Source organism: Oncorhynchus mykiss, chromosome 11 (genome assembly GCF_013265735.2).
Source record: "Oncorhynchus mykiss isolate Arlee chromosome 11, USDA_OmykA_1.1, whole genome shotgun sequence".
In the NCBI taxonomy this organism is placed as follows: domain Eukaryota; kingdom Metazoa; phylum Chordata; class Actinopteri; order Salmoniformes; family Salmonidae; genus Oncorhynchus; species Oncorhynchus mykiss.
The window spans coordinates 10,296,110-10,424,844 of NC_048575.1; the positions used below are offsets into that span (position 1 = coordinate 10,296,110).

At 42.8% G+C, this 128,735-nt stretch overlaps 3 protein-coding genes across 9 annotated transcripts in view; 2 read left to right on the plus strand and 1 right to left on the minus strand.

The window, feature by feature from the left end:
- The first annotated feature begins 9,775 nt into the window (after positions 1-9,775).
- LOC110535248 (guanine nucleotide-binding protein G(olf) subunit alpha) lies at positions 9,776-71,570 on the plus strand. 5 transcript variants are annotated; one of them, XM_036934813.1, is made up of 13 exons: positions 9,776-10,535; positions 20,305-20,377; positions 21,535-21,589; positions 21,774-21,893; positions 32,165-32,262; positions 61,557-61,611; positions 64,596-64,669; positions 65,287-65,345; positions 67,281-67,401; positions 68,553-68,683; positions 68,835-68,918; positions 69,237-69,304; positions 69,461-71,570. In XM_036934813.1, exons 1-13 carry the CDS (start codon positions 10,106-10,108, stop codon positions 69,605-69,607), a joined length of 1,515 nt encoding a protein of 504 aa, XP_036790708.1. In that variant the 5' UTR covers positions 9,776-10,105; the 3' UTR covers positions 69,608-71,570. The 5 variants fall into 5 exon arrangements, with proteins under 5 accessions (XP_036790708.1, XP_036790709.1, XP_036790710.1 ...); XM_036934814.1 differs by having other exon boundaries at positions 9,777-10,535; positions 68,850-68,918; XM_036934816.1 differs by lacking the exon at positions 9,776-10,535 and adding an exon at positions 19,284-20,067.
- Positions 71,571-71,684: 114 nt separating this feature from the next.
- LOC110535250 (metallophosphoesterase 1) lies at positions 71,685-83,990 on the minus strand. The gene is made up of 9 exons (XM_021620139.2): positions 83,332-83,990; positions 82,455-82,563; positions 81,934-82,037; positions 81,642-81,722; positions 81,371-81,479; positions 80,904-80,984; positions 75,098-75,220; positions 73,202-73,342; positions 71,685-72,241 (listed from the first exon to the last, which is right to left on the minus strand). Exons 1-9 carry the CDS (start codon positions 83,565-83,567, stop codon positions 72,059-72,061), a joined length of 1,167 nt encoding a protein of 388 aa, XP_021475814.1. The 5' UTR covers positions 83,568-83,990; the 3' UTR covers positions 71,685-72,058.
- Positions 83,991-99,328: 15,338 nt separating this feature from the next.
- Positions 99,329-128,735, plus strand: part of LOC110536547 (piezo-type mechanosensitive ion channel component 2) — a 228,583-nt gene continuing 199,176 nt past the window's right edge. For 2 of the 3 annotated variants that reach the window (XM_036934818.1, XM_036934819.1), the window contains exon 1: positions 99,329-100,203. In XM_036934818.1, the coding sequence (XP_036790713.1) occupies positions 100,140-100,203 (64 nt within the window). In that variant the 5' untranslated portion in view covers positions 99,329-100,139. The remainder of the gene's footprint in view (positions 100,204-128,735) is intronic. The other variant, XM_036934820.1, reaches the window with a different exon arrangement.

The following is a 128,735-nucleotide window of genomic DNA, read 5'->3' on the forward strand; positions in this document are numbered from 1 at the left end:
TCTCCCTTGTGTATTCTTTGGGTTGTGCTATATATTTATTTACAGTGGCAACAACGTCGGCAACTACAATCAGGTGATCCAACCAAGTGGCCAAGATTCTGGTTAGGAAGCACACCATCCCATGTACCTAGAGGAGACTGACAGTACTGCACTTTAACAGACGCTGAGCCCAGAAAGACAATTTCCATGTGACCACTTGGTAATGACGACACGTTTCTGCCAAGGACACCCAAACCAGAGGGAGCCTGACCCTCTGTGGAAGTTGCTGTAGCCCTGCTTGGGATAGTTTGTCTACATTGGCTATTGGTTGCGATGCAGGGCCCGTTCTAGCTTGGCATGTCAGGGTGGGAAATTGGAAATGTGAATTGGGAGGTCATAATGCCTTTAGGTTCTAGTTTACTGAGGTACATGAATACACCACACCAAAAGGTTGATTTGACGGCTGTTTCAAAACAAATTTCCTACAATTCTACATTGATTTCTGTTCACTACTTTGTCAATTGATTTGATAGCATGTTTAATCGATGCAAATACATTCTATGAATTGATAGTTCACCTCTCTGTTTTTTATGAGCTTGTAGTATTGTAACCATGTGTTCCAGCTAATCAAATCAACGTTTATTTATGCTCCATTGTGAAAGCTACACAATACAAAGACATATCAGCAAATCTACTTTAAAAAAATAAGACACCTGTACCATGTCAGATAGAGTTGAAATTGATCAAATGTTGAGTTTGCATCCCAATATTACACTTTATATACATCACAGAAGACAGAAATATAACAAAACTATTTGACATAGAAACACCAGATTTGCATCAGTTTTATTTTTTATAATCATTATTAATGATGAAATTCAGGAAAAATATGAATAACATTCCACCCATGAGGCTAAAGAGGGCGCTTTTGGTCAATGACTGCTGGAAAGGGATCTATATTGCGCAATCCTGACATTGTCCTTTCAGAACCCCCGAAGGGTGCTCCAACGGTTTAAAATAACACTCATCAAGACCTGCTGCCTACACCTAACAGTCCTACTCATCACCTATTATTATTACTACAAATAGAAGATGATCACTTCTCACAATGCTGCTCGTTTAGTAAAGTTAGATCAAAGCTGAATCAATGTCTCACAAGGTCACACAACGACAAAATGAGTATTTTACATAACTTAATATAATAGCATAGTTAGTAGGCCTATAGCGTATTGTTAAACCAAAAAAAACACCTCATTTTGAATTAGATTTTAGGATCTTTAGCGGGAGCTGAATAGTAGAAAAATAAAAAGATAATGCGCCAAAACAGATTGTTGCCACTACGATGATGTCTGCTTTGATTTAAAACAAAAATACAAGAAAGGCTAAAAGTTTGTTAACATCATCTGCTCTAATTGGCTCACGAAACAGTAAATCATGAAGATGGAAATTCATAGGCTGTTCCCATGAAACTAATCGAGATCAATCAAATGATTGGCATGCAGATGCAGTTCCCCCGGTAAAACGATTTACAGAGTGATTAAGGTCTATTTTGAAATGAGGTACGTAATTAGGTGTTTGAGGGTATTACAAATAGACCATTTTCTTGTTAAGACAATATGTGTGGGCACAGGCAGACGTTGCAATTGGAGAATGCATTTAATGCAAATTCTAAAGCAGGGCTGTCCAACGCTGTTTCTGTAGAGCCCTTTCTTTACAGCAGGGGTTTTCAACTCAAAGCCAATGTATGCTTCATCTGGAAATGTGGTCGGAGGCTTCATATGGAGGGTGTGACGCAATTTCGGAGCCTTTGGAGGCACGCAGAGGCCAAATCAAGCTATGTACTGCATGGCCGTGTGCCTCTCAAATGTTGTAACAATGTGGAGGGCTCCATATAGCTCCGTATTGACATGACTGGTTGACTGTAGGTGAGGGCAGGAGGTCCTGAATTAACACAAACTCACTTCCTTGACAACTTCCTTCACAACAGCTCTGCTCCGCGAAGCACAAGAAGTATGAATGCCCCGAGTTCTGCAGAGGCCATATCACTATAAATGCTGCACAGCCAATGCAGATGTCAGATTGATCATCCAGCACCTTTAAAAGGCTCTGCATGGTCAATCTGAAGTTTGCAGTGGTGTTACGTAGCTCAATTTGGCGTCGCGTCACACCATCCAGACGATGCCTCTGACCACATTTTCGGATCAAGCATAAATTGGCTTCAAAGCTACCATCCTGTAGGTTTTCATTCCAAGTCCAACCCTAATCTAGTGCAACTGATTCTAATAATTAGCTGGTTTATTAGATGAATCAGGTTAGTTACAACTGGGGTTACAACAGGAGGTTCTCACCTAGCAAAATGTAATTAAAAAGATGTTGAAAAGATGACTATGCCCGACATCCTATCGATGTTTGATTTTGGTAGAAAGTCGAAAATGCATATTTTTTATGTAATTGAAATAGGTACATGTCATGTCCTTGAAAATACATGTTTCTTGTATGTCGTTGAAAAGACAACTATACAAAGATTTCCGCCTACGTTCGTTAAAAAAAAAAACTTGAAAACGTAATTTCAAGGAATTTCCATACACATGGACACAGTATAAAAAAATGGGTATATGAACTACTTTATTAAGAATCATATGTTCCAGTATTTACAAACAGTATTTATTTACAACATACGAGTGCTAATTGTTTTTATTCCACTACTGAAGAAGCATGACTCAAATCACCTACTCATATTTCAAACAACCAGTGTGAAAAAAATATAAAAATGTATTATTCCATGCCTCACCATTAAGTGAATTATTGCTAATAGATAGTAACAGAGGGGATTCCATTCGGTGTTGTATTTGATGTTGTAAAGGCGTGGCCAAAAGTTGAGAATGGCACATTAATTTTCACAAAGTCTGCTGCCTCAGTTTGTATGATGTCAATTTGCATATACTCCAGAATGTTATGAAGAGTGATCAGATGAATTGCAATTAATAGCAAACTTTGAATCCCACTGCATTTCAGCCCTGCCACAAAAGGACCAGCTGACGTCATGTCAGTGATTCTCTCGTTAACACAGGTGTGAGTGTTGACTAGGACAAGGCTGGAGATCACTCTGTCATGCTGATTGAGATCGAATAACTGACTGGAAGCTTAAAAAGGAGGGTGGTGCTTGGAATCATTGTTCTTCCTCTGTTAACCATGGTTACCTGCAAGGACACATGCGCCGTCATCATTGTTTTGATCAAAAAAGGGCTTCCCAGGCAAGGATATTGCTGCCAGTAAGACTGCACCTAAATCAACCATTTATCGGATCATCAAGAACTTCAAGGAGAGCGGTTCAATTGTTGTGGAGAAGGCTTCAGGGTGCCCAAGAAAGTCCAGCAAGCACCAGGAGCGTCTCCCAAAGTTGATTCAGCTGCGGGATCGGGGCACCACCAGTACAGAGCTTGCTCAGGAATGGCAGCAGGCAGGTGTGAGTGCATCTGTACGCACAGTGAGGCAAAAACTTTTGGAGGATGGCCTGGTGTCAAGAAGGGCAGCAAAGAAGCAACTTCTCTCCAGGAAAAACATCAGGGACAAACTGATATTCTGCAAAAGGTACAGGGATTGGACTGCTGAGGACTGGGGTAAAGACATTTTCTCTGATGAATCCCCTTTCCGATTGTTTGGGGCATCCGGAAAAAAGCTTGTCCGGAGAAGACAAGGTGAGCGCTACCATCAGTCCGGTGTCATGTCAACAGTAAAGCATCCTGAGACCATTCATGTGTGGAGTTGCTTCTAAGCCAAGGGAGTGGGCTCACTCACAATTTTACCTAAGAACACATGAATCTGATGTTTCTATGTCAAACAGCCATGAATAAAGAATGGTACCAACACATCCTCAGAGAGCAGCCTCTCCCAACCATCCAGGAACAGTTTGGTGATGAACAATGCCTTTTCCAGCATGATGGAGCACCTTGCCATAAGGCAAAAGTGATAACTAAGTGGCTCGGGGAACAAAACATCGATATTTTGGGTCCATGGCCAGGAAACTCCCCAGACCTTAAATCCATTGAGAACTTGTGGTCAATCCGCAAGAGGTGGGTGGACAAACACAAACCCACAAATTCTGACAAACTTCAAGCATTGATTATGCAAGAATGGGCTTCCATCAGTCAGGATGTGGCCCAGAAGTTAATTGACAGCATGCCAGGGCGGATTGCAGAGGTCTTGAAAAAGAAGGGTCAACACTGCAAATATTAACTCGTTGCATCAACTTAATGTAATTGTCAATAAAATCCTTTGACACTTATGAAATGCTTGTAATTATACTTCAGTATTCTATAGTGACATCTGACAAAAATATCTAAAGACACAGCGACCATACCCGGCCAAAATCAACGACATACAAAAACATAGAAAAAAGAACAGAATGCCCATCCTAGTCACACCCTGGCCTAACCAAAATAGAGAATAAAAAGCCTTCTATGTTCTTTTTTCTATGTTTTTGTATGTCGTTGTTTTTGGCCGGGTATGGTTGTCAATCAGGGACAGCTGTCTGTCGTTGTCTCTGATTGGGAACCATACTTAGGTAGCTCTTGCCCACATGGGTTTTGTGGGTAGTTGTTTCTTGTTTTGTCACCTTTCAGGACTGTTTCGATTTTCGTTGTTTCATTTTGTTATTTTGTATTTCGTGTTCAGTTATATTAAATTAACATGGACACTTACCACGCTGCGTTTTGGTCCGATCTTTCCTGTTCCTCAGCTGAAGATCGTTACACCAAGCCATCTCAATTTGGTTGAGGTCGGGGGATTGTGGAGGCCAGGGCATCTGATGCAGCACTCCATCGCTCTCCTTCTTGGTAGAATAGCCCTTAACCAGCCTGGAGGTGTGTTGGGTCATTGTCCTGTTGAAAAACAAATGATAGTTCTAAGCGCAAATCAGATGGGAAGACGTATCGCTGCAGAATGCTGTGGTAGCCATGCTGGTTGAATTATAAATAAATCACTGACAGTGTCTCCAGCAAAGCACCCCCACACCATAACAGCTTCTCCTCCATGCTTTACGGTGGGAAAAACACATGCAGAGATCCTCCGTTCACCCACACTGCGTCTCACAAAGACACGGCGGTTGGATCCAGAAATCTCCAATTTGAACTCCAGACCAAAGGACAAATTTCCACCGGTCGAATGTCCATTGCTCGTGTTTCTTGGCCCAAGCAAGTCTCTTCTTCTTATTGGTGTCCTTTAGTAGTGGTTTCTTTGCAGCAATTTGACCATGAAGGCCTGATTCACACAGTCTCCTCTGAACAGATTATGTTGAGATGTGTGTTACTTGAACTCTGTGGAGCATTTATTTGGGCTGTAATTTCTGAGGCTGGTAACTCTAATGAACTTATCCTCTGCAGCAGAGTGTCATGATCATCATGGGAAGAAGTGGACCAAAGCGCAGCGTTCATTCTATTTATTTATTTAAAGAACCCCGACAACAAAATACGAACGTGACGTTCTGCAGGGAAAAACAACAACCAATGCAAAAAAAAATAAGAACCCACAAATGAAAGAGGGAAAAAGGACTGCCTAAGTATGATTCCCAATCAGAGACAATGATAGACAGCTGCCTCTGATTGGGAACCACACTCGGCCAAAAACAAAGAAATAGAAAACAGAGAAATAAAGAAACTAGAATGCAAACCCTAGTCACACCCTGGCCTAACCAAAATAGAGAATAAAAACCTCTCTATGGCCAGGGTGTGACACAGAGGTAACTCTGGGTCTTCAATTCCTGTGGCGGTCCTCACGAGAGCCAGTTTCATTATAGTGCTTGATGGTTTTTGTGACTGCACTTGAAGAAACCTTCAAAGTTCTTGAAATTCTTTGTATTTACTGACCTTCATGTCTTACAGTAATGATGGACTGTCGTTTATCTTTGCTTATTTGATCTGTTCTTGCCATAATATGGACTTGGTCTTTTACCAAATAGGGCTATCTTCTGTATACCACCCCTACCTTGTCACAACACAACTGATTGGCTCAAATGCATTAAGTAAAGAAATTCCACAAAATAAACTTTTAAGAAGGCACACCTGCTTATTGAAATGCATTCCAGGTGACTACCTCATGTCAAGAGTGTGCAAAGCTGTCATTAAGGCAAAGGGTGGATATTTGAAGAATCTCAAATAAATCATATGTTTTGATTTGTTTAACACTTTTTTGGTTGCTACATGATTCCATATGGGTTATTTCATAGTGTTGATGTCTTCAATATTATTCTACAATGTAGAAAATAGTAAAAAAATAAAGAAAAACCCTTGAATGGGTATGTGTTCTAAAATTTTTGTCCGGTAGTGTATATTTAAAACAAAATACTTTTACTCGAGTAGGATTTTACTGGGTGACTTTCACTTTTCTGTCATTTTCTGTTAATGTATCTTTACTTTTACTCAAGTATGACAATTGAGTACTTTTCCCAACACTGAGTGTACTGACAGTGAATGTGATTATACAACGGGTGGGTCTAATCCTGAATACTGATTGGTTAAAACCGCATTCCAGCTGGTGTCTATTCCATAAATTACCAACAGCTAATCTGTTACATTAAGATGCCTATTTACTCTGTTCAATCTGACTGCGCAATCCACTGTATCATTAGCCCAGCCAGGCAATTTATAAACTTGATCTCCACTATAAAAAGCATCAAGACATTATCTCACATTTCTATGTTCGATGTATACAGATAAAATCAAAACAGAAAATGAATATGCCCTTAAATCAGAATGTACTATTCTGCATTAAATAATGACTGTCTTCTGCATGGACATACAAACCTCTGAGCCTGACAGGTTCTCTCCAACGCAGTCTAAGGATGAAGGATATATAACCAAATAGAATTATTTTTTCCTCGTATAAACATGTATCATATATGTATCTGATCTTCCTGAAAGATACCCCCCCAGTGGATACATAAGTGTTTTGGAATGAAAATGGTTTACCTATTAGGAGTTAAGGTTACCCAGAGTAGCTAACTCTAACATTAGCTTCTAGAGAAAAAAATGTTTGCTAATGAAAGCTAGCTACATAACTAACGTTAGTTAGCTACACGCGCACACACCAATGATTAGCTAATCCCCAGCAGTAGCTACAGTTGAAGTCGTAAGTTTAAATACACTTAGGTTGGAGTCATTAAAACTCGTTTTTCAACCACTCCACAAATTTCTTGTTAACAAACTGTAGTTTTGGCAAGTCGGTTAGGACATCTACTTTGTGAATGACACACGTAATTTTACCAATAATTGTTTACAGACAGATTATTTCACTTATAATTCAGTGTCACAAATCCAGTGGGTCAGAAATGTACATACACTAATTTGACTGTGCCTTTAAACAGCTTGGAAAATTCAAAAAAATGATGTCATGGCTTTAGAAACTTCTGATAGGCTAATTGACATCATGTGTCAATTGGAGGTGTACCTGTGGATGTATTTCAAGGCCTACCTACAAACTCAGTACCTCTTTGCTTGACATTATGGGAAAATCAAAAGAAATCAGCCAAGACCTCAGAACATTTTTTTGTAGACCTCCACAAGTCTGGTTCATCCTTGGGAGCAAATTCCAAATGCCTGAAGGTACCACGTTCATCTGTACAAACAATAGTATGCAAGTATAAACACCATGGGACCACGCAGCCGTCATACCGCTCAGGAAGGAGACGCATTCTGTCTCCTAGAGATGAACGCACTTTGGTGCGAAAAGTGTTAATAAATCCCAGAACAGCAGCAACAGACCTTGTGAAGATGCTGGAGGAAACAGGTACAAAAGTATCTATATCCACAGTAAAACAAATCCTATATCAACCTAACCTGAAAGGCCGCTCAGCAAAGGAAGAAGCCACTGCTCCAAAACCGCCATAAAAAAAGCCAGACTACGGTTTGCAACTGTACTTCAAAAAATGTTTTGGAGAAATGTCCTCTGGTCTGATGAAACAAAAATGGAACTGTTTGGCCATTATGACCATCGTTTTGTTTGGAGGAAAAAGGGGGAGGCTTGCAAGCCGAAGAACACTATCCCAACCGTGAAGCACGGGGGTGGCAGCATCATGTTGTGGGGGTGCCTTGCTGCAGCAGGGACTGGTGCACTTCACAAAATAGATGGCTTCATGAGGAAGGAAAATTATGTGGATATATTGAAGCAACATCTCAAGACATCAGTCAGGAAGTTAAAGCTTGGTTGCAAATGGGTCTTCCAAATGGACAATGACCCCATGCATACATCCAAAGTTGTGGCAAAATGGCTTAAGGACAACAAAGTCAAGTTATTGGAGTGGCCATCAAAGCCCTGACCTCAACCCTATAGAAGATTTGTGGGCAGAACTGAAAAAGCATGTGCGAGCAAGGAGGCCTACAAACCTGACTCAGTTACACCAGCTCTGTCAGGATGATGGGCCAAAATGCATCCAAATTATTGTGTTAAGCTTGTGGAAGGCTTCCTGAAACGTTTGACCCAAGTTAAACAATTTAAAGGCAATGCTACCAAATACTAATTGAATGTGTGTGAACTTCTGACCCACTGGGAATGTGATGAAATAAATAAAAGCCTATAAATAAATCACTCTACTATTATTCTGACATTTTACATTCTTAAAATAAAGTGGTGATCCAAACTGACCTAAAACAGGGATTTTTTTTACTTGGATTAAATGTCAGGAATTGTGAAAAACTGAGTTTAAATGTATTTCGCTAAAGTGTATGTAAACTTCCGCTTTCAACTGTGGCTATCTAGGTAAATACATTTGGCCAACTCATTGTCCTCATCTCCCTTCTTAGTGGCTTATTAATGCCCCTCACAAACTATGATATCTAGCTATTTAGAAAGCTAGTTAACCCATACAGCACGTTAGATAGTTAGCAAATCAGCTAGCTCTGTTTTCACGCCTTGTATCTAGTCTAGATATTTAGCTATCCACTTCTGTCTGTGTTGTAACATTAGCTAGCCAGAAAGCTAGCTAGCATCTGCATTCCAGAGAGAAGACCTGAACAGATTACAAAATGTTTAGAAAAATATTCGGACAAAAATGTGTACTTATAGTCCCCACACTCGCTTGTCCTCAAATGTTTTAAAGTTGTCGCTGTGCTGCATGGCTGTGTGATCGTAAGAGGAGTAAATGGTGCTAACGGCTCAACGTCGCGTGTCCCTCTAGAACTTGTGCAGTAACGTTGTCAAAGAAGAAATGGCGTTTAAAATATCCAATTCAAATTGTTATAAATTCAGTTCTTAAATTGTGCACTCACAAGATTACAGGTTGTTTTCAGTCATATTCTGCCTGTCAGAACATCTGACAATTTAACAAGATAAATACTATTTTAAGATTATTTTACTGTGGATATTTCCATTAAGCCACCATAATGTAATCAATATAGGCAATGCAATAAATGGTTATTTCATGGATCTCGTGTTTTCAATGAGCACAGCAAGTTAGCGGATGAACTAAACATAAGCCAATTTGGGAAATAGCGGCCACGACGGACGGATCTGATAACGCCCATAATTCGATGTCCATGGACGTCACGTACTGAGTGGGGTAGCTCTCCAGGAACAAGGTTGGAGAGCCCTGTTCTATAACGACATGTTGTTCAATAGGCTACATCTGTAGGTACAAACTTTGATTGAGGGAATGATGGCATCATTTACATTTTTAAAAAATGTAGCACTACATCACTGGATCCACTACCCCGCAGTAATGCAGTCCCTGTTCATGCAGGCGTTAAATTCTAGCTGGGCTTGGCTCTAGTGCTAGTGCGCATGTACTAATTGGCTCCTGAAACCGGAACTAGCAAGATGTCAGCCCCCACGAATCGCCGTATGCGAACATGAGTAGAGTACTTGAAAACAATGGTCGGCCATCTTGGAGGATGTCTCTAGTTCTTATTATAGCTCAGCGGATCCAATTACGGGCGGACTGTCATTAACAGACGGGACAAAATGCTAAATTGTCCAGAACCGTGATTAGACAACATCTCCAGTTGGAATTCCACACACATCACAGGACAGGGGAAATACCGCAATGAGTACAGGAGGACAGGTATCATCTCTTGAGGAATTGTATTATTTTCATCTGAATTATTCGTTTCCATTTTACTAAGGAACAAACACGACAATGGGACTGTGCTATAGCCTGCGTCCTAGTCTTGACGAACCCGGTGATACCGAGCAGCCGGCGGACACCTCCATACCGTTACGCTCCAAGGACCTTGATCACGAGGATACAGAGGCATATAATGACATGTCACCTTGCCGTCGTTGTTTGTGCCACCGCAGGGGCCCTGGCAAAGGCAAACCATTTGCGGGAGATGCCCGTCGAGGGGACATGACTGACGGCGTGCCCATACAGAATGGGGGCGGTGGGGGAGCAGACCGCAGCCAGCGACAGCAATTGCTGCAGAAAACGCTCAGCAAACAGAAAAACAGGGACAAAAAGTTATCGGAGGAGGTCAAAAAACAGGCGAAGAAAGTCAGTAAACATATCGATCTAACTCTGAAGGAGCAACATCGGGAATACGAGCAGATTCATCGTCTGCTTTTACTTGGTAGGTGGGAGATGGTAAGGTTGGGGCCAATAAATTGACCAGCCAAGTGCTCTTGTGTATCACATTTCAGCCCTGAAATAACTTTTCCCGCATTTAACATTTCATTTCGGGTGTCATGACTTAAGTCAGGTGCGAACGGAAGGCTGTATGCAGGGTACGCTAATGAGGTATGCTATCTTATCCTTCTGCAATCAACGTGCCACAAAGTCAAACCAATGAGATATGATTTGACAATATTAGCTCTATCAAATGGAACAGAATAGACGTGTGAGCAGCTTCTGCCTATCGTATCCGCATATCGATAACCTCTCAACCCTGTGCACAATTCGCGCGCAATCAAGATATGGTAAACGTCCAATTAATGCACGGGCCCTTTCTAACACGTGGTCACCAGGCTTATGGTTACTAGTTCTCCTCTACCAATGAATGAGTCTGTTATATTCAAAGTATGTAGCCTACCAGTGATGTACTTGGAGTTAAATGTAACAAGCCTACATTATGCAAATGGGGTAATCGTTATCAGTGCACCAATGCTGTACAAGAGGCAACAGAAAATAAACACTTCACCCAGCAACTTCAAATAATATTTTTAGTTCCTAAAGATCATAATTATACCCTGAAGAGGTAGCAGAGACTTATATTGACCATGCATATGGTTTAGCCTAGTGGTTAGAGCATTGGGCCAGTAACTGAAAAGTTGCTGGATCAAATTCCCAAGCTGACAAGGTAAAAATCTTTCTTAAAAAAAAATATATATATATATTTAACTATGCAAGTCAGTTAAGAACAAATTCTTATTTACTATGACAGCCTAGGAACAGTGGGTTAACTGCCTTGTTCAGGGGCAGAATGACAGATTTTTACCTTATCAGCTCTGGGATTCAATCTAGCAACCTCTTGGTTACTGGCCCAATGCTTGAACCACTAGGCTACCTGCCGCCCCTGAACAAGGCAGTTAACCCACTGTTCCTAGGCTGTCATTGTAAATAAGAATTTGTTCTTAAGCCTAGTAAAATTATTATTATTTTTAAATATAAGGCTCAGGGTTTCCCCTATATTCATTTAGCAGCGACGGGCCGCCACTCCCAAAAATATAATTGTTTGTAGAATTGCAAAAATAATAACTTAGATTCTTGCGATACAGGCATTTGGAACATTGCGCTAAAACATATACATTCAAATTAATTAAATATATCGCCCAGCCCTAGATTACAACGTGCCACTTTTAAAGTATTTCAAACTTAATTTAAAACCAAAGTTGAACACAAGACACAAGTGTTTATTTTCTGCCTACCACATGCATCCACACAGATACTTTCATCCAGTCGCATGTATTCCAAATCAAGCATGGAATCAGTGCCTTTTTTTTTTTTTTTTTCTCCCCAATTTCGTGGTATCCAATTGTTGTAGTAGCTACTATCTTGTCTCATTGCTACAACTCCCGTACGGGCTCGGGAGAGACGAAGGCTGAATGTCATGCGTCCTCCGATACACAACCCAACCAGCCGTACTGCTTCTTAACACAGCGCTAGAAGCCAGCCGCACCAATGTGTCGGAGGCTACACCGTGCACCCGGCAACCTTGGTTAGCGCGCACTGCGCCCGGCCCGCCACAGGAGTCGCTGGTGCGCGATGAGACAAGGACATCCCTACCGACCAATCCCTCCCTAACCCGGACGACGCTAGGCCAATTGTGCGTCGCCCCACGGACCTCCCGGTCGCGGCCGGTAACGACAGAGCCTGGGAGCGAACCCAGGGACTCTGATGGCACAGCTGGCGCTGCAGTACAGCGCCCTTAACCACTGCGCCACCTGGAATCAGTGCTTTCTAACAATGTCACTATGACAGCCCCTTGTGTAACCTAGCCGGGTCCCAGATCTGTTTGTGAAGTCTTGCCTCAACGTGACAATGATCATATAGGAGTTGGCAAGAATGCACTAACAGATCTGGGACCAGATTATGTGTAACTGTCACAGTGGTAGTATCTCAGCATTCCAAAATCTAGTTTATTAAAGACCAAGAGGCACACATCAAATACTGCCTAACTAGCAATGGTAACTAGCAGTATAGTAGGCCCAGTGAATGTAACCAGCAAGTGTCCTGCAACATCAGTCAGTCAGTTACCCTTATAACCTCAGATGGAGTCTAGATTTCAAATGAGGGTAGTAGCAATCTGTATTTGCTGTTTTTGAGTCAAAAAGTAATTTGTTTGTCCAATGACAGAATTATATTTTTATTGACAGCAGGCAGTAAAGATCAGAACATACTTGCTGACCATAACACTCACAACTATCACATGATAGTTCATGTTATTTATTATACAGTGTAAGCTGTAGCAGTTTACTGCCGAAATGACAAGTACACTAGAGTTGACACCATTCCTCTGCTTTTTATTTGGAAGGGAAGTCGAAGGAAGGTGACAACTTCACTTAGGGTTATATGACTGGCGCCTAGCAACCAGAGGTATCAGGGTGTGTGTTAGTCTAAGGAATTTAACGTTTAGGTAGGTCGGAGGTGATCGGAGCTAACAGTCAGGTAATGTTTTGACCATGTCAGATTCAGAACAGCATCAGCACTGATTCTAATCAAAAGTGAGTGCGTTATTCACAGTCACACGGAGGCATCCTATTTAGAATGTCAGTCAGTTTGCCACGGTAGTTTAGTTTTATTAAAAGGCAATCTAAGTTTTAGACCTACCAATGGCAGTTTCTTTGAATGATTACATAAAAGACAATCAGCATCTTCTTGCGTAACGTTCAATCATCCTGAAGTATTTCAGCATTCTTGATGGAAGCTAAACATCATTGGGAGCACAGGCAGGCATCATATGCCCAACACTCATCTGCTACATAACCCTTTCCACACTACTGAGCCAAGCTGAGCCAAACCAAGCTGGACTGTGCAGGCCTGGTTATGTATTCGCCATAGTTGCTGGAACTGGACAATGTGAAAAGAAAACATCACAGTATGGTTTGTGTCGGCATAAAAGTGTGAAAATGGTACGTGACCTGTTGGTAGTTAGTTTGCTGCTATCCAATCTCTGGGCTACCCTATGTGCATCTGAACCAATGTTCAACCCCCACATGTCATTTCAGGTGGGGGACCAAGGCCTCCAAAGCAGCCTCTGGGGAAAACGGACAGAATTTTGGACACACACACACACACACACACACACACACCACAGAGAGAGAGAGAGAGAGAGGCGTGTCCAGATCACAGCATACACTTGCCCTGGCAGGTAGTATCACAATTCTGCAAATATGAATACTATATTTTGCTACTGTTGTCTATAACCAAATAAGGGCTGAGATGATTAGGATTAGTTCTATTCTCTCCTTGACCAACAACTCCTAATTCTTCTACTGTACGCATGTCTCATCCCATCTTATGATATCCTGTTTTATTGAGAGTGAGGTCCATCCTTGTGTCAAGTTGCCATATATAGAAGCAAGTGGGAATAGTCCAAAGTCTGTGCTATTTTTGCAGCCGGTCCGTCCCATAAACCCTTCCCCATCTCATGGCCTGATTACGGCAGCCACGTTTTCAGGTATTGGGATGTTTAATTTCTGGGATGGCCAATGATAAGAGATAGAGGGGAAGGCTTTACCGTAGAGCACCATATGTTCATTGATTATTCATACAGCACATATCCCTTAGTTATAAAGATGGAAGTTTGAGTTCAAGTGGTGTGTGTGTACATACTCGTGTGTGTAAACCTGTGAGTGTGGTGGAGCAAGTTTGTGAGGCAGTAAAGGGAAGTGTGCACATATGTGTACAGTGTTACATGTCTCTGTGTGCATGTTAGTTTGTGTGGTTTCTGCATGCTAAGTGGCAGGTTTTGCTCTGTTATCATTCCATATCAGAGCAGCAGTGAGGGGCATAGAGCGAGGGAGACACTCCAGGAGGCTATTTTTAGCCCATATTCAGATAGAATCTGGGTTACGGAATTTCAAGAAATGGAACAGAGATGCTCTCAAGCAGGTTCAGGTTCTATCCAAATATGCAAATGTTCTGAGGTCAGTGGGAAAATATCCTACGCCCTCAAGTAGCTGTGATTCACCTGAATGGATATAGCGGCCATCTTTTGAAAATGTAACACTAAAGTCATATACGTTGCATTTAACCTTCTAAGAGAGTAAGACATCTACAATAGAGAGCTCTTAAAAACATGATATCTTCAGGGTTAGGGTAGCCAATCAGTTCTGTTCCTCCCATTTTCACCTAAGTGTCATATTCATTAAGGATCATTCTGAGGTAAGAACAGGCCGTGTGAAAACACCAAACATGTCCCCAAAAGATTTTATCTAAAGTACCAGTCAAAAGTTTGGACACACCTACTCATTCAAGGTTTTTTTTTAATTTGTACTATTTTCTACATTGTAGAATAATAGTGAATACATCAAAACTATAAAGTAACACATATGGAATCATGTATTAACCAAAAAAGTGTTATATATATTTGACATTCTTAAAAGTAGCCACCCCTTGATGATGATAGCTTTGCACACTCTTGGCATTCTCTCAACCAGCTTCGTGAGGTAGTCACCTGGAATGCATTTCAATTAACAGGTGTGCCTTGTTAAAAGTTAATTTGTGGAATTTCCTTCTTAATGTGTTTGAGCCAATAAGTTGTGTTGTGATAAGGTATGGTTGTTATACAGAAGATTGCCCTATTTGGTAAAAGACCAAATCCATATTATGGCAAGAACAGCTCAAGTAAGTAAAGGGAAACAGAACAGTCCATCATTATTTTAAGACATGAAAGTCAGTCAATCTGGGAAAATTTAGTTCAATTTTTTTGTACATCGTTCAAGCCTTGGTGGCATTTCTCTGTTTGGTAATAGGAAAAATAGGACTATCATTCTATTTACATTTTGGTCAGCAGACACTGGTCAAGTTATTGGGACAAAAACCTGACTACTGATCTCTTCTAACATCCTTTAATGTTCCTTGACGGCAACGTCCCTAATCCGTTTTCTCCCTCAGTCACTAGACCAGTAGATCTGACCTGGGACTTTCCTCAACCGGAGAATATGATTCACTATATAGAGTGCCAAAGTCAGTAGCCAAACGTCTGCTGGTTACACTTAACTGGAGACATAAGTTATTGCTTTTATAATAGTGATGTAACAGATTTCATTTTGGGGGGGAGGGGGGGCATTTTTGTGTTTGTCAACTGACTCATCAGATAAAATGTCACGAGGTCAGCAAATTGGTTATCGTTAAACCTTGGCTTATTTCCAACTGTTTAAAAGCTGATACCAGTCCAGCATCCAGATATATTTATGACATCCGATACATAATTACCACGACATGTAGCTCTTTCTACAAAGGGTTCAAGTCAAGGTGACTTAATTATGGTGTGCCGTTTGTAAAGATATGTCATTCCTGGGAATGGTTTCACTTGCTCAGTCCTGTGTCCAACTCTGGCCAGACAGTGGTGGTGATGACCTCATCAGACCTCTCTTACACCTACCATTATCTGGGGAGAAAATGTGCGTCCTGTTTTCTGGCCATATTTTTACTCTCGCTTTCTAAATTGGGCCCCACCGTCCTGCGGATACTAGCCCGGGGCTGTCCAGTGGGATTTGAAAGTTCATCTCGAACAAAAAAACAAAACGAAAGATCACACACCAGGAATGTGTGACAAAGGACAGTAATATCCCAAACTCACTCATTTTGGCCACTAGCCTACTGACAGACCGCACTGTTTTTAGCCTACTGACAGACTGCACTGTTTTTAGCCTACTGACAGACTGCACTGTTTTTAGCCTACTGACAGACTGCACTGTTTTTAGCCTACTGACAGACCACACTGTTTTTAGCCTACTGACAGACTGCACTGTTTTTAGCCTACTGACAGACCGCACTGTTTTTAGCCTACTGACAGACCGCACTGTTTTTAGCCTACTGACAGACCGCACTGTTTTTAGCCTACTGACAGACCGCACTGTTTTTAGCCTACTGACAGACCGCACTGTTTTTAGCCTACTGACAGACCGCACTGTTTTTAGCCTACTGACAGACCGCACTGTTTTTAGCCTACTGACAGACCGCACTGTTTTTAGCCTACTGACAGACCGCACTGTTTTTAGCCTACTGACAGACCGCACTGTTTTTAGCCTACTGACAGGCCGCACTGTTTTTAGCCTACTGACAGGCCGCACTGTTTTTAGCCTACTGACACTGCACTGTTTTTAGCCTACTGACAGACTGCCCTGTTTTTAGTCTGTTGACAGACCGCCCTGTTCTTAGCCTACTGACAGACCGCCCTGTTCTTAGCCTGCTGACAGACTGCCCTGTTCTTAGCCTGCTGACAGACCGCCCTGTTCTTAGCCTGCTGATAGACCGCCCTGTTCTTAGCCTGCTGACAGACCGCCCTGTTCTTAGCCTGCTGACAGACTGCTCTTCTCGTAGATGCACTCTCAACTCGCTTTTGCAATTTGCAAGTTTACCTGATAAATAGTAACCTGCAGATCTCCTTGGTCGAGTTCAGTAGGGCACACCGTAGCGAAGTGTTTTGGGAAAAGAAGTCCAATAAGTAACGCAAATTTTGGTTAAGTCCAAGTTTCAAGACGTTTTCTTCCATTTGGTGCCCAAAGAATATGACCCTGTACTGGGCCTGTTGGGAATCTCATATGGATGACTTTTAGAACTGGTTAGCATTCCAGACATCTTCTTAATCTCTAACCATCTCTGTGTACTCACTGGAAACGGAATGAGTGCACCTGACTAAAGATAGACTGGAAACCTGTTTTCTAGTCTAAGGTAGGCTATGACCTGAACATATATCAACCTCATACCCAGTACATTTTTATCCAGTGAACAAGGAGGAGGGGGGGGGGGGAAGTCATACAGTCATGGCTCTCTAGTAAAGGACCCCTGTTTTTCTTGACCATTCCCTTGTAAATGCATATTGTCATCATGCATGCACACACATTGAAGTGTAGTATTCAAGAAAACCACAAGAGGGAGACAAAGACCAATGTAAGACAACATGCAATTTGCTAATTTGCATTGACACTAGCATTAAATAGATGTGTTTTGTTACTTACCTTGTATCAAACAGGAAAAGAACTTGGGCACACAGAACTTGTAGCTCACATAGTTGTATCGAAAAAGGTGACAAAAAAACAAAATGAGAGACAGCTAAGATTGTCTTTACTCCCCATGGCCACTGTAGGGAGACAGGTAGTTCATGACTAACTTCTGAATACATCTCAACAGTGCACTCAACCAACACACATTAACAGTTAGGAAGCTCAGCAGACTACATTTGCATCCAGAGGAGCCATACACTGGTCAACTCACCCTATAAGATCACATTTGCATCTTGTTTTCATATTATAATTTTTTTTGGTACTGGAAAATCTTTCAATTGTTCTGGAGGCTATAATGTTCTCGCTAGTGACACGTCACTACAGATAACCATCTGGTCTCACGGTTGACCGTTTTCCTCACACTACTTTTGGTATAATCCATGTTTTGATGTGAGGTCTGAATTCTGTTTTTGACGTTTTGGAAATCAATCAATCGTTTTCAATTAGTTCACTACATTTTATTGGGGTTTGAAAGGACTTCATTAGTGATTCATTTCCCCAACAATTGCTTTCCTTTGAGGATGGCTTTTATTGGTTGTCAGAACATTTGTCTGTTCATCCAGCCTACCTTTAAAATGACCCAGAAAGCTCCTCCATCCTATCATATTGGGAGGTTGTCTTGGGCTCTCACTCACTACATGGATATCTGCTAGGACATAGACACTGATATGCAAACTCCAACTTGTTTGGATATATTTGCATTATGTATTTTTTTTCCCTCAAAGGTTGAGGTGCTTTTCTGTTATAGTCAACCTTTACATTCTTTACTATTTATTATAGTTTGACATTTTGTTTTGCTACAGATTGAAGAGCATATACAGTAGTAGGATATAGGAGGCCTATGCCAAGTTCAGAGAACTTTGAGTAGCAGCCAACTATACTTGTTTTGTTCTTATTTGTTCAGATTTTGCAACTATGTTATCATTTGGTCTCGTAATTTCAATATGGTTTGTGTGGTGTGCGGCTTAGTAATAACAAGGATCCTTGGGACGTCCCTACCCTAATCGCTAACCTTATCCCCTACCTATACCCTTTCCATAACCCTTCCCGCTGGGCATAAATGTCAAGGTATAGTTGTGATTGACATTTGGTTGAGTTGTCAACTAACTTGAATTTAAAGTGAAATCAACAACAGAAAAATGCGCCATGCCATTGGATTTAGGTTAAAAGTTGGGTAAAAAAAAGAGACGAAAAAACGTGAGTTAATTTAACCATTTGAAATTACGACTGCAATAGGGTAGGGCTTCTGTATAGTGTGCAGACCTGTCTGGTCGCGCGCTCTAGTTTAGCTCCATTTACCGGTGTTTGCGGGCACCAGTGAAATGATTTACGCGCGTCAAGTGTATAAGGGAAACTATTTGTGGAAAACGCCATCAAGTGTCTGTCTGGTGCATCTTCTATTCTAGGTAGCCTATTCAATAATAAGACCAATATAAACACGTTTTTGGAAACTATATAGGCTATCAGATGGGCCATTAGAGAGCTTTCAATACATTCAACAAGGCTTTGAATTATTCTCGTGTTATTGTAGCCAATGTTTTTATTAGTGTAAATATGTAGGCTATATGTAAATACATTATAACATTAACATAATATATAGACCCGCCCATTAAAGAACTAAAGTGAAGCCAATGCCCCTCTATAACAGAGAGAGGAAGGCACATCTAGAAATCATATCAACGGGTAGTCTTAACTTTCTCTGGGGCCCCCATCCTTTTGAAGAGAAAGCTTTTGCCGCACATTTACTAGATTAACGTAGCCTGTTCTTTTTGTTTGTTCTACCGGTAAAAATCAAGATAAGATCGTCGATGATTTTTTTGTTTGTTGTTAAACTGGATATTCAAACACTGGTATGGTGGCGCGCGCTTTGAGGTGTTTCTTTTTCGGTTCTGTGTGACTTCCTGGTGCTACAGAGAGAGGCAGTGCTGAGTTAAAAAGACAGAAACACAAACAGCATTTTAGAAAGGAAAAATATAGAGTGGGAAGCAGGAGCGAGAGAGAGGAGCAGTTGGCTGGCTTCCAGATTCAGCCCCGCTCCACTCTTTGCATATTTATGAAATTAATGTATATTTTTATTCTATTTATGATGCACATATTTATTAGAATCGACTGAATCTACTGGATTGGGTTTGACAAGGGGTTAAAACGAAATTGTAACGGGAAGGTTTTTCTCTGAGCGACGGAGAAGTGGCGCACGGATTTATCGCCCCATTTGTTCTCATTTTATATTGAAAGAAGGATTTATATTAGCTGTTATTTTATACTTTCTGTTTACGAGAAGAGGTCAGCGGAAGATGGGTTGTTTGGGCAACAGCAAGACTGAAGATCAACGCATCGATGAAAAGGCACAAAGAGAAGCGAATAAAAAAATAGAGAAACAATTACAAAAGGAAAGACAAGCATATAAAGCCACACATCGACTGCTTTTATTGGGTAAGGTCCAGAAGGTGGATTTGATAAATGATATATGTATCATGTATGTTTTCAGGGATTCGCACCCCAGCCCACATACGTTGACAGGTCTCGCACGCGAGCGCTGACTGAATCTTCAAATGGACTGTAGCCTAATTCTCATGGATTTTAAACACCAGCATATGCGGCACCCAAGTATATTTTATATTTTAGTGATAGCTCCAGGTCCTTATGCTAGATCTGTGTTTTATGTCGAAGGGGCTGGAGAGTCTGGGAAAAGCACGATTGTCAAGCAGATGCGGATTCTGCACGTCAATGGCTTTAACGCAGAGTAAGTACACGTTATTTCATATATTTGACCGCATTTACGTTCCAAATGTTGACGTATTCCTATTCTATGTGGATACTGTTGTGTATTAGAGTATGTTTTATTGTGGTCATTTCAATTTGTTCCATGCGAGAGAAGAAAATGACCGAGTGTTGGCTAGACGTTTCTTTGCGCTGTAGCACTGCAGTGTCCATCGGGAGTCATCGGGCCCAAAGGTTATAACAACAGCATGGCGACCAGCCTGCTATGTCCAACTGATTTCTAATAGCTGTCACAGAGATAAAGACGTCATATTCTGTGTGCCAAAACACTGCCAGATAAATGTTAGTTGCTATTACATTATAATGCGCAAGCCAACAAAAAAAACATCTAAAAACTGAATTCATTGGCTGAAAAAACCGTTATACAAAAGTAACGTGTGCAGTGGTATTTTACAACGATGTTAAACGTTATACAAAAGTAACGTGTGCAGTGGTATTTTACAACGATGTTAAACGTTATACAAAAGTAACGTGTGCAGTGGTATTTTACAACGATGCTGAAACAATGTATCTGTAAGCCGTTCAATGGCGTATAATATCCGATCAAGACTTGGTTACATTATCGTTTGATTTGGTTGCATTGTAGTATAGTATTCTGTAGAGGTCTAATTAATAAGTTTTTTGAAAATCTCTCCCCTATTTATATATGTAATAAAATCTTTGATATTATTTCAGCAAATGGACCAAGATACATACAGTCTGCTTAATGTCCATCCACTTTTGTTGCTGAATGGGACAAATCTCTCTGAATATTGGTCTAGTGCTAACAGCCCACTGAATCAACTTGTTTCAAAATGAAGTTGAACCAACGTTGAACAGACGTTTAAATATTGTCTGTGCCCAGTGGGAGGCTATTGTAATAGTATCAAAAAGTAAACTTTCAAATAATATTTTAGCACATTACACAATTACTGTTAGTTTACACATGGTAAGTATGACCAAACAACCTATTATGGCCTCTGATGGTTTGCATTAGTGGTCTTGTGAGACATCCTCTTCTTTCTACAGGACAGCATAAAGATTCCTTTCATGAATCCAGTGATCACTTTTCCACTATTCATTAATGCCTAACAGTCCTAATTCTATATTATATGTTGTATATGTTGTTTCTCCACCCAGAGAAAAAAAACAGAAGGTTCTGGACATCCGGAAAAATGTGAAGGATGCCATTGTGGTAAGTTGTAGGCTGTATGTAGCCTACTCAAATAAAAAATATGATGTGCTGAGATTTGTATGATATAATGTACATGGTCACACCCTCTGAGATTTGTTTCCTGCAATCCCATTTGACTGATAGACTGGCTTTTCCCCATGTGTCCGGCTTGATGTCTGTGTTTTTGTTTTTATCTGCTTTGTAGACGGTAGTTTCGGCGATGAGCACGTTAATACCCCCAGTTCCAATAGGTAACCCAGCGAACGAGTCCAGAATTGACTACATCAAAAGTATAGCACCTCTCTCGGACTTCGACTACACAGAGGTAAGGGGCGACCGTCTGTCAAACTGACTGATCTGTACATACATGCATACATAGAGCGAGAGAGATCTTTACAGCTTGTTAGTTATGCCCTGAGAAGCAACCTCAATGCATTGATCAGGTCTTTGCTATTCATAGATTCGTAGTGTATCCAACTCTGATTGAATTTATACATTCAGAGTACAATCAAATACAAATAATGTCTAAGTCTATTTGTAGTCAGGTTGTTCAAAGTGGAGTCTGTTTAAATGCTGATGCCAAACATACGGTGACTATGAAAAAAAGTTATGCAAGCTTATACTGAAATAGCAGTTATCAAAAAAAAAAAAAATGCCACATTCACTAGTGTCCACTAGCTCCATTTGCAATTTCTTCTTGGAGGAAACAACGAGAAGCGAGGGATTTTACATTTGTTCTGAGAAATGTTCAGATCCTACATACAAAGGATAAGAGTCCATTCAAAACCATCACCTACTGGGACATAAGCTATATGATTAGGCAATTTAGAAATGAATGAACCATGGCAGGGTATATTTTAAAAAAGTTGTAAATGCTTTATTAAATTGTGAAATATGTATGATTACCTGAGCTCTGCAACACGTTCTGCAAACACCCAGTAGTAAGCCACAGTGGAATTACCTTAGATGATTTCTTTACTTTGGATTTGATTGAAAGGGCCTGACGTGGGCAAATAGATGTCATTACTTCTGGTGTTTGCTTCCAGTGATATCTCCCAGCTATGAATAGAATTTTATGAGTACACAATAAAACATATGCTTTGCTATATTTGACTGCCTGGAAATATACACTACATGACCAAAAACGATGTAGACGCCTGCTCGTCAAAGATCTGATTCCAAAATCATGGGCATTAATATGGAGTTGGTCCCCCCTTTGCTGTTATAACAGCCTCCACTCTTCTGGGAAGGCTTTCCACTAGATGTTGAAACATTGCTGAGGGGACTTGCGTCCATTCAGCCACAAGAGCATTAGTGAGGTCCGCACTGGTGTTGGGCGATTAGGCCTGGCTCACAGTCGGCGTTCCAATCCTTCCCCAAAGTTCTTCCACAGCGATCTTGACAAACCATTTCTGTATGGACCTTGCTTTGTGCATGGAGGCATTGTCATGCTGAAACGGGAAAGGGCCTTCCCCAAACTGTTGCCACAAAGTTAGAAGCACAGAATTGCCGTATGCTATAGTGTTAAGATTTTCCTGCACTGGAACTAACGGGCGTAGCCCAAACCATGAAAAACAGACTGAGACTATTATTCCTCCTCCCACCAAACTTTACAGTTGGCACTATGGCTTCAGGCAGGTAGCATTCTCCTGACCTCTGCCAAACCCAGATTAGTCCATTGGACAGCCAGTTGGTGACGCGTGATTCATCACTCCAGAGAACGTGTTTTCACTGCTGCAAGCGTCCTATGGCGGCAAGGTTTACGCCACTCCAGCCCACATTTGGCATCTGCCATGGAAATCCATTTCATGTAGTTCGCGACGAAGTCTTGCACTGACGTTGCTTCCTGAGGCAGTTTGGAACTCGGTAGTGAGTGTTACAACCGAGGACAGACGATATTTACACTCCACAGTTCGGCAATCAGTGGTCTCGTTCTTTGAGCTTGTGTGGTCTACCACTTCGCGTCTGAGCCGTTGTTGCTCCTAGATGTTTCCACTTCACAGTAACAGCACTTACAGTTGACCGGGACAGCTCTAGTTTGGCAGAAGTTTGACAAAATGTTGTTGGAAAAATGGCATCCTATGACGGTGACACATTGAAAGTCACTGAGCTCTTCAGTAAGGCCATTCAATTGCCAATGTTTGTCTACGGAGATTGCATGGCTGTGTGCTCGATGTTATACACCTGTCAGCAACGGGTGTGGCTGAAATAGCCGAAACCACTAATTTTGAAGGGGTGTCCACATACTTTTGTGTATATATAGTGTATCTACAAAGTATGTACCCTGTAAGAGTTCCTATTGGCTGTTGGGCTTTGTTCTTTTTTTTCTCCCATTGGAATGTCCACAAAATCAGACATAGGCCCAAAACTTTGCTCCAATCAGGAACCTTGTTTTTTCAGACAGTGAATAAGGGTAAGCTGGCCCAGTGCACAATCTGGACACATCTGTTGGACTAGATAAATACTAATCAACTGTTACATGATTAGTCGGCTTGCTAAAAAAAGCTTTTAGTAACCTCATTTTCTTTTTTGGGGGGAGGGCGGAGTTTGGGGGAGCGCATCGTTAGAAATTTAAATCAAAGCCGTCCCTTCTCCCTCATAAGGAATTGTTTGATGCCTTTTCTGAGTGCAGTGGGTCAAGGCAAGGCAGACAAAGCGTTGGTCTGTTTGTGCCGAGGTGTTACGAAAGATTCCAAACAGTCGATTCTTTTAGTGTCTCAGATTCCCTGTGTTGGGTCAGCGACGCTGCAGACGACATGAAACGATGATGAGAATAAGGGTTTGTTGATACTCTGTTATCTAATGCTTTTAGCTGTGTACTCTGCAAGCGCTGATGGAGGTTGTTGTGATGTTGACAGTGGAATGCTAATAGTAAACACTGATTTGTGAGTGGACCACAAACATGGAATATGGGACTTTCAAAACTTTATTTGACCCCGAGATGAGAATATCTGTGACGTATGAGCCTCCGTTTCCACTGTGCAGAATGTTTTTAAAATGAGCTTTTGATAAGGGATCACTCTAAGAAGTAGTGGTACATGAAGTTTATTGCGTTGTGTGCGAAAATATCCTCCCTTAATGTTGTTTTGAGTTAGATCTGGTGCTTTTGCTTTAATGTTCAAACTAATTAGATGTAAATTAATGAATTACTTATTTTTTTGTCTTTCTTTAATTAGTTGAATTAGTCCTATTGTCTCTGGTTTTGCCCAGTTGTTGGCGGTATCTGTCCTGTATCCGTTCGTCTGTGTATTCATACTAGTGGCGGTCCATACTGTATACCAGTCGGTCAAAGATGGACAGTAGAAGCAGTAGATGTTTTGGCTGCAACATAGGTTTCATTTAATTAGGCCTATTATGTAAAGGCACATCGATTTCTGTTAGTAAACCAGCTGGCTAGTGGCTCAGACATGTGGACAAAGAGAGGCCCTCACAGCATTCAAACAAATTCACATTTTCCTCTAAAGCAGGTCCGTGTTTCATGTATGGCCTCCTATGTCACATGTAAGGCCCTGTTTCTGCCGGGACTCAAAACACCCTTTGTCTACCACAGCGGAGATTTCAAAAGGCAACTTCCCCACAAACCGTATAGAAAACATGACAAAGAATAACTTTTAGCCTTGGCCTCCGCTGACGATTTAACATTTGATGTGATACCTTTGCTGCCATGCTATGCTACCTGGAGGCAAATGTAGATTTGTATCATCCAATTGCCGCCTGCATGTGTAACTTGTTAACGTTGCAAAAAAAAAAAAGGGAATTTCTAAGAGCACTTGTACAGTGTTTAAGTTGTTTAGCAAATGGGTTTGTTTAACCTCACGTTTTGTTGAATTTCACTTGAATTAATGAAATTATGCCCTCAACTTCATGCACCATGCCCACGAGAGAGAACGAGTGAGAGAGAGACACACACACACACACACACAAAATGGTTCCCTTCGGATTATTAAAACAATAACAAGCAGAGTTTCAAACCATATGCTTTAATCACTACCCACCTGCACTCGCTGGTAATTGATAATCACAACCAGTTTATCATGCAGCATGACAAACAGAGTGAAAGTGTCTTTATGTCTATCTCGTTTTTCAGAGATTGCTTGGCCATTTTTTAGGCTAAAATAAATATGGCAAAATATATGGCTCGTGTTGCTGCTGCCTTGGCTCAATGCTTATATTGGCAGTAGATGACATACCCTTGGTCTTAAAACACTGGGCTTTAAAACAATGCATCGGCAGTTGATTGTGGTTACATAATTGAAGAGCATACATATATTTTTTTTCATCCATTCCAGGATTTCTTGACATGGTGCCAGTAGCGGCTAGACTATAATAATCTTAGATTGTTTTGGGGCCTGCCACTTGGCTCCAGTACATTCTCATGTGTTCCGTTTTACTAGGCCTTTTTTTTCATCTGCCCAAAGCTGACGTTTCACACTTCAATATGCAACATCACAACTATTCCTTCAAACATTTAATCTACTTGTGTCTATCTATTATATGTAAACTATTGATGCCAGATGCCGGTATTAAGCTGTAACAATCAATTATATAAAACACACACTCCTGTTAATATCTCATGTAAATGACGGCAGTTACCAATGCAGACATTTATCTGAGACAACTACAGAAATGTCAGTACATTGGATTAATAAGGTTTGGCCAATATGGTGAGAGCGCGGTGTAAGGCCGTAGGTATGAAACGGTTAAGGAACCGTAAGTTATGTGCACAACGTCCCGGTTGCTCTCTTTCATGGGCCCCTCCGTTAGAGGCAGTAAACTGCCTTTATTCACACTGTGTCATGAGCCTCCCTGAAACTGAGCCCTGAGGAGTGTCTCCTGCTTTTTTATATATACACACACACACACACACACACACACACACACAGTTTGATCATAGTAGGCCTCCTTTGTTAAGCCATTGGCGCTTAAGTCTTTTTCACCTTGACGGCTGGACGAACCCGCCAGAATGTAGGGGACAGGGTTGAAGGGTGGACGAACCCGCCAGAGTGTAGAGGACAGGGTTGGATAATGGACGAACCCGCCAGAGTGTAGGGGACAGGGTTGGATAATGGACGAACCCGCCAGAGTGTAGGGGACAGGGTTGGATAATGGACGAACCCACCAGAGTGTAGGGGACAGGGTTGAAGGGTGGACGAACCCGCCAGAGTGTAGGTGACAGGGTTGAAGGGTGGACGAACCCGCCAGAGTGTAGGGGACAGGGTTGAAGGGTGGACGAACCCGCCAGAGTGTAGGGGACAGGGTTGAAGGGTGGACGAACCCGCCAGAGTGTAGGGGACAGGGTTGAAGGGTGGACGAACCCACCAGAGTGTAGGGGACAGGGTTGGATAATGGACGAACCCACGAGTGTAGGGGACAGGGTTGAAGGGTGGACGAACCCGCCAGAGTGTAGGGGACAGGGTTGAAGGGTGGACGAACCCGCCAGAGTGTAGGGGACAGGGTTGAAGGGTGGACGAACCCACCAGAGTGTAGGGGACAGGGTTGGATAATGGACGAACCCACCAGAATGTAGGGGACAGGGTTGAAGGGTGGACGAACCCACCAGAGTGTAGGGGACAGGGTTGGATAATGGACGAACCCACCAGAATGTAGGGGACAGGGTTGAAGGGTGGACGAACCCACCAGAGTGTAGGGGACAGGGTTGGATAATGGACGAACCCACCAGAATGTAGGGGACAGGGTTGAAGGGTGGACGAACCCACCAGAGTGTAGGGGACAGGGTTGGATAATGGACGAACCCACCAGAATGTAGGGGACAGGGTTGAAGGGTGGACGAACCCACCAGAATGTAGGGGAAGGGGTTGAAGGGTGGACGAACCCACCAGAATGTAGGGGACAGGGTTGGATAATGGACGAACCCACCAGAGTGTAGGGGACAGGGTTGGATAATGGATGAACCCACCAGAGTGTAGGGGACAGGGTTGGTAGGGGACAGGGTTGGATAATGGACGAACCCACCAGAGTGTAGGGGACAGGGTTGGATAGTGGACGGGATTAACACCATACACTGCAGTATGGAGTAGTCTGCCTCTCTGTGACTTCATTTGGCCGGCATAGCATACATAGCATTTGTAAACAAAGTGAGATCAGTCATATGTTTTAGTTAGTAGGCTATTGATAGCAAGATGAAGACCGATTTAATCCAAATTAAATGGGGAAACAGGGAGCCTAGTGGTTAGAGCGTTGGGCCAGTAACCGAAAGGATCGAATCCCCGAGCTGACAAGGTAAAAATCTGTCGTTCTCACTGTTCCTAGGCCGTCATTGTAAGTAAGAATTAGTTCTTAACTGACTTGCCTAGTTAAATAAAATAAAACATTTAAAAATTATAATTTGAGTCGCAGACCTCCAGTCTTGTCTGGATAAGCCCGCCCTTCAGACAGACCTCCGCAATGATGTTTTGTAATGCTTGTTGAATACACTGAATACTACTGTGTAACTGTCTCCCCCACCCAAACATCCTTAAACCAAAATAGACCATTGATAATTGCAGATGAATCCGATATTTATCTGTTTTAGTTCTAAGAAGGTTCCCTGAAATGCCGTGTGACATGTTTGTGAACTTTTTTGGGCTATGGGGTGTTTATTGTCAGGCTGAGATTTCAATACATTCAGGTCCATTCTTCTCTTTGTCAGCCAGTGACAAAGTAATACAGCAGAATTGGTAACACGACCAGATTTTCTTTCTTTCTTTTTCTTTCTTACTCTCTTGTCTCACTTGTTCTTTCACTATATCTCTCTCGCTTTCTCGATCTCTTTCTGTGAATCCTTTGTCTGGGGCTCATTTGCTCTGGGCTGCATCACCATTTCCTAACAGCAGAGATTTAGACCAGATTAGTCGACTCTACGGCATGGCATGGCACAGACAGTCAGGCAGTCAGTCAGACAGACCGACACAGACAAACAGACTTGCAGGCAGTCAGTCAGTCAGACAGACAGACAAACAGACTTGCAGGGAGTCATGCAGACAGGCAGGCAGTCAGACAGATTTGCTTATGTTTTTCGACCAGAAAGTGTGTGTCTGTGTCTGTGGTTGTGTGTGTGTGTGTGTGTGTGTGTGGTTGTGGTGGTGTGTGTGGTTTTGTGTGTGGTTGTGTGTGTTTGACAGGAAGGGAGGTTTTGAAGTGTAACAGGATGTAGCTGAGAGACGCAGGATCACGCCTCACTGGCGTTGTGACCAGCGCTGTGTCTCCCCTGACGATCTTGTCTGATGGTGTGTGTGTGTGTGTGTGTGTGTGTGTTCGAGAACTATTAGTTTTGTTGATGACTCATCCTAGCCTTATGTATGACAGTAAAGCTATACCTGGGCCAGAAACGCCGGCTCTGTAAAATGACTTAGAAAATATATCTAAGAATCCTTTGTCTCATTGTATTCGCCAACTTGGTTTCTAAGCCGAAATACATTCAAGGGGATCGTTCATGGGACTTCATGTTTGATGTTGTTCTCATAAACTTGATGAACCATTGTATTCAAAAAGGGATGACCATGAATAACAATGTGGATATCGCTGCATTCACGGTTTATGGAATATGTATCCACATGCACAAACTGAAACCCTGGAGCATTTAGTGACAGAAAAACCATAGCTGACAGGCAGGCTACCCAAAGGGCTTCATTGAGTGAGTTGATTACTCTTTACACGTGACTGAGAATGTCGTCTCACCAGAACTTTGTCTTTTCATTTGTCTGTGGTTACCATAACACAACCGTGTTGCAGAAGACACAGGAAGAATTCCCTCCCTCCCTACACACACACACACACACACACACACCACACACACATATATACACACACACACACACCACACACACACACACACACACACACACACATACATACACACACACACACAGTTGTTTTGAGCTGAACGTCCACAACCTCCTTGTGTTCTAGGTCCGGTATCAGACCATCCTGAACATGGCCTTTACATGACTGTGATGTCACCCATCACCTGGACATTACTGTGGCCCTAACGACTAACAGTCACATCCGCCATAGATTGACCCTGTGTTGTGGCACTAAAGACAGCGGTATCCTAGCACAATCTCCCTCTCTGGTCCAATGGTGGGTATACAAGGGATAGCGTTGATACCCAGGGGTGGGTGAGTGTGCCCAGGGAGTCTGAGGTGATCGCACTGGTAGCGGTGTGGAGGGACTGGAGGATGCCCGAAAAGCAGCCAGGGACGTCATTAGCCACAGGCCCATGGGCTAGTTGTTTCTAACCCATCTTCTCTTCGCCGCATCACTAATGAAGGCTTAGGTTCAGTAAAGGACGTGCTGGTTTAATGGAAGGGCTCCTAATGGGCTTCAGTGTTTTGTTTATGTGTTTTTGTGTCACCAGGTGCTCCCCAGGGCTCAATGTTGGGCCCTGTGAGTTTTGACTGTGGGGTCTCACAGGGCTGCTTTAGTATTCCCCATCCCGGTGATAGGCTGCCTGTCAAATAGGGTACATAGGTTCTCTACAGTTTTTTTTTTTTTTTTTTTTCAGGAATTGAAACTGGTTCATAGTTGTGAATTTCACTTTATTATTGTGGATTTCAGTAGACTGGGTACCTCCTTTTTGCACTCCACAATTAATTAACTTTCTTAGCCAATTTTTTGGGGGACAAAATTGTAGAAAATTATAGGCTGTGTGCTTGTCAGTCGTTATAGAACGTTCTAGAGCACCCTCATTGCAATCCCTGTGATACTGACAGTATTAGGTTGAGTCGACAACAGTGCAAGTAATGACTCATATGGGGGAAAAACATCCGATTTTCCTCAGTCATGAGACCGACAGGACCTGGCTCAGTGTTATTGTAACGTAGTAACATGGCACACGTTAAAGCAACATCCCCATATCTTCTCCATTCTCCCTGTAAACACATAGTACAGCAGCGTCTGGGCTGATACGGGCAGATGAACTGTCTCTGTGTCCTCCTCTCCGCTTAGCGACTTCCTGTTCTCGCGGTGAGATCATCAGCCTTGGCCAGGAAACTGCCCTGGCATGCAGACGCACTCTGCTTTGCATGTGGAGAGAGAGAGATCCTGACTCGGTGCATCAAAATGTCACCTGTAACTAATGGGAGCAAAGAGGAAGTCTGAGAGGTGCGGTTGTGCTCATAGACACAGCTGGATTTCAGTGTGTGAAGGGAGACATTCACAGTAAACCTGTTAAATGAAGCTTATTAAGATGTAGTTTTGAGGTGTAGGTTATTACCATGAACTATCTTGCATATTTTGCCCATTAGTGTGTGGAGGAATTGTTTTTCTGATGGTAGTAATTGAGGTGTGAAAGTAAAAAAGTAACCTGTCAAAATGAGTAAATGGCCTCCTACTGTGTTTTTGTTTCTAGAAAATGGTTGACACGTTTTTTGACAATAGATACACGGTCGATACTACACAATAGTTCAGCGCAGACTGTTTAGCTGAATCGTGAAACAAGCTGCCATTTACAAGGTTGTTCAAACTTCACTCAAGGCCTTGTTGCATCGGCGTTAGCGACTTTAGCATCTGAGTTTGTTTTGCATCTCTGTTGCCATTTGTTTGCCTGTATTGTGGTTATTATGCGATGACCCCACCGGGGGACTAATTATTGTAAACCCAGCTCTCGGCTCTCTCTAAGGAACAAGCGGGTAGGAAAACAAGTCTTCTCTTTCTCAGAACCTCACTCCCTCTCTTCTCTCTTCGCCTTCCTGCCTCCACTCGTCCCTCCCTCCCTCTCTCTTTCCCATTGGTATACTTCTGAGGCAGAAGACGGCAAACGGTGTGTTTTTTGTGTTGCATCAAAAAAAAGTATTTTGTATTTTAGTGCTGGTTGGTCCCTAAACGTTCAGCTTTATATTGTCACGTCTTTCTCAGTTGGGCTTTTTAAAGTGAACCTTTTTCTATTGGTGTGTCTGTGACTGTCTAGAAGACACCGCTGCCATGTTAGATTAGCCCGGACCTCATATGAAACAAGTCCCCTTCCCACCCTCCTCCACTACACAGGCAAGTGAGTGGAAGAGCAGTCTATCATTGAACAGGTATTTATGGGGATGTTCATTCTCAGGGAAGGGTATAATTTCCCCTTACTCTTGTTTTTTTGTGTTGACGTCGTGAATGAATCAGACGTTTTCCACCGTAGTTGTACTTCTCATCCTATAGGACCAGTCAGTTCACCTGCTGCACCACCTGAGTAATGTACACTGATTGTCTACCATGCTGCTACAGAGGACACTCGCATCAAATGTACTTTCATCTATCATGCAAATGTACAGCAAAGCCAACGTGATGACAAGTTGTCTCTCTTGTCTGAAACCAAAGCTCCTGTTGAAGACGCCGTGCTCCCTGAGCTGTCACGTGTCTCTCCTTCTCCTAACCCTGTCTCTCTCTCTCTCTCTCTCTCTCTCTCTCTCTCTCTCTCTCTCTCTCTCTCTCTCTCTCTCTCTCTCTCTCTCTCTCTCTCTCTCTCTCTCTCTCTCTCTCTCTCTCTCTCTCTCTCTCTCTGTGTGTCTCTCTCTCTCTCTCTCTCTCTCTCTCTCTCTCTCTCTCTCTCTCTCTCTCTCTGTGTGTCTCTGTCTCTCTCTCTCTCTCTCTCTCATTCTCTTTCATGAACAACAGGAGTTCTTTGAGCATGCCAAGCAGCTGTGGGACGATGAAGGCGTGAAGGCTTGCTTCGAGCGCTCCAACGAGTACCAGCTCATCGACTGCGCACAGTAGTGAGTACCCCCTGGGCCCCAACCCTCGTGCCCTCCCTTCCTCCACATCTCTCTCTTCCACTCTCGCCATTCTTTTCCCATTCCCCTTTCTCCTCTCTGCCCTTCTCTCCCCAACGCCCCTCTCCACCCTTCTCTCTTCCTCCCTGTCCATTTTCTCCCTCTGTCCTATCCCTTTATCGCTCTCCATTCCCCTTTCTCTTTCCATTCCTATACCTCCCTCCCATCCCTCTTTCTCTTTCCATTCCTATACCTCCCTCCCCATCCCTCTTTCTCTTTCCATTCCTCCCTCTTTCTCAAACTCCATCCTTTCCTCCTATATCCCTCTCCCCCATCCCTCTTTCCTCCTATATCCCTCTCCCTCTCCCCCATCCCTCTTTCCTCCTATAATCCCTCTCTCCCATCCCTCTTTCCTCCTATATCCCTCTCTCCCCATCCCTCTTTCCTCCTATATCCCTCTCTCCCCCATCCCTCTTTCCTCCTATATCCCTCTTTCCTCCTATATCCCTCTTTCCTCCTATATCCCTCTTTCCTCCCATATCCCTCACTCCCCCATCCCTCTTTCCTCCTATATCTCTCCCCCATCCCTCTTTCCTCCTATATCTCTCTCCCCCATCCCTCTTTCCTCCTATATCCCTCTCTCCCCCATCCCTCTTTCCTCCTATATCCCTCTTTCCTCCTATATCCCTCTCTCCCCCATCCCTGTGGACTCTCCATCTCTCCATGGACGTTGCGTGTCTCGCAGTCCGCTAACCCGAACCCCCAGAAGCCCACGTGCCAGGTGCCCTGTTGTGACGACCAAAAGACACGCACAGTTGCGTTCAGATAGTACCCTTAAGACCGTATGTTGAGACGCACGCTCCCGGTGAAGAGAGGAGAGGGCTTTTAGCGTTGTTCACAACACGTGTCTTTTACCCTCCACTGAGGTAACTGTGCTTTCAGGCTATTTCACCCAGTCACATTGATGTCCCCCAGTAAGGTAGCGCTACCTGGGGTTTAACATGTGGATCCCTTGGAGGCTTGGTCCAAATAACAATGTTTGTGTTCCATCTCAGGGTGCTGGCAATTACCGACTGAAATTCATACCACCCCAATATAATTTTTCTGGTTAGCGGTGCGTGAAGAAAACACACGCAGGCACACATGTATTGTTCTGCATAACTACTCATCCCCAAGTAACAGGTGACAACCCCTGTTGGAAGAATCTAGTGGAGAGGTTGTTGAAAGTACCTTAATTAAGCCAGTCCGGTTGTTTTACGTGTAAGGATATTCATTGTGTGTTACTCAAGCTTCCTCGTTAATGAAAGGTGGATTCCCTCTGAGAGGCAATTTCCATCCCATCACAGCCCTGGTTGCTCTCTCAACCAATGGTGCGTCTCCGTTGACTCTCCTCATGTGTCCTGGGCATTCTGATTGGCCTTTTAGACCTCATATATATAATCACCCATGGAGCTCTGACAAAGTCTTCCAAGTCCTCAGAGGTGCTCTTCAGGGAGTTTAATGGCACATAATGTTTTGGCTATTTGTGTATGTATGAATGTACACAGTACCAGTCAAAAGTTTGGACACACCTACTCATTCAAGGGTTTTAATTTATTTGTACTATTTTCTATGTTGTAGAATAATAGTGAAGACATCAAAATTATGATATAACACATACAGTTGAAGTCAGAAGTTTACATACACCTTAGCCAAATACATTTAAACTCAGTTTTTCACAATTCCTGACATTTAGTCCTAGTAAGTATTCCCTGTCTTAGGTCAGTTAGGATCACCACTTTATTTTAAGAATGTGAAATGCCAGAATAATAGTAAAGAGTGATTTATTTCAGCTTTTATTTTTTTCATCACATTCCCAGTTGGTCAGAAGTTTACATACACTCAATTAGTATTTGGTAGCATTGCCTTTAAATTGTTTAACTTGGATGAAAACATTTTGTTTTGCTTTGTTAATATAGCCTTCCACAAGCTTCCCACAATACGTTGGGTGAATTTTGGGCCATTCCTCCTGACAGAGCTGGTGTAACTGAGTCAGGTTTGTAGGCCTCCTCCCTGGCACCTTTTTTTTCAGTTCTGGCCTCACATTTTCTGTAGGATTGAGGTCAAGGCTTCGTGATGGCCACTCCAATATCTTGACTTTGTTGTCCTTATGCCATTTTGCCACAACTTTGGAAGTATGCTTGGAGTCATTGTCCATTTGGAAGACCCATTTGCGACCAAGCCTTAACTTCCTGACTGATTTCTTGAGATGTTGCTTCAATATATCCAACATAATTTTCCTTCTTCATGATTACATCTATTTTATGAAGTGCACCAGTCCCTCCTGCAGCAAAGCACCCCACAACATGATGCTGCCACCCACAACATGATGCTGAACCAGACTTGTGGAGGTCTATAATTTTTTTTCTGAGGTGTTGGCTGATATCTTTTGATTTCCCCATGATGTCAAGCAAAGAGGCACTGGGTTTGAAGTTAGGCCTTGAAATACATCCACAGGTACACCTCCAATTGACTCAAATTATGTCAATTAGCCTATCAGAAGCTTCTAAAGCCATGACATCATTTTCTGTAATTTTCCCAGCTGTTTAAAGGCACAGTCAACTTAGTGTATGTAAACTTCTGCCCCACTGTAATTGGGATACAGTGAATTATAAGCGAAATAATCTGTCTGTAAACAATTGTTGGAAAAGTTACCAACAATTGTTGGAAAAGTCATGCACAAAGTAGATGTCCTAACCGACATGCCAAAACTAAAGTTTGTTAACAAGAAATTTGTCAAGTGGTTGAAAAATGTGTTTTAATGACTCCAACCTATGTAAACTTCTGACAATCCCAGAACAACAGCAAAGGATCTTGCGAAGATGCTGGAGGAAATGGGTATATCCACAGTAAAACTAATCCTATATCGACATAACCTGCAAGGCCGCTCAGCAACGAAGAAGCCACTGCTCCAAAACCGCCACTAAAAAAAGACAGACTACAGTTTGCAACTGCACGTGGGGACAAAGATCATAGTTTTTGGAGAAATGTCCTCTGGTCTGATGAAACAAAAATAGTGAGGACCATCGTAATGACCATAATGACCATAGATTTGTTTGGAGGAAAAAGGGGTACGCTTGCAAGCCGAAGAACACCATCCCAACCGTGAAACACGGGGGTGGCAGCATCATGTTGTGGGTATGCTTTTCTGCAGGAGTGACTGGTGCACTTCACAAAATAGATGGCATCATGAGGAAAGAAAATTATGTGGCGATGTTGAAGCAACATCTCAAGATATGAGTCAGTCAGGAAGTTTAAGTTTGGTTGCAAATGGGTCTTCCAAATGGACATTGACCCCAAGCATATTTCCAAAGTTGTGGCAAAATGGCTTAAGGACAACAAAGTCAAGATATTGGAGTGGCCATCTCGAAGCCCTGACGTCAATCCTATAGAAAATTTGAGGGCAGAACTGAAAAAGTGTGCGCGAACAAGGAGGCCTACAAACCTGACTCGAGTACATCAGCTCTGTCAGGAGGAATGGGCCAAAATTCATCAAATATATTGTGGGAAGCTTGTGGAAGGCTACCCAATACATATGACCCAGGTTAAACAATTTAAAAGCAATGCTACCAAATACTAATTGAGTGTATGTAAACTTCTGACCCAGTGGGAATGTGATGAAATCAATCAAATATGAAATGAATCATTCTCTCTGATATTATTCTGACATTTCACATTGTTAAAATAAAGTGGTAATCCTAACTGACCTAAAACAGGGAATTTTTACTTGGATTAAATGTCAGGAATTGTGATCAACTGAGTTTAAATGTATTTGGCTAAGGTCTATGTAAACTCCCGACTTCAACTGTATACTATAGTATTTACTGTAGTGTCTTTGCGGACTGTAGTATACTGTAGTATTTACTGTATAGCACTGTAGTGTTTACTGTAGTGTTTCTGTGGACTGTAGTATACTGTATTTACTGTATTATTCTAAAGTACTGTATCATTTTTTTTGTTTTTTTGTGCATCTGCAGAACCCGACCCCTTATTAGATGATTATTTGACCCTCATTAATAACTATCCATTTCCATAGGCGACGGTAACGCCTATTATGTAACATACAGTCCAACATGTTGTTGTCGACGATGCGCTTGAATGAGAGTAGACAATATGTGACTCAAGGTTATGATTTCCATAGCTTTTGTTTAAGAGGAGCACTCCAGACACCACTTGGCTTGCTGCCCGAGTTCTAGTCTCTGATTGTGCTCCCCTCTTCGGTGTGAAGCAGTGTTTTATACCACCGGCAAGTTCTGTGACCATGAAATACACACAAGTTGTCCCTTTTCTAATCTCCAGTCAGTCAGAACGTGGCTGTGAGGTGTTTGGATTGGAGTGACATGAAATATGTGACGTCAGACCCCCTTGTTGTTCCTCTCCTAGGAAGACACACATTATGCTGAGGCTTACAGAAGGCAGATACACACCCGTCTAGTGTTTGTTCTGGCTAACTGTGTGTGTGCGTGCGTGTGCGCGCATTCACATATCGCTCAATGCCATGACGCACAGTAGCTCCACTGTATCCATGTTTAACAGCTCTATCTCGTTTCCATTGACAATATCTCTGCCTTCTGTATACTGAAACAAAGGGACACCCGTTGGGGCTAGGAGGAGGAAACCGTTATCTGTTAGGGTCCATAACTGACGCTTAGCTCTAAGTTAGCATGACAGCGCATTTCAACCTCTGTTCCTGTCCATTTAGCCGTAGCTAGCAGGATAACGTGTTGTTTCTAGTCTGCTCACTTTGTTTGGCCTTAAAGGTAGATTCCGCGATTATGATGTCATTGTACACAGCTGGTAGACAAACGTCAACACTGCCAAGGCTGCCACTATTGGCTGTTTGAAATCTGTTGATGTCGGTAAGCAGGAAGACGCCCCTCTGTTTTGATGATGTCATATTGCTGGGTCTTTAAGTCGTGATTGTCCATTGGTGGCTGGTTCACAGAATCAGAACCAGCATCTACGTGGTGCTATTCTTAGGTCCTCCAATGAACGTGTAAAGCAATGGAAACTGCTGAGCAATCAGTGCTCACTAGCACCCCCTTGTTCTGTTAGCTGCTGCCATCTCTCCAGCCCCAATTGAAACGCAAAATGATTATAGGCCGATCCAAGTGCTTGTGTCAAAGAGGAGGCCCATATTGACGTTCCACAATCCTATAAGCCAGTCAATACCGACTGTATATTGTACATGTAGGGCTGTTTTGGGAGGAGGGGTAGATCAATTTTCAGCATTTGAATTGATTTCAATGTTCTGTTCCATTGCCTAGTCCGTTGGAGCCTTTGGGCCATGCAATGAAGCATCGTTGTTTGGAAAAGCCCATGAATGTCATGGAATGGCTCGTTTGTTTCATTCCACTTTGTTTACTCATTAGTGTTTGTTGTCCAGAGTTTGACTCAACTTGTTCTAAAGTAAAGTGTCTTGACGTTTCAACTTTACTTTGTACTTGTAGCACCCTGTATCAATACAACACAGTCAGTTGTGGGTATATTACACAATTAAAACAGCAGTGAACAAATTGCTATTTACAAAACTATATATATATATATATATATATATATATATATATATATATATATATATATATATATATATATATATATATATATATATATATATATATATATAACAACCTGATATAGGGATGCAGTCCAACATTTTAACTTGCCAACAACAACCATACCAAAGATCCTGACATTCGTTTAGTTTTCTATACAATACTGTGCTGTAGCTCGAGAGCTAGCATCTAGAGGCACTTCCCTTTGTGTACCATGGAGTTGATCCCATAGATTGCTGTACGTTTCAGTAACTGATATCATACCAGTACTCAAGAATTCCTCCCTCGACAGGTAATCTCGGCTTCAGGCCACTTCATCCTGATATACAAAACTCCAATGATTTAAGCCCGTCAAAATGGATGCCTTCAACCTGTGACTTAACGTTTGAATTTTGCTTAAAAACAACATGGTCATGCAAACATATACACACAGGGGCGCAACTTTGACAGGGGACGGGGGACATGTCCCCCCAGTTTTATCATTGCTATGCAATACAAAACGAGGCAACGGTGTGCTTTAGGAACTTGCTAATGCCTCTGAACGGTCGGGTAGGCTGTTTGGACTGTTTATCCGACTTGGGGGGGGGGGGGGGGGGGAATAAGAATAATGCCGCCCTCCCACTTCTAAAACCAAAGTTGCGCCCCTGTATACACACAACAACTGTATGTTGTACTCTCAAAGCTACACGGTAACTCCTGTCGGCTGTGTCACTGATACTGGTAGCCTAGTGGTTAAAGCGTTGGGCCAGTAACCGAAAGGTTGCTGGATCGAATCCCCGAACTGACAAGGTAAAAATCTGTTGTTCTGCTCCTGAGCAAGGCAGTTAACCCACTGTTCCCTGGGTCCCGAAGACGTGGATGTCGATTAAGGCAGCTCCCCGAACCTCTCTGATTCAGAGGGTTTGGGTTAAATGCGGAAGACACATTTCAGTTGAAGGCATTCAGTTGTACAACTGATTAGGGTCCCACTTTCCGTGGTCATGTATTTGATAGCTACCACCTCCAAAACATTAGTGCTAGCATGGTAAGTGTTAGCACGATAGATGTCATCATTAGCTTAGCACAGTGGTGTGTGTGTGCTCATTAGCATTAGCATGCTAAAGCTGTAGATCCTGGTGTGTGTGCTCATTAGCATGCTAAAGCAGTGTGCGCTAGCTGCAGATCCTGGTTGTTTGCTCAGTAGGCAGTAGGAAGCAGAGGACACTGTTGATGTTGCAGGCTGATAAGGCCTTAATATAGTCCTGTGGGAGCACAATAGGTGCCCTGTTCTGGCTGGCCTGTTCTGTTTCTAGCTCGGCGAGAGCATTGTGTGTACACAAACCCTGCACTCCCTCTCCAGGCCAGCCCTAGTTGATCTAGATGGTCCTATGTGGAGACTCCCAAGTGCACAGTTTTTTTTTTTCCCTGCCCAAACCAGATTGTAAGCAGCCTTTAGTTGAGTTTACGTTTCTGTCTCCGCTGTATTTCAAACTGCGCCACTGTCTGCCCAATGAACGTTATTGTTTTTGTTTTGTTGACGAAGCGGAGGTGAGGAGCGTCGCACAATTACAGTACATATTCTGTTGTTCTATCAGTGATGTCATGGGGGAAAAGCACTTGTTTGCAATAACGTCTTTGTTGTAATATTGCAAACGGATTTGACCATTTAAGGCTTCCAGCTTTAAAGATATTATCCGGTACTCTTGTATACCTTTTAGCCAGTAGTTCTGAAAGTAGTGCTCACGAGCCAAAAGTGGTCCCCTAAAATTGTGTACTACATCACATACAGTGGGGCAAAAAAGTATTTAGGCAGTTATTTTCCACCATAATTTGCAAATAAATTCATTAAAAATCCTATAATGTGATTTTCTGGATTTTTTTTCCCTAATTTTGTCTGTCATAGTTGAAGTGTACCCATGATGAAAATTACAGGCCTCATCTTTTTAAGTGGGAGAACTTGCACAATTGGTGGCTGACTAAATACTTTTTTGCCCCACTGTATGTGCACCACGTCATTGCTCTCTTACTCTGCTGTGTGGGTCTTGCTAGCTCTGACTCAAATGGCGAGGGGCTGAAACTCGAATTGCTGGCCAACTCGAATTGCTGGCCAACTCGAGGGCTGGCCCACTCGAGGGCTGGCCCACTCGAGGGCTGGCCAACATGGGGAAAATGTAAGGGAAATGGCACCGCACACCTTCCAGAAAACAGATGCTTTCAAACTAGGAATTTCTTGGCTAATTGAGGCACAGATGTAGGATCTTAATTTGATCACCCTGTTGCAGGAGAACTTTATCATTTCCACTTTGGCATTTCAGACTTGAAAAATGTATCAACCCTACAAAAATGTCCATTATTATAATCTACATAATAATTTCTATTGTTGCAGGAATATTTTCCAAAACGGGAGGTTTGAAAAAAGACGTACTAGTCCCCAACTCTGGTGATCTAGTGCTTTTGGAATTGGCTTTGGCTGAACGCGTATACCCTGAAAAACTAGTATTGAGATTTCAATCTGAGATCAATTAATGTTCTGATTGTGGCGTTCACCAGTTATGCCAATAAATTCAGGAATATCAGACTTCCTATGTACATTTGCCATACAAGGGCTTCCTCGAAGATTGTGCAATGCAGCCAAATGACTCAGTACAGTTGAATTCAACCACACACTGTGCCATTGTTCTATGATACAGATGCCTTATCTTAATTTGATCATCCTGTTGTTGCAGAAAGCGCGCTCAAATTAAGATCTTAAATATGTAGTGTTCATGTTGTTCTTCCGTTGTGCTGGATTTCTTCCAGATTATACAACGAGGAGCACCCGGGGTCAAGTGTGTAGCCTGGCCACCGGAGGTCCTCTGTAGATCAGTTTGTAGAGCGTGACGCTTCCAATGCCGGGATAGTTGGTTCGTTTCCCAGGACCACCCATACATAGAAACTGTGTGCACGCGTGACTGTAAATAGCTTTGGATAAAAGCATCTTGCTAAACGGCAAATACTGCATAATGTCTTATTGCCCTTATATGGCCTGTCTCGTTTTGATGATCATTGCAGTTGTTAGTTCTATTTAATTCTGTGGTTGGACCCTGGTGGTTTGCAACACTAGGGTGGTTCTGACTCCTGCATGAGCCACATATACTGGGCATACAGTTAAATACATAAAAATTACAATATCATGATAATGACGTATTCTATGACCCAGTATAAATGGTACAATCTGTAGGGTGTCCAATCAAAAACACACATTTTGACCAATGGGTAAAATGTAGGTAATTATGTAGATACTACTCTATGAAAAACGAATGTTCTAAACCTAATCTCTCTATCATTATCCGTTCAAAAGTTATTGGAGTTTTTCCCTTGTAGGATGGCTAGAATTAGGATGGCTAGAATTAGGGTGACTAAATCAATGGAGGCCAGAGGAGAAAAAAAGTGGTAACAAATCTGGAAAATAGCATTGAGTCTGCTAGGCTGGATGCTGTGCGAGAGTTGATGCTAACTGACAGGCTCACCGTTGAACTCATCTTTCTTCTCGAATCCAGAGGACATAAAACAATATAGAGGTAAGATACATATAAAGTCGATTTTAGATTTGGCATATCTGTGTGTTTTAAGTTAGAGATATAATTTTTTTTTGCATGGGCTGCATCTCAATCTGCCGATGTCGGCCTTCCGCATCTGCAGTGGAAGGTGGCAGAGCTACAGCTCTGTTTGTCAGACTAGGAGACATCCCGGAAATCGGTCTTCTCACAAAAACATATTTCGCGTCCATTTGGGCTACAAAATAATCGGACCCCTCTATGACAAGATGAAACTCTCACAAACAGGATTAGAGGTCGACCGATTAATCGGAATGGCCGATTTCAAGTTTTCATAACAATCGGTATTTTGGACACCGATTTGGATTATTATTATTTTTTTTTATGGATTTTTTTTAAATTTTTACACCTTTTTATTTAATCTTTATTTAACTAGGCAAGTCAGTTAAGAACACATTCTTATTTTCAATGACGGCCTAGGAACGGTGGGTTAACTGCCTTGTTCAGGGGCAGAACGACAGATTTTCACCTTGTCAGCTCGGGGGATTCAATCTTGCAACCTTACAGTTAACTAGTCCAACGCTCTAACCACCTGATTACGGAAGCTTTACTGTTACACTGGCAATACTAAAGTGCCTGTAAGAACATCCAAAAGTCAAAGGTTAATGAAATACAAACTGTATAGAGAGAAATAGTCCTATAATTCCTATAATAACTACAACCTAAAACTTCTTACCTGGGAATATTGAAGACTCATGTTAAAAGGAACCAGCAGCTTTCATATGTTCTCATGTTCTGAACAAGGAACTGAAACGTTAGCTTTCTTACATGGCACATATTGCACTTTTACTTTCTTCTCCAACACTTTGTTTTTGCATTATTTAAACCAAATTGAACATGTTTCATTATTTATTTGAGGCTAAATTGATTTTATTGCTGTATTATATTAAGTTAAAATAAGTGTTCATTCAGTATTGTTGTAATTGTCATTATTACAAATACATTAAAAAAATCGGACAATTTAATTTTTTATTTTTTGGTCCTCCAATAATCAACATCGGCATTGAAAAATCAAAGTCAGGCGACCTCTCTAAACACGATGGTGTTCTCCGTTTTGCTCTATGACCTCTAAGTGTCACGGGAAGGTAACCTGGTGAATGGGGCATTTCCACATCAAAGGTGTAGGGATAATTCCACAAATATATTTTTTTCTGATCTTTCGTATATCTCTCAGATTTAGGACAGACGCTTCAAAACAAACTTCCTTTCGATTTATTTTTGGACGAACTGTTTTTCCATGTATGAGTCTGTTAATCAATGTGTTTCTATTGAATTATATATATTAAGCTACAGGGGTCTTAAAATTAAAAATCAAATGGCTAAAAGATCCATGGTATGACCATCTTAAAACAATTCCATATGTCAGTTTAGTATAAACCCAACCCCGGGCCTTATTACTGAATGATATGTTAGCTTATGATAAACCCAACCCCGGGCCTTAATAATGAATGATATGTTAGCTTAGTATGAACCCAACCCCGGGCCTTATTACTGAATGATATGTTAGCGTATGATAAACCCAACCCCGGGCCTTATTACTGAATGATATGTTAGAGAAAGACCCCACTGAACTGTTCAGAACATGAAGAATCATATTTGTCTTGGTGACATTTAATTTCTAAAATGTTTATTTTGATTTAACCCTTATTTTACTAGGTAAGTTGACAGAACACATTCTCATTTACAGCAACGACCTGGGGAATAGTTACAGGGGAGAGGAAGGGGGATGAATGAGCCAATGGTGAAATTTATTTTATAACGTAAGGAAGGGAAATTTCATCACCAAAGTGCATTTTCACCCACTCTGGGCGGGGAATTGCCAGGGACCACATAATACAATATTATTACAATACTTTGGTGCCGATACAATATGTATTGAGATTCGATGTTCCAAACATATTGCTCACCATATGTCTGCAAGAGACAGCCATGAGAAAACATGTTTGTTTTTTTTATCAGTCATGGAAATAAAAGTTAAAAGAATAAATAATAATTGGCTCGCTTTAAAAAGAAGATGGAGCACTGACTATGAAGGGAAAAATACTGGAGTTTTGGTGCAGTTACAGCCAACTAGTGCAACAATAACGATACGATACCCTACATTATCCAGAATAATATCCCGATTTTGTAACTTTATCGTTTTTCTTTTTTGATCACTTCTTTGGGCAGAGTGAGGTGCACACCCTACAATATGGCCTGGAATCAGAAACAAGTACATTTACACATACTGTACTCAGACTTTTACTTGGTGACATGGTGCTGTTAGTGATAGACAACATTTAGAGACAGAATATTCTCACAGAGGAGTTTACATGAAGTTTACATACATTATATACAAAATAATCTGAACAAAAATATAAACGCAACATGGAACAATTTCAACCATTTCACTGAGTTACAGTTCATTTAAGGAAATCAGTCAATTGAAATAAATGTGTTATACCCTATGAATATCTGGGAAGGGGCACAGCCATGGATGGGCCCGGGAGGTCATAGGCCCACACACTGGGGAGCCAGGCCCAGCCAATCAGAATATGTTTTTCCCCACAAAAGGGCTTTATTACAGACAGAAATGCTCCTCAGTTTCATCAGCTGTCCAGGTGGCTGGTCTCAGACGATCTCACAGGTGAAGAAGCCGGATGTGGAGGTCCTGGGCTGGCGTGGTTACACGTGGTCTGCGGTTGTGAGGCCGGTTGGACTTACTGCCAAATTCTCCAAAACAACTTTGGAGGTGGCTTATGGTGGAGAAATTAACAATACATTATCTGGCAACCGCTCTGGTGGACATTCCTGCAGTCAGCATGCCAGTTGCACAATCCCTAAAAACTTGAAACATCTGAGGGACTGTGTTGTGTGACACAACTGCACATTTTAGAGTGGCCTTTTATTGCCCCCAGCACAAGGTGCACCTGTGTAATGATCATGGTGTTTAATCTGCTTCTTGATATGCCACACCGGTACATGTGGATGGATTATCTTGACAAAGGAGAAATGCTCACTAACAAAGATGTAAACAAATTTGTGTGCAAAATTTGAATGGGAAAAAAATAAGAGATTAGGACCGTAGCATAGGACCGTAACATAGGACCGCAGCATAGGACCATAGCATTTCACCATTGGGTAAAAATCACAAAATTTCAGCTAAAAGTGTGTTTTAATTTAGAAAATCTGTTCCCACGAATAAAACAAGACATGATCGTGTCTCAATATAATCAAGATATAAAATTATTGTTATTTTGAAATAGTCTATTTTGGGGTTTAGTTGTGGTCAACCATAAAGACAGATTAGGAGCATAGCACCACAAAGACAGATTAGGAGCACAGCACCATAAAGACAGATTAGGAGCATAGCACCATAAAGACAGATTAGGAGCATAGCACCATAAAGACACATTAGGAGCATAGCATATGACCATAAAGACACATTAGGAGCATAGCACCACAAAGACAGATTAGGAGCATAGCACCACAAAGACAGATTAGGAGCACAGCACCATAAAGACACATTAGGAGCATAGCATATGACCATAAAGACACATTAGGAGCATAGCACCACAAAGACAGATTAGGAGCATAGCACCACAAAGACAGATTAGGAGCACAGCACCATAAAGACACATTAGGAGCATAGCACCATAAAGACATTAGGAGCATAGCATATGACCATAAAGACAGATTAGGAGCATAGCACCATAAAGACAGATTAGGAGCATAGCACCATAAAGACACATTAGGAGCATAGCATAGCACCATAAAGACAGATTAGGAGCATAGCACCACAAAGACAGATTAGGAGCATAGCACCATAAAGACACATTAGGAGCATAGCATAGCACCATAAAGACAGATTAGGAGCATAGCACCACAAAGACAGATTAGGAGCATAGCACCACAAAGACAGATTAGGAGCACAGCACCATAAAGACACATTAGGAGCATAGCACCATAAAGACACATTAGGAGCATAGCACCATAAAGACATTAGGAGCATATGACCATAAAGACACATTAGGAGCATAGCATAGCACCATAAAGACAGGTTAGGAGCATAGCACCATAAAGACACATTAGGAGCATAGCACCATAAAGACACATTAGGAGCATAGCACCATAAAGACAGATTAGGAGCATAGCACCATAAAGACACATTAGGAGCATAGCATAGCACCATAAAGACAGATTAGGAGCATAGCACCACAAAGACAGATTAGGAGCATAGCACCACAAAGACAGATTAGGAGCACAGCACCATAAAGACACATTAGGACCATATCATAACACTATAAAGACACATTAGGACTGTATCATAGGACAGATTAGGACCGTATCATAGGACAGATTAGGACCGTATCATAGGACAGATTAGGACCGTATCATAGGACAGATTAGGACCGTAGCATAGGACAGATTGGGACCGTATCATAGGACAGATTGGGACCGCATCATAGGACAGATTGGGACCGTATCATAGGACAGATTGGGACTGTATCATAGGACAGATTAGGACCGTATCATAGGACAGATTGGGACTGTATCATAGGACAGATTGGGACCGTATCATAGGACAGATTGGGACCGTATCATAGGACAGATTGGGACCGTATCATAGGACAGATTGGGACCGTATCATAGGACAGATTGGGACCGTAGCATAGGACAGATTGGGACCGTAGCATAGGACAGATTAGGACCGTAGCATAGGACAGATTAGGACCGTATCATAGGACAGATTAGGACCGTAGCATAGGACAGATTAGGACCGTATCATAGGACAGATTGGGACCGTATCATAGGACAGATTAGGACCGTATCATAGGACAGATTAGGACCGTATCATAGGACAGATTAGGACCGTAGCCTGGGACAGATTAGGACCGTAGCATGGGACAGATTAGGACCGTAGCATGGGACAGATTAGGACCGTAGCATGGGACAGATTAGGACCGTAGCATGGGGCAGATTAGGACCGTAGCATAGGACAGATTGGGACCATAACACCATGAAGACATACTTGGAGATGACTACTCTGTGACTCATTCAGTATCTATGTGTGTACATGCGTATCTGTGCCTGTCTGCTTCTCTGAGTGTGTTTGTGTACGTGTTTCTGTTTCCGTCTGTGCGCATGCGTGCATCAGGAGAGAGAGAGAGAGAGAATATGCAGGAACAGCTGGAGAGCAGAACAGCTGGCAGCAGCCCTGTATTTTAGGCCCCAGCCAGCGCCTGTGGACTTCTGTCCACTACTCCTCCTCTTTCTCATCCCCCCTCCTCTCCTCGGGGTCTCCCCCCCCCCCAGCTCCTCAGAGCTTATGTAAACGAGCTGGGGCGAGCTGGAGCTATTTTTAGCAGTGCGGAGTTGCAGAGCACAGGCTGGCTGCAGGGTCACGTGGCTGTGTGGCCAAATCAAAGGGAGGAACCCACCAATAGGCTGTAGACAAAGGAAGGTCAGGCACACACACACACACAGAGAGAGGTGGTCTGCACACATACACATTTAACAGACACACACACACACAACACACATACTAGGTACTGTAGTAGTACATGGGTCTTTGAGCACACACACACATACATGCGTACATACATGCATACTGTACACACACACTCATAGACTGTACTACTTACATACACATATATATATAAAATGTTCTCTGGTCTTTAGTGCACACACTAGCATAAACACATACCCACACCCACCCTTACTGAGAAGGTGAGACAGTGCACATATAGATTGCTTTGCTTGTGCACTCACACAGTCCTGCCAAACATTCAACTCAATCAAGCCACACGGGCTGAAGGCCTTAGGAGAGGATATCATTGTGACACCAGCTCTGATTATAGCAAAACAAACACACCACACACACACACGTTTGTGGTGCTACTGGATAGGGATAGGTGGCCCCTAGAGGAATGTGTGTGTGTGCTTGCAGACAGCTCATCCTTGTGTGAAGCCCCCAGTGCCTTCCACCCCCTCCTCTATCACTCAGGCGTGTGTGTGTGTGTGTGTGTGTGGTAGCCGTCTTAGGAAAGTGGAGGGGATGGCACCACACAGACTAGACATACAGAACAGAGCATTTGTCATATGCATGTAACTCACGCACTAATACTCAGTCACACACCAATGCTCTGAAGATATTCTGCTTCTTAGAATGATATAGTCGTGGCCTAAAATATTGGCACCCTTGCAATTTTTTCAAATATTGGCACCATTTCTTCCAGAAAACGGTTGAAATTAAAATATCTATTGATATCCAAGTATGTATGTCTTTGGTTTGCAGTGCAACCAAACCCAAATATCTGAATAATTTACTAAATGTTAGCTTATTCCACAAAGAAATCCTAAAATGGGCCCGGACAATATTATTTGCACCTTCAAGAAGTTAGAAATATCGCTAATTCAACCAGTTTGAATATAGAAATGGACTCATTCTTCTGTTTTGTGTCACTGTGTGTACCGTAAATGAGCATGATGGAGAAAACAAACACAACCAGAGAATGATCTGAGGAGGTCAGACACAAGATTGTAGCCAAGCATGGACAATCTCAAGGCTACAAGTCCATCTCCAAAGACCTTGATGTTCCTGTTTCCACCGTACGTAATGTTATCAAGAGGTTTAAGGCCCCTGCCACTGTAACCAACCTCACTGGACGTGGCCTAAAGAGAGACCTTGATGTTCCTGTTTCCACCGTACGTAATGTTATCAAGAGGTTTAAGGCCCCTGCCACTGTAGCCAACCACACTGGACGTGGACTAAAGAGAGACCTTGGTGTTCCTGTTTCCACCGTACGTAATGGTATCAAGAGGTTTAAGGCCCCTGCCACTGTAGCCAACCTCACTGGACGTGGCCTAAAGAGAGACCTTGATGTTCCTGTTTCCACCGTACGTAATGTTATCAAGAGGTTTAAGGCCCCTGCCACTGTAGCCAACCACACTGGACGTGGACTAAAGAGAGACCTTGGTGTTCCTGTTTCCACTGTACGTAATGGTATCAAGAGGTTTAAGGCCCCTGCCACTGTAGCCAACCACACTGGACGTGGACTAAAGAGAGACCTTGGTGTTCCTGTTTCCACCGTACGTAATGGTATCAAGAGGTTTAAGGCCCCTGCCACTGTAGCCAACCACACTGGACGTGGACTAAAGAGAGACCTTGGTGTTCCTGTTTCCACCGTACGTAATGGTATCAAGAGGTTTAAGGCCCCTGCCACTGTAGCCAACCACACTGGACGTGGACTAAAGAGAGACCTTGGTGTTCCTGTTTCCACCGTACGTAATGGTATCAAGAGGTTTAAGGCCCCTGCCACTGTAGCCAACCACACTGGACGTGGACTAAAGAGAGACCTTGGTGTTCCTGTTTCCACCGTACGTAATGGTATCAAGAGGTTTAAGGCCCCTGCCACTGTAGCCAACCACACTGGACGTGGACGCAAGATAACTTGATGGAAGATCGCAGCAAAGCATTGTTCCAATGGTGGAGAAAGCATCTCAATCAACTGCCACACAGATTCAAGCTGAACTTCAGACACAAAGTACGACAGTTTCAACTCACACCGTCCGTCACCAACTCAATGAAAGGGGGTTTATATGGTAGGAGACCCAGGAGGACCCCACTGCTGAGAGAGAGAGACATAAAAAATCCTGACTGCAATTTGGCAAAACACATTGGAACATGCCAAAGTCCTTCTGGGAGAATGTCCTGTGGACAGATGAGACCAAAATAGAGCTTTTTGGTAAAGTACACCATCTCTGTGTTTACAGAAAGCAAAATAAAGTTTTCAAAGAAAATAAAACCTTCCCTATAGTCAAACATGGATGAGGTTCAGTGATATTTTGGGGTTGCTTTCTGCCTCTGGCACTGAGTGGCTTGAACGTGTGTATGGCATCATGAAATCAGAAGAATACCAAGGCACTTTGGAATGCAATGTCAGAAAGCTGGGTCTCCGTCAAAGGTCATGGGTCTTCCAGCAGGACAATGACCCCAAATACACTTTAAAAGGTACCCAGGAATGGTTCAAGACAACACGCTGGACTTGATCGCAGTTATTTTGACCAAAGTTTGTGCTACCAGATATTATGTCTAGGATGTCAATTTTTAAATGGATATATTAAGTTTTGAATAAAAAACAAAGGTTCTGTTTTATTAACAGGGAAATAATGACCTGTGGAGACCAAATACTTTGGTCAATTTCAACTTATTTTTAATAAAATTGTGTGTTACTTGAAAGAAGTGCAAGGGTACCAATATTTTTGTCCATGACTGCATACATGATATATCATGTCTGATCCACCTCTACGCAGACGACACCATTCTGTATACTTCTGGCCCTTCTTTGGACACTGTGTTAACTAACCTCCAGACGAGCTTCAATGCCATACAACTCTCCTTCCGTGGCCTCCAACTGCTCTTTAAATGCAAATAAAACTAAATGCATGCTCTTCACCCGATCGCTGCCCACACTTGCCCGCCCATCCAGCATCACTACTCTGGACAGTTCTGACTTAGAATATGTGGACAACTACAAATACCTAGGTGTCTGGTTAGACTGTAAACTCTCCTTCCAGTCTCACATTAAACATCTCCAACCCAAAATTCAAAATTAAATCTAGAATCAGCTTCCTATTTCGCAACAACAGCATCCTTCACTCATGCTGCTAAACATACCCTTGTAAAACTGACCATCCTACCGATCCTCGACTTTGACGATGTCATTTAATAAATAGCATCCAATACTCTGCTCAGCAAATTGGATGCAATCTATCACAGTGCCATCCGTTTTGTCACCAAAGCCCCATATACTACCCACCACTGCAACCTGTATGCTCTCGTTGGCTGGCCCTCGCTTGATATTCCTCGCCAAACCCACTGGCTCCAGGTCATCTATAAGTCTTTGCTAGGTAAAGCCCCACCTTATCTCAGCTCACTGGTCACCATAGCAGCACCCACCCTTAGCACGCACTCCAGCAGGTATATTTCACTGGTCATCCCCAAAGCCAATTCCTCCTTTGGCCGCCTTTCCTATGCGTGCTCTGCTGCCAATGACTGGAAAGAACTGCAAAAATCACTGAAGCTAGAGACCCATATCTCTCTCACTAACTTTAATCATCAACTGTCAGAGCAGCTCACAGATCACTGCACCTGTACATAGCCCATCTGTAAATAGCCCATCCAACTACCTCATCCCCATACTGTTATTTATTTTGCTCCTTTGCACCCCAGTATCTCTACTTGCACACTCATCTTCTGCACATCTACCATTCCAGTGTTTAATTGCTATATTGTAATTACTTCGCCACCATGGCCTATGTATTGCCTTACCTCCCTTAACTTACCTCATTTGCACACACTGTCACGCCCGGACCGTAGAGCTTTTTACGTCTCTATTTTGGTTTGGTCAGGGTGTGATTTGGGTGGACATTTTTTGTATTTCTTTGTTTTGGCCGGGTATGGTTCTCAATCAGGGACAGCTATCTATCGTTGTCTCTGATTGGGAACCATACTTAGGTAGCTTTTCCCCACATGGGTTTTGTGGGTAGTTCTTTTCTGTTTTGTGTTTCTGCACCTGACAGGACTGTTTCGGTTTTCGTTCATTCTCTGTGTGAGTTTTGTTATTTAGTGTTCAGTTGAAATATAAGTATGAACACCTACCACGCTGCACATTGGTCCTCACCTTCTTCAACAGACGATTGTTACACACATTGTATATAGACTCTTTCTATTGTATTATTGACTGTATGTTTGTTTATGTGTGACTCTGTGTTGTCTTTGTCGCACAGCTTTGCTTTATCTTGGCCAGGTCACAGTTATAAATGAGAACTTGTTCTCAACTAGCCTACCTGGTAAATAAAGGTGAAATAAATCAATAAACAATGTATATGGCAACTTCTGTATATATGCCTGTATGGCAACTATACTAAATAGCTCCAATACTGGTAGTAATGCATCTAAAATGGAGGAGAGTTGAAGGCCCATCCTTCTCCTCTGACTGCCTTCACCACTTGGTCCTCGTCAGACATTTTGATTCCTTCTCTAGTTTGTCACCTTCATTACTCACCACACATCCTTTGGTCATTGTTTGTCCATGTGCAGAGGTTTCTAGACAGATAAAATTTGATGTGTGTGATGTACTCTCGTTCTTTAGGTCGTTTGACTTCTCTCGTCAGTCAGTTAGATCCAGCTGTAGTGACTTCTCTCGTCAGTCAGTTAGATCCAGCTGTAGTGACTTCCCTCGTCAGTCAGTTAGATCCAGCTGTAGTGACTTCCCTCGTCAGTCAGTTAGATCCAGCTGTAGTGACTTCCCTCGTCAGTCAGTTAGATCCAGCTGTAGTGACTTCCCTCGTCAGTCAGTTAGATCCAGCTGTAGTGACTTCCCTCGTCAGTCAGTTAGATCCAGCTGTAGTGACTTCCCTCGTCAGTCAGTTAGATCCAGCTGTAGTGACTTCCCTCGTCAGTCAGTTAGATCCAGCTGTAGTGACTTCTCTCGTCAGTCAGTTAGATCCAGCTGTAGTGACTTCCCTCGTCAGTCAGTTAGATCCAGCTGTAGTGACTTCCCTCGTCAGTCAGTTAGATCCAGCTGTAGTGACTTCCCTCGTCAGTCAGTTAGATCCAGCTGTAGTGACTTCTCTCGTCAGTCAGTTAGATCCAGCTGTAGTGACTTCTCTCGTCAGTCAGTTAGATCCAGCTGTAGTGACTTCCCTCGTCAGTCAGTTAGATCCAGCTGTAGTGACTTCTCTCGTCAGTCAGTTAGATCCAGCTGTAGTGACTTCCCTCGTCAGTCAGTTAGATCCAGCTGTAGTGACTTCTCTCGTCAGTCAGTTAGATCCAGCTGTAGTGACTTCTCTCGTCAGTCAGTTAGATCCAGCTGTAGTGACTTCTCTCCCCAGTCAGTTAGTTCCAGCTGTAGTGACTTCTCTCCCCAGTCAGTTAGATCCAGCTGTAGTGACTTCTCTCGTCAGTCAGTTAGATCCAGCTGTAGTGACTTCTCTCGTCAGTCAGTTAGATCCAGCTGTAGTGACTTCTCTCGTCAGTCAGTTAGATCCAGCTGTAATGACTTCTCTCCCCAGTCAGTTAGATCCAGCTGTAGTGATTTCTCTCTCCAGTCAGTTAGGTCCAGCTGTAGTGACTTCTCTCCCCAGTCAGTTAGATCCAGCTGTAGTGACTTCTCTCCCCAGTCAGTTAGATCCAGCTGTAGTGACTTCTCTCCCCAGTCAGTTAGATCCAGCTGTAGTGACTTCTCTCGTCAGTAAGTTAGATCCAGCTGTAGTGACTTCCCTCGTCAGTCAGTTAGATCCAGCTGTAGTGACTTCCCTCGTCAGTCAGTTAGATCCAGCTGTAGTGACTTCTCTCCCCAGTCAGTTAGATCCAGCTGTAGTGACTTCTCTCCCCAGTCAGTTAGATCCAGCTGTAGTGACTTCTCTCCCCAGTCAGTTAGATCCAGCTGTAGTGACTTCTCTCGTCAGTCAGTTAGATCCAGCTGTAGTGACTTCTCTCGTCAGTCAGTTAGATCCAGCTGTTATGGAAAGAGGCCTATAGACGCATACACACATCTCTGTAAATTGTGTGTGTGTGTGTGTGTGTGTGTGCGAGCGAGCGAGCGAGCATAAGCCAGCTAAGGAAGAGGAGGAGCGCTCTCTATCGACCCCGCTGACAGGGGTTGCCGTGGCAACCCAGCTGCAGCCCAATGCAGGCACAGTCGGTCACCACTTCGCCCATCTCAGAGGGGGCGCCACCCAGAGGCCACTAGAGGAATAACACAAATGGAGCCTCACCCTGTCTGCTCGGGTTCAGTCAGTATAGAGTTGAGAAGCTGCATGGGCTTGGCCCCGTTCCTTTTGGAGGAATCAAACATCCTATCAGAGCTCTGCTATTTTATATTTGTCCCCGTTTTATTTAGGGAAGTTAACGATTGGACAGACCTCTCTCGTTGTGAGCAGTTCCTCAAAAGTTTACACATAAATCTACTCCCCTGTGTGTGTGTGTGTCACAATGCTAGGTCCTGCTGAGTGTATGTGCTTAGCTACCCCCCCCCCCCCCCCCCCCCCCTCCACTCTGTGCACAATCTTAGTGGGGCAGGTACAGTGTGTGTGTTTATCTGCCCGCTCGAGGCTTGTATAATCTGAAGATCCATTCCCAGGGTTATTTTTAGCACCAGCTCCCCTGCAGCTGGGTGTGTCTCTGTGTGTGTCTCTGTGTATTTCTGGGTGTGTCTCTGTGTATTTCTGGGTGTGTCTCTGTGTATTTCTGGGTGTGTCTCTGTGTGTTTCTGGGTGTGTCTCTGTGTGTGTGGGGGGGGGGGGGGGTGGGTGTATTTGCACATGTTTCCTGTGGAAAAATGTGTAGCAGTGTGGGGGGGGGGGGTTGTTCTGGGAGTCTGGGGTTCCCCCCCTGGATTTTTTTTATTATGTGGAAGTACTGAGTAGCTCAGTTCTGGTAACTTTTTAAAAGGACATTCTACTCCAAAATAAATTAAAACAAAATTATGCCGACATCATATAAAATATCATTTCCGCCTCCAGAAATGAGCCCAATAATATATTGGTAAATGTAAACTCAGCAAGAAAAGAAATGTCCCTTTTTCAGGACCCTGTCTTTCAAAGATAATTTGTAAAAATCCAAATATCTTCACAGATCTTCATTGTAAAGGGTTTAAACACTGTTTCCCATGCTTGTTCAATGAACCATAAACTATTAATGAACCTGTGGAACGGTCGTTAAGACACTAACAGCTTACAGACAGTAGGCAATTAAGGTCACAGTTATGAAAACTTAGGACACTAAAGATGCCTTTCTACTGACTCTGGAAAAACACCAAAAGAAAGATGCCCAGGGTGCCTGCTCATCTGCGTGAACGTGCCTTAGGCATGCTGCAAGGAGGCATGAGGACTGCAGATGTAGCCAGGGCAATAAATTGCAATGTTCGTACTGTGAGACGACTAAGACAGCGCTACAGGGAGACAGGACGGACAGCTGATCGTCCTCGCAGTGGCAGACCACGTGTAACAACAACTGCACAGGATCGGTACATCCGAACATCACACCTGCGGGACAGGTACAGGATGGCACCAACAACTGCCCGAGTTACACCAGAAACGAACAATCCCTCCATCAGTGCTCAGACTGTCCGCAATAGGCTGAGAGGCTGGACTGAGGGCTTGTAGGCCTGTTGTAAGGCAGGTCCTCACCAGACATCACCGACAACAACGTCACCTATGGGCACAAACCCACCGTTGCTGGACCAGACAGGACTGGCAAAAAGTGCTTTTCACTGACGAGTCACGGTTTTGTCTCGCCAGGGTTGATGGTCGCGTTTATTGTTGAAGGAATGAGCGTTACACCGAGGCCTGTACTCTGGAGCGGGATCGATTTGGAGGTGGAGGGACCGTCATGGTCTGGGGCGGTGTGTCACAGCATCATCGGACTGAGCTTGTTGTCATTGCAGGCAATCTCAACGCTGTGCGTTACAGAGAAGACATCCTCCTCCCTCATGTGGTACCCTTCCTGCAGGCTCATCCTGACATGACCCTCCAGCATGACAATGCCACCAGCCATACTGCTCGGTCTGTGCGTGATTTCCTGCAGGACAGGAATGTCAGTGTTCTGCCATGGCCAGCGAAGATCTCAAATACAAATATTTAGACAGGTTAAGTTTCCTGAAAATAAATGCGGTAGACAGTGAGAGGGCGTTTCTTTTTTTGCTGAGTTTCTTTGTAACATTTAGCTTATGCATGGTCCGCATAGTGCTAGCAATAATCATTATCACCAGAAGCCCAACTGATGCAGCATAGTGGCTGAAAATATATAGGCTGAAGCAAGGAGTTTTTTTATCTGCATTTACCCTATTGGGCTAATTATTAGCCAGATCCCAAATGTGATCTTTAACCTAGTTAGCATCCTATTGATACATTTTATCACCCAACATTTTGTTTTACATAGGCCTACATTATATTCACTGTGTCTGCCTGTTAGGGTAACTTCAGTACTCACTGAAACCACTTCACGCCACCTTTCTTTCTCCCAACTGTCCCTGGTTGCCACTTCTCACGCTCATCTAAAAGTGTTGTCTTGTCTCATCACAATTTAAGTCTCTCAAAAACAATATATTTTGAGGTAGGGTGGCGTGTTCCCCTATTGACCCGTGTTACATTTAACCCCTGGTACATTTACGCGCTCACATCCAATTGCTGCAGAGCAGTAACCTGCTTAACAATGATGCTGCTATAAACTCCAGATTTAAAATGGTGCGGTTCTCGCATATTTAAGAGTTAAGAGATAAATAAAGTTAGAATGGAAAGCTAGGATCCCCCTCTGTTTAATAAAGGCTATTAAAATGTATGTTTTCCCCACGATTGCATTGACTGCTTGTCAGAAGGCATGGTTTCCTCTCTGTGGCACTCGTAACTTGAATGTGCCTCAAGGAATATTTCTCTAGTATAGAACACACAAGAACAAGCCGACTAGATAAATAAATCAACTATTCTACTATGGTGTTGTCTGATTTGTCTGTTTATTACTCGTTTTCTTTGCAGTGAAAAATGATATGTTATGGAGTTTTTGAAGTGCGCCTCCGCATTAATATTTCTTTCATGTTACATATTTTTGATTTTGCTGTGGCGTGCCACCACAGCTAAATAAGTGCAGCAGAAACACTGGTGCAAGTCTTAATCTGTTTAATGTATCTGTCAGGATGCAAAATGGCCCCGTCTTTCCTCATATAAACTCTCTCCATTGTCAGGCAGAAGAAGAGCTCCTATCATAGGCTCTAGTAGTATTTACAACACTCCTAACATCAAGCTAGTAGTACTAAGAACACTCCCTAACATGTAGTAGTAGTACTAAGAACACTCCCTAACATGTATTAGTAGTACTAAGAACACTCCCTAACATGTAGTACTAAGAACACTCCCTAACATATTGTAGTAGTACTAAGAACACTCCCTAACATGTAGTACTAAGAACACTCCCTAACATGTAGTAGTAGTACTAAGAACACTCCCTAACATGTAGTACTAAGAACACTCCCTAACATGTAGTACTAAGAACACTCCCTAACATGTAGTAGTAGTACTAAGAACACTCCCTAACATGTAGTAGTAGTAGTACTAAGAACACTCCCTAACATGTAGTAGTAGTACTAAGAACACTCCCTAACATGTAGTAGTAGTACTAAGAACACTCCCTAACATGTAGTAGTAGTACTAAGAACACTCCCTAACATGTAGTAGTAGTACTAAGAGCACTCCCTAACATGTAGTAGTAGTACTAAGAACACTCCCTAACATGTATTAGTAGTACTAAGAACACTCCCTAACATGTAGTAGTAGTACTAAGAACACTCCCTAACATGTATTAGTAGTACTAAGAACACTCCCTAACATGTAGTAGTAGTAGTAGTAGTACTAAGAACACTCCCTAACATGTAGTAGTAGTAGTAGTACTAAGCACACTCCTAATGTCAATTCCAGCAGTCAGCATGCCAATTGCACGCTCCTTCAAAACTTTAAACATCTATAACATTGTGTTGTGTGACACAACTGCACATTTTAGAATGACCTTTTATTGCCCCCAGCACAAGGTGTATCTGTGTAATGATCATGCTGATATGCCACAGCGGTCAGGTGGATGGATTGTCTTGGCCAAGGAGAACTGCTCACTAACAGCATTTGAGAGAAATCAGCTTTTTGTGCATATGGAGAATTTCTGGGGTCTTTTATTTCAGCTCATGAAACATGGGACCAACATTTTACATGTTGTGTTTTATATTTTTCAGTGTATTTTAGGGCCCTGCTTTGGTGTTACAAAGTATGTGTGTGTGTTATGTATACAGCATCCTATTGTGAAATGGCTTCATACTCCATCAAGCTTACAGATGTGCCTTTAGGTCATAACTTGTGGTCTAAAATGTTTCCATTCTCTTCTTTGTGTTATTATCTGTCATTAGGAGAGACTACAGTATAGGCCGTCCCAATCATCCATATTTCTCTTCCTGCTGTTTTGAAAGCGTCTGGTTCTTCTGGTAAAGCCATTCTCTGTGTGTTGTATCGTGAGTGATCGTTTTGTTGAGTGACCCGATTTCCACACTGACCACCACAGACACTCAAAATGTGGAAACTATTGATCCCATCTTTCCATTCGACCAATTAATAGCATCAGCCAGTAGATTTAGGCTGTGGACAAGTCCATGGGTCAAATTAAAACAGGGCAGCACTGGCCTGTGTTTAGTGGAGGAACAGTTCAACCTTGCGTTTAAGAGCTGAGTGTTGGTAGCAAGGGATGGGGATCACTCAGTCAGGGAGAGGGAATTATGAAACGTGGCTGTGTTTGGTCGTGTTTATAGGCCCAAACTCTATAGGATACTTTTTTTGTTTTGGGGTTTCTGTGTAACTTGTATAAGAGGGTTGGTAACATCTTATTAACTATGGTTCTTACTAAATAATTCCATTGGCAACTGCCTGGTACCAACTGGTCCATTATAAAGAACTAACCAGGTAGTTACATCAGAATGTATTTAACCAGGTCCATTATAAAGAACTAACCAGGTAGTTACATCAGAATGTATTTAACCAGGTCCATTATAAAGAACTAACCAATAACACAGTAACAACCTTATATTCTGTTGTTTTTTTATGGGACTAATTCAAACTAGCACCAGTCAGTACTCGCGTTTGAAAGTGTACATGACATTGCAACAAAATGTCCCCATGGGGACAATAAAGTCACTAAGTAAGTAAGTACTGACTGGTGCTAGTTTGAATTAGTCCCATAAAAAACAACAGAATATAAGGTTGTTACTGTGTTATTGGTTAGTTCTTTATAATGGACCTGGTTAAATACATTCTGATGTAACTACCTGGTTAGTTCTTTATAATGGACCTGGTTAAATAGACTTGATAACAGACCGCCCTAATGCTCAACGTTTGATCATTGTAATCACGCGCATGCCTATATATTCGTCAGTTCCTATAAGTCAATTCTTAAGTTAGAACACAACCTCAAGTAAAACTTTACAGAACTGACTTTTGTGGTTGTTGCCTCCTCAGTGTAGAATAGAAGACAGCCGAATAGAAGACAGCCGAAGACCAGAGAATAGAAGACAGCAGAATAGAGTAAAATAGAATTGGGATGTTTCGGGTGGTATCTGCTGGTTCAGCGGTTACAAATGTGCGCGTGCGTGCGTGCTTGGGGTTTGGGACCGCAGGGACACACACACATACACCCAGGGTACATACAGCTCGTGCACACCAGAGCAAGACGGTCTGATCTAGCTCTATGGCAGGAACTAACTGCTGTCTTTAATAATGGAACAGGAAGAGGGGGACGCCCTCTGCTGGGGAGGAATGGTACAGCCTGGGGATGAGATCTGCAGTAGTGTTAGTCATTCAGCATAACGATGTCTCCTAGCGATATAAACTCAGCAAAAAAAAGAAATGTCCCCTTTTCAGGACCCTGTCTTTCATAAAAAATAAAAATCCAAATAACTTCACAGATCTTCATTGTAAAGGGTTTAAACACTGTTTCCCATGCTTGTTCAATGAACCACAAACAATTAATGAACATGCACCTGTGGAATGGTCGTTAAGACACTAACATCTTACAGACGGTAGGCAATTAAGGTCACAGTTATGAAAACTTAAGACACTAAAGAGGCATTTCTACTGACTCTGAAAAACACCAAAAGAAAGATGCCCAGGGTCCCTGCTCATCTGCGTGAACGTGCCTCAAGCTGCAAGGAGGCATGAGGACTGCAATAAATTTATATGTCTGTACTGTGAGACGCCTAAGACGGTGCTACAGAGAGACAGGACGGACAGCTGATCGTCCTCGCATTGGCAGACCACGTGTAACGACACCTGCACAGGATCGGTACATCCGAACATCACACCTGCGGGACAGGTACAGGATGGCAACTACAACTGCCCGAGTTACATCAGAAACGCGCAATCCCTCCATCAGTGCTCAGACTGTCCTCAATCGGTTGAGAGAGACTGGACTGAGGGCTTGTAGACCTGTTGTAAGGCAGGTCCTCACCAGACATCACCAGCAACAACATTGCCTATGGGCACAAACCCACCGTCACTGGACCAGACAGGACTGGCAAAAAGTGGTCTTCATTGGCGGGTCACGGTTTTGTCTCACCAGGGGTAATGGTCGGATTCAAGTTTATCGTCGAAGGAATGAGTGTTATGCCGAGGCCTGTACTCTGGAGCAAGATCGATTTGGAGGTGGAGGGTCCGTCATGGTCTGGGGCGGTGTGTCACAGCATCATCGGACTGAGCTTGTTGTCATTGTAGGCAATCTCAATGCTGTGCGTTACAGGGAAGACCTCTTCCTCCCTCATGTGGTACCCTTCCTGCGGCTCATCCGGACATGACCCTCCAGCATGACAATGCCACCACGCACAGAACGAGCAGTATGGCTGATTTCCTGCAAGACAGGAATGTCAGTGTTCTGCCATGGCCAGCGAAGTGCCCGGAACTCAATCCCATTGAGCACGTCTGGGACCTGTGGGATCGGAGGGTGAGGGCTAGGGCCATTCCCCACAGAAATGTTCGGGAACTTTCAGGTGCCTTGGTGGAAGAGTGGGGTAACATCTCACCGCAAGATCTGGCTAATCTGGTGCAGTCCATGAGGAGGAGATGCACTGCAGTACTTAATGCAGCTGGTGGCCACACCAGATACTGACTGTTACTTTTGATTTTGATCCCCCACCCCCTTTGTTCAGGGACACATTATTCAATTTCTGTTCGTCACATGTCTGTGGAACTTGTTCAGTTTATGTCTCAGTTGTTGAATCTTGTTATGTTCATACAAATATTTACACATTAAATTTGCTGAAAATAAACACAAGTTGACAGTGAGAGGACATTTATTTTTTGCTGAGTTTAGCTATGTAGTGAAGTGACATGTTCAGAATGCAGTAGATAGAAATACAGTGAATAGAGCGGACCCCATTATTTATATATATATATATTTACATGAAACTGCCAAACTAAAGGAATCACCAACATAAAGTGTCTTAATAGGTTGTTGGGCCACCACGAGCCAGAACAGCTTCAATGGACCTTGGCATAGATTCTACAAGTGTCTGGAACTCTACTGGAGGGATGTGACACCATTATTCCATGAGAATTTCTATAATTTGGTGTTGATGGTGCTGGAAAATGTCTCAGGCACCACACCAGAATCTCCCGTAAGTGTTCAAATGGGTTGAGATCTGGAGACTGAGACACACACACACACACACACACACACACACACACACACACACACTTACACAGACACACACACACACACACACTTACACACACTTACACAGACACACACACACACACACACTTACACACACACACACACACACTTACACAGACACACACACACACACACACTTACACACACACACACACACTTACACACACACACACACTTACACACACACAGACACACACACACACACACACACTTACACACACACACACTCCTTATACTCCTTTGAGACCCCTCTTTCATAGTCACTGAGGTCTCTTCTTCTAGCCATGGTAGCCAGAATAGTGGGTAACTGGGTGTTTTATACATGACCCTAAGCTTGATGGGATGTTAATTGCTTAATTGACCCAGGAACCACACCTGTGTGGTCGCACCTGCTTTCAATATACTTTGTTTCCCTAATTTCCTCAAGTTTTTCCTTTATTTTGGCAGTTAGAACAGATATAGCTATGTAATGAAATTATTGTTCCGTGCTTGGCTAGACCTCTGATCCACTGTCTGTTTGATAGAAACACATTATGTTGTAGTGTGTATTTCTCTAGTGTTCTCACTGTCCCTCCCTCTTCTCTGGTCCCTAACCACTGACTGTCTCAGAGCCCCAGCTCCAAAACCAGCCGCCATGTCCAGCCATATGCTGCATCTATCCAGAAACACACTGGAGCGCGTGCGTGCGTGCATGCGGTATGGGAGTGGTTTAAAGACACCATGGCAACAGACACAAGAAAATGACTTTATTTCTTCTTAATGCTTTTCCTTAGTTAAAATGTGTAGAGTCAGATCTTTATCTATTCTACTGTAATGTCAGTGATATGTACTGTTCCTTAGATCCAGACCAGTGTCACATAATTATGTCTTTTGTTTCCTGTTTTGCAGCTTCTTGAACAAAATTGAGTCTGTGAGGTCGAATGACTACACACCAACAGATCAGGTTAGCAGGCTTTTCAACATTCTAGAGCATAGCTCTAATGTACTGATGAATGACATAGCTCTAATGTACTGATGAATGACATGGCTCTAATGCACTGATGAATGACATAGCTCTAATGTACTGATGAATGACAGCTCTAATGTACTGATGAATGACATAGCTCTAATGTACTGATGAATGACATGGCTCTAATGCACTGATGAATGACATAGCTCTAATGTACTGATGAATGACAGCTCTAATGTACTGATGAATGACATAGCTCTAATGTACTGATGAATGACATAGCTGTAATGTACTGATGAATGACATACAGTGCCTTGCGAAAGTATTCGGCCCCCTTGAACTTTGCGACCTTTTGCCACATTTCAGGCTTCAAACATAAAGATATAAAACTGTATTTTTTTGTGAAGAATCAACAAAAAGTGGGACACAATCATGAAGTGGAACGACATTTATTGGATATTTCAAACTTTTTTAACAAATCAAAAACTGAAAAATTGGGCGTGCAAAATTATTCAGCCCCCTTAAGTTAATACTTTGTAGCGCCACCTTTTGCTGCGATTACAGATGTAAGTCGCTTGGGGTATGTCTCTATCAGTTTTGCACATCGAGAGACTGAAATCTTTTCCCATTCCTCCTTGCAAAACAGCTCGAGCTCAGTGAGGTTGGATGGAGAGCATTTGTGAACAGCAGTCTTCAGTTCTTTCCACAGATTCTCGATTGGATTCAGGTCTGGACTTTGACTTGGCCATTCTAACACCTGGATATGTTTATTTTTGAACCATTCCATTGTAGATTTTGCTTTATGTTTTGGATCATTGTCTTGTTGGAAGACAAATCTCCGGCCCAGTCTCAGGTCTTTTGCAGACTCCATCAGCTTTTCTTCCAGAATGGTCCTGTATTTGGCTCCATCCATCTTCCCACCAATTTTAACCATCTTCCCTGTCCCTGCTGAAGAAAAGCAGGCCCAAACCATGATGCTGCCACCACCATGTTTGACAGTGGGGATGGTGTGTTCAGCTGTGTTGCTTTTACGCCAAACATAACGTTTTGCATTGTTGCCAAAAAGTTCAATTTTGGTTTCATCTGACCAGAGCACTTTCTTCCACATGTTTGGTGTGTCTCCCAGGTGGCTTGTGGCAAACTTTAAACGACACTTTTTTATGGATATCTTTAAGAAATGGCTTTCTTCTTGCCACTCTTCCATAAAGGCCAGATTTGTGCAATATACGACTGATTGTTGTCCTATGGACAGAGTCTCCCACCTCAGCTGTAGATCTCTGCAGTTCATCCAGAGTGATCATGGGCCTCTTGGCTGCATCTCTGATCAGTCTTCTCCTTGTATGAGCTGAAAGTTTAGAGGGACGGCCAGGTCTTGGTAGATTTGCAGTGGTCTGATACTCCTTCCATTTCAATATTATCGCTTGCACAGTGCTCCTTGGGATGTTTAAAGCTTGGGAAATCTTTTTGTATCCAAATCCGGCTTTAAACTTCTTCACAACAGTATCTCAGACCTGCCTGGTGTGTTCCTTGTTCTTCATGATGCTCTCTGCGCTTTTGACGGACCTCTGAGACTATCACAGTGCAGGTGCATTTATACGGAGACTTGATTACATACAGGTGGATTGTATTTATCATCATTAGTCATTTAGGTCAACATTGGATCATTCAGAGATCCTCACTGAACTTCTGGAGAGAGTTTGCTGCACTGAAAGTAAAGGGGCTGAATAATTTTGCACGCCCAATTTTTCAGTTTTTGATTTGTTAAAAAGTTTGAAATATCCAATAAATGTTGTTCCACTTCATGATTGTGTCCCACTTTTTGTTGATTCTTCACAAAAAAATACAGTTTTATATCTTTATGTTTGAAGCCTGAAATGTGGCAAAAGGTCGCAAAGTTCAAGGGGGCCGAATACTTTCGCAAGGCACTGTAGCTCTAATGTACTGATGAATGACATAGCTCTAATGTACTGATGAATGACATGGCTCTAATGTACTGATGAATGACATAGCTCTAATGTACTGATGAATGACATAGCTCTAATGTACTGATGAATGACATAGCTGTAATGTACTGATGAATGACATAGCTGTAATGTACTGATGAATGACATAGCTGTAATGTACTGATGAATGACATAGCTGTAATGTACTGATGAATGACATAGCTCTAATGTACTGATGAATGACATAGCTCTAATGTGCTGATGAATGACATAGCTCTAATGTACTGATGAATGACATAGCTCTAATGTACTGATGAATGACATAGCTCTAATGTGCTGATGAATGACATAGCTCTAATGTACTGATGAATGACATAGCTCTAATGTACTGATGAATGACATAGCTGTAATGTACTGATGAATGACATAGCTCTAATGTACTGATGAATGACATAGCTCTAATGTACTGATGAATGACATAGCTGTAATGTACTGATGAATTACATGTTAAATGTTGTTTAGCTGTATCATCTGAACCACTGTGTAGGAAAATGTTACTCTTTCTCTCTCTCTCTTTTTAATTTCTCTCTCTCGCTCGTTCCATCACTCTTTTTCGCTCCCTCTCAATTCAAATGAATTCAAAAGGCTTTATTGGCATGGGAAACATATGTTTACATTGCCAAAGCAAATGGAATAGACAGTAAACAAAAGGCAAATAAACAAGGGAAACATTAGTACATTTCATTTCAAATGTTATATTGTTGGCAATGTACAGTGTTTTAACAATGTGATAGTAGTTGAAGTATGAAAGGGAAAATCAACATAAATATTGGTTGTATTTACAATGTTGTTTGTGCTCCACTGGCTACCCTTTTTCTCATGGCAACATGACTGCACACTGCGGTATTTCACCTCAGTTATGGGAGTTTATCCATGTTTGATTTGTTTTCAAATTCTCTCTTTCTTCCTTTCTATTTTGCTCATTCTTTTTGTGCATCTCTTCATCTCTGTGCCCCTCTTGTTTTTGAACCCCAGGACTTGCTTCGCTGCCGAGTTTTGACTTCAGGTATTTTTGAAACAAGATTTCAAGTCGACAAAGTGAACTTTCAGTGAGTGTTCTCTTTCCTTCATTGTGTTGTAATGTTACACAGCCTTGTCTGTTGTCTTAACTGTATGAACAATGTACTGTATGTACATGGCTATGGTGGTTTCCTGTTATCGTGGAAATGTCCCCACCTGGTGGTCGTCTAGGGTAGTTTTTTAATTCGTCTCTAAATGGCTGTCATGAAAAGCATAAAGCTTTGCTTCTGTTTGTGTTAGGTTTTTGTTTGTTATATGGACATAATTAGTTAAAATACAAATGTAGCTAAGTCAAATGTGATTAGTATCATACCATTTACAGTCAACCACCAACATTTCTTTGGAAGAGTCTTTTGTCTTTTCCTTTTGCTAATTAACATTTTGGTTGTCTAACAAATGCACACTAAATGGAAAGTATCTGCACTGAAACACCATGACGCGGCAAATCAACATACTGCCAAGTGGTTTAGTGTTGTGGTTAACTTTACCCACAAGGGGGCTCTGTTTCCAGCACCATCACTCCATGTAGAAAACTAGTCCAATAGACTGTCTCTCAAGGTTTGAGATCAAGACATGGTTGAGTTAAATGTGCTTCTTCCACACATTGGCCCATACAGAAGTTAACAGGTTTGTCCCTCTCTCTCAGTATGTTTGATGTAGGCGGCCAGAGAGACGAGAGGAGAAAATGGATCCAGTGCTTTAACGGTGAGTTTGGATTCTGTGTACGGTTCTGCTCCCCACAGTGCTGTTCTGCTCCCCACTGTGCTGTTCTGCTCCCCACAGTGCTGTTCTGCTCCCCACTGTGCTGTTCTGCTCCCCACAGTGCTGTTCTGCTCCCCACTGTGCTGTTCTGCTCCCCACTGTGCTGTTCTGCTCCCCACAGTGCTGTTCTGCTCCCCACTGTGCTGTTCTGCTCCCCACTGTGCTGTTCTTCTCCCCACAGTGCTGTTCTGCTCCCCACAGTGCTGTTCTGCTCCCCACTGTGCTGTTCTGCTCCCTACTGTGCTGTTCTGCTCCCCACAGTGCTGTTCTGCTCCCCACTGTGCTGTTCTGCTCCCCACTGTGCTGTTCTGCTCCCGACAGTGCTGTTCTGCTCCCCACAGTGCTGTTCTGCTCCCCACAGTGCTGTTCTGCTCCCCACTGTGCTGTTCTGCTCCCCACTGTGCTGTTCTGCTCCCCACAGTGCTGTTCTCCTGCCCACCGTCCTGTTCTGCTCCCCACTGTGCTGTTCTGCTCCCCACTGTGCTGTTCTGCTCCCCACTGTGCTGTTCTGCTCCCCACAGTGCTGTTCTGCTCCCCACTGTGCTGTTCTGCTCCCCACTGTGCTGTTCTGCTCCCCACAGTGCTCTTCTGCTCCCCACAGTGCTCTTCTGCTCCCCACAGTGCTCTTCTGCTCCCCACAGTGCTCTTCTGCTCCCCAGAGTGCTGTTCTGCTCCCTATTGTGCTGTTCTGTTCCCCATAGTGCTCTTCTGCTCCCCACAGTGCTGTTCTGCTCCCCACAGTGCTGTTCTGCTCCCCACTGTGCTGTTCTGCTCCCCACAGTGCTGTTCTGCTCCCCGCAGTGCTATTCTGCTCCCCGCAGTGCTGTTCTGCTCCCCACAGTGCTGTTCTGCTCCCCACAGTGCTGTTCTGCTCCCCACAGTGCTGTTCTGCTCCCCACTGTGCTGTTCTGCTCCCCACTGTGCTGTTCTGCTCCCCACTGTGCTGTTCTGCTCCCCACAGTGCTGTTCTGCTCCCCACAGTGCTATTCTGCTCCCCACAGTGCTGTTCTGCTCCCCACTGTGCTGTTCTGCTCCCCACTGTGCTGTTCTGCTCCCCACAGTGCTGTTCTGCTCCCCACTGTGCTGTTCTGCTCCCCACTGTGCTGTTCTGCTCCCTACTGTGCTGTTCTGCTCCCTACTGTGCTGTTCTGCTCCCCACTGTGCTGTTCAGCTCCCTACTGTGCTGTTCTGCTCCCTACTGTGCTGTTCTGCTCCCTACTGTGCTGTTCTGCTCCCTACTGTGCTGTTCTGCTCCCCACTGTGCTGTTCTGCTCCCCACAGTGTTGTTCCTCTGCCCACAATGTTGTGCTGTGAGTGTAACTATGGTGGTTCGGTGAATGATGGTCAACGAGTAACCTTTTCAAGTAAACTTTTCTGAAACTGGAAGACTCATGTTAGCACATATGATAATGCCCAGGCTTTAGCTTTACAGGCTAGCACAGTCTTGAGGTGGGACAGACGACTGTGTTGCAGTAGCTCTGCATTGCATACCATATCTGGATCCACTTCCACATTTTATACGGAAGGATTCATTAGTATTACATGCTATATGATGTGGTTTGCAAGGTCTCAGCGTCTGGTACTCACTCCAGAGTGGCTCAGCGCTCTAAGGCACTGCATCTCAGTGCTAGAGGCGTCACTACAGACCCTGGTTCGATTCCAGGCTGTGTCACAACCAACTGTAATATGGCAGCGCACAACTGGCCCAGCGTGGTCCTGGTTAAGTTTTGGCTGGGGTTGACCATCATTGTAAATAAGAATTTGTTCTTAACTGACTTGTTTGGTTAAATAAAGGTTACATGTTTTTCCTTTTTTATTTTTTTATTTTATAAATGAGTACTGAAACAACTCATTTCACTGTGCTCCTATTTCTTTCAGACGTGACGGCCATCATCTTTGTGGCGGCAAGCAGCAGTTATAACATGGTTATAAGGGAAGACAACAGCACCAACAGACTCCGGGAATCACTGGATCTCTTCAAGAGCATCTGGAATAACAGGTTGGTCCACAGTCACCTTGTCTGGCTCTCTGCCCTCCGGTCCACAATTACCTCGTCTGGCTCTCTGCCCTCTGGTCCACAGTCACCTCGTCTGGCTCTCTGCCCTCTGGTCCACAATTACCTCGTCTGGCTCTCGCTGTCCTCTGGTCCACAGTCACCTCGTCTGGCTCTCTGCCCTCTGGTCCACAATTACCTCGTCTGGCTCTCTGCCCTCTGGTCCACAGTCACCTCGTCTGGCTCTCTGCCCTCTGGTCCACAATTACCTCGTCTGGCTCTCGCTGCCCTCTGGTCCACAGTCACCTCGTCTGGCTCTCTGCCCTCTGGTCCACAGTCACCTCGTCTGGCTCTCTGCCCTCTGGTCCACAGTCACCTCGTCTGGCTCTCTGTCCTCTGGTCCACAGTCACCTCGTCTGGCTCTCTGCCCTCTGGTCCACAATTACCTCGTCTGGCTCTCTGTCCTCTGGTCCACAGTCACCTCGTCTGGCTCTCTGCCCTCTGGTCCACAATTACCTCGTCTGGCTCTCTGCCCTCTGGTCCACAGTCACCTCGTCTGGCTCTCTGCCCTCTGGTCCACAATTACCTCGTCTGGCTCTCTGCCCTCTGGTCCACAATTACCTCATCTGGCTCTCTGCCCTCTGGTCCACAATTACCTCGTCTGGCTCTCTGCCCTCTGGTCCACAATTACCTCGTCTGGCTCTCTGCCCTCTGGTCCACAATTACCTCGTCTGGCTCTCTGTCCTCTGGTCCACAGTCACCTCGTCTGGCTCTCGCTGCCCTCTTCCAACCCAAATTTTGCCCTACTGAACATTTCGCACCAGATTTAGTAATATATTCTATGGTGTTATGATTTCAATATATTTTCAATACACTGAAAATGCATTTCAAACCAACTGTAACACATTGCAACACTATATAAATGTGCTTCCCATTTAGTGTTAATTGGTCAAGGTGGTAAAATCAGTGTTAATCGGACAATGTTGTGATATCGGTGTTAATCAGTCAAGGTGGTGATATCGGTGTTAATCAGAAACAGAAACATGAGAGTTGGATGGGGAGGTTTTATTCTTAAACCCACCCGTTCACATTCCACTAACTCTGACGAAATGTGATTGTTTAAATACCTGTCTAGTCACGCCATTCTTTGTTTTCAGGTTTCTACGGACCATTTCAGTCATCCTGTTCTTGAACAAGCAGGACATGTTGGCTGACAAGATCTTAGCAGGGAAATCCAAACTTGAAGACTACTTCCCTGAGTATGTTCGCTATACAGTACCGGCTGAAGGTGGGTACTGAGATGGACGGAAAACACCCCATTGTTTAGATCATTGTTGATTTGACTCATATTCAATATTTATAAGCATTTATAATTGTTCATTATTTAAAATATATTATGAACTGGATCATAATAAATTAAACAAATGTACTAACCTAAGGTTCACACACTCCAGAAACGAAGCATCGTTGTTGTTGCTTCACAGTGAAGGACTCCCAAACCGATCCTCAAGATGTATTCAAAGGTTAACCCATTTTGGCAACTCACACTTTTTGAAAATGTGAATCAAATGGAATCATTTGCACTGGCCCTGGAATCAACCTAATTTAGACCTCTTATGACACTATTACTTATAGATATTCCAGGGACTCTATTGCAGTATGTGAACAATAGCATTAACATGCCTTTCTTCCCATTGTCCAATGAGAATGGTTTGGAGCATGGAGAACAGTAGTTAGAGATATAAACATTTGATTGCAGGCACTGCCATCAGGCACTACACTGATTACATCCGGTCCTAATGATATCCTTCTTCTGATGACATTTGTCTCTTTGTGGTCAGCCGTTCCAGACCCTGGAGAGGACCCTAAAGTGACCCGGGCCAAATTTTTCATCCGAGATGAGTTCCTTGTACGTACCGTTTTCATTCTGTACTGACTGTAGACCCTTGTTTCCTAGTGTTAACTTTAAGAGTCAACCATTTCAAGGTTTGAGTCATTTCCATTTCAGTTCAGTCAATTCACGAAATGAAGTGAAATGTGGATGTGTCTCTCCGCCGCCCCACAGAGGATCAGCACGGCGAGCGGCGACGGAAAACACTACTGCTACCCCCACTTCACCTGCGCCGTGGACACGGAGAACATCCGCCGCGTCTTCAACGACTGCCGAGACATCATCCAGAGGATGCACCTGCGTCAATACGAACTCTTGTGATTGGTTGCAGCCCACCATCCAGTCAGCACTCTGCCAATCCCGGCGCAGTTTGATTCCACTCCCAAAACACAAGGCCCTGTTACCAGGAGAACTACTGAAGCATCACAATGCTGTCATTTTGTTTGCCATTGTTGTTGTTTTCTATTTACTTTTCTCCTTCCTTTTGTTATTTTATCTATGGCCCATCTTGACTTTATTTTGTAGGTCTAAGCAGGGATGGGACATTGTGTGTGTGCCTCATCTTTTATTTCCAATGCCTTTATTCTGTTCATTCCACTAAGCCTTTTGTTTGTTTTTGTTTGAAACTAGTCTTCTTCTTCTGTCATTTCTGTTGTTTTGATCTGGACCAGCTGAAGTTGTTATGAGGGTGTGTGAGAGTTGAGGGATCTGATGGACTCCTGTGAATGCTGGTTCCTCCCAACACCTCTCTCTCTCTCGTACTTGATGAAGGGGTGGGCAGCAGAAGTATCAGGTAACTTAATGCCGTCAAGGAAGTATACACATGATGTAGCACCGTGATATTTATTACTCTGTCACTTTTTTGTTTATTTTGTATAATTTTATTGCAGGATGATGGAGAGCGAGGCTTTCAGGCTGTAGATTTAGCATAGAGGGGGTGGGGCTTGTGGGAGAATAGGAGGATGCTGGGAGTTTGAGTCCTATGCACCTCTGGCCGTAGGAGCAGCAGCAGCTTTCTGCCACGTGTCTAGATGGAAAGAGAAATACCACACTCACTTTGATTTGCCCACAGACGGTCCTTTTTACTTAGATCCTCTTGGGCAAGAGTTCTATCTATATATATATATAGATTTGTTTTTGTTGATTATCTTGTACAGACTGCAAAATGTAATGTTATTTTGTACAACTTTATTGAGAAAAAAACTACTTGTAGAAGATCTTTGTGCCTTGATAATGGCTGTACCTGTAAATTGAGCTCTGATGTATGTTGTTGACTGCGCTGTACAGCTTGATGTCAAACTCTATCTGACAGTAGAGACTGCAGGTAGGGCGTCTCTCTCTCTCTGTAGAGGTAAATTTTTCTGGTTTATAAAAAAGGAAAATGTTCTTTAGTAGAAAAAAGGAGGAAAAATTTGCCAGGGGTTAAAAAAAAAAAAACACACGGAAATCCTGTATACATTATGCAAATTAACCACTTACCTACCGCAGTGACCAGGTCGCAGCCAGAGACATTGCCTTCATCCTCCTTCGTTTTGACGGTGATCATTTCAATTTTTGTTTCTGATTCTCAGCTTTAATACATTACAAGATCAATTGACGTGTCCAAATCACAACCTGGCGTTGTTTTACTACAGTAGGAAGCAACTTTTTAGATATGAAGTGTGTATGAGATGTATACATACGCGTGCCAGTAAATGTGTGTGTGTGTGTGTGTGTGTGCTTCGAAGCATGCATGTACTGTAAAACATATACACACATGCACTCATGCATTGTATATGTACATTGTACATATACATTTTATATTCATATATATGTACATATACATTTATAAAGATATACATATATTCTATAAATCTATATGTACAATTATACATAGTAATGTGTGTGCCTATGTGTATACATATTTATGAATGTCTAGAACGTATGTATGCATACACATGCATAGGCATCAACTTATATAGAATGAGAGGAGAAAGTAGTGATCAAGTCGGTCATGGACATGGAGAGCCCTTCACATTGCCACAGGTGTGAACCCAGTTAGATGGGCTGTTCTTTACACCGAACGGCAGCTTTCAATGTGCAAGTCTATTCTGAGAGCGAGGAGGCAGGAGTGATACATTTGTGTCAGGCCTTTATGGAATACGGAAAAATATTTTTATTTTAATAAAGAGGCACATCAGAATACTTTTTTTGGGGGGGTGGGGGGGTTGTCTAAACTGAATATGCGGGAAAATATGACAGATTATGTACACTTTGTATATGCATAAATTACAGTTATAAGAAACCCAGTGTCACCATCTTCCCTCGACTGTTTTCGTCCAGGTCACGTTTAAAAAGCTCAAAGATGGCCCTGCCATAGCTTATTCACCAGTAGATCAGAGATCAAATTTAAAAACATTCAAGTTGCCAATAATTTAAAAAGGGAAATGAGGGATAACGTAATTGATCAGTAAAAACTATCCCAGAGTGACCCAGGCCCTCCCTGTAAAAGGTGCTGTTGGGTTCTATGTCAGGACCCGGGCCCTCCCTGTAAAAGGTGATGTTGGGTTCTATGTCAGGAGTGTCTACACAGGAGTCTTTGGAACATGGGGCCTCAGGTGACAGGTCACACAGATGTCCTCATACAGTTACTTTGACAGGTAATCATAGGCCCTATCTCTTGCCATTCACCTAGAACATTTCACCCTCTATTGGTTTCAGTCACACTTTACTTCAGGGGACTTTTTTTTTAAAGCGGCCCGCAAAGCAAACTGTACGATCTAGGGGAAACTGTCAGAAGCCCTTGTGCTTGCCCATGAGATTGGTGGCCAGGAGCATGGAGGTCTTGGTGAGATGTAGGTGGGCCAAAAGCAGGAGGAAGACGACCATGGCTGTGGAACAGTAGATGGCCACCACGCTGCTCTCCTCTGGCAGGAAGCACTTGGCCAACTGGAAGTCCGTGGGAGAGAAGGTGCCCTGGAGAGAGCGGGAGAGAGGTAAACTTTAATTTAAAATGGAATTGACCCCAACCCTGAGACTGAACAAAAATATAAATGTAACATGCAACAATTTCAAAGAAGAGTTACAGTTCATATGAGGAAATGTGACTGGGGAATACAGATAGGCATCTGATGGTCACTTAAGCTAGGGGTGTGGATCAGAAAACCGGTCAGTATCTGGTGTGACCACCATTTGCCTCATGCAGCACGACACATTCCTTTGCATAGAGTTGATCAGGCTGTTGATTGTTGACTGAAATTTTTTCCCACTCTACAATGCCTGTGCGAAGTTGCTGGATTTTGGTGGGAACTGGAACGCGCTGTTGTACACGTCAATCCAGAGCATCCCAAACTTGCTCAATGGGTGGCATGCCTGGTGAATATGCAGGCCATGGAAGAATTGGGACATTTTCAGCTTCCAGGAATTGTGTACAGATCCTTGTGACATGGGGGCAGCAGGTAGCCTAGTGGTTGGAGCGTTGGGCCAGTAACCGAAAGGTTGGTGGATCGAATCCCTGAGCTGACAAGGTAAAAATCTGTAATTCTGTCCCTGAACAAGGCAGTTAACCCACTGTTCCTAGGCTGTCATTGTAAATAAGAATTTGTTCTTAACTGACTTGCCTAGTTTAATAAAGGTTAAAAAAAAAAAGAACAATGATGGCGGTGGATGAATGGCACGACAACAGGCATCAGGTTCTCATCACAGTATCTGTGTATTCAAATATCCATTGATAAAATGCAATTGTGTTCATTTTCCGTAGGTTATGCCTGCCTATACCCCCACCGATTAGGATAAATGCTCACTAATAGGGATGTGCACAAAATTTGAGGGAAATATGTTTTTTGTGTGCATATGGACAATTTCTGAGATGTTTTATGAAACATGGGACTTTACATGTTGTGTTTATATTTTCATTCAGTGTAGTTAATTAGTTACCAGGATGAAGCTGGGGTTGTTGCGGTTTCTCCAGCTGAAGGAAGGAACGCTGATCTCTGGATGCTTGTTGTCATGGACCACCTTACAGGCACTGTGGGTGTGGCCACTCAGGATAAGACGGGGCTGGAACCACCAAAGTAACTGCAACGTGGGATCAAAAGAATCCATCATATATCTGTAATCACATGCCTCTTAAAGCCGTGTTCACATTGGCCGTTTGAACTGACTCAAATCGTATTTATTTATTTTTCAAAAAAAACACATGGAACACAAACACACAGCGTCGTAAGTGGTTTGAAGTCACATACACATTTGATTCCTGGCCATGCGACTTGTGTCTGAACGGTCAAATCTGATTTATTTGTCATCAAGTGGTTTTAGACTGTTAGTTGGTATCTTGTTGCTTGCTAGCTACTCTGTTTTTAATGTTTTTATTTATTTAACCTTTAGTCAACTGTTGACGTGATAACCAACTAGCTTGTTAATTGTTTAGAAACAAATGCGTGAATGTGCTAGAAAGCTAAACAGCTACCTAGCCAGCTAGCTAGTGGACTGCTGTGACTGGCTAGCTAGAGGACTGCTGTGGCTGGCTAGCTAGTGGACTGCTGTGGCTGGCTAGCTAGTGGACTGCTGTGACTGGCTAGCTAGTGGACTTCTGTGGCTGGCTAGCTAGAGGACTGCTGTGGCTGGCTAGCTAGTGAACTGCTGTGACTGGCTAGCTAGTGGACTGCTGTGGCTGGCTAGCTAGTGGACTGCTGTGGCTGGCTAGCTAGAGGACTGCTGTGACTGGCTAGCTAGTGGACTGCTGTGGCTGGCTGGCTAGTGGACTGCTGTGGCTGGCTGGCTAGCTAGTGGACTGCTGTAGCTAGCCAAAAATAACCTACTCTGTTTTTAATGTTTTTATTTATTTAACCTTTAGTCAACTGTTGACGTGATAGTCAACTAGCTTGTTAATTGTTTAGAAACAAATGAGTGAATGTGCTAGAAAGCTAAACAGCTACCTAGCCAGCTAGCTAGTGGACTGCTGTGGCTGGCTAGCTAGTGAACTGCTGTGACTGGCTAGCTAGTGGACTGCTGTGGCTGGCTAGCTAGTGGACTGCTGTGGCTGGCTAGCTAGTGGACTGCTGTGGCTGGCTAGCTAGAGGACTGCTGTGGCTGGCTAGCTAGTGAACTGCTGTGACTGGCTAGCTAGTGGACTGCTGTGGCTGGCTAGCTAGAGGACTGCTGTGACTGGCTAGCTAGTGGACTGCTGTGGCTGGCTGGCTAGTGGACTGCTGTGGCTGGCTAGCTAGTGGACTGCTGTAGCTAGCCAAAAATAACCTGTTTTGAAAGTTGGATCATCTTATCCTTTGAGGCTTTAAAAGTGTTCTTACCACTATGATTTTGAACATTCAAAACAACTGGGAAATGTCCATGACAGGCATTATTGTCACCTTAGCTTGCTACAGAACTGAGTGATAGGAAGCACAAGTACCACCACCAATCAGTCTAGACCACTGCACTCACCCCCTCTCGTTACTATGACAACTAGTGTAGCCTTGTCATCACATGACTGCTGTCTGAACACACACAATTTGGTCACTTGTAACTTGCTGTTTGTACAGTTAGTTGTCCAAAACAAACTGAACAAACATAACTGATATGAGCATTAAGGCATGCAGTGTGAACAAGGCTGAAGAAGACCCAACATTTGTTATGGTTTTCAGTCAGAAAGATGCACTCTTCAGAATGAGCCCTAGGGCTGTATCTCAATAATCTAAAGTGGCTTCCTCTCCTTCATCTGCACAATCTGAATAAAATAAAACAGGTGCAAGCAAGGAGAGGAGGCCACTTTAGACAATGAGTTGCACCCCAGGTGTTAGTTATATGACTGAGTGTGTGTGTGTGTAAGCTCACCCTTTGAGAAGCCTCCTGGGATAGCACGTCATAGCGCTCATGGAACACCTGGTGTCGCTCCTCAGGAGAGGCGGCGTCCTGCCCAGTGCACTCTGCATCGTTAGGTCGGTACAAAGGGTAGTGCTTCCGACAGAAGGTCAATACACAGTACATAACATACTGTAAGTGAACAATGCTAGGTGTTTTTGTATAATAGGTAGGCTATACACAATATGGATTTCATTTGCAACTAACCAATAACCCCGCCCTCCCCCCCAGAACAGCTTCAATTCGTCAGGGCATGGACTCTACATGGTGTTGAGAGCGTTCCACAGGGATGCTGGCTCATGTTGACGCCAATGCTTCCCACAGTGGTATCAAGTTGGCTGGATGTCCTGTGGGTGGTGGACCATTCTTGATACACACATGAAACTGTTGAGCGTGAAACCCAGCAGCATTGCAGTTCTTGACACTAACCGGTGTGGCTGGCACCTACTACCATACCCCATTCAAAAGGCACTTAAATCTTTTGTCCTGCCCATTCACCCTCGGGATGGCACACATACACAATCCATGTCTCAAATTTATTTGAACTCTTATTTTACCAGGTTAGTTGACTGAGAACACATTCTTATTTACAGCAACAACCTGGGGAATAGTTACAGGAGAGAGGCTTTAAAAAAAATCTATCTTCAAGTGACATCAATAAAGGATCATAATTTTTACCATGTCATGGAAAGAGCAGGTGTTATTAACGTGTTGTACTAAAAATACCTGTGAAATCAACATCGCTATTTAAATATTATCATTATATTTACTCGACTCATTAGCACGGATAGGGAAGCTTGCTTTGGAACCCTAGTTTACATGTTTGATTGGTCAGATAAGTGCAGGCGTGAGAAATTTCACCAGTGGGGAGAGAGCAAGAGAGAGGGGTACACATTGATGGCGCATGGCTTGAAGTGCTGAGCATCATGAGATGATGTGAACTGGAACAGGTTTAGGCTATTATAACTTCACAGAATTACAGAATTATATACTAGACATACACTACCATTCAAAAGTTTGGGGTCACTTAGAAATGTCCTTGTTTTTGAAAGAAAAGCACATTTTTTGTCCATTAAAATAACATCAAATTGATCAGAAATACAGTGCAGACATTGTTAATTTTTGAAAATTACTATTGTAGCTGGAAACGGCAGATTTTTTATGTAATATCTACATAGGCGTACAGAGGCCCATTATCAGCAACCATCACTCCTGTGTTCCAATGGCACATTGTGTTAGCTAATCCAAGTCCTCAACTAGCCTAGCTGCTAGCTAGCTGCATATCAAGGTAGCTGTGTTTTCTTGAGGGCTTGGTTAGTCATTGTGGTTAGTCATTGTGGCTGGGACCGCAGATTGTCCCGGGTTTGTGGCTGTCTAGATCCCTGCTGTTTGTTGTTTTCAATCTTCCCTGTGACCTGCCCTGTCTGGAACTGTGAGGAGTAACAACGTAAACTACTTTAGTAGCTACCATGACAAAGACCACACCTTGCGGGAGTACCGTTGAGGACAGTGGTGTCTCTCTCACAGGTGAAGGATCTTTTAAACAAACAAAAATAGTTCTACAAGCAGTTGTTACAGCAATGAGAAAATAGCTTGTTGTGTTGTGTCCAAATACTGGTAGAGTCAACTAATAAAAGAATGGATGACCTGACCAGAGAGGTCCAGGACCTGAAGAACAGTTTGCAGTTCTCCCACGGTCAGCTCAATGAGTTGAAACAGGAGAACGGCAAGATGACAGCAATCTGTAAGTCATTGAGAGAGGACATCAGATCTGTGTGTGAGGCCATGATAACAATGACAGATACATCGGGGGACAGTCAAGGTGGAACAACATGGTTGTGGATGGAATTGCAGAATCTCCACATGAGACATGGATGGAGTCTGAAGACAAAGTGAGGGAAATGATCTTTGAGAAATTGAAGATGGACCACAGGAAGATTGAGTTGGAACGTGCCCACAGGACTGGAAAGCCCACAACCGGCCCAGGTGACAGGCCCTGGCCGAGTGTTCAAGTTCATGAGGTTCAAGGAAAGGTAGCTGTTCTGGAAAGAGCCAAGAACTTGAGAGGAACATATATCTTCCTCAACAAGGATTATCCTGAAGCTGTGCGCCAAAAGAGGAAAGAACTGATCCCAGCCATAGAAGCTGTCAGAGCGCGTGGGGACATTGCTTACATCTGCTATGACAGGCTCATTGTCCACCCTCCCTCCCAGAAGCCTGGAGGGGATGAGAGAGCCAAGCCTATGGGTTTGTAGCTTCAACCCTGCAGCACACACAACAATTGATTAATGGACTGCTGAATGTATATTTTGTTCTCTTGCTTTGCTTGCTCTTCTCAGTATTATGTCTAAGTGATAAGCTACCCAGGAAAGTGTTGAAAATAGCCCATATTAATGTATGTAGCCTTAGAAATAAGGTTCATAAAATCAATAACTTGCTAACATCAGATAACATTCATATATTAGCCATTTCTGAGACTCACTTAATTAATTCAGATAATTAATTCAGTAACTAAATAATATGTGTGAAATGCTTGATAGTGTATGTGATGTAAACAAAGAGGTCTACTTTCTTGGGGACCTGAATATTAACTGGTTTTCATCAAGTTGTCCGCTCAATAGGAAGCTTCTTACTGTAACCAGTGCCTGTAATCTTGTTCAGATTATTAATCAACCTAATAAGGTGTTTACAAACACTACAGGAACAAGAGCATCTACATGTATCGGTGCCATTTTTACTAATTCTGTAGAACTTTGTTCTAAAGCTGTATCCGTGCCCATTGGATGCAGTGATCACAATATAGTGGCTATATCCAGGAAAGCCAAAGTTCCAAAAGCTGGGCCTAAAATAGTGTATAAGAGATCATACAAAATATTTTTCTGTGACTCATGTTCAAAATATTTGTTGGTCTGATGCGATTAATGAGGAGCATCCAGACGCTGCACTTGATGAATTTATGAAATTGCTTCTTCCAATTATTGATAAACATGCACCTGTTAAGAAACTGACTGTTAGAACTGTTAAGGCTCCATAGATTGATGAGGAATTGAAAAACTGTATGGTTGAAAGAGATGGGGCAAAAGGAGTGGCTAATAAGTCTGGCTGCACATCTGACTGGCTGATTTACTGCAAATTGAGAAATGATGTGACTAAACTCAACAAAAAGAGGAAGAAACTGCATTATGAAGCTAAGATCAATGGAGTACTTTATATGAAATTATGGGCAGAAAGAAATATTCAACTCCATCTTTCATCGAATCACAAAACTACTTGATGTTGCCAATTATTTCAATGATTACTTAATTGGCAAAGTGGGCAAACTTAGGCAGGAAATGCCAACAACGAACAGTGAGCCGTATTCATGCATTAAAAAAAAACTAATAATGAAAGAAAAGCATTGCAAGTTCTGTAAAGTTATTATGGGAGAGGTGGAAAAATAATTGTTTTCGATCAATAAATGACAAATCTCCTGGCATTGACAACTTAGAGGGAAAGCTACTGAGGATGGTAGCTGACTCTGTAGCCACGCCTATCTGTCATATCTTTAATCTGAGCCTTGAGGCAAGTCTTTGTCTTCTGGCCTGGGTGGAAGCAAAGTCATTCCGCAACCCAAGAGTGGTAAAGCTGCCTTTACTGGTTCAAACAGCCAACCTATCAGCTTGCTGCCAGCTCTTAGCAAACTGTTGGAAGAAATTGTGTATGACCAAATACAATGCTATTTCTCTGTAAACAAATTCACAACAGACTTTCAGCATGCTTATAGAGAAGGGCACTCAACACTGACACAAATGACTGATGATAGGTTGAAAGAAATTGATAAGAAGATTGTGGGAACTGTACTGTTAGATTTCAGTGCAGCCTTTGATATTATTGAACATAACCTGTTGTTGAAAAAACATATGTGTTATGGCTTTTCAACTTCTGCCATATCGTGGATTCAGAGCTATCTATCTAATATAACTCAAATGGTTTTCTTTAATGGAAGCTTCTCTAATGTAAAAAATGTAAAGTGTGGTGTACCGCAGGGCAGCTCTCTAAGCCCTCTTTTCTATTTTTACCAATGACCTGCCACTGGCATTAAACAAAGAATTTGTGTCCATGTATGCTGATGATTCAACCATATACGCATCAGCAACCACAGCTAATGAAGTCACAGAAACACTTAAAGAGTTGCAACCTGTTTTGGAATGGGTGGCCAGTAATAAACTGGTCCTGAACATCTCTAAAACTAGAGCATTGTATTTGGTACAAATCATTCAATAAGTTCTAGATCTCAGCTGAATCTGGTAATGAATGTTGTGGCTGTTGAACAAGTTGGGGAGAGTAAATTACTTACTTCGATTGTAAACTGTCATGGTCAAAACATATAGATTAAATTGTTGTAAAGATGAGGAGAGTTCTGTTTGTAATCAAGAGATGCTCTGCTTTTTTGACACCACACTCCAAAAAGCAAGCCCTCCAGGCTCTAGTTTTGTCCAATCTTGATTATTGTCGAATTGTGTGGTCCAGTGCTGCAAGGAAAGACCTAGTTAAGCTGTAGCTGGCCCAGAACAGAGCGGCACGTCTTGCTCTTCATTGTAATCAGAGGGCTAATATAAATACTATGCCAGTCTCTCTTGGCTAAGAGTTTAGTAGAGACTGACTGCATCACTTCTTTTTATAAGAAACATTGTGTTGAAAATCCCAAATTGTTTGCATAGTCAACTTACTCATAACTCTGACACACACACCCCACCAGACATGCAGTCCCCACAGTCCCCAAATCCAGAACAAATTCAAGAAAGCGTACAGTATTATATAGTCCTTATTGCATGGAACTTCCTTCCATCTCATATTGCTCAAATAAACAGCAAACCTGGTTGAAAAAAAGCAGATAAAGCAACACCTCACAACGCCTCTCCCCTATTTGACCTAGATAGTGTGTGTATGCATTGATACGTAGGCTACGTGTGACTTTAAAAATAAATGTATGTAGTTCTGTCCTTGAGCTGTTCTTGTCTATTAATGTTCTGTATTATGTTGTGTTTTGTGTGGACCCCAGGAAGAGTAGCTGATGCTTTTGCAATATCTATTGGGGATCCTAATAAAATACAAAAGCTACTTGTTAAATCCACTTCAATCAGTGTAGATTTATTTTACCTTTATTTAACTAGGCAAGTCAGTTAACAACAAATTCTTATTTTCAATGACGGCCTAGGAACAGGCCGTCTGCCTGTTCAGGGGCAGAACGACAGATTTGTACCATGTCAGCTCGGGGGTTTGAACTTGGAACATACTAGTCCAACGCTCTAACCACTAGGCTACCCTGCCGCAATGGATGAAGGAGAGGAGACAGGTTAAACAAGGCTTTTTTAAGCCTTGAGACAATTAATAGATGGACTGTGTATGTGTGCCATTCAGAGGGTGAATAGGCAAGACAAAATATGTAAGTGCCTTTGAATGGGGTATGGTAGTAGGTGCCAAGCGCACCCGTTTGTGTGTGTAAAGAACTGCAACACTGCTCGCTTCAACCCTTGTGTGTATCAAGAATGCTCCATTACCCTAAGGACATCCAGCCAACTTGACACAACTATTGGAAGCATTGGAGTCAACATTGGCCAGCATCCCTGTTGGATACTTTCAACACCTTGCAGTCCATGCCCACAACAAATTGAACACAATATTAGGAAGGTGTTCCTATATTTTGTACACTCAGTGTACAATGACACCGCAAGGACCTATAATTAACTAAAGTAGTCTCAGTCACTTCGCAAGCACGCACACACACACTAAACCGTACCTGCAGGATGATAGGTGATGAGCGGGGAAACTTCTGCATGTCCTCCTGACAGTATGTTCTCATGCTGCTTGTCCGGTGGCTCTGTGAAATCCACAATATCATTACAATCTACTTTCACATTAGCAATGGGAGTAACATAATGTTGACAATGTGTAGGGACATTCCTTCCTCTTTCGTGACAACATAATGCTTACCACGTTTCAAAAATACATTTCTGGGGATGTTACTGAATAAAGTCTGGGATTAACTCAAAACATTTGACCCACATATTGTTGGCGCTGAGTAACATGCAAAAGCCATATGGTGACTCTTGATTGCACTCGGGAGAGAAATACTTATTTTTTTGTCAATGCTCAAATCTCTTGCTTCTTTCCAAATCCCAATAACCCCCATTTGTTTGTGTGTTTGTGTGTGTGTGTGTGTGTGTGTGTGGCATTGTTGAGGATGATGGTTGCGATTAAGATCACCAGCACTGAACAGTTGAGAGCCTGAGAGAGGCTGTACAGCTCGTTTTCCACATGCTCGCAGATGGGGCAGCGGTCTCCATGCATGGCCATACTGTTCACCAGTACAAAACTTTGTGGGAACACACACACACACACACATTAATGATGCTACAAGGATTGGAGCTAAGCTACACATCAACGTGACTAACCACAAACAACACATTGTTAAACTGTTTACATGCAGAATTTTGAGACAAGGCTAGATGACACTATTTACAGTAAAGTGACCTACTTGACTCCCTTGTTGGTTACGATCCGGGCAGAGGTGACATTGAACACCCTCTCGAAGCGTTCAAGTTTGTACCAGCTCATTCTGTTCAAAGATTTAAAAAATAATAATAATAATAATGTTATGTCAAGAGAAAGTGAGCACAAGCACAGGGCTAGGGCCTACTGACGCACACCAACTACAGACAACATAACTCCCTATTGTTAGCGGAACTAGTTGAGAACAGAGAGAACAACGTTGTCGACATGTTCTTGGTAGCGTCCATTTAACAGTGAGACTTCTGAACTTAACTTACTCATGATGGAAGCCGATGTCATGGTTACCAATGAGGGCTATAAGCTCCACGTCTCTGGGATGTCGGAAGATCTGCGTGAAGCGGCGGACGTCGTCCTCCCAGTCCTGAAGAACACACGGTCACAGAGGAACAGTTTGAGCTGGGGTATCAACATCTGCCTCAACCCCTCCTAGCACTAGACACAGTAGGGTGTGTACTACTGTTATTTAATTCCTCCCTCAGTTACATTTAGGTTACATCATACCATTACCTCATAATAAATGTAATGAACTCCCAAACACCTACTCCCATTCACTGTCTGTGTTTCTACTAAAGCACAACTGGTGGATGTTAGTCACAACTCAAGGACAATCAAATCAAGGAAAATGAAATTGGAAGGGCCAATGCTCAAATCCACGCACACACACACACATCCCCTTGTGTGCCAACAGATTGTTATTATCACATATCCTGAGTAGTCTAGCTGTTGGCGGTGTGTGTGGTCTATCATTTCTGATAACCGACAGTGTCCATCAACTAACCTTTGGGGAGCTCCATTTCCCCTCGTCGAATATGTCTCCCAAAATGAAGACCACCTCTGGCTGTAGGACCCCCAGTGCTGTCTGGAAAGCTCTCTCCATCTGCCATTCTCTATCAGGGAGGAATGTACAGTACATTATGATTAGGGCAGGGAGTTTTCCTGACCATGTGGAAAGACCACAAGGAAGGACCACTAGGAAAAACTCTGGGCCCTGACTATAGTGATAGCCTATTACAGTCCAGAGTTGTCCTGACGAGGCCTCATAAGAAAATACTCCTGGCCCTGATGATAATCTGTTGGTCATGATGACTACCCAACTCTACCAAGATACAACCACCTTTGATTGAAAGTGTTGTTGTCCATCATGCTATATAATGTATTTAACAAATCCTGGTAGCATCCTCCCAATGAAAACAACTATTGAAACTGACCACTAGAACTCATTTTGTGAACCATGTGAACATGAAGCATTGCAGTCAAAGATGTGATCCGGTTTAGTGCCCTAGCTGGTGAAGTTGGATGCCATGGTGATTTCATATTATCTGATATTAATTTGAGCCATCTAAGAGGATTAATTCTATTCCTGTCCTAAAAAAAAAAAGCTTCCACTTTCCATGATTTATGGACGTGTTTGGAGGGACTTGTACTGTCTGTTTCTGTTCATTGTTTTCAGATTTTATTTTTTTGTACATCTGATATGAGATGCAAATGACAGTTTTGACCAAAGAGAGGTTTGAAATGCACACATTCAACAAATGACAGTCCTACAGGGATGTAAAACACACAAAAATAAACTATTTTTTTATTAATATGATAACTTGTCAAATACGCACAAGCAATGAAATTGGAATAGGAGTTTAGAAGGAATAGAAGCCTACCTTCGCAGTTTGTCGAACCAGTGTCCCTTTATTGCGCCAAGGAGGTGGGTATCCGACAGAAACAAAGCGCGAAGCGGGGGGACTCCCTTGCCGCTGTCTCTATCCAACTTCGGCCACGAACAACGCAAAATTGCAGGGTAATATATCAAATATTCACAGAAGATAAACACGCAAATGACAGATAAGAACAGAGTGAAAGTAAGGCCCCATTTAAATTTGCAACTCAGTCCGTGCATGTCTAAAAACGAAATGGCAATCTGTTCCAGTCACTGCTGGACAAGGCGAACTAAATCCTGCTAAATCATTGAAAATAACTTGCCCTAGATAAACGTAACGGCTTAAGAATTGTACAGAGGACCCATGCACTGCCTAAAAAAATACGCATATTCGTCTGTATCAATAGTTTTTGGTCCGTTTAGGATTGTCATGCGACAGCAATCTTCCAAATATGACTCGCGTGGGATGTCTAGTCAAGAGAATGCGGAGGCTGAATAGTTGTTGGTAGCAAAGTACTTTGTATATATCAATATTTGACTGCAATTATTGATTAATTTGGCTACAAAGTCCTCAAAACTAGTTTATGGCATTAAGCGCGATGCAGTTTGAGCATGTGAAAGAAAGAGAGATAGAGTGTGTGTGTGTGTGTGTGTGTGTGTGTGTGTGTGTGTGTGTGCTGGGGTGCGTTCAGTTCGCGTTAACATTTACACTGAACCACACGTTTCCACAAAACAGTCCTCAAGAAAACGGTGCGGACTTTTCTTCGAGAGACTTTGAGGTAGCATACTTTTGCGCCCGTTTGGTGTGTGTGTGTGGCCTGGTAAACATAGGTGTGACCATCTGAAATCGCAAAACTCGTGCAGCACACCATATGATAACTGCACTCTGATCCACCATAATTTCAACGTTTTTCAACCGGTCGTTCAATACAGTAGGTCTACCGTTTTCGTTGAGTTCAACGTTGCACACCGTTCTGTCGTACTGAACGCAACCCCGTTTGACTTGTTGTTAAACTACTGGGCAGGACGAACCACAATATTCATCAGAGATGGATCAGATTCGTAATTATACAAGTACTGGTACTGTATGTGTCACTTTTTCACGTGCATTTTAATTGACTTGTGACTAGCTACATTGTTTTGATGGCAACAGTATAAAGTTTGTATTTGTCAACCATCCACACATCTAAATTCGAATATCTATCCGTGTGATGAAATGTACTGAACGGGTAACTAAATCCAGTTGAATTCAATCTGTTTTTGAGAGTACTCCCTTTGATACATATTTACCCATTGTAGAAGTGCTCAGAAAGTGACTTTTTTGGTGATAAAGGTGCTCAAAGTTGACCCGTTTTGCATCCCTCACCCTACAATTAGACGTCCATGTCTTCATCACTGGAAAATATAAAAGGTTCAGATTGATATAATTTAAAAGCTTACAAACAGGGTTGTGAAATTAATTTATAATTGAAGATTATAATTTATTTTGTATTATTATGCCAATTTTAACCTTTCACATCAACCTTTAACGACACTAAGGTAACCTGCCTACATGACTACCGACCCGTAGCACTCATGTCTGTAGCCATGAAGTGCTTGAATAGCTGGTCATGTCTCACATCAACACCATTATCCCTGAAACCCTAGACCCACTCCAATTTGCATACCGCCCCAATAGATCCACAGATGATGCAACCTCTTTTGTACTCCACACTGCCCTTTCACACCTGGACAAAAGGAACACCTATGTGAGAATGCTATTCATTGACTACAGCACGGCGTTCAACACCATAGTGCCCTCAAAGCTCATCACTAAGCTAAGGATCCTGGGACTAAACACCTCCCTCTGCAACTGGATCCTGGACTTCCTGACGGGCCGCCCCCCCCAGGTGGTAAGGGTTGGTAACAACACATCCGTCACGCTGATCCTCGACACGGGGGTCCCTTGGGGGTGCATGCTCAGTCCCCTCCTGTACTCCCTCGTCACTCATGACTGCACGGCCGTTCACGACTCCAACACCATCATTAAGTTTGCCGTTGACACAACCTGATCACTGACAACGACGAGACAGCCTATGGGGAGGAGGTCAGAGACCTGGCCATGTGGTACCAGGACAACAACCTCTCCATCAACGTGATCAAGACAAAGGAGATGATTGTGGACTACAGGAAAAGGAGGACCGAGCACGCCCCCATTCTCATCGACAGGGCTGTAGTGGAGCAGGTTGAGAGCTTCAAGTTCCTTGGTGTCCACATCACCAACAAACTGACATGGTCCAAGCACACCAAGACAGTCATGAAGAGGGCACGATAAAACCTATTCCCCCTCAGAAGACTGAACAAATTTGCATCACTGCCTGGTATGGCAACTGCTTGGCCACTGACCACAAGGCACTACAGAGGGTATTGTGTACGGCCCAGTACATCACCGGGGCTAAACTTTCAGCCATCTAGGACCTCTATACCAGGCGGTGTCAGAGGAAGGCCTTAAAAATTGTCAGAGACTCCAGTCACCCTAGTCATAGACTGTTCTCTCTGCTACCGCACGGCAAGCGGTACCATAGCACCAAGTCTAGGTCCAAGAGGCTCCTGAATAGCTTCTACCCCCAAGCCATAAGACTTCTGAACAGCTAATCAAATGGCTACCCAGACTATATGCATTGACCCCCCCCTTTTACGCTGCTGCTATTCTCTGTTATTATATATGCATAGTCACTTTCATAACTCTCCCTACATGTACATATTACCTCAATTACCTCAACTAACCGGTGCCCCCTCACACTGACTTTCTACCGGTACCCCCTGTATATAATAGCCTCACTATTGTTATTTTACTGATGCTCTTTAATTATTTGTTACTTTTATTTCTTATTTTTTTTCTTATTTCTTTTTCTCAACCGCGTTGTTGGTTAAGGGCTTGTGAGTAAGCATTTCACCGTTGTATTGGCGCATGTGACAAATACAATTTGATTTGATCTAAAAACTCATAAACTCAGATTATTTTCATACTCGCATACTTTGTTGCTTAGACACTATTTTACATAATGTATATGCGTTGTGCCCGCCATCGGTTAAAACACAACACATTATTGAATACAAGGTGTGTGTCATGTTTTGGCTGATAAATCTTTTAAAAAATGTATGAAATTGTAACGTTAACTTTCAAAATGGTACCACAAAGATGGTTGGAGGGCCACACATCAGAGAAGGTTGACTTGAATGGGAATATCTGTTTTAAATTATAATGTCAATCCTCTATATGAAACCTATTGAAATCATAGAAATATAGATCATAGAACAGACATAACAATTTAAGTTGATATTCGATGGTGGGTGGACCAGCAGTCTTCTTTGTGGTAGTAATTAGAAGTAAAAATGTCAATTCAATAAAAATGTAAATGGTGTAGCAGCTAAATTGTAGTGGTCTGAAGAGATAAGTCCATTCTAGGAATTATATTTCTATGATTTAAATGACACCCACCCTGTATTCAAAAGTATGTTGTGTCAACTGATGGCAGACACAACACAATAACCTCAGATGTAAAAGTAAGGTCTAAGCCAAAGGCAAAATTGTGGTGTAGATATTGGGGTGGGTGAACAGTAGATGCAGGATCCTTCCTCGCACATTTCTTTTACCTTTTAAAACCTATTTCATACAATTCCACACAGTCTGACATGACTTATTATACCCATGAGGGGTATATGAAGGGTAATTTTGAAAGCACAGTATAAGTGGAAGGAATTTTTTAAATATATTTTTTGGAAAACATATTTTTGGAAATGAGCTAACTTCCTGCATTTCAACACAACACACAAGAGAAAAATGTGCAGTTTTATAATGCTATTTTACACATTTAGTCATAAGTCAGAGAACATTTAGCAGATTTAAAGCTAATTTCCTGCTATTCTTCACATTTTGCCATGAGGATGAGAGAAAATGTTGCAGTTTTAAAGTAACGGTCCAGTGAAAATCTGACTTTTTAAAAGTTTGTATTCTATTAACTGATACCAAATAATGCTGTTGACACATCCTATACTCGTTATGGCAAAAGCATACATTTTAGGGGAAAAAACGGTATGGGTAACTGCATACTTGGAGTGTGTCTGAAAGTGGACGTTGTAAAAGAGGTAGGTGGATCAACAGCGATAGGTGTAACATCAGTGGGTGGATCCACAGTGATAGGTGTAACATCAGTGGGTGGATCCACAGTGATAGGTGTAACATCAGTGGGTGGATCAACAGTGATAGGTGTAACATCAGTGGGTGGATCAACAGCGATAGGTGTAACACCAGTGGGTGGATCCACAGCGATGGCTGCAACATCAGTGCTCCATTATTGGTTAGACTGTCCATAGCCAGGTGTACGGTGGGTCAGCTTAATGTTTACATAGCAGGTTAAGATAACTAACGTAGCAGGTTAGGATAATTAAGGTGGCAGGTTAGGAGAATGGGGTTAAGGTTAGGAAAATGGTTAGTGTTAGGCTTAGCTAAAATGCAAAGCAAGTTAGGATAATTAAAGTGGCAGGTTAGGAGATTGGGGTTAAGGTTAGGAAAAGGGTTAGGATTAGGTGGCTTAGCTAAAATGCTACAGTTGTCAACAATCGACTCTTCGAGTAGCCCAATCAGCCACACAAAACGGTCTTGAGTGAATACAAATCTGCCCAATAGACCTGCTGTGTCCCTCGGGCACTGCATCGCAGTGCTTGAGGCGTCACTACACACCTGCGTTCGATCCCAGGCTGTGTCACAGCTAGCCGTGACATCCATGAGGCGGCTCACAATTGGCCCAGCATTGTCCGTGTTAGGGGAGGGTTTGGCCGGCCAGGATTTCCTTGTCCCATCGCACTCTAGCGACTCCTTGTGGCAGGCTGGGCGCCTGCAAGCTGACTTCGGTCGCCAGCTGGACAGTGCTTCCTCCTACACATTGGTGCGGCTGGCTTCCAGGTTGAGAAGCAGTGCGAGCAGTGTATCAAGAAGCAGTGCGGCTTGGCAGGGTCGTGTTTCGGAGGACGTATGGCTCTCTCACTTAGCTGATTGGCTTTCCATACACCCACTTCTGTTGATCCTCACACAGTTTTTGGCACGGCTACTTTCAGACACACTCCATGTATGCATGCAGTTACCCATGACAAAAAAACTACTGAAAAACACTTAAAAAAACACCACCTCAAACTTGTATTTTAGTTTCAAAAATGCTTTTTATTTCCTCCATAGAGGATGATGTCATCCTCCTAAGGAGGATGAGCTGGCCAATCAGCAGTCTACTCGTGTGAATATTTTATGACAGGTGTAAGACCACAGCATTCCAACACTGCCTTTTAACATACCCTTAAAATATATATATATATACATTTCTGACACACTTAGTGACGTAGCAAGATTTCTCATTATTTATATTTAAGTTGTTAGAGATTGTGTAGGCCTATTATTTGTATGTTATTTAATGTAATTTCATCTTGGAAATGCCAAGACCATGGGTCATATTATGTCATCTCCAGCACAAACCCATCTGTATCGTCTCAGATCCAGTGAAACCAGTTATGCACTGGGTGCACAATGGGAGGATCAGTCGATTGAGGCTCACCACCTCAAAAGTATCTGGTAGAATGCATTTCAATAGAGTTAACCCAGCTACATGTGTTTTCACCTAATTCTAACCCTAGGGGGAATATCTAGCCTATCATGTCTGATATCACTCTCTAAATCTCTCTCTCTTTACCACACACACACACACTTGTAATAATCCAGTCCTTTCTTAAATCTTTATCACTATTTATTTATTTATTTCACCATTATTTTACCTTGTAAGCCAGTTGAAAACAAGTTCTCATTTACAACTGTGACCTGGCCAAGATAAAGCAAAGCAGTGTGACACAAACAACAACACAGAGTTACACATGGAGTAAACATACAGTCAATAATACCGTAGAAAAAGTCTATATACAGTATGTGCAAATGAGGTAGGATAAGAGAGGTAATGCAATAAATAGGCCATAGTGGTGAAATAATTCAAATTTAGCAATTAAACACTGGAGTGATAGATGTGCAGAAGAGGAATGTGCAAGTAGAGATACTGGGGTGAAAAGGAGCAAAAAAATAACAATATGGGGATGAGGTAGTTGGGTGGGCTATTTACAGATGGGCTATGTACAGGTGCAATGATCTGTAAACTGCTCTGACAGCTGATGCTTAAAGTTAGGCTAGACTGGCGGGCAGGTGCGTTTGTCTGTGTTTACCTGCAAGACGTTGCGTTCTACGTGCCTAATGCCGTTTGTTATGCTGTCTGACTGAGTAAAATACAATCTTGTTTATTCAAGAGTTTTCCTCAACAAATATTATTTACATGATTTATTTATAGGCTACAGGTTGACAATGGCGACCAAATAACATGAAGTTGCTTTCGTCTAGTTCCAGGTTCCAGATGAGTCTTGTCTCATCAACGTCTAGCAGTGGCTAGAGAGTCGTTTTGCGTCTATCAACGTCATTCTAATCCGAAATAGAATCGTACATATCGAAGTCCACTCAATAGCAAGGCAGTAGCCGTCTGCAGCACCGAGGTGGACAGTGGACACCGGGGTAACGGGACCGTACCAGGGAACTACACCTCACCAAAGCCATATAATAGGTTCTAATTTGCTGTCTCTTTGATGCCTGGAATAACCCACTGTAAACGGCAAAACAACAGCACTTGCACCTCGTTATAAACTGACAACCTCGGACAGTGACAAGTGCTGGTAGGAATGCATGGATATTGCTGTAGAAGTTGCATGTAGAGCTGGTAAGGTAAGTCAAGTGTGACATCAATCCCACGTGGCCCTAAAACCAAGTATTTGTGGTAACCTACTCTAGTTGTAAATGTACATATGTAATTACAGTGAGTATAGTTACACATTGTTACATATGACTCATAGCTGTGATACCTCTTTTAAAAAATGGGGATCAGTAAAGCTTGTTGCATAGATTACAATCTTCAAAATAGGCCTATTAAAAAATGTTGATACCTTAGAAACCAGGATTACCTCCTAATACCACACTTGGAAAGCCCATGGATCAATGGCACAGACAGTCTTTCCTGATCCCCAGTCATGGATATTGGTGGCCTTGTGTTTTATCCTCCAGGTGTGTGCTATGTCACTTGGTCCCGCCCCCTCCAGGTAGTGCAGGAGGCGAGTATCAAGAGCACACCAATCTACCTGGTAGCGGAGGCCGACCAGTAGGTGAAGGACCTTATCTCCACCCTCAGGGACAAGTTCCTCTCGCACAGGTACGCAATGGTATCTTCCAGTGGTATCTCCTCAACACAGGAGTGGTTACATTTTGGTCCCCAGCTATCCCCAGCCCTATGCCACAGGTGTCAAACTCATTCCACGGAGGGCCAACTGTCTGCAGGTTTTCACTCCTCCCTTGCACTTGCCTGAGGAATTAAGGTCACTAATTAGTAAGGAACTCCTCTCACTTGGTTTGTCTAGGGCTTAATTGAAAGGAAAAAACTAAAACCTGCAGACATTATGCCAGTGTTTCCCTACTCTGGCCTGTGTACCCCAAGGGGTCTTTGGTTAGGGCAAAAACCAAAACGTGCACCAGCTGGGGTCCCATGGACAGAGCATGGGAAACCCTGCACTAGGCCTTCCATGTAATGAGGTTGACACCTCTGCGCTAGGCCCTCTGTGTTTACATATCTAAAAGAGCTCATCATGACCCTGCTGAGTGTTAGGGAATGGTGCACGCAAGGCACTCATACACTGTATGTTGTGAACTTGTGACAAGTTCATTGGAGAGGAGTCGTCTACAGCCGGGGAGAAATGCATCCTCACAGACAGCCCCTCCTGGAACATAGACCCTATCGATGGCACCTGTAACTTTGTTTACAGGTACAATGACAAGTTTCCAACAGCAATATCTACAACAGCCATTTCCTCAGATTAGGGATTTGGCAAGTAGTTATACTCTGTCATTGATGGAATAGTATCACCAAATATTTAGGCTATTGATGATGTACTTGATTTTCTCAGTTTCTACATGGTTGCAGTTAGCATTGGTTTCGCTGTGAAGAAAGACTTAAGCATGAGAAGTATGGGGGAACAGAATTTACCAAGTAAAACAAATATTAGAATTAAAAGGTAATTCATTTGTATTCTAATGTAGTTTGAGTTTGGAGTGATCTAAATTAAATCAAATCAAATGTATTTATATAGCCCTTCGTACATCAGCTGATGACACAAAGTGCTGTACAGAAACCCAGCCTAAAACCCCAAACAGCAAGCAATGCAGGTGTAGAAGCACATCTACCATTGCTTCGATGGAATGTTATACACAGCAAGAAAAGGCCAAAGGGGCATTTTGCATTGGTGTAAGGATCAACGTTTCAAAGGAAAAAGGTAGGTCAACTTCTTACCGCTTTGTGTGATGCACCCACATTTTCATAGTGGATTGTAATGCCATATGTTAAACCAGGGGTTAGCAAGCCTGTTATTGTAATGCCATATGTTAAACCAGGGGGTTAGCAAGCCTGTTATTGTAATGCCATATGTTAAACCAGGGGGTTAGCAAGCCTGTTATTGTAATGCCATATGTTAAACCAGGGGGTTAGCAAGCCTGTTATTGTAATGCCATATGTTAAACCAGGGGGTTAGCAAGCCTGTTATTGTAATGCCATATGTTAAACCAGGGGTTAGCAAGCCTGTTATTGGAATGCCATATGTTAAACCAGGGGGTTAGCAAGCCTGTTATTGGAATGCCATATGTTAAACCAGGGGGTTAGCAAGCCTGTTATTGGAATGCCATATGTTAAACCAGGGGTTGGCAAGCCTGTTATTGGAATGCCATATGTTAAACCAGGGGTTGGCAAGCCTGTTATTGTAATGCCATATGTTAAACCAGGGGTTGGCAAGCCTGTTATTGGAGTGCCATATGTTAAACCAGGGGTTAGCAAGCCTGTTATTGGAGTGCCATATGTTAAACCAGGGGTTGGCAAGCCTGTTATTGTAATGCCATATGTTAAACCAGGGGTTGGCAAGCCTGTTATTGGAGTGCCATATGTTAAACCAGGGGGTTAGCAAGCCTGTTATTGGAATGCCATATGTTAAACCAGGGGTTGGCAAGCCTGTTATTGGAGTGCCATATGTTAAACCAGGGGGTTAGCAAGCCTGTTATTGGAATGCCATATGTTAAACCAGGGGTTGGCAAGCCTGTTATTGGAATGCCATATGTTAAACCAGGGGGTTGGCAAGCCTGTTATTGGAATGCCATATGTTAAACCAGGGGTTGGCAAGCCTGTTATTGGAATGCCATATGTTAAACCAGGGGGTTAGCAAGCCTGTTATTGGAATGCCATATGTTAAACCAGGGGGTTAGCAAGCCTGTTATTGGAATGCCATATGTTAAACCAGGGGGTTAGCAAGCCTGTTATTGGAATGCCATATGTTAAACCAGGGGGTTAGCAAGCCTGTTATTGGAATGCCTTATGTTAAACCAGGGGGTTAGCAAGCCTGTTATTGTAATGCCATATGTTAAACCAGGGGGTTAGCAAGCCTGTTATTGGAATGCCATATGTTAAACCAGGGGGTTAGCAAGCCTGTTATTGTAATGCCATATGTTAAACCAGGGGGTTAGCAAGCCTGTTATTGGAATGCCATATGTTAAACCAGGGGTTAGCAAGCCTGTTATTGGAATGCCATATGTTAAACCAGGGGGTTAGCAAGCCTGTTATTGGAATGCCATATGTTAAACCAGGGGGTTAGCAAGCCTGTTATTGGAATGCCATATGTTAAACCAGGGGGTTAGCAAGCCTGTTATTGGAATGCTGCAGGTACTGCAGGATTTTGTTCCAACTTGGCACCACAACTGAGCTAATTGATCAGTGATTGCCTAAATTTAACACAGCTGGCCTTCCAGGTTGGTTAAATCAAAAACAGGAACCACAGGACTGGCCTATCCACGTGTTAAGGGTAGCAACTCAGAACATCATGAAGTTACTGTGTGCACCAGCTCATGGGTACTCGCAGACGGTTTATTCTCCAATTGATTGTGGTCATTCTGGGTCATGTTCATTAGGCACCAAATGGAAGAAAACAGGCTAAAACAGGGTTGCAAAATGTTAGAGTAATGTTTTTCTGTTGTGTTACCTAATGAACATGACCCCGGTCTAATGGGCCTCATATCAGGTACCTTTACAATTCAACGGCAATACAGTGATGTATTTTGGCCTTAGATTCTCCTTGAATAGCCTGGTCCCAGGTCTGTTTGGGCTTTCTCTTCAATGCGTATGTGGCCATTGTCATGCCAAACATGACTACAGAGCACAAACAGATCTGGGACCAGGGGCCTTATATCTCAATTATCTCGGCGTGGGAGTGCTGGTTTAGGATCAGTTTTGCCTTTTTGGATCACAATAAATATGATTACATGAACAGGGAGGACCTGACCCTAGATCAGCACTTACTCTGAGACGACGCTTGATACACACTGCTCTAGGCTACTCCTTGTGGTCCCGGGGTGAGGATAATCGGCAGCTCAACCCTGGCCCTGTGACTGATAGCCACGGGGGCGGCTGAGGCCTACTACCGGTATGGGCTGCACTGCTGGGACATCGCCGCTACTGTTGTCATCCGAGAGGCCGGGGGAGTTGTCATAGGCACCACAGGTGGGGGTTCTAGAATAGAATACAATAGATTATTTGACTCCCTGTCAATGATGGGTGATAGGGATCGGTTTTTACAAACAGTTCATGTTTATTTCCATCAGGCTTATAATTTGTACTGTATGTCCCCCTGTATTCTGGTCTCAAACTGAGCTCTCATCTGAACGGTTGTCCTGGAGGAGGCAGCAATGAGATGGGTCTAGAGCTTTCACTTGAGCAAATAACTTATGAGGTCCCACAGAATGCAAAGAACTCATGCTGTTATTATGGAAAAGTCCCTAGGGTTTCATTAAATCAGTTCTTATTTGCTTTCACTTTTTTTGTGATAGACATGGTAACTTTTAAAAAGAGAATGTACAATTTGTTATTTCATAGTATAGTTGCTATCTCTTGAGTGATGACGTATGGACTGTGCCCTTCCGAAGCCTTTGTGAGGCTGAGCTTGATATCTGTCTGAAGAAGTGGCTGGCTGCCCGCGTTGTTCATCTCTTCTTCCCCAGGCCTGGGGTGTTGCACAAAAGGACCACTGTTGAGAGACGGAGGGACTGGGCGCGAGGTCGGGATCATGTGGTCAGCTGCCGTTCAGTCTCTGGCAGTCCAGAAGCTCAGCTATCAGCTCCTTCCCTGAAATGTAGGAGAAGACTCTATTCAACCTTTCAACCAGTTCCAAAAGTCTCTGGTAGTGGGCCGCAGTGGTGCCTGAATGGAAATTTGATTTAGATTTGTTTTGTTAGTGGGGAGGCTTTTGGTGGTGAGATTTAGAACTGATTCATGTGTTTATTTATAGTTTCTTTATAGAATATGTGGTTATAAGTGTGTTTTGATGGATGTGGGAGTTGCATAAAATGTGTGCTTATGTTCCAGGGGGTCCTCTCCACCTCATGTCCTGAAGTGGTTGCTGCAGGAACCCACAACATGGCCAGTTACATCGTCCAGCAACTGCAGCCAATCGGCTACGAGTGGGATGACAGTGACCCTGGTTTGCAAAAGTAAAAGTCGACCTCCATCTATCCAGTGGATTCTCCTTCCGCCTTTCACCTCAAATCATGAAATACTGCTGCAGAGTATGCAAACCTGCTCTTTTTTTAAAGGAGATTTAGCTAAAATCCTCTTTTTACAGTTTTTTTTCCCAACTGCTTTTACACACGTTTTCAAAACTGTCTCCTTTTTTCAAACCTCTACACACTATTCCCATTAACTGCACACGCAAAATGCCTCACATCTCATTCAAAATGCCATGAACACATGTCAGAATGAAGCATTTACATCAAATGACAAACACTGCTTTCATAATAGTACATTTCTGGATGTACCATGTAAACACTGTTGTTCTAAATCTAAAGCTCTTTGGTCTTTCATAGGCTTATATCTACATTTCAATACAATGTTCTACAGTGAAAGTCATCTGCTGAGAGGGGTAACAAGTACACTGTAAACACCAATACAATGTTCTACAGTGAAAGTAATCTGCTGAGAGGGGTAACAAGTACACTGTAAACACCAATACAATGTTCTACAGTGAAAGTCATCTGCTGAAAGGGGTAACAAGTACACTGTAAACACCAATACAATGTTCTACAGTGAAAGTCATCTGCTGAGAGGGGTAACAAGTACACTGTAAACACCAATGCAATGTAGAAACAGAAAATATTTATTAGGCCAAACATTACTGTTGTATACAGTAGCATACAACAAAACCATAAACATATGTAAACCAAAAGTATATTCTTTAGAATACAGTAAAGAACACAATTGTGTGTGTGGGGTCCCGGAGGGTCAGTCCAGGAATTGGTAGGGGAGGGGGGGGGAATCACCAGTGCTAGCTACGCTTAATCTCTTCTCCGGCCTGAGTCTGGCCATAATACTTCGTCCACATCACAGGATACGTTTTCTCTTGCCGAACATCGAGGGAAGTATCTCCTAGCATGGCATATCCAACCTTGGACAGAGGCAACCTCTATGTCCCCACATAGACCATATTTATAATTGCAGTCTCTTGTACATCTGTAAACAAGTGTCCTCGTCCTCCATGATGTCTTTGCCTTTCCACTCTGTACAGAATTCAAACACAGTATGTGTTCAGCATAGGAACTGTAAACAATGTACAAAAAGAAATGTAGTACAGCATGATAACCAACCTCCTTCGTTCAATTTAGTGCAGTAAATGGATGGCTTAGAGTCACAAATGTTTATGCAATACTAGGCAGTCATACGTATTTTACAGTACATTACTGTAATGCTAAAATTGTCATTAGATAGTTGCATACCTGTTCTAATTTCTGAAGGTTCGAATTATGGACGCCACTGTAAATTGACTCAAGTTGGGCTGGACTCTCAGTCCAGCCTCTCTCATGGTCAAACCGTGGTTGATCACATGATCAACAAGTGTTGCCCTAATCTCATCAGAGATGGCTCTCCTTCCTTCACTTTGCCCTCGTCCTCTTCTTCCACTCCCTCCTACTCCTCTTGCTCTCTGTCCATTGTTGGCATCCATTGTTCAAAACAGGTAATCTGACCTTTGACCTATTTATAGGCCTATACTACAGTAAAGCAGTGATTGGTTAGTGATCAGTTAAGCTATTTGTGTTTGCGCACACACGTGAGGAATGTGTCTGACCTGGTGAATAAGTGTAGCATTTTGATTGGTTGTGTTTGGAAAAGGAAAGCAAGTCACTTCCTGTTAGATTTTTTTGTTTTAGGTAGAGAATCGTGTGTAGTATTTTGAAAAAAAGTGTTTCATGCAATTGACAACTGAGTCAAAGGCTGAGAAATAGCTTGTGGTTTTGGATATTTGGTGTGTAGTTTTGCACTTTGAGTGAGGTGAGGTTTCAAAAATCGTGTGACATGAAAAGATTTTGTGTGCAAGTAGTTGGAAAAAAACTGGAATGTGGATTTTTTTTTTTTTTACAGTTTATTGTAAGTATGCAATAATATACATGGCCAGAATCATTTGTGCCTACATTGACAGTACTAATCGCATAGACACTCCTTATCTCTTACAGTTGAAACACTGACTGAAGTTTGTCACCTTTAACTTGTTTTTTTTTTTACTTTTCTAAGTATGGATCCTCATACCAACAAAGGAAAATTCTGAAGAATGTAGATGTGTTTTCAATGACGCAATGAAAATAGTTGGACTAGGTTTGCATGGAGCTAGAAGTTTGGTTTGTAGTGATGGTTGTGGATGCTAAGACTTAAATCACTGCCAAAATTATTTTCAGCACCGTTATTCACTATATTATATGAAAGAAATAAAACAATCAAAGTAAATCTTATTTTCTTTTTGTTCTTGCCTGCTGTATCCCCCTGTTGTTGTTGTACTACACCTTTTCATTTGTTAGTGTTTTACCCAGAAGTCTTTTATGGCTATACAGGTAACAGCCAAAATAAAGGAACCAGAACTATAAAGTGTGTTAATAGGGCATTGGGCCAGATTCTACAAGTATCTGAAACTCTATTGGAGGGACCTACCAGGTACAACCATAAATCTGTAACCATGGGCACCCTCTTAGATATCATCCTGACCAACTTGCCCTCTAAATACACCTTTGCTATCTTCAACCAGGATCTCAGCGATCACTCCCTCATTGCCTGTGTCCGTAATGGGTCAGCGGTCAAAAGACCACCCCTCGTCACTGTCAAAGGCTCTCTAAAACACTTCAGCGAGCAGGCCTTTCTAATCGACCTGGCCCCGGTATCCTGGAAGGATATTGACCTCATCCCGTCAGTATAGGACGCCTGGTTGCGCTTTAAAAGTGCTTTCCTCACCATCTTAAATAAGCATGCCCCGTTCAAACGATGTAGAACTGGTTCACCCCAGACTTAACTGCCTGTCACGCCCTGGTCTTAGTTATCTTTGTTTTCTTTATTATTTTGGTTAGGTCAGGGTGTGACATTGGGGATTTATGTGTTTTGTCTGGTCTAGGGGTTTTTGTATGGGGCTGTTTCCTTTCTCGGTAGTTTGTAGGTCTATGGTTGCCTAGATTGGTTCTCAATTAGAGGCAGCTGTCTATCGTTGTCTCTGATTGGGAACCATATTTAGGCAGCCATGTTCTTTGGGTATTTTGTGGGTGGTTGTCTTCTGTCTTTGTGTCATTGCACCAGATAGGACTGTTTCGGTTTTCACATTTGTTGTTTTGTATTTTGTAGTGTTCTCGTTTATCGTCTATATTAAAGATGTTGAACACTAACCACGCTGCATTTTGGTCCTCCTCTCCTTCAGGGGAAGAAAACCGTTACGCTGCCCTTGACCAGCACAAAAACATCCTGTGGCATTCAGCATTAGCGTCGACTAGACCCTGCGATACGCAACTTTTCAGGGAAGTCAGGAACCAATGCACACTACGTACAACTGGATTATCCTATATAGGCCTGCTGTAAAGATGGTATTCAATAAGTTGATGGTTTATATTTAGGTTAAAGTTTTTAGCGTTGACATTCTATTAATATAAAAATCATCTTGTTTAATTATTTCATATATTTTTCATGTGATAAGGCCACACAGAGGGACTATATGTCTTGTGATAGATTACACAAATTCTGGTAGTTTACTGGTAAACTTTTCCAGTATATATATATTCTCTTTGCAACCCTATTCAACCAAGCCTTTCATGTTGCCCCACTCAAAGGCCGACAGATGTCGCTGTTGTATACATGATATTCATTGTATCCTATTCTTCGATAAAAGCAACTCGGGCCTGCTGCTGCACTAGTTGTTTTGGTTTGTGTAACAACAAAGCTAATACGTTATAACAACCTATATCCACACTCTTCCCTCAAACAAATCGTTGCACGAACTGTTTTGTAGCCTATGAATATGTCAAAGGTTTCTGGTGCTAAGCAGCATTACGTTATGATGATGTAATGCTTGTAGGTGTAGCCTACACACGGCCTACATGTTTTATTTGTGTACAATAAATCAAGGAGCCTACAAAATCACAACCATATTAATATAAGTTATTCATAATATAATCCTCAACTATTTTTTCACAATTCGTGTAGGCTTAACAGTTAATTCACGAGAAAATACAATTACTATGTTACAACCATATATAACATGGTCTATCTCTATAGTTGTAACTATTATATGAGATGATGTAGCTCATAAACAAATAATAGAACAATAGCGAACTAGCCTACTCGTCCATAACCTGTCCCTGTGCAAGGCCCAAACCTTATGCCCCTTTTCCCGTTAGTCGCGTAAAATTGTCCCAGCTTGGAATCTGCGAGGGTTGGAGTTACCTGACCCAGAGGAGGGATTGGAATGCGGCCGCCACGCCTGCGGCTCTCACAGCTCTCAGGGGAGGAGCAACATAGACTAGGCTACACGCTCACAACCCTGCCCTGCGCCTACCTCCCGCTCCTCATTCGGGACCAGGCATCGTTCCCTAATTCTTGCCTGACTTCTCAATGGTGGAGTCATTTGTCAGTTACAGGGTGGTCTTGTGAAGTTTTCATTGAAGGATGAGAAAAGTGTAATCATACGAGATAGTAAAACATTCATGCTGTACGGGAGCTGGGGCGTGAGCGAAGACTGTTATGTAGGCTTCTCCATAGGAAAGCATAGTCACGCTTTTACGCACTTCCAGGTGTCTTCTCTTACCAAACTAAAAGTGAATAAAGAAACCTGACGCTTGACAAACTGCTCACTATCCAAGGCCGGGATTATGAATTTGCAACTTGTTGATTGTTTTTCATAATTGTTTTATATCTTAAGCGCGGTGCTGGAGTTATTTATTTACTATAAGGCCTAGGCGCGATCCACAATCAAGACAACTGTTATCAACAGGTAGTCTAATGTGCATAAACTGCAATGTTGTTGATTTGCTGTTACAACCACACTTTTTTTCTGCAAGAAATTGTAGGCTGCTCCGCGTGACGAGTGTTATCCTACTGGTCCAGATGTTTGGGATATTGGATGTGGGGTGTTGAAACTAGGATAGAGGACGCTGGCTGCCGTGCCTAAACTTTTCTCGGCTGTTGGCTATGGTTTATCAAAAGCGCTGTTTTGGACTTGGACTTCTAAAAATAATGTCGGAGACACCAACGGGACAATGCCCTCTCACCTGGACGTTGGAGAGAGCTGGACGGGTGCATTGAGATTCCCTTGTGCCAGATAGCAGCGTATCATCATTAAATAGCTTTTCTGTTTATATTTCATAAATCCTAAGGAATGGCTTCCCAGGTGGTGTGCGGACTGGTCTTCAGGCTGCTGCTGCCAGTTTGTCTCGCTGCAGGTAAGTTCAAGGGGTTGCGCAATGCACATTTTATAGCCTGTAGACTGTTGCTTGACTAGGCTTATTGAATTGTAAACTTAATCAGTACAGACATAGTAGGCTATGTTTGATAATAGCATAACCACTTACAAAATAATATAATACCTATGATAATTATTATTGTTATTATTATTACTGATTTAACACTTTGTCCTTCATCAGAGACTGTTATGCAATGTTGCTAAAACTAACAAACCACTTACAAAACAATAACCTACAATTTATGCAAGTCTTAAAACATAATCGTAACTTTGGATTACTCTGACCAATAAAATGTGCCAATACCAAACCGACTTGAAGTAATAAAAAGAAAATACATTGCTGCGGATAAACCTGTGTAATTGTTAAGATTAACGTCATCATTCAAATGAATTAAATATACATTTTTTTTCATTTTGAAATAACATGTTGGAAGCTGAATAGGGTGTTAAGAAGCATAACGAAGAGCTAAAAAGCCATTGTAACAGAGATGTTCTAATCACTTCAGAGATAGAAAAGCTCTTATTGTCGTATATAATATGTATATAATATGTCATTTCTGAGCACCTGAGCATTAAACAGTTTTTTGCCGTTTATTAGAACAGGTTTTATTTGCAGTTTATTAGAACAGGTTTTATGCTCAGACAATGAAAGATTTGTGTTAAAAAATTCAAATATATATATGTTTTAATGGATGTTGACTGACAGTTAGTTTGGTATAAGTTAGTTTGGTATAAGAATTTGTTCTTAACTGACTTGCCTAGTTAAATTAAGGTAAAAAAAATAAGTATTTTTTTCAAAATAGCTCCTAACTGTTTTTCAAAATATTTTATTTGACTAGGCAAGTCAGTTAAGAACCAATTCTTATTTACAATGACAGCCTAGGAGCAATGAGCAACTGCCTTGTTTAGGGGAAGAACAACAGATTTTTACCTTGTCAGCTCAGGAAGTCGATCTAGCAACTTTTCGGTTACTGATCCAATGCTCTAACCACTAGGCCACCCCTTTGGCTGATTAAAACTTGGAAGGTTCTCTTGGCAGCTGTGGATGGGTTGGGTTTAGGGTTCGATGTTACTGTGAATGGTGTGCCCAGTAGTAGCAGGATACCGTTGTCCTGGTCTGTGTTCCACTTCCTACGGTCGACACTGTCGATATCAGAATCAGAAACTCCCCAATTACACAACACAAAAATTACTCCTGTTCTTGAAGTATGAGGAATCATCTGGCTTTACAAACAAACCACAGGGAGCAAGCAAATGCCTGTTTTCATGCCTCAAATCACTAGTCAAATTCTAAGTATGTTTTATAACACAATGTGATGTTAAGGATGTGTGGTGAAAATTCATATATACAAAATAAATCCATTTCTAAAGATCAGATTGGTGAGACATACACCCTTTACTGTAAATGATTGGTCACATTGTTTGGATCAACCTTACCGCACACTGCCTAGGGAATCAGTCTCAGAGTTGTGTTTGATATCATTCAACACATTTATTCAGCATCAACATCTTGTATTTATGTACTAAAGACTGTAATGGTATTCCTCCTTTATATAAGGCTCCTGAGTGGTGCAGCGGTCTAAGGCACTGCATTTCAGTGCTAGAGGTGTCACTACAGACACCCTGCTTCGAATCCAGGCTGTATCACAAACAGCAGTGATTGGGAATCCCATAGGGCGGTGCACAATTGGCCCAGCATTGTCCGGGTTTGGCTGGTGTAGGCCGTCATTGTAAATAAGAATTTGTTCTTAACTGACTTGCCTAGTTAAATGAAAGTGTAAAAAAAAATAAAGACTGTATGGTTGGTTGGTATTCCTCCTTTATAAAGACTATATGGTTGGTTGGTATTCCTCCTTTATAAAGACTATATGGTTGGTTGGTATTCCTCCTTTATAAAGACTATATGGTTGGTTGGTATTCCTCCTTTATAAAGACTATATGGTTGGTTGGTATTCCTCCTTTATAAAGACTATATGGTTGGTTGGTATTACTCCTTTATAAAGACTATATGGTTGGTTGGTATTCCTCCTTTATAAAGACTATATGGTTGGTTGGTATTACTCCTTTATAAAGACTATATGGTTGGTTGGTATTCCTCCTTTATAAAGACTATATGGTTGGTTGGTATTCCTCCTTTATAAAGACTATATGGTTGGTTGGTATTACTCCTTTATAAAGACTATATGGTTGGTTGGTATTCCTCCTTTATAAAGACTATATGGTTGGTTGGTATTCCTCCTTTATAAAGACTATATGGTTGGTTGGTATTACTCCTTTATAAAGACTATATGGTTGGTATTCCTCCTTTCCATGACAGACTGACCAGGTAAATCCAGGTGAAAGCTATGATCCCTTATTGATGTCGCCTGTTAAATCCACTTCAATCAGTGTAGATGAAGGGGAGGAGACAGGCTAACAAAGGATTTTTAAGCCTTGAGACAATAGAAACATGGATTGTGTAGGTGTGACCGTTCAGAGGGTGAATGGCAAAATATTTAAGTGCCGTTGCACGGGGTAATGTAGTAGGTTGCCAGGCGCACCAGTTTGAGTCAAGAACTGTAACTCTGCTTGGTTTTTCACACTCAACGGTTTTCCGTGTGTATCAAGAATGGTCCAACACTCAAAGGACTTCCAGCCAACTTGACACAACTGTGAGAAGCATTGAAGTCAACATGGGCCAGCATCCCTGTGGAACGCTTTCGACACCTTGTAGAGTCCATGCCCCGACGAATTGAGGCTGTTTTGAGGGCAAAAGGGGGTGCAACTCAATATTAGGAAGGTGTTCTTAATGTTTTATCCAATGAGTGTATACGTTCTACTGTTTATTGAATGGCTAAATGGCTTCACCTCAAAGGAGAATGAGTGTATTGGTTTATGCTATGCCACCAACTCATTCCTTAAACTGTGGTTAGTGTGGCAGTGGTGTAGCTATTTTGGCAGTGGTGTAGTTAATTTGGCAGTGGTGTAGTTAATTTGGCAGTGTTGTAGTCAGTTTGGCAGTGGTATAGTTAGTTTGGTAGTGGTGTAGTCAGTTTAGCAGTGGTGTAGTCAGTTTAGCAGTGGTGTAGTCAGTTTAGCAGTGGCGTAGTTAGTTTGGCAGTCATGTTTCAGCACCTCCCAAACCAGATGAAAGATGTTATATCACTAGTCCTCCCTCTTCCTGAAAGATGTTATATCACTAGTCCTCCCTCTTCCTGAAAGATTATATATCACTAGTCCTCCCTCTTCCTGAAAGATTATATATCACTAGTCCTCCCTCTTCCTGAAAGATTATATATCACTAGTCCTCCCTCTTCCTGAAAGATTATATATCACTAGTCCTCCCTCTTCCTGAAAGATTATATATCACTAGTCCTCCCTCTTCCTGAAAGATTATATATCACTAGTCCTCCCTCTTCCTGAAAGATTATATATCACTAGTCCTCCCTCTTCCTGAAAGATTATATATCACTAGTCCTCCCTCTTCCTGAAAGATTATATATCACCAGTCCTCCCTCTTCCTGAAAGATTATATATCACTAGTCCTCCCTCTTCCTGAAAGATTATATATCACTAGTCCTCCCTCTTCCTGAAAGATTATATATCACTAGTCCTCCCTCTTCCTGAAAGATTATATATCACTAGTCCTCCCTCTTTCTGAAAGATTATATATCACTAGTCCTCCCTCTTCCTGAAAGATTATATATCACTAGTCCTCCCTCTTTCTGAAAGATTATATATCACTAGTCCTCCCTCTTCCTGAAAGATTATATATCACTAGTCCTCCCTCTTCCTGAAAGATTATATATCACTAGTCCTCCCTCTTTCTGAAAGATTATATATCACTAGTCCTCCCTCTTCCTGAAAGATTATATATCACTAGTCCTCCCTCTTCCTGAAAGATTATATATCACTAGTCCTCCCTCTTCCTGAAAGATTATATATCACTAGTCCTCCCTCTTCCTGAAAGATTATATATCACTAGTCCTCCCTCTTCCTGAAAGATTATATATCACTAGTCCTCCCTCTTCCTGAAAGATTATATATCACTAGTCCTCCCTCTTCCTGAAAGATTATATATCACTAGTCCTCCCTCTTCCTGAAAGATTATATATCACTAGTCCTCCCTCTTCCTGAAAGATTATATATCACTAGTCCTCCCTCTTCCTGAAAGATTATATATCACTAGTCCTCCCTCTTCATGAAAGATTATATATCACCAGTCCTCCCTCTTCCTGAAAGATTATATATCACTAGTCCTCCCTCTTCCTGAAAGATTATATATCACTAGTCCTCCCTCTTCCTGAAAGATGTTATATCACTAGTCCTCCCTCTTCCTGAAAGATGTTATATCACTAGTCCTCCCTCTTCCTGAAAGATTATATATCACTAGTCCTCCCTCTTCCTGAAAGATTATATATCACTAGTCCTCCCTCTTCCTGAAAGATTATATATCACTAGTCCTCCCTCTTCCTGAAAGATGTTATATCACTAGTCCTCCCTCTTCCTGAAAGATGTTATATCACTAGTCCTCCCTCTTCCTGAAAGATGTTATATCACTAGTCCTCCCTCTTCCTGAAAGATTATATATCACCAGTCCTCCCTCTTCCTGAAAGATTATATATCACTAGTCCTCCCTCTTCCTGAAAGATTATATATCACTAGTCCTCCCTCTTCCTGAAAGATTATATATCACTAGTCCTCCCTCTTCCTGAAAGATTATATATCACTAGTCCTCCCTCTTCCTGAAAGATTATATATCACTAGTCCTCCCTCTTCCTGAAAGATTATATATCACTAGTCCTCCCTCTTCCTGAAAGATTATATATCACTAGTCCTCCCTCTTCCTGAAAGATTATATATCACTAGTCCTCCCTCTTCCTGAAAGATTATATATCACTAGTCCTCCCTCTTCCTGAAAGATTATATATCACTAGTCCTCCCTCTTTCTGAAAGATTATATATCACTAGTCCTCCCTCTTCCTGAAAGATTATATATCACTAGTCCTCCCTCTTTCTGAAAGATTATATATCACTAGTCCTCCCTCTTCCTGAAAGATTATATATCACTAGTCCTCCCTCTTCCTGAAAGATTATATATCACTAGTCCTCCCTCTTCCTGAAAGATTATATATCACTAGTCCTCCCTCTTCCTGAAAGATTATATATCACTAGTCCTCCCTCTTCCTGAAAGATTATATATCACTAGTCCTCCCTCTTCATGAAAGATTATATATCACTAGTCCTCCCTCTTCCTGAAAGATTATATATCACTAGTCCTCCCTCTTCCTGAAAGATTATATATCACTAGTCCTCCCTCTTTCTGAAAGATTATATATCACTAGTCCTCCCTCTTCCTGAAAGATTATATATCACTAGTCCTCCCTCTTCCTGAAAGATTATATGTCACTAGTCCTCCCTCTTCCTGAAAGATTATATATCACTAGTCCTCCCTCTTCCTGAAAGATTATATATCACTAGTCCTCCCTCTTCCTGAAAGATTATATATCACTAGTCCTCCCTCTTCCTGAAAGATTATATATCACTAGTCCTCCCTCTTCCTGAAAGATTATATATCACTAGTCCTCCCTCTTCCTGAAAGATTATATATCACTAGTCCTCCCTCTTCCTGAAAGATTATATATCACTAGTCCTCCCTCTTCCTGAAAGATGTTATATCACTAGTCCTCCCTCTTCCTGAAAGATTATATATCACTAGTCCTCCCTCTTCCTGAAAGATTATATATCACTAGTCCTCCCTCTTCCTGAAAGATTATATATCACTAGTCCTCCCTCTTCCTGAAAGATTATATATCACTAGTCCTCCCTCTTCCTGAAAGATTATATATCACTAGTCCTCCCTCTTCCTGAAAGATTATATATCACCAGTCCTCCCTCTTCCTGAAAGATTATATATCACTAGTCCTCCCTCTTCCTGAAAGATTATATATCACCAGTCCTCCCTCTTCCTGAAAGATTATATATCACTAGTCCTCCCTCTTCCTGAAAGATTATATATCACTAGTCCTCCCTCTTCCTGAAAGATTATATATCACTAGTCCTCCCTCTTCCTGAAAGATTATATATCACTAGTCCTCCCTCTTCCTGAAAGATTATATATCACTAGTCCTCCCTCTTCCTGAAAGATGTTATATCACTAGTCCTCCCTCTTCCTGAAAGATTATATATCACCAGTCCTCCCTCTTCCTGAAAGATTATATATCACTAGTCCTCCCTCTTCCTGAAAGATTATATATCACTAGTCCTCCCTCTTCCTGAAAGATTATATATCACTAGTCCTCCCTCTTCCTGAAAGATTATATATCACTAGTCCTCCCTCTTCCTGAAAGATTATATATCACCAGTCCTCCCTCTTCCTGAAAGATTATATATCACTAGTCCTCCCTCTTTCTGAAAGATTATATATCACTAGTCCTCCCTCTTCCTGAAAGATTATATATCACTAGTCCTCCCTCTTCCTGAAAGATTATATATCACTAGTCCTCCCTCTTCCTGAAAGATTATATATCACTAGTCCTCCCTCTTCCTGAAAGATTATATATCACTAGTCCTCCCTCTTCCTGAAAGATGTTATATCACTAGTCCTCCCTCTTCCTGAAAGATTATATATCACTAGTCCTCCCTCTTCCTGAAAGATTATATATCACTAGTCCTCCCTCTTCCTGAAAGATGTTATATCACTAGTCCTCCCTCTTCATGAAAGATGTTATATCACTAGTCCTCCCTCTTCCTGAAAGATTATATATCACTAGTCCTCCCTCTTCCTGAAAGATGTTATATCACTAGTCCTCCCTCTTCATGAAAGATTATATATCACTAGTCCTCCCTCTTCCTGAAAGATGTTATATCACTAGTCCTCCCTCTTCCTGAAAGATGTTATATCACTAGTCCTCCCTCTTCCTGAAAGATTATATATCACTAGTCCTCCCTCTTCCTGAAAGATTATATATCACTAGTCCTCCCTCTTCCTGAAAGATGTTATATCACTAGTCCTCCCTCTTCCTGAAAGATTATATATCACTAGTCCTCCCTCTTCCTGAAAGATTATATATCACTAGTCCTCCCTCTTCCTGAAAGATTATATATCACTAGTCCTCCCTCTTCCTGAAAGATTATATATCACTAGTCCTCCCTCTTCCTGAAAGATGTTATATCACTAGTCCTCCCTCTTCCTGAAAGATTATATATCACTAGTCCTCCCTCTTCCTGAAAGATTATATATCACTAGTCCTCCCTCTTCCTGAAAGATTATATATCACTAGTCCTCCCTCTTCCTGAAAGATTATATATCACTAGTCCTCCCTCTTCCTGAAAGATTATATATCACTAGTCCTCCCTCTTCCTGAAAGATTATATATCACCAGTCCTCCCTCTTCCTGAAAGATTATATATCACTAGTCCTCCCTCTTCCTGAAAGATTATATATCACCAGTCCTCCCTCTTCCTGAAAGATTATATATCACTAGTCCTCCCTCTTCCTGAAAGATTATATATCACCAGTCCTCCCTCTTCCTGAAAGATTATATATCACTAGTCCTCCCTCTTCCTGAAAGATTATATATCACTAGTCCTCCCTCTTCCTGAAAGATTATATATCACTAGTCCTCCCTCTTCCTGAAAGATTATATATCACCAGTCCTCCCTCTTCCTGAAAGATTATATATCACTAGTCCTCCCTCTTCCTGAAAGATTATATATCACCAGTCCTCCCTCTTCCTGAAAGATTATATATCACTAGTCCTCCCTCTTCCTGAAAGATTATATATCACTAGTCCTCCCTCTTCCTGAAAGATTATATATCACTAGTCCTCCCTCTTCCTGAAAGATTATATATCACTAGTCCTCCCTCTTCCTGAAAGATTATATATCACTAGTCCTCCCTCTTCCTGAAAGATTATATATCACTAGTCCTCCCTCTTCCTGAAAGATTATATATCACTAGTCCTCCCTCTTCCTGAAAGATTATATATCACCAGTCCTCCCTCTTCCTGAAAGATTATATATCACTAGTCCTCCCTCTTCCTGAAAGATTATATATCACTAGTCCTCCCTCTTCCTGAAAGATTATATATCACTAGTCCTCCCTCTTCCTGAAAGATTATATATCACTAGTCCTCCCTCTTCCTGAAAGATTATATATCACTAGTCCTCCCTCTTCCTGAAAGATTATATATCACTAGTCCTCCCTCTTCCTGAAAGATTATATATCACTAGTCCTCCCTCTTCCTGAAAGATTATATATCACTAGTCCTCCCTCTTCCTGAAAGATTATATATCACTAGTCCTCCCTCTTCCTGAAAGATTATATATCACTAGTCCTCCCTCTTCCTGAAAGATTATATATCACTAGTCCTCCCTCTTCCTGAAAGATTATATATCACTAGTCCTCCCTCTTCCTGAAAGATTATATATCACTAGTCCTCCCTCTTCCTGAAAGATTATATATCACTAGTCCTCCCTCTTCCTGAAAGATTATATATCACCAGTCCTCCCTCTTCCTGAAAGATTATATATCACTAGTCCTCCCTCTTCCTGAAAGATTATATATCACTAGTCCTCCCTCTTCCTGAAAGATTATATATCACTAGTCCTCCCTCTTCCTGAAAGATTATATATCACCAGTCCTCCCTCTTCCTGAAAGATTATATATCACTAGTCCTCCCTCTTCCTGAAAGATTATATATCACTAGTCCTCCCTCTTCCTGAAAGATTATATATCACTAGTCCTCCCTCTTCATGCTTGTTTCCCCTCCTTTTTCAGTCCTGATATACAGTGGCCTTTTATTTGACTCTGTGCAGTCTGTTTCATGAGACGCCCACAAGACGAGCAGGCAGATAGAGTTTCAGAGTCCCCTGGTAATGTGATTGTCCAGCGACATGTCTATTCCATGACTTGTGGTTTATCTGAAAGACTTGTTTATACAGACCTATCAAATTTGGGCGACCAATGCCAATGCTGATTGAGATCTCTTGTTTTGGAGGAGTTCAGTCGTTTTGAAACTCCCCATGCCCATTACTCTCCATTGGCCAGATGATGAACATGTAGATGTCTATATTTCTGCAAGTGTCACCATGTGTGCTTTAAGTTTTCTGTCACAAATGATGTTGTATCAGTTATTCTCTAGATGGGCTTTTGTGAAGTTGTGAGACTTCCATGGTAAATTAAATCCTCTTAACTAAATCACACACAAGAGCCCAATTTGGCATGGTGAGAGAAATTCAGCTGCATTGGCATTCACTGAAAGGGGAAATTGGGTCGGAAACCTACAAGAGGTTAACCAAACTATTTAGTTCATTCTGTTGATGCAGAGTATGATTACATTGGATTACTCATTTTGAAGGGTGTTTTTCAAAGTGCAGTTTGAGGAAGAGAAAGAGAGAGCAGGAGATAGCAGGAGGGCGAGGGAGAGAAACAGAGAGAGAGAGCAGGAGATAGCAGGAGGGCGAGGGAGAGAGAAACAGAGAGAGAGAGCAGGAGATAGCAGGAGGGCGAGGGAGAGAGCGGATGGGAGCGGGAGAGAGTGGGAGGGAGAAGGAGAGAGCCGGAGGGAGAGGAAAAGAGCTGGAGGGGGAGGGAGAGGGAGAGAGGGAGATGGAGAGAGCCGCAGTCTCTCTGTCTTCTGATGAAATAGCTTCTTGAAGGGTAGTTTGGATCATATCTGTCTCACTTGAAATGAGAGCGACTGTATCTGCCTCTCTTAACAAATGATAAGATATTAAACCTGTTAACATTCAGACCAACTAGAGTGATGACTGTTTCTAACTATGAATCTCAACCAGGGAGAGTTACAGTATGTGGAACAAAAGAAGCCATTCTACCTGATGGCTATTTGATGTCCCAGCCTACTGCCCCCTCAGTGTCCCCTCACAGTGCACTGGTGACCCACAACCGTTTATGTTGCGCTTTACCTAGGCGTTACTTTATTTCTGTTTTATTTTCGGAGAAACACTTTTTGTTTGTATGGGTCCCCAGGATGTATACAGAGACAGTAGAGTTTATACAGAGCCGGGCCAGTAAATGGGCTAAATGAAGCCGGCATGGCTGGAAAGAAGGGGACCAGTGTTTGTAAATGTTTTTATTATCTATTTAACCTTTATTTAACTAGGCAAGTCAGTTAAGAACAAATTCTTATTTACAATGAAGGCCTTCCCAGGCCAAACCCTAACCCGGTCCACGCTGGGCCAATTGTGCGCCGCCCTATGGGACTGCCAATCACAGCTGGTTGTAATACAGCCTGGAATCATAACAGGGTCTGTGGCCTCTAGCACTGAGATGCAGTGTCTTAGAGAGCTGCTCCACTCGAGAGCCCTACATGTGGTGCCTCAAAGCTTTCAACTGTGAGTCTTCAAGTGGACAGGCCACCCCTTTAACTGCCTATGAGCACTGAGTCTTGAAGTGGAAAGGCCACCCCTTTAACTGCCTATGAGCACTGAGTCTTGAAGTGGAAAGGCCACCCCTTAAACTCAGTGCTCATAGGCACCTTTCTCGTTCTCTCTCTTTCTCTCGGATGCCAGTTTTCCCTTATCTAAAGCAATTATCAATTCCACAGTGCAACTGCATCATGGCCTAATAAGAAACAAAAATGTATCTGTAGCCTATAGTTTAGGAGTCCAACTTGTGCTGTATGGAAACAGCCAGTCGTATTAGCAGTATAGACATGGTTTGAAATACCTGGTGAGAAATATATCACCAAAACATATATTTGTATAAATGTGTAGTTATTTTTCCATCACTGGTCAGTTGGTTTCATTTGACTAAAAGTCAACATGTCTCAAAAGTCAGTTATCAGTGAAACAGCCTTTGCCCCACTGGATGAGTACACAAGTAGGCATGACTTTTGTTAAAAATATTTTATAGATTTGCATATCACTCTGCAGTTCCCTGGAGGTCTCTCTCCCTCAGTATCTCTTTCTCTCACTCTCCCTGTCTCTCTCTCGCTCTCTCTTTTTCCCTCACTCTTTCTCTCACTCTTTCTCTCACTCTCTCTCTCTCTCTTTCTCTTTCAGTCTCTCTCTCTCTCTCTTTCTCTTTCAGTCTCTCTCCCCCCCCCCCCTCTCTCTCTCTCTCTCTCTCTTTCAATCTCAATCTCTCTCTCTCTCTTTCTTTCTCTCTCTCTCTCTCTCTCGCTCTCTCTCTCTCTATTTCAGTCTCAATCTCTCTATTCTCTCTCTCCCCCCTCTCTCCCTCTCTCTCTCTCCCTCTTCTTTCTCTCTTTCTCTCTCTCTCTTTCAGTCTCTCTCTCACTCTCTCTCTCTCTCTTTCTATTTCAGTCTCTCTCTCTCTTTCTCTTTCAGTGTCTCTCTCCCTCTCTCTCTCTCCCTCTTCTTTCTCTCTTTCTTTCCCTCTCTCTCTCTCTCTCTTTCAGTCTCTCTCCCCCCCCCCCTCTCTCTCTCTCTCTCTCTCTCTTTCTTTCTCTCTCTCTCTCTCTCTCTCTCTCTCTCGCTCTCTCTCTCTCTTTCAGTCTCAATCTCTCTATTCTCTCTCTCCCCCTCTCTCTCTCTTTCTTTCAGTCATTCTCTCTCTCGCTCTTTCTCTCTCTCTTTCAGTCTCAATCTCTCTCCACTCTCTCTCTCTCCCTCTCTCTCTCTCTTTCTTTCAGTCTCTCTCTCTCGCTCTCTCTTTCTTTCAGTCTCTCTCTCTCTCTCTCTCTCTCTCCCCTTTGGCTTTATAGTCAGACTATTCATACAGTTTTATCTGAACGGTTTCCTTTCTATAATCTGACAACAGTGCCACTGAACTATACTCAGCCACCTGAAAGGACCTTTTGTGCGGACTCTCCCAACCACACAGAACTCAGAGCTCAGGGAGACTACTAGAAACAAGACAGTTGTATATCACAACTCAAAGTGTCTGGTTTTGAGAACATGTGTAAAATAATTGGCTAAAAGTTAAATAGACACATTCATAGGTGTCTACTGCCCAGTTTAGAAGGTTTGGTAATCTTACAGTGATAGTTGAATTAGATAGCCTTTGGTGTAAACCAATCATTGATTAAAGTTACTGAAATACAGGCAGCTGCTTGCTTGTTTTGTTTGTCTGACCAACTTGCAAATTGATGAGCTAGCAGACACCGACGCTTAACAATACAGACCTGTGTTAGCAACGGTCACACTGAAAGATGTGCTTAACAATACAGACCTGTGTTAGCAACGGTCACACTGAAAGATGTGCTTAACAATACAGACCTGTGGGGTCTCCTGAGTGGTGCAGCGGTCTAAGGCACTGCACCGCAGTGCTAGCTGCGTTACTACAGATCCTGGTTCGATACCGGGCGGTGTCACAGCCAGCCGTGACCGGGAGACCCATGAGGCGACGCACAATTGGCCCAGCACCGTTAGGGTAGGGTTTGGCTGGCCGGTATGTCCTTGTCCCATTGCGCTCTAGTGACTCCTGTGGCGGGACGGGCGCATGCACGCTGACACGGTCGCCAGGTGTACAGTGTTTCCTCCGACACATTGGTGCACCTGGCTTCCGGGTTAAGCATGCATTGTGTAAAGAAGCAGTGCGGCTTGGCAGGGTTGTGTTTTGGAGGATGCACGGCAGTTGCACGGAGTTGCAGCGATGGGACAAGACTGTAACTACCAATTGGATATGATGAAATTGGAGAGGAAAAGGGGGCAAAAAAAATTAGCACTGAACGATGTGCTAGTCCTTTAGTCCAAAAGCTCCTACTTGCAGACAAACATTTGTGTTTGCTTTCTATATTTTACCTCAGTTCTGCCTATGATAGAAATGAACACAATTGAATATTCTGGTAACACAACTTGTTGTCGTCAAAGTATCTGATGTCTCTGTAGTAGAGGGGGATTTAATTATTTTTGAACTGTCGTATTGGTGATGTACTCATGAGATTTAACCTTATGCAACAATGACTATGGATTTTCCCACTAATAACCCCATAATTAGCCTCCCATCTCTCTCATTCTGGTCTCTCATCATTACAATGTTGAGTCATTTCTGTTTAAATGGACATTTAAATAGCTTCAACTAGGAGACAGCTGATGTAAAAACACAATGTGACATTTTTCACGTGATTTGTTCACGTGAAAAATGTACATATGAAAAATCCATGTGAAACTTCACACGTGTACAACAAACGTGTTTCTGACTTGTGAAAATCAAACTTTTTATTTATTTATTTTTAAAAATCTCCCTTGTTCATACCATACATTGTGTCCGATAACCATTATTTTTGTATGCGTTTTTTTGTTGTTGTAAGGGACAATCTAATATAGAAGTAAACCTCTCATGTTGATTCTTGCAAGGCATCTGTCCCCCTATATGGTTCTTAGAGATTAACTTGCTGGTGGAGGGTTGATTTGGGCTGGTGGTTTGTGAATTGACTCACCTTTGGGTTATGAACAAGTATTCTCAACGTACATTGTATACCTGCATTTTACGTGCGAGCTTGCTTTGAAAATGCATATTAACTCATCTGTACTGAAAACTGCCATGTGCAGTTGTACCATCTGATTACCAGTCAGTAGTTTCATAACGGTACATTCCTGAGGATAAGCGGTGGTGGAACCTGCAGTGTGATGGTATGGTAGCAGTGGTGCAGGATGGGGTGTATGAAGTTACAAGCAGGGTGTAGCTAGTTTTAGTTGTTTTTTGAGCAACGAGGCACACCAGAGTTAGTTCAGGCTCATTCATGAGGTTCAGACATCTTCAGGTTTGGAAGTTCTAGTGTAAACAGAACCCAGTGAAATAACATATTGAGTTACCTGTGAAAACGGAAACATTTGGGATGGGGCCGGTGGCAGAATGGATCTTGGGTGTCTGTGCACACTCTTCCCGCCTATGATCTCTGTCTTCTCCACCTCCCATCAATTCCAGCAGCATCAATGAACTGACATATTTACGCTTAATATTCATATTTAGCTCTGATATAAAAAAAAAGGCAGTTTTGGGGGTATTTTTAAAATATGTTTTGGATATATATTCGTCAACACTTGCTATTATTTTTATGTCAACATCAATATTATTCAGTGTAGACAATGACTGTGCCAGGCACCTGGAGATTGTTCTTAGCCAAAACACTCGAACAGAAAATACTCACACTGAACAAACAAAACCGGCAGAAATTAACAGTCAATATTAAAACAACAACTATTCTGATTATTAATCCTGAAAAACACAGAAAGTGGATTGGCATCAATGCACGATTTACTGTGAAAGTCTAAATTCCTCACCTATATCAACGAATTAGCAGCTGCTACTCTCTGTTTATTATCTATGCATAGTCACTTTAACTCTACCTACATGTACATATAACCTCAATTGCCTTGACTAACCGGTGCCCCCACACATTGACTCTGTACCGGTACCCCCTGTATATAGCTTTGTTACTGTTATTTTATTGTTGTTCTTCAATTATTTGCATTTTTTAATGTATTTTTTTACTTCAGTTAACTTTAGTAATTACTTTCTTAACACTTATTTTTCTTAAAATGTATTGTTGGTTAAGGGCTTGTAAGTAAGCCTTTCACTGTAAGGTCTAAACCTGTTGTATTAGGCGAATGTGACAAATAAAATGTCATTTGATACTGAATGTCATCTATACTGAACAAAAATAGAAAACGCAACATGTAAAATGTTGGTCCCATGTTTCATGAGCTGAAATAAAAGATCCCAGAAATATTCCATGCCCACAAAAAATCTTATTTTGCTCAAACTTTTTGGGCACAAATTTGTTTACATCCCTCTTAGTGAGCATTTCTCCTTTGCCAAGATAATCCATCCACCTGACAGGTGTGGCATAGTTTTGATGGAGCCATGCAATAGGCATGCTGACTGCAGGAATGTCCACCAGAGCTGTTGCCAGAGATTTTAATGTTAATTTCTTTACCATAAGCTGCCTCCAACTTCGTTTTAGAGAATTTGGCAGTACTCACAGCCGGCCTCACAACCGCAGGCCACGTGTAACGACGCCAGTCCAGGACCTCCACATCCGGCTTCATCACCTGCGGGATCATCTGAGACCAGCTGATGAAACTGTGGGTTTGCACAACTGAAGAATTTCTGCACAAACTGTCAGAAACCTCAGGGAAGCTCATATGCGTGCGTGCTTGTCGTCCTCACCAGGGTCTTGACCTGACTGGAGTTTGGTGTCGTAACCGACTTCAGTGGGCAAATACTCACCTTCAATGGCCACTGGCACGCTGGAGAAGTGTGCTCTTCATCTGCCCGGTTTCAAGTGTACCGGGCAGATGGCAGACAGCGTGTGTGGCGTTGTGTAGGCGAGCGGTTTGCTAATGCCAATGTTGTGAGTGCTCCATGGTGGCGGTGGGGTAGTTCCCACCAATACCCAACACCTTCGCACAGCCATTGATCAGGAGTGGGACAACATTCCACAGGCCACAATCAACAGCCTGATCAACTCTATGCAAAGGTGATGTGTCACGCTGCTATAGACAAATGGTGGTCACACCAGATGCTGACTGGTTTTCTGATCCACGCCTCTACATCTTTTGTAAGGTATCTGTGACCAACTGTATTCCCCAGTCATGTGAAATGCATAAATTAGGGCCTAATCTATTTATTTAAATTGACTGATGTCCTTATATGAACTGTAACTCAGTCAAATCTTTGTTGCATGTTGCGTTTATATTTTTTTGTTCAGTGTATATTAAAGATATGTGATAGAATATTCATTTGTTACTTATTTATTTACACCAAAGTAAACAAGTGATAGACAACAATACAGATAAAAACAAAATAAAGCAACAACAAAATGTTTACAGGTGTGTTTGGAAGCCAATGGGCTAATATGAAAACCACACCACAAAACAACAATGACTCCCCATCCCTCACCACTTGATTCCCCATCCCTCACCACTTGACTCTCCATACCTCACCCCTTGACTCGCCATCCCTCACCACTTGACTCCCCGTCCCTTACCACTTGATTCCCCATCCCTCACCACTTGACTCCCCATACCTCACCCCTTGACTCGCCATCCCTCACCCCTTGACTCGCCATCCCTCACCCCTTGACTCCCCATCCCTCACCCCTTGACTCCCCATCCCCATCCCTCACCCCTTGACTCCCCATACCTCACCCCTTGACTCCCCATACCTCACCCCTTGACTCGCCATCCCTCACCCCTTGACTCCCCATCCCTCACCCCTTGACTCCCCATACCTCACCCCTTGACTCCCCATCCCCATCCCTCACCCCTTGACTCCCCATACCTCACCCCTTGACTCCCCATACCTCACCCCTTTAATTTGGGTAGCCTTGTTCTCAAATTAGCTTTGTTAAAACCCCCAACTACAATAAATGCAGCCTCAGGACACTTCTGCGAGTAGGCCTTTCTAATCGACCTGGCCCGGGTATCCTGGAAGGATATTGACCTCATCCCGTCAGTCTAGGATGCCTGGTCGTTCTTTAAATGTAATTTCCTCACCATCTTAAATAAGCATGCCCCTTTCAGAAAATGCAGAACTAAGAACAGATATAGTCCTTGGTTCACTACAGACCTGACTGCCCTTGACCAGCACAAAAACATCCTGTGGCTGACTGCAATTGTATCGAATAGTCTCTGCGATTTGCAACTGTTCAGGGAAGTCAGGAACCAATAAACGCAGTCAGTCAGGAAAGCAAAGGCTACCTTTTTCAAACAAAAATTCAAAAAGTTTTGGGACACTGTAAAGTCCATGGAGAACAAGAGCACCTCCCAGCTGCCCACTGCACTGAGGCTAGGTAACACGGTCACCACCGATAAATCCATGATAATTGAACATTTCAATAAGCATTTATTTACGGCTGGCCATGCTTTCCTCCTGGCTACCCAACCCCGGCCAACAGCTCCGCCAACCCGCAGCTACTTGCCCGAGATTCCCCAGCTTCTCCTTTACCCAAATCCAGATAGCAGATGTTCTGAAAGAGCTGCAAAACCTGGACCCGTACAAATCAGCTGGGCTAGACAATCTGGACCCTCTCTTTCTAAAACTATCCGCCGCCATTGTTGCAACCCCTATTAACAGTCTGTTCAAGCTCTCTTTCGTATTGTCCGAGATCCCTAAAGATTGGAAAGCTGCCACGGTCATCCCCCTCTTCAAAGGGGGTGACACTCTAGACCCAAACTGTTATAGACCTATATCCATCCTGCCCTGCCTCTATAAAGTCTTCGAAAGCCAAGTTAATAAACAGATCACTGACCATTTCAAATCTCACCGTACCTTCTCCGCTCTGCAATCTGGTTTCCGAGCTGGTCACTGGTGCAACTCAACCACGCTCAAGGTCCTAAACGATATCATAACTGCCATATATCCATAATCACCATATCCTTATCGGCAGACTCAATAGCCTTGGTTTCTCAAATGACTGCCTCGCCTGTTTCACCAACTACTTCGCAGACATAGTTCAGTAAGTCAAATCGGAGGGCCTGTTGTCCGGGCCTCTGGCAGTCTCTATGGGGGTGCCACAGGGTTCAATTCTCTGCCCGACTCTTTTCTCTGTATATATCAATGATGTCACTCTTGCTGTGGGTGATTCCCTGATCCACCTCTACACAGACGACACCATTCTGTATACATCTGGCCCTTCTTTGGACACTGTGTTAACAAACCTCCAAACAAACTTCAATGCCATACAACACTCCTTCCGTGGGCTCCAACTGTTCTTAAACGCTAGTAAAACCAAATGCATGCTTTTCAACCGTTCGCTGCCCGCAACCGCCCGCCCGACTAGCATCACCACCCTGGACGGTTCTGACCTAGAATATGTGGACAACTACAAATACCTAGGTGACTGGCTAGACTGTAAACTCTCCTTCCAGACTCATATTAAACTTCTCCAATCCAAAATCAAATCTAGAATCAACTTTCTTTTTCGCAACAAAGCTTCCTTCACACACGCCACCAAACTTACCCTAGTAAAACTGACTATCTTACCGAACCTTGACTTCGGCAATGTCATCTACAAAATAGCTTCCAATACTCTACTCAGCAAACTGGATGCAGTCTATCACAGTGCCATCCGTTTTGGTACCAAAGTCCCTTATACCACCCACCACTGCGACCTGTATGCTCTAGTCGGCTGGCCCTCGCTACATATTCGTCAACAGACCCACTGGCTCCAGGTCATCTATAAGTCTATGCTAGGTAAAGCTCCGCCTTAGCCCACTGGTCACGATAACAACACCCACCCATAGCACGCGCTCCAGCAGATATATCTCACTGGTCATCCCCAAAGCCAACTCCTCCTTTGGCCGCCTTTCCTTCCAGTTCTCCGCTGACAGTGCCTGGAACGAATTGCAAAAATCGCTGGAGCTGGAGACTTATGTTTCCCTCGCTAACTTTAAACATCAGCTATCTGAGCAGCTTACCGATCGCTGCATCTGTACATAGTCCATCTGTAAATAGCCCACCCAATATACCTACCTCATCCCCATATTGTTTTATTTATTTTTCTGCTCTTTTTTCACACCAGTATCTCTACTTGCACATCATCATCTGCTCATTTATCACTCCAGTGTTAATCTGCTAAATTGTAATTACTTTGCTACTATGGCCTGTTTATTGCCGACCTCCTCACGCCATTTGCACACACTGTATATAGACTGTCTTTTTTTCTATTGTGTTATTGACTGTACGCTTGTTTATTCCATGTGTAACTCTGTGTTGTTGTTTCTGTCACACTGCTTTGCTTTATCTTGGCCACATCGCAGTTGTAAATGAGAACTTGTTCTAAAATAGCCTACCTGGTTAAATAAAGGTGAAATAAAAAATAGATATATGGTTTCCAGTTTGAATAAAGTCCACTGAAGTTCCTTGACGGCTGGCTTGTTATCCGCTTGTGGGGGGATATACATGGCTGTGACGATAACTGAGGAGAGTTCTCTTGGGGGATAATATGGTGGGCATTTGATTGTTAGGAATTCTAGGTCAGGTGAACAAAAGGGCTTGAGTTCTTGTATGTTGTTCCAATTACACCATGAGTCGTTAATCATGAAACATACACCCCCTTCTTCTTACCAGACATACTCTGTTTCATGGAGACATGGCTAGCTGTGGACATGCTGTCGGAGTCCGTACAGCCAACAGGATTTTCCGTGCATCGCGCTGACAGGAATAAACATAACGTAATACAATACATTCATCAGATATGTTACATATTCATCTCATAATATTGAAGGCAGTGTGATGTCACAGTTGCTTATCTTTAGACATATAGCCAGTAGGCACCCAAACTAGGCCTATCTGAAGTATGAATATGACCAATCAAATCGTCAGGTATCCTGTTGTTCTGGCAGACAGGAGTCAGTAGTAGATTGCTACACTGTATTTTATATGGAGGATAAACGTTGCCAGGCAAGACTGGAAGAAAGGAATCTTCTGGTCACTAATCTGGATATGCGCGTCCACCTTTGCGCCCTAAACACATTTATACAAAAACATTAAAAACATTCTGGGGGAAGTTATACCACCACCGAATGGGCACTTTGGAGACTGGAAAGACTAAAAAAAAGGCATGTGTTCTGCACAGGTAGAGCCCTATCTGTGCACGTGCCTGCCACCCTGTGTGATTTAAAAGTACATCTTGCTATGATCCTTCATGATTTGCAAAACGTTCATTATTTGCAGAAGATTCTGTAAATCTAGATCAATCTAACCCTGATGCCGATTTTGAAATAAGTAATTGAACAACTAAAATTCAAAGCTTAGTGTATAATTTTGGGAACTCTAGTGGTTCAGTTGGCCAGAAGTGGGAAGGTTGAGTTGTGGAAGGGTTAAAATATTTATTGTTCATAAATTCTTTGTGGAGCAGTAATTGATATTTTGATGTGCTTTTACCGGTAATATCCACTGGGATGCATAATTCAACTTCCGTAATTAACATTTTATGTTTACTAAATTTCTATATCTGTGCCCTACAGCTGCTAGAAAGGAAAATAGCTGAGTTCATCTGATTTAAAGACAGAACACACGCTGTTTTGTGTCACAACTCATTCTGATCAATGTGTTATTTTAACCCAGTTGTTTGTATCATTCAACTTTATTATTCCTTGACGACTCCATGCTAATTAATGATGCTGCCGAATTTGCAACACTTTACTGTCTGTCTCCTTTCCTTTCTGTTAAGGGCTAGCTAGACGCTAGAGAGCAATACCCTGACTGTGGTATATTATAACAGCAGATAGAATTATCATACCAAAGCAAAGCCAAACTCTACGTCCTTCTCCATGACTGTCAGTTTAACTTAAGTCCTTTCTTTACTTGTTAAGCCTCAGTGTTCTCAAAAGCCAACGGCTTATGATAAATAAGTTAACTTATTATAAATAAGATAATTTATGATACATAAGCACACTTGGTCTCTGATTTACATGTTTGTTCACAATAAGCCATGCCTGTAGTCACATTCCACAACATGCTATATACTTTGGACCGATTTCTGTCTCTGACAAGATATTCAAGCAGGCTTTCCAGCATTCTCTCACTGCAGAATAGAGACGTTTTGATTTGACCAAAGCAAACTAAGATTAGCCCCAAAGAACATTAAGTGCTGTTCATTTCTTGATTGTTTCAGCTTCTAGATGTAACTCAAACCCCGTCTTGTGTATATCCCCACTATATGTATTTCAGTTCAAGGAGTAATAGTTAATGGGGTGTCTACATCGTAGGTGGTGAAGTGCAAACTCTGCCTGACTTGGAGCTTGACGAGGAAGCAATGGAGCGTGGAAGTGTGCTGCTCTGCACCCACAAACACAGACATGGCCTCCCTTCCTCTCTCCGCCCGTATCCTATCCAACTACAATCATTATGGTCACTTAAACCCACAGCAGATATTATGAGAGTAATCATTTGCAGTGTTTGCAGCTCAGTAAGGAAAATAAACGGGGTGTGGACGTTTTGGGGCAGCATGGGGTGTCGTGTGTTGGCAGTGGCTCCGGTCACGACTCCTACTCCAAACAGTCAGGCTTGTCCTGAAGACCCAGCTGATTGAAGCCGCTGCCCCAGTTGAGCCGTGTGCTGGCTGCCAATAGGAGGTCACCCGCTGGGGGGAAGTGTTAATGTACACCTAATCCCAATAACACTGCCAGAGACAGGGCTCACCAACCACACAGATCCAGGACCCTAACACACTAGTAGCATTTCAACTGGTGACGTCACTCGTTCTGAGACCTTGAAGTAGTTGTTTCCCTTGCTCCGCAAGGGCAGTGGCTTTTGTGGAGCGATGGGTAACGATGCTTCAGAGGGCCTCTGGTTGAAGCCCAGGTTGGAGCGAGGGGAGCAACGAATGCAACACTGTTACACACGCGCACACAGACACACACACAAATTAAGTGTACAGAGCACACTTCTGACAAAACAGAATTCAAGTTTTCTTCAATGTTGGAAACTAGCATACGGAACAACTCTCTGCAAAATCTGTCCTTCCCGTTCGGAAAACAGTGACGAACATAACACGCAGCACCAATGGGCACGTGCGGGGAGGGTTCTTGAATTGCAACATCCAATCAAAATTCTCCAGACCTCCAAGGGAGGCGTGAAAGCGACGTGATTTTGGAGGCATACCTGTACATAAACGCCTCCGGTGTTAAATCACTGTTGAAAACTCCTAAATATTCTGCTTTCAGCAATGCAAATCAGAACCTTGTTGCTTCAAGTGATATTAATGAATGGACTTTGTTATTGTAATGGTGTACACTAACTTGAAACAAGTCTGCCTGCAAGCCATGCACTGGGCCAACCTTTTAAGAGGCAGGCAGGCAGGCAGGCGTACACAGCTGCTTCTGTTGAACTATAATTCCAGACATTTTCAGTCCTCTGCCGATGAGGATCATGTTTGAAGAAGTGTCATAACACTTTTGATTGTCACATGTCGCACAGGGGAAAGGATGCAGATGTGGGTCACGGGTCCTCTTTATTTAGTGTACCAGTATAAATGTATAGCTGCGTATATATTGTTCATACTGAAATACAGTAGAAACAGGTGTGCGGTTACTACATGTTACAGTATTTAATCCATGACTCACTTAATAATGCCACGTAGTGTAAACTGGGATATCTCTCTACTCTCGCTGAATCTCCCTCCATGTATTTTGTAATTTGCATATATTTACCTCCATATATTCTGTAGTATTGGCCAATGTTGTGTGCTGAATTACTGTGTTACGGTAATGGACCTGGCAGGGTATTTAGTTGCTGTGGAACAGATGTTTATAATACATTGGAGTGGGGGGGCTTATATTCCTGTTACACACTTGTGCAAGTGTTTAATGGAAATGTGTTGTTTGCGTATCCCAACTCCTTCTGGGACACCCACAGGGAATGGGTTCACGGCTAGGGTCACCATTGTCCAGCACCCCTGGAGCAATTGGGGTTACCTGCCTTGCTCAAGGGCAAAGCAACAGAGATTTCACCTTGTAGGCTCTGGGATTCAAACCAGCAACCTTTCGGTAACTGGCCCAATGCTCTAACCTCGAGGCTCTTTACATTCCGGAGGTTGTATTTACAAACATGTTAGAGAAAAATGCTGAAAATAATTTCCAAAAATAAATTGTAAATTGTACTTGGCGGAGGAGTATTTCTGTCTGTAATAAAGCCCTTTTGTGGGGAAAAAGTCATTCTGATTGGCTGGACCTGGCTCCCCAGTGGGTGTCCTCCCAGGTCCACCCATGGCTGCTCCCCTGCCCAGTCATGTGAAATCTATAGATTAGGGCCTAATGAATTTATTTCAATTGACTGATTTCCTTATATTACCGTAAATATTTGAAATTATTGCATTCATATTTTTGCTCAGTATACGTTTTAGTCATTTAACTGATGCTCTTATGAAGAGCAACTTACAGGAGTTAAATGCTTTGCTCAGGGGCACATTGACCGATTTTTCCCCAAGCCGGCTCGGGGATTCAAACCAGCGACCTTTACTGTTACTGGTCCAATGCTCTTAATCTCTAGGCTACCTGTCGCCCTGTTACCTGTCATGTAGCTCTCCCTGAATGAATGAGGAGATCGAAGATTGCAGCCCCAAGGGACCAGCCCCAAGAGGGCATGAGTTTGAATCACACTTTAGCTAGCTTTCCATCCAATTGGCAACAGATTTTCATGCAAATATTCTAAAATCGGCATGAAGAAAATATGCACATTTTAAAAACTAAAGTTCAATATGTTTCCACTCTACTGATTGTTTTGTCAAAATTGTTGTGTTAAATAGCAGATGTGCCACTCTGGTCTTGGTGCCTGTGCTCTAGCCAACAGCTTGCAGCTTGGTAGGCTAGTCTACATGATGACATTATAATGGATGAAAGCAAGAATAATTGCATTTGTCAAACGGCAGCCAAGCATCGATCATCATGTCATTCAGAATCATACCATCTATATTTATTGGAAAAGAGCATCAAGCTCATCACTGTGCACTTTTACCACCCTGTGAAGTTCATCAGAAGTTATTTCATCTGTAGCCTAATAAACTGCATGGTTTCCCGAATCGTAGGTGGGAGGACCACACACCATATGATCACGTGACTCCAAGTTTACTTCGATATGATGGTTATTATGTCAATATTTGCACTTAAACACATTTCCACCACCATTATTTTGCATAATACATTTTGCAGACACAAAAATTAACAAAAAATGATCTGTTGGTATTTATAAAATTGTACCGAATCTTCCTGTTTCTGTCACGCCCTGATCTGTTTCACCTGTTCCTGTGATTGTCTCCACCCCTACAGGTGTCACTTATTTCCCCCAGTGTATTTATCCCTGTGTTTCCTGTCTCTCTGTGCCAGTTCGTCTTGTATGTTTAAGTCAAGTCAACCAGTGTGTTTTTCACATACGCCTTTTGCTATTCTCCTTTTTCTAGTCCTCCCGGTTTTGACCCTTGCCTGTTTTCTGGACTCTGTATCCACCTGCCTGAACATTCTGGCTGCCTTGACCACGAGCCTGTCTGCCACTCTGTACCTACCTGACCATTCTGCCTGCCTTGACCATGAGCCTGTCTGCCACTCTGTACCTCCTGGACTCTGTACCCTCCTGCCTGACCATTCTGCCTGCCTTGACCACGAGCCTGTCTGCCACTCTGTACCTCCTGGACTCTGTACCCGCCTGCCTGACCATTCTGCCTGCCTTGACCATGAGCCTGTCTGCCACTCTGTACCTCCTGGACTCTGTACCCTCCTGCCTGACCATTCTGCCTGCCTTGACCACGAGCCTGTCTGCCACTCTGTACCTCCTGGACTCTGATCTGGTTTTGACTTTTTTGCCTGTCCACGACCATTCTCTTGCCTTCCCCTTAGGATTAATAAACACTCCAACCATCTGCATCTGGGTCTCTCTCGCCTTGTGTCATGATAGTTTCCATCACAACTGTCGTGATTTTTTAATTTATAAGGTGTGACATAAAAACTGTGGATGGAAACAGGTAGTGGTTTGTGATATAAAGTCTTTAAAAAAGCAGTGGAAAAGGTGGAAAAGTCTAAATGTTGAATAAAATTATATTTCAACTTGCTCTACTGGTTGTCTGTGAGGTTGGTCTTTCAGTGGGTCGAAATTTGAGAGAAAATATCCACAGGAAATTATTATTTCCCCAACTTGTTAGAAATATCTGTTTCCAACACCTGCCACCTGCCACATGCACAAAACCATAAACACCTGCAAGACTTGGGTCAGTATGCATGCATTGAGTGTTTGTACTTCCTTCTTCAGTTAACCCACTGTTCCTAGGCCGTCATTGAAAATAAGAATTTGTTCTTAACTGACTTGCCTAGTTAAATAAAGGTAAAATAAATAAAAATTGTGTTTGTTCACGAGAAAATGAATCTTGTTTTCCACACACAGAGGTAGGTGGGTTTAATAATACTTTCCTATGGATATTTTGTCTCAACATTTTATTCAACATTCGTGACACACAAGCAAAGTGGGTTTTTTTCTATGTAAATGTGTGAGGTTATGCTGACGTCATCGCTAGGCCTCCCTGTGAGTCACGGTCTCTTGTAGCGTCTGAACCTTTCAATCTGCAGTGTAAGCATTTTCAAATAGAATAAAGTGTAATTGTACTGGTTTGGTATTTGGCCTATTAACATGGTGGTGTTAGTCATATGATGGTCGTTAGCATTTGAACAAATGCCACTGTGCTGTATCTGGGGAAATACACAAAGGAAAAAAGTGTGTCCATTGTTGTGCATAAAAACATAATTGTAATTTTGAATCTATGCTTTGTGTGTATTTCTGGGTTGTGAGCGATGGAGTCTTTATTTTACCATTAAGCAGGCTACCAACCTCTGTTGCATGCAATAATTCACAGAGCTCCTTAGAAAACGACTCAAGTCCATCATTGTTCAGAGGAGTGGACCATTTTGTTTGAAAGCCTGCAGAAATATGCTGCAAACATAATTAGTTTTGGCTGAATGCGCCGACGGACTCACAGGAGTATTTAACACAAGCGCAATACATGACATTTTTCATAAACTTTGCGCCGGGTGAAGATTGAGCTGCATGTATGTTTTCCCAGATAGACTAATGGACAGATTGATACTTAAATGGCATCAGCAACGGTTTATCTTAATGCAATCTGGACGTTTTTTGGCACGGTGTAGCCGTGGAAGATGTCGTTTTGCTCAGTTTTGGCATTCCGACAGAGATCTGCCAAGTTTTCTCCAGTGCCAAACGCCTGTTGTCAAACACTGTTGGAATGTCGAGTGCAGTGCAGGCATCTATCAAACACTGTATGTCAAAAACGTTGAGGTTTATACATAGCCGCAGGAAGTGGGGGTGCTGCAGCACCCCCTGACAAAATCGGAATCTAAAAAAATATATGAATAAAAAATAAAATAAAAGTAATGCATGGGCCTTTACAACTCCTGTATTGGTGAACCGATATGGCCGTCGCAGCACCCCCACCCCAACCATCTTCCTGCTGCTATGGCTTTACAGAGCTATCCCTTCCCTCCACTCCCACCAACACTGTTCTGTACAGAGCTATCCCTTCCCTCCACTCCCACCAACACTGTTCTGTACAGAGCTATCCCTTCCCTCCACTCCCATCGACACTGTTCTTTACAGAGCTATCCCTTCCCTCCACTCCCATCAACACTGTTCTGTACAGAGCTATCCCTTCCCTCCACTCCCATCAACACTGGTCTGTACAGAGCTATCCCTTCCCTCCACTCCCATCAACACTGGTCTGTACAGAGCTATCCCTTCCCTCCACTCCCATCGACACTGGTCTGTACAGAGCTATCCCTTCCCTCCACTCCCATCGACACTGGTCTGTACAGAGCTATCCCTTCCCTCCACTCCCATCGACACTATTCTGTACAGAGCTATCCCTTCCCTCCACTCCCATCAACACTGTTCTGTACAGAGCTATCCCTTCCCTCCACTCCCATCGACACTGTTCTTTACAGAGCTATCCCTTCCCTCCACTCCCATCAACACTGGTCTGTACAGAGCTATCCCTTCCCTCCACTCCCATCGACACTGGTCTGTACAGAGCTATCCCTTCCCTCCACTCCCACCAACACTGTTCTGTACAGAGCTATCCCTTCCCTCCACTCCCATCGACACTGTTCTGTACAGAGCTATCCCTTCCCTCCACTCCCACCAACACTGTTCTGTACAGAGCTATCCCTTCCCTCCACTCCCATCGACACTGTTCTTTACAGAGCTATCCCTTCCCTCCACTCCCATCGACACTATTCTTTACAGAGCTATCCCTTCCCTCCACTCCCATCGACACTGGTCTGTACAGAGCTATCCCTTCCCTCCACTCCCATCAACACTGGTCTGTACAGAGCTATCCCTTCCCTCCACTCCCATCAACACTGGTCTGTACAGAGCTATCCCTTCCCTCCACTCCCATCAACACTGGTCTGTACAGAGCTATCCCTTCCCTCCACTCCCATCGACACTGGTCTGTACAGAGCTATCCCTTCCCTTCCCTCCACTCCCATCAACACTGTTCTGTACAGAGCTATCCCTTCCCTCCACTCCCATCGACACTGTTCTGTACAGAGCTATCCCTTCCCTCCACTCCCATCGACACTATTCTTTACAGAGCTATCCCTTCCCTTCACTCCCATCGACACTGTTCTTTACAGAGCTATCCCTTCCCTCCACTCCCATCAACACTGGTCTGTACAGAGCTATCCCTTCCCTCCACTCCCATCAACACTGGTCTTTACAGAGCTATCCCTTCCCTCCACTCCCATCAACACTGTTCTTTACAGAGCTATCCCTTCCCTCCACTCCCATCAACACTGGTCTGTACAGAGCTATCCCTTCCCTCCACTCCCATCAACACTGGTCTGTACAGAGCTATCCCTTCCCTCCACTCCCACCAACACTGTTCTGTACAGAGCTATCCCTTCCCTCCACTCCCATCGACACTGTTCTTTACAGAGCTATCCCTTCCCTCCACTCCCATCGACACTGTTCTGTACAGAGCTATCCCTTCCCTCCACTCCCATCAACACTGGTCTGTACAGAGCTATCCCTTCCCTCCACTCCCATCGACACTATTCTGTACAGAGCTATCCCTTCCCTCCACTCCCACCAACACTGTTCTGTACAGAGCTATCCCTTCCCTCCACTCCCATCGACACTGTTCTTTACAGAGCTATCCCTTCCCTCCACTCCCATCGACACTATTCTGTACAGAGCTATCCCTTCCCTCCACTCCCACCAACACTGTTCTGTACAGAGCTATCCCTTCCCTCCACTCCCATCGACACTGGTCTGTACAGAGCTATCCCTTCCCTCCACTCCCATCGACACTGTTCTGTACAGAGCTATCCCTTCCCTCCACTCCCATCGACACTATTCTGTACAGAGCTATCCCTTCCCTCCACTCCCATCGACACTATTCTTTACAGAGCTATCCCTTCCCTCCACTCCCATCGACACTGTTCTGTACAGAGCTATCCCTTCCCTCCACTCCCATCAACACTGTTCTTTACAGAGCTATCCCTTCCCTCCACTCCCACCAACACTGTTCTGTACAGAGCTATCCCTTCCCTCCACTCCCATCAACACTGTTCTTTACAGAGCTATCCCTTCCCTCCACTCCCACCAACACTGTTCTGTACAGAGCTATCCCTTCCCTCCACTCCCATCAACACTGGTCTGTACAGAGCTATCCCTTCCCTCCACTCCCATCGACACTGGTCTGTACAGAGCTATCCCTTCCCTCCACTCCCATCAACACTGTTCTGTACAGAGCTATCCCTTCCCTCCACTCCCATCAACACTGTTCTGTACAGAGCTATCCCTTCCCTCCACTCCCATCGACACTGGTCTGTACAGAGCTATCCCTTCCCTCCACTCCCATCAACACTGTTCTGTACAGAGCTATCCCTTCCCTCCACTCCCATCGACACTGGTCTGTACAGAGCTATCCCTTCCCTCCACTCCCATCGACACTATTCTTTAGAGAGCTATCCCTTCCCTCCACTCCCATCGACACTGGTCTGTACAGAGCTATCCCTTCCCTCCACTCCCATCGACACTATTCTTTAGAGAGCTATCCCTTCCCTCCACTCCCATCGACACTATTCTTTACA

What these genes read in the sequence shown, in the direction of transcription:
- LOC110535248 (XM_036934813.1), top strand. Translation starts at nt 10,106, where the DNA reads ATGGGACTGTGCTATAGCCTGCGTCCTAGTCTTGACGAACCCGGTGAT. An exon ending in ATGTGAAGGATGCCATTGTG is followed by an intron (nt 21,590 to 21,773) that starts GTAAGTTGTAGG and finishes TCTGCTTTGTAG; the next exon opens with ACGGTAGTTTCGGCGATGAG. An exon ending in CGGACTTCGACTACACAGAG is followed by an intron (nt 21,894 to 32,164) that starts GTAAGGGGCGAC and finishes CATGAACAACAG; the next exon opens with GAGTTCTTTGAGCATGCCAA.
- LOC110535250 (XM_021620139.2), bottom strand. Translation starts at nt 83,567, where the DNA reads ATGCACGGACTGAGTTGCAAATTTAAATGGGGCCTTACTTTCACTCTG. An exon ending in CCCAGGAGGCTTCTCAAAGG is followed by an intron (nt 73,343 to 75,097) that starts GTGAGCTTACAC and finishes CCCACGTTGCAG; the next exon opens with TTACTTTGGTGGTTCCAGCC. An exon ending in ACAACCCCAGCTTCATCCTG is followed by an intron (nt 72,242 to 73,201) that starts GTAACTAATTAA and finishes CGCTCTCTCCAG; the next exon opens with GGCACCTTCTCTCCCACGGA.